At 47.9% G+C, this 107,327-nt stretch overlaps 3 protein-coding genes and 1 non-coding gene across 6 annotated transcripts; 3 read left to right on the top strand and 1 right to left on the bottom strand.

Moving 5' to 3' along the window:
• The first annotated feature begins 8,828 nt into the window (after positions 1-8,828).
• RNF185 (ring finger protein 185) lies at positions 8,829-37,096 on the top strand. Of its 2 annotated transcripts, XM_074321068.2 has the most exons (8): positions 8,843-8,988; positions 18,407-18,575; positions 23,289-23,517; positions 26,102-26,120; positions 27,785-27,897; positions 29,344-29,398; positions 32,605-32,722; positions 34,608-37,096. In XM_074321068.2, exons 3-8 carry the CDS (start codon positions 23,342-23,344, stop codon positions 34,703-34,705), a joined length of 579 nt encoding a protein of 192 aa, XP_074177169.1. In that variant the 5' UTR covers positions 8,843-8,988; positions 18,407-18,575; positions 23,289-23,341; the 3' UTR covers positions 34,706-37,096. The 2 variants fall into 2 exon arrangements, with proteins under 2 accessions (XP_019609858.1, XP_074177169.1); XM_019754299.3 differs by lacking the exon at positions 18,407-18,575 and having other exon boundaries at positions 8,829-8,988.
• A 3,942-nt stretch (positions 37,097-41,038) lies between these two features.
• Positions 41,039-95,437, top strand: LIMK2 (LIM domain kinase 2). Of its 2 annotated transcripts, XM_019754270.3 has the most exons (16): positions 41,039-41,214; positions 52,770-52,869; positions 78,972-79,107; positions 79,773-79,882; positions 80,472-80,660; positions 81,809-81,914; positions 82,276-82,472; positions 84,161-84,347; positions 85,187-85,273; positions 85,972-86,103; positions 86,346-86,402; positions 88,336-88,401; positions 89,327-89,501; positions 90,252-90,307; positions 91,464-91,621; positions 93,673-95,437. In XM_019754270.3, the coding sequence occupies exons 1-16, from the start codon at positions 41,199-41,201 to the stop codon at positions 93,815-93,817; spliced, it is 1,917 nt and encodes a 638-aa protein (XP_019609829.1). In that variant the 5' UTR covers positions 41,039-41,198; the 3' UTR covers positions 93,818-95,437. The 2 variants fall into 2 exon arrangements, with proteins under 2 accessions (XP_019609829.1, XP_019609830.1); XM_019754271.3 differs by lacking the exons at positions 41,039-41,214; positions 52,770-52,869 and adding an exon at positions 70,698-71,273.
• TRNAT-GGU (transfer RNA threonine (anticodon GGU)) lies at positions 47,398-47,471 on the top strand. Its single transcript has one exon. It is a non-coding gene; the product is annotated as a tRNA-Thr (tRNA).
• Positions 95,438-96,572: 1,135 nt separating the features above from the next.
• On the bottom strand, positions 96,573-106,973 carry PIK3IP1 (phosphoinositide-3-kinase interacting protein 1). Its single transcript, XM_019754272.3, has 6 exons — positions 106,737-106,973; positions 105,795-105,911; positions 105,589-105,708; positions 104,517-104,717; positions 104,343-104,421; positions 96,573-98,300 (listed from the first exon to the last, which is right to left on the bottom strand). Exons 1-6 carry the CDS (start codon positions 106,819-106,821, stop codon positions 98,096-98,098), a joined length of 807 nt encoding a protein of 268 aa, XP_019609831.2. The 5' UTR covers positions 106,822-106,973; the 3' UTR covers positions 96,573-98,095.
• Between the last annotated feature and the right edge of the window lie 354 nt (positions 106,974-107,327).

Raw genomic sequence — 107,327 nt, 5'->3', positions numbered from 1 at the left:
CTCAAGACGGGAGCTGGAGGGAGAACTATATATACCAGGGGTGCAAAAAAATGTATATACATTTTAAGAGATGTTATACATTTTTTTGGCACCCTCTGTGTGTGTGTGTGTGTATATATATATATACATGTATATATATATTTATATGTATATATATAATTGTAGTTGACATTCAATATTATTCAACTTCCGCTTCAGGGGTATAGCTCAGTGGTCAGGCATTACAACCTTTCACCCATTTAATGTGTACAATTTAGTGGTTTTAAGTATGTTCATAGTTGTACAACCATCACCACTACCTAATTTCAGAACATTTTCATTCCAAAAAGAAATCCTGTAACCAGTAGCAGTCATTCTGCCTTCCTCCCTAGTCCCTAGCCCTGAGTAGCCACTTACCTATTTTATGTTTCCATAGAGTTACCTATTCTGTACATTTCACACAAATGAAATCATACAATATATGTCTTTTGTGCCTAATTTCTTTCACTTAGCGTAATGTTTTCAAGGTGCATCTGTGTGGTAGCATGCATCAGTACTTCATTCCTTTTTTATGACTGGATAATATTCCATTGTATAGGTATACCATATTTGTTTATCCATTCATCACTGATGAATATGTGGATTGTTTCCACTTTTTGGCTATTACAAATAATTCTTCTATGAACATTCATGTAAAAGTTTTTGTGTGAACATCGTTTTTATTTCTCTTGGGCACATACCTAGGAGTGGAATTGCTGTGTCATGCTGAGTCATGTGGTACCTCTATCTTTACCCATTTGAAGAACTGCCAGACCGTTTCCAAAGTGCTGCTTCATTTTATATTCTCACCAATAGTACATGAGAATTCTGTTTCTCCACATCTTTGCCAATATTTGTTATTGTCTGTCTTACAGCCATCTTCGTGAGTGTGAAGCGGCATCTCATTGTGGTTTTTGTTTGTGTTTCTTTGTTGACTAATGACGTTGAGCATCTTTTCATATGCTTACTGGCCATTTGCAAATTTTCTTTGAAGAAATCTGGCAGACATCTTTACTGTAACCTCGTGAGACCCTGAGACAGAACAACTCAACTAAGCTACTCTTGAATTCCTAACCTTCAGAAATTATGTGAGATAATAAACGTTTGTTGTTTTGATACAAATGTTTTGAGATATTTATTACACAGTAATAAATAACCAACACAGAAGCATTCAGAAACACATCATGGAAATTGTCAAGTTTGGAAGGAAGAAAAAAAACACTGTCATTGTTTGTAGACTGACTTTTCTACCTGGGAACTCCAGGTATATCCAATACCCGGGGTGGGACAAGCAGTGCCGTGGAATGACAGACCCAGATTTGAGTTCTAGCTTTTCCCTTACTTTCTGTGTGATCTTGGGCAAGTTCTTTTGCTTCTTTGAGCCTCATTGGTAAAATGGAGAAAAGAATAGTACATATCCATGCGGATTAATGTGAGTGTATGTAAAGTGATTCAGTGACTGACATGAACAGCCTTTGTCTACTGTATGTCAATGAGATCTCCACTTAGGAGGGGATTTGAAGACAGGACTCAGGCAGGACTGCAATGTCACAGATTTGGTGCCCAGTTTCCTAGGCTGTAGAATGTAGGCGCCTTCCATTCCCCTTATAACTCCATCCTGCTAATAGAGTCCTAAGAGGCTCAGCAAATGCTTATCCACACCCTGGCATCAATCCTTGGCTTCACTTCCTGTCACTATGCAGCCTTGGGCAAGTCACTCAACTTGGCTGAATCCCCATGATGCAATCTACTGTTTGGGATGCTCATGCTTACCTGTTTTATTTCCTGGGGGTGCAGTGAGGATCAGAACATGAAAAGGGAGCTCCCGGAGGGGAAACACCCCACATTAAGCCATTAACAACCCACATGAATCCTTCATGTGGGATGAGACCCCACCCCCAGAACTGTAGGGAAACCCAACAGGAACAAGGGAGCAGAATGGGCACTGAGAGCTCTGTCTAGCAGGACATGGAGGCCACGAAGGGACTTGGAATATGGGACAGAATGATACTGAGTACAAGTTTCACACTCCTCCTGTTCAGACGGCACTTGACATGAATATTCTCACCACGCCCAAGTGGTAGTGTTACCAGATAAAATATAAATGCCCAGTTAAATTTGCATTTCAGAAAACAATGAATAATTTTTGCTGCAAGTGGATACCCCACATATTGCAATTATTTTTTGGTTACCTGAAATTCTAATTTAATTGGTGCCCTGTGTTATTGCTACGTTTGGCAAGTGGAGGTAAGGTGAGGATGAGAAGCAACTCTTTACCCCACGTCACAGGAAAGGCACAGGTTGGAGCTCAGACTTGCCCAAAGCTCTGCTTATCCACCCTTTCATTCCACACAGAGATCTTTGGCTGAGGTTGAAACCTGAGCTGTTTGTTGGCTCCAACTCAGAGAATTTAGCTCACATCCTCTTTTTCCCTCTTGAGGTTGCCTTGGCCCTTGGAGCCCTTGAGGGGCCCTGGGAGTCTAACTTACTCAACAGGATGAAGAGTATGGGTGGGAAGCATAAAAGAAGGATCAAGAAGCTCAGAGGAAGCTTTGACGGCATAATTTGGTCCCTGGCCGACTAAATAAAAACTCTCCCATTTCTATAGCCAAGAACTCAAGTTCTTAAGCACAGTTTTATCTGTGAATTTGCTGGAGGTCAACAGTAGAGAGGAGTGGGACCTAGGACCAGACCTTGAGACCCTTAACACCCAGGGCTCTCCTTGCCGCTCTGGGGTCTGGACAAGAAGGCCCAGGGAGCAGCCAGCCCCCTCATCCCCAGACCAGGGAGGTGGCAGCAAAATGGCCTGTGGGACAGCAGGGTGGGCCCTGACAGAAGCCCTCAGAGTTTGGTCCAGCCTCTGCTGCCACCTAGTGTGCATCCAAAGCCAGCACCTCCTAGAGAAACTCCTGAACAAGGAAAGCTCTTTGTGCCTTTCTAGTCTCTTCTTGAATCTGCATGGTCCTTCTCCTCTGGGCTGTACCTTCTGACTTGCTGTATGATGCTGACAAGCCCTTTGCCTCTCTGGATCTCACTTTTCTCTCTTATAATAAGGGTTCTACAAACGGCAGCAGGCCTGATCTTTCAAAAACACAAGCCCGGCCTGGTCTGTCCCCTCACCTGGCCCTGGCATGCTCTGCAGGATTTGAGCCTGGCTCACCTACCAGCTTCCCACTTCTCTGCTGCAACCACACAGGGCTACTTTTATTTCCTGAATTACGAGGCCCTCTTAGGGTCTTTGCGTATGTTGTTCCCTTTACCTAAAACACTCTTCCCTTTCCTTCACTAGGCTTGTTCCTACTCATCCTTTAAATGTCAGTTTCATCACCCTCTACAGGAAGCCATCCTATCCCTGATGCTCCCAACCCAGGATGGGTGAGCGTACTTTAGGTCCCCAATGAGGATTGACTGAAGTCTCAAATGGGATATGACCCTGGAAGAGGTCAAATGGCAGTCTATTCAGGCCAGGAAGCTTGGGGGGCACTGTGGGGAGCCATGGGCTCAGGATTCAAGCTGACCTGATTCCCTGTCCAACTCTGCCATGGCTGGGCAGTGTAAACATCAGCCAACAATTCCAATTCTCTGAGTCTTTATTTTACAGGTGAAGGAATCAGATTCTGTCTACTCCAGCCCTGAACTAAAGAGCTTTAATGCAAGTCACAAACGTAATTTTACATTTCTTAGCCACAGTTTAAAAAATAAAAGAAACAGGTGAAATTAATTTTAATGATACATTTAATGTAATCCATGTATAAAATATTACTTCAACATGTCATCAATGTTCTTAAATTATTAATGAGCTCTTTTACATTCTGTTTTTCAGACTAAGTCTTTGAAATCTAGAGAGTATTTTACACTTACTGTATATCTCAATTTGGATGCCCCATTTCAAGCACTCAGTAGTCACATGAGGATAAAGTCCACTGAATTAGGCAACGCAGCTCTGTGTTTTGATCTGTGTAGTGGTTACATAGATGCGTATGTAAAAATTCGTAGAGCTCCACAGTCAAGATTTTGACCTTCTTTATATGAAAATTATATTTAGTCTTGAGAAAAAAGTAATTTCCAGGTTTCTGGTTTGAACATAGATGGACAAAGGGTGGGGAAATTTCCCACGGTGGGGGAGGCTGAAGCGGAACAGATGGGGTGCAGGATGGGGGAGAATCTGAGGATCTTTGTCCCTTTAGGTCTTCCTTGCCCTCAGGCCCTGGGAAAAATTTCCAGTCACTGGATCAGAAGCTGTGAATACCTCAGCTACCCACTCCTGGCCAGGCAGCAGGTGGCAGGCAGCAGTAGGCCTTGGTGCCTGGGACTTCTTCCCAAGACCTGAGAGGGTATTGAGGTGTTGAGAATATCCCAGAATCCTCTGGGAAGAGCATAACTCCCAGGAATAGGGTCCTTCTGACCCAGTACTCAGAAGATTCCTGGCCTCTCATACCTTTGACTGAGGTCCCTGTTCCTTCTGAGGCTCTGCAATGGCCTCCTACTTGTCTTGTGCTTCTTATCTCCAACCCTCTGCACTTTGGAGATCTGAATGCTTCTACATGGACTCCCACACCCTCCTGCCCCAGCCTTTTCCTTCCTTTCCAGCCCCCCTCTCCATCCTTTCACAGACCCCACTCTCTCACTCAGGATGGTGAGGCAGCATTTCAACAGGAGCAGGTGTTGAAGGCAGATGCCAATCTTTAGCCTGATTCTTACCAGCTGTACAGCCTTGGGTGTGTTGCTTTACTTCTCTTGGCCTCTAGCTCCTCATCTGTAATAATGTTTGTTTCACAATTTGGAACAAGGATTAAATTGCATAAAGCCCTTAGCACAGTGTGTGGCACATTAATAAACCACTCAATAAATATTAGCTGCCATTATTAGTATTAGTAGTAGAGAAATAAGAGGAGATGGGGCAGAAGGAAGTTAAGACTATTAAAATGAGAACCCTTGGAATACTCAGAGCAAGCAGAGAAAGAAACCAGAACATTTCCAGTTATTTTCTTCTTTACCACTGGTATGAATACTTTTTTATTTAGCACAACTTGTTGTAGGCAACAAATAATATGAAATCCATGCTGGGCCTTAGCAGGACAAATTATAATATCACCAACAGGGCTTCTGGGGTCTATAAATACCTTAGTGTGCTAAAGCAGAGAAACTATTACTTGATACACTTCTGAAACTGACGTTCTGCCAACTTTGGTAGTTCCCATGCTGTTATTTCTTGGAAATATGTTTAATAATAAGAACATGAAGAAATAAACAGTGCTTGTTCCCTAACATTCAAATTTCAGTTTGGTTGTTGCTTTCCAGAAGAGACCATGAGAATGACCTCATTTCTGACAAAGGAAAAGTTGAACTCTCACGTTTATTCTGCCCAACAAAAGGAGCAAAGGGGAGTACAATCAACAAATGTGTCTTAATTGAAGCTCCTGGCTTCAATGCCTTTTCATAATGACGGTACTCTGACTTTTTTGAAGGAGGTCATAATGCAAGCAGAAATTTTAAAAAGTATACTGAGAGCTAACTCAGTGCTAAGCCTGTTCTGTATCCTCACAACGACCTTCTGAGGTAGGAATAAATCTCTTCATTTCACCAGATGAGGAAACAGTCTTCTGTAAGTGAAACTGCTGTCTAAAGTCACATCGCTGGCGAGCATAGGCATTTTCGATGCCTGTTGTCACACAGAAGCCTAACCGTCTGTCCCCTTATGCCTGTCCCTAAAGAAAGAAGAGTCTGTGAGACTGTTCCTTTCAGGGACTTTGCTTCACCTTTGTGCTTACACCTTATGTCTCTCTGTTTGGCCCCAAAAGATGGCTGGTCAGCCAATGACGGGTAAGATTCCCCATGGGGGGAACAACCTAAGCCAGGTGCAGCTGCGTGGAGACCACAAGAAGAACTCACGGGGTCAATAGAGGTGGGCACAGCCCCTCCTTCCCCTAGCTAAGGAGAGCTTCTGCCTATGTGGCTATATTCCTTCCCACAACCTGCTTGGGAAGTGAGTCAATGATGTGATAACATCAGTTCTCCTTCTATTCTTATCAATAAGTTTCAGCATAAAGGTTTTGTCCCTGGGGAGGCACATACCACAATTATTAAGACATCATGGGACTTTCGATTCCAGCTGTTTGCAGGCAAGGGTGATTGGTTTGAATCAGTTTTCTAGTATGATGTATGAGACTCACAGACCGTGGTAAAAACAATGCTACTTCCTTATGTGTACATCAATAAAAGCCACAAGATGGCCCGATTTGGGGCTCTCAGTCCTTTGAGGCTGTGAGACCCTTGGGCCCCGGTTTCATAACTTTCTTGATTTCTGTTTCTTTCTTAACCCTTAGCTGCCCCTTCTCGTTCGCTCACTGCCTGTGTTGCGCTGGACGCGACAGATGCCCGCCAATGAAAGACCTACAGGAACACACTTGTGGTTAACAAGTTGGGTTTATTACTTGTTACAGCGAGGGGTGGGAGATGTGAACCACAAGGAATGATGAGGCGTCTCAGTAACAGAGTGTTAGAAAGGACATTTAGAATTTAATTTGGGGGAGGGTTAAGGAAGCAGCAGAGTTTTGATCTGGATGGGATACTGTCTATGATTTGGGTATCTTGATAAATCCTATTGAGAAGGCAGGAAAACTAGACTGAGACTAAAGCTGTAATTGGTAAAGAAGCAGCAATCTGTATATGAGCCAGGATAGGGAAATGTTTGGTCATTTTTGTGGTTTGGATGATGCTCATGTTTTATCTGGTTCAGATATGATTATGGAGAGGTCTCGTTATTGTCTTGATCCATGACAGTCACAGAGTGGCCTTGTCTGATGTTGGTGTTCTGTGACATTTTTATGTTCAACTGAACACCAGGGCCTACCTGTGAATGCCAGGCCAGCTCCGGGATATCAGGGGCTCCTTTTCTTTTTATGAGAAGCTGGACTCAAATCCAGGTTTATGTGACTGGAAACGTATCTTGTGTTACTCCCTGTCCACAGGAACCTGACTGAGAAGAGGGCTGGCAGATGAGGAATTTCATCTGTAAGTTTATTTCATCTACTGCCTTCACCCCCTACTTAGACTCAAGCCTGAATACAGTCCCTGGGATCACTGTAGACACTTAATGGTTGTTGAATTAATGAAACAATGAAGATGGGTGTCAAGAACTCTAGAGAACAACTTCCTGGGTGCAAATTGCAGCTCCACCACCTTTTAATTAAATGATATGGGATTTGAAAACTTTTAATAAAATGATAAAATTGTGTAACCTTTTAAAAGTTTTCTTTTACCCATTTATGAAATGGAGACAACCACCAAAACCATTCATAGGGCTGCTGTGAGGATTAAATGAAAATGAACCATTGTGTAGAGTGTGTTTAGTTAAGCTCAGTAAATGTTAACTATTATTATTTTCAAGATAAGTAACCCATTAGTTCTGTGATTGCATGTTTAATATTTTTCCCACTAGGCATGAAAGCAAAGAGCTTGTCTCTTATCACATAACCAGTACCTAGCACATAAATGAATATTTGATAGATAAATAAGTAAACAGGCTAGGACCCAGGCACTTTCCCTATTTAGAGGGTAAATATTAATTTTTATATCTTTTCAAACTTAAAGAAAAGTTGCAAAAATTATGTAAGGAACTCCCATATACCCTTTACCTAGACTCACCACTTGTTTATATTTTTCCTAATTTGCTTAATCATTCATATAATATATATATATATGTACTCCTAATTTGCTTAATCTTTCCTATAATATATATATATTTCTGAATCATTTGAAATTAAGTTGGAGACATTGCGCCCTTTTACCCCTAAGTACTCCAATGAATATTTCCTAAGAACAAGAGGAATGTTTCCTCTTCACCACAATACAATGATCAATTTTAGAAAATGTAACATTGATACAATATGCTAATCCACAATCCGTATTCAAATTTCATCACTTGTCCCAATATTGTCCATTATATCTATTCTACCTTCCCTCCCTTCCAGTCCAAGACCCGATTTAGAATCATACACCATATTTTGTTATGTCTCTTTAATTGCATTTAAACAGGAAGAGTTCCTCAGTCTTTAAATGTCTTTCGTGATATTGACACTTATTTTGTAGTGTCCCTCGATTTCAGTTTATTTCATGCTTTCTCATGAGATTTGGTTTATGCATTTTGGATATAAATATCACAGAAGAGATGCGTCCTTCTCAGTGCATCTTATTGGGAGGCACATGAGCTCTACTTGACTTGTAACTGGTGACATTAACTTTGATGACTTTGATTCACTTGTTCTGTGAGGTTATACCTTTGTAAAAATACCATTTTCCCTTTGTAATAAATAAGTAATTTATGGGAGACAATTTTACTGTGTAAACATCCTGTTCCTCTAGTTTTACCTCTCATTATTGATTTTCTAACTCCATCATGTTTGTTAGTTGGCTTCTACTAAAAGGAAGAATTTTCCTTCTCCCTCATTTATTTATCCACATTATTTATATTAGTAAAGACTCATGGGTTAGCATTTTATTGCGTTAGTTATACTCTGTTACTATCATTATGTATTTTGATGCTCAAAAATGCTCCAATTTGGCCAGTGGGATATCCTTTAAGTAAGCTCCTCTGTCCTTTCACATATTCCCATTATTCGGATGTCCATCATCCTTACATTCTGGTGCAACAAGATGTTCCAAGCTTGTCTGGTACTTTCCCTGTCCTGACCAAGGATCTTTGAAAAGCTGCCAAGCAGCTCCTAAGTTCCTCCGTTTCCTACCCGCAGGCGGAACCTTAGAGTCTCGGGCGTGGGCCGGAGAACAGCTCAGCGGACCAACCTTTTCCGGTTGCGGCCGGAAGTCTCGGAGAGGGGCGACTCTGCGTCAGGTGACTGGAGTTCGCGTAGGAGTGATCCGAGGTCCAGGCCGATCCACTGACTGGGCGGACAGACCCGCGGAGCAGCCGACGGACGGAGGAGCTCGGCGGCGTTAGCTGAGCAGCGGCAGGTACCTGAGGGGCTGGTGCGGGGAGCAGCTAGGGGCAGTCGAGGTTGAGGGACACGGGCGGGGGACCGGGTCCCGCCTTCACCGGGCCACGGGCTGCGACACCTGAGTCCAGGGGCTCAGAGACAACAAGCCTGGCTCCGCCTCAGGCCCTCCGCTCCAGAAGAGAGGTCGGGCTGGCATGTGGTCTTCCGTCCAGTGATTACAGTTTGGGGAAACTGAGGCCCCGAGAAGGGAGAAGGCTCCTTACGAGCTCTCCTTTCCAGGCAGGGACTCACTATAACTCTCTTTCTGTCCCCCGCTCGAGGCCATTTCTCTCATGTGGATGTGTTTTTAATAAGTTTGCCCCGAGTGGAGAAGCCGAGGCCGGTAAGCGTGGTGAACAGAGTTGGGCTTTGGGCATAAGAGACCCGGGTTAGAGACTTCGCCGCCAGCAGCCAATTGTGCGTTCTGGGCCAAATCCCTTTCTTCTGCTGGACCTCAGTTTCCTCATCTGTAAAACAGGGCAGTGCTTCTCAAAATACCGTTCTCACACCATCTGCTTTGGAATGCCATAGGGGTGCATGCTTTCCCATGGGGGATTCAAATAAGACCTCTGATTTAGAATCTGGGTCGGAACTTGGGAAACTGCGTTTTGAACGTATGGCTCGGGTGTCCTGTACATGCTGATGTTTGAAGCTCGCGATGTTTGAAGCCCACTGATTTTAAGTGTTTTCCTGCTGTACGGACGAGATACCCATTATTTGCTTTGAGGCAGCTGGAGCCTGTTCAGGGTCTTTGAAAGAACTGGGTGTTTATCCCAGGAAAGAGAGCAATGGAAGGGAACTGTCTTTAACAACTGAAAAAATTGTTATGGTGAAGAGCAATTCATCTTTGGGGTTGAAAAAGGCAGAACTAGGACCAATAGATGGATTCTACAGGAAGACAAGATTTTGATTTAATAGAATGTAATGCTGGTCAGAGGTGACCAGCAATGGAATGGGTTGCCTCCATAGGTAGTGAGCTTCCGGCTATAGGAGGTATACAGGTATTAGATGGCGGTCCTTTCCAATTTGAAAGCTTCTGATTCTGAGTAATTATCTTGAATCTTTCTGGAGCTGACTTCTTTTTTCTGCCCTTTTTTCTTGACACCTCCATACCCTCAACCTACATCTTCTAGAAGTAAGGCGGTGGGTCTGAATGTAATGCATCTTTTGTAATCTCTTCCTGATTGTCCTGTGAACGAACCATCCTTTTCAAGGACTTTGGAATGGCCCATCAGATAAAGACGCCTTAAAAAGATTGCTGAATGAATAACCAAGCAGGGTCCCCACACCATCCGTTTATAGCTTATTTTCTTAGAACAACTTGGAAATGCCTCTGAAAGAAGATTTTGTATTTGATCATGAGAAGCCAGTGAACTCTTTGGATCACAGTCAGAAGGGTCCCTGGAGGTTGTTTAGGCCAGCTTTTCTTCCCTGGGACATAAGTCTCCCTTAATCCTCTCTCCAGCAGTGTGTTGTATAGATGTTATGTCTACCAAGGGGATTTTTGCAATCTATGGTCTAACATTCCATCCAGTGTTTAAAACCGGTCCTTTTGTGGACTTGACATGTCAGTTCATCCTCATTTATGGGTTATCTGCAGGTAATGCTTCTATATCCTATATCTTTAGTTTTCTAATCAAACATCAAAACTCCTATTTTGTGATTTATAAAACTCCAAGCAGATTGCTACTTCATAGCCTGTTAGGATGCTTACCTTGCCCTATGGAGCAAAGATTCCATATTATGACCCAATTCTGCTGACATGCTTCCTACCCCCCAAAAGGTTGGGTTTCAGCCAAGACTTTCTGTCAGTGTTTATATTCCTGCCTTGTTTGTGTTTCCTACGATGTAAAAAAAAATAAATTGCGAAATTCTTATTCAGGTATCATCCAGGTGCTAGGTAAAATGATTTTAATTTGGCGGTGTTTTTAAAACTTCTCAATCTGAAAATTTCTTTTTAAGAAAGTACCTAAACAGGTATTTACATAATGCAGTCTTCAGGCCGCTAATCTGAAGAGACGCCTCCAAAAAAAAGTGTTCTATGGTAATAATAAGTTTGTAAAAGCTATATATCATTATCCCTTTTTGGAACTTCTCAGTGTATCGTACCACATTAAAGCCACTGAGACATCTGCAATAAATAAATGTGCCTAACCTTATTTAATCTAGTGTTGCCAAACTTAATTGATGTGAAGCACTTTTTTTTTTTTTTAACTGAAGCGCACATTGGCAAATTCTGACCTAGAGCAGGAGTCCACAAAATTTGGCCTGTGGTCCAAATCTGGCCTCACTTCCTGTTTTTGCATAGTCTGTGAGCTGGGACTGTTTTTCACAGTTTTTAATGGTGGGGAATACATCAAGAGAAGAATAATATTTTGTGATATATGAAAATTATAGGAAAATCCAATTCCTATAATTCCATAAATAAGGTTTTATTGGAATACAAATTCCAGTGTCCGAAAGTAAGATCTATACTCGTTAATTTACATGTTGTCTTTGGCAGCAGAGTTGAGCCATTGCCCCAAAGATCATGTATAGTCCACGTGTCTAAAGTTTTTACTGTACGGTGCTTTACAGAAAAATTTGCCAGCCGTTGACCTGCATCACATATGTTTTTAAACTTGTTATTTTGAAATAATTTTAGGCTTGCAAAATGAATATACAGACTTCCTGTATACTCTTCACCCAACTTTACCTAATGTTAACGTTTTACACAACCATATTAAAATTACCTAAACAAGAAATTTAACATTAATACTATACTAACTATACTATATTCACATTTTGCCACTTGTCCCACTAATGTCCCTTTTCTGTTCCAGGATCCAGTCGAGTTTCCCATATTGCATTTAGTTGTCAAGTCTCCTTAGTCGCTTTCAACCTGAGATTGTTCCTTGGTCTTTTTTATTTTTCATGACTGTAAACTTTTTTTTTTTTTTTTAAGATTTTGTTGGGGAAGGGGAACAGGACTTTATTGGGAAACAGTGTTTACTTCCAGGACTTTTTTCCAATTCAAGTTGTTGTCCTTTCAATCTTAGTTGTGGAGGGCACAGCTCAGCTCCAGGTCCAGTTGCCATTGCTAGTTGCAGGGGGCGCAGCCCACCATCCCTTGCGGGACTCGAGGGGTTGAACTGGCAACCTTGTGGTTGAGAGCCCACTGGCCCATGTGGGAATCGAACCGGCAGCCTTCGGAGTTAGGAGCATGGATCTCTAACCACCTGAGCCACCGGGCCGGCCCCAAAGAATAGTAATTTTAACTGTGAAAGCAATTTATGTTCGTTTTAGACATTTTGGAAAATGCAGAAAAGCTCCCGTTTCTTCCCACCCAGCACCTCTACCTCCAATTGCTAAAGAGAGCCTTTATTATAGTTGCTTTATTTCCTTCTTGTTTCTCCCCCACTGGGTACATTTTTAATGGTTGAAATCATTCACTATACATAGATCTAGAGCTTGCTTTTTTCTGTTAACATTTTAATGTTAATGTTTCCATGTTTTTGCCAGCCTCTTTTGTAAGTCATCTAATATATTTACTTAACCATTCACTTATTCCTTAAATCTTATTATGTAGATATAAGTACATAATAAGCACTCAGCATGTTCTTGATGGAAATCTAATTTTTCTTTTTTAATAGCACAGATTTTAAAAAACCTTGTAAAATATACCTAACAGAATTTACCATTTACCATTTTTAAGTTTCAATTCAGTGGCACTAAGTACATTCACAATGTTGTGAACCATTGCCACTATTTTGTTTCTAAGATTTTTCATCACCCCAAAGAGCACCTCTGTACCCTTTAAGAAATAACTCCGTGTTCTCCCCTTACCCTAGCTCCTGGTAACCTCTAATCCACTTTCTGTCTCTGAATTTGTCTATTGTAAATACTTCCTGTAAGGAAATTATGTAATAGATGACCTCTTGTGGAAGTGTAGGGATTTTTCCCTCAATTTTTCTTATTTTGGTAAAGTACACATAACATAAAATTTACTATCTTAGCCATTTTTAAATGTACACAATTCAGTGTTATTAAGTACATTCGTATTGTTGTGCAGCCATTACCACCATCCATCTCCAGAACTCTTTTCTTTTTGCAAAACTGAAACTCTATACCCATAAAATAATAACCCGCCATTACTTTCTCCCCCTCAAACCCTGGCAATCACAATTCTATTTTCTGTCTCATCTTGACTACTCTGAGTACTTCACGTATGTGGAATCCTACAGTATTTGTATTTGTCTTTTTGTGAGTGGCTTATTTCACTTAGCATAATGTCCTCAAGGTTCATTTATGTTGTAGCATGTCAGAATGCTACCACATTCTGTAGAATTTCCTTTCTTTTTAAGGCCGAATTGTACTCTATTGTATGTAGACACCACATTTTACTTATCCATTCATTTGTTGATGGACACTGGGTTGCTTCCACATTTTAGATATTGTGAATAATGCAGATATGAAAGGGGTGTACAAATATCTCCTCGAGACTCCACTTTCAATTCTTTTGGGTATATACCCAGAAGTGGAATTGCTAGATCATACGGTAATTCTATTTTTGATTTTTTGAGGAACCGCCATACTGTTTTCCACAGCAGCTGCACCATTTTACGTTTTTGCCTAAAGTGCGTAAGGTTTCCAATTTCTCCACCTCCTCACCAACACTTGTTATTTTTCTGGGGTTGTTGTTGTTATTGCTGTTTTTTCTCTTAATAGTAGCTGCGATACTGTGATTTATAAGATATTTGGTCTTTATCCAGAGTTGCTGGCTCACAGCTCAGAAAACTTGGGATTTCCTAAGTGTGGGATGGGGTGTCTTTTGTTATGCTAATGATGTGACTTTAGGAAAGCACCTCAGGATGGGAGCTGATTGCCAGTGGAGCCAACCATGTGATTACAGGGTTGGAACTTTCAGTCCCACCCCCAACCTGGGGGGAGGCGGGGGATGAAGATTGAGTTCAGTTGCCAATGGCCAGTGACTTAGTCAATCATGATTAATGAAGCCTCCATGAAAACCCAGGAAGACAGCTTGTTGGTCCTTTTTTAGAGAGCTTCCACATTTTGGAACCAGAACTCTGTGTGCCATTGTGTGGGGGCCTCAAACCAGGCCCCAAGCTCCGTGAGGACAGAAGTTCCTTTGTTTGGGACCTTGCCCTACGCATCTCTTCATCTGGCTGTTGATTTGTATACTTTAATATACTTTGTAATAGATAGTAATCTAGTGAGTAAACGGTTTTCTTGAGTTCTGTGAGTTGGTCTAGCAAATTCATTGATCCAAGGAGGGGGTCATTGGAACTTGTGATTTACAGTTTGTTGGTCAGAAGTGCAGGTTAAATCCTGGGCTTGTGGCAGGCGTCTGAAGTGTGTGGGGGGGGCGGTGCGAGGAGGGAGCAGGCTTGTAGGACTGAACCCTTAACCTGTGGCATCTGATGCTCTCTCCGTGTAGTGTGAGAATTGAGTTGAATTCTTGGACACCCTGCTAGTGTCCAGAAATTGTTTGTTGGTGTGGAGGGACCTGCCCCCACGTTAGAATTGGGTCCGGGAAGCCTGTCAGTAGCCATCCTAATTGGTGTGGGAGATATTTCAGTTTTGATTGGCATTTTGCTAATTAGTGATGTTGAGCAGCATCTTTTCACGTTGTTTTTGGCCATTTGTATGTCTTTGGAGAAATGTTTGTTTAACTCCTTTGCCCACCTTTGAATCAGATTGTTTGTTTTTTTTGTTGTTGAATTTTAGGAGTTATCTGTGTATTCTGGATATTGATCCCTCAGCTACATGATTTGTAAATATTTTCTTCCGTTCTGTGAGTTGCCTTTTTATAGTGTCTTTTGATGCGCAAATGAAGTCTGTTTTGTCTATTTTTTCACTTGTTTCCTGTGCCTTATCATGTCTTATCCAAGAAAACATTGCCAGAAATGTAGTTTTTAAAGTCGGGAGGTGGCTTCTGACTTAAGATTCTCAGAGGTGGCCCTAAATTGCTGCATGGCTAACATGGACCCAATTTCTCTACTCTTCACATCAGCTGGGGATGACATGGATCTGTCTCTTCATTTCATTGATTAGTGGGGGCAAAGCACCACTGAGTGGGTGCCCTTATACCCCAGGTGGCCTAAGCACACGCAGAGATCCGAAGCAACAGGCCATGCCTGCCTCTGTGAAATGGACTAGGGGCCAATCTGCCCCGGGACCGGTCCCTACATTAACCCCTGTGGTAGTCTCTATAGCACCTGACTGTTTAATATCCGCACTCACAGTTACTCCTCAGAAGCACCTTGTGGTTTAGGCATGTGGCGTTTTTTTAAAGATGGATAGCTCTCTGAATATTGGAGTAGATCCTGGGCAAAAGCCCAGGAAACTTGTTTTTTCTTAACAATATTATCTCTGCAAAGCCATTTTTCAGTGTGAGGTACTTTTTTAAAAATAGCAGTTAAATTCCAGTTAGACCATGGACTCCTTGAGGGCAGGAACCAGAACCTCGTCTGATTTATTTTCCTTATTGAGCCTAGTTCTTGGCATTCTTTAAATGTTTTCCAGACTGCACTAACAGCGTCAGGTGGCCTGGGACACCAGCCTGATTTTGATTTGTTAAAGTCAATATTAAAAATCATTCAAAATGGTGTCATTTTGGTTTCATTATTTTTGGTCATGGTTGGTCCATCTTATGTATCCTGATGGTCCTTCTCTTAGAAGGAGAAATGAGGTCATTGTTTTGTCAAGTATATGCTGGATGTTATTAAACTCTGAAACGTTTCCTCCTTAATTAGTTAAATCTTGTCGACCTTATTCCTTTTCTTTTTATACTGTACCTTCAGAGTATTTTAGAGGTCTTTAGTTCAACCTCAGGTAAAATCTGTAATGTGAGTTTATTGAATCTGAATTAATAAGGATTTAACTGACTGTGAATACAAAAACAAAACTCATTTTGAAAACTTTTCTGGTAACAGAGGAAGGGCAGGCACAGTTAACAATTACCCCGTCTGCAGGTGAAGATCCTGCCTTAGCGAGTGGCCGAACTGAGTGTCAGGCTAGGTGCTCTGATTGTTCCTTGCGCTGTATTAGACTAGAAATCCACAGCTCTTAGCTGGGATCTGTCCAGTCCGAAGATCTTTTCTTTAATACTATGTTTTACCCAGTTATATTGGTTTGAATTAGAATTGGCAGATCCCCATCGTTCACGTACATTTATCGAACATTTACTTTGTTAGGCTTTGTGCATGTGGCTCTAGTAGGTGTCTAACTAGTGTAAGTGACTTTAGTGAATAATTTATCCTCTGTGTGAGTAGCGTTATCTAATATTAGAGGTGGGTACCAATTTGGGAAAACGCGACCTTTTTCTGGTTGCAGATCCCTGATCTTTTTTTTTGTTTCCTTTCATTTGTTTAAGAGTTTGGGGCAATACTTTTTAAAAAATTATTCTAAAACAGTTATGTAAATTTCCAGTTCTGAAAAACATCACTGAAGAGTATCTTGTTCTTTTCAGATACTGATTTCCCACCCCTTCAGTTGGCTAAATTGATTCATATTGAGTTGTACAGTTGTGAGTACTCCTGAGCATCAGACCCATCAACCCACCTACATTTATGAGGTACTCTTGAGGTGCCTGGCCCTGTTGAGTAAGGCACCTGGAAGGTGGGTCTGAGTTTGAGGAGACAGACACATGAGCAGGTCACTGAGGTCCTGTCTGTTAAGCACATTGGCTTGGGAGTTGGGAAGCTTTGCCTCTGACTGGCTCTGTGACCAGGGGCCAGTGACCTAACCACTCTGAGCCAGGGGAGGCGAACAATGGTATTGTGGGTTTACCTCAAAGGCGGGCTGTAAAGATTAAATGAAATAATCCATGTGGAGGGCTGAGAGTGTTGATGTTATTGACAGAGATAATAAAGAACAGGTGCCTCCGGATTTTAACACTTGGGGGGAAATCTGATTTGCCTGGCTCAAGCTAAGCGTGTCCCATTCCGGATTTCCTCATACACGGTTCTGATGGCTCACCTACTATGCCTTCAAGGAACGATGCTCATTCAGAAAGGGAAGTCGTGACTCATTCATTTAGCACATTCACCAAGTCCCTGCTGATGTCATAGCTCTGTGGGGCATGTAAAGAAGAGACGTTACGGGGACGGGGTATTAACAGTTCTTGAGCCCTTCACTGTGTGCCAGGTACTGTGCCAGTCCCTTACTGTTCTGTCTCTTTAATCCTTACAGCTATCCTGTGAGTACAGCAAGGGCTCAGAGAGAAAATAATGTCTGAAGTCACAGAATCAGCAAGGGGCAGAGCTGAGATTTGAAACCAAAACCATCCAATTCTTCTGTGCCATGCTAGTTTTTAAGGACAAAAGTCCTAAGTAAAAAGTTAAGGAACATTTTTAAGGCAATGATATAGGAATGACAAAAGGCAGCCTCTTCGATGACTCTTAAAAGCTCATGCCAGGGCAATCCAAATCCTCTTTGCCCCTTTCTTATGAAATCTGTTAAGCTTTAAGAGAAAGCACTGAAACGTAAAACAAGAAAAAAACCCTTTCAATTCAGAAATGGTGGAAGAAAATGTGACCAAGTAGGCACAGCTGACCCTGGAATTCCCCCACGAACGTGAAGGGCACTAGGCCTTTTTCTCCCTGTCTCAGTCACAGCCCTTTCTGCCCTGCCGCCGCCATGTGTGCCCTGGGCTCCAGCCATACTGAACTTGACACACTGAATTGTCCACTTGTCCTGTGTGCCGCGTCTGTGTCCTCCCCCGCATGCTCGGCCCACACACACTCTACACGCCTCTGTCAGAGGCCAGCACACTGGGCTGCTTTGCTCGTTTACTTGTCTGTGTCCCCTTTAGACTTGAATCCTGTGTCTCTGTATCCTGAATCCCTGGCCAATAGGATCTTTAATCCTTCAAGATAGGAGAGGGGTTGGTTGAACAGATAGGGAGGTTAGAGAGTACCAGAGAAAAGGACCAGTGTAGCCCCCAGGAAAAGAGGTCCGTCTTCTCAACCTGCTCTGTCCTCCTGGGCCTGGAAGGCTATTCCTGTCCTTGGTCCTGTGTTTGAGGGCCAGGCCTCTGTGAGCTAGTCTCGGTACCTGGACTCCACACTGGCTAAACATTTAGAGCCTCATTTCTGGGTGTTCCAAGTTCCAGTCGACTTACTCAGATTTCTCCCCACCCCAACCTTCTGTGAGTGTGATGTAGATGTTCTTGGAATGTGGGTCCCGTCTACATGTGCTCCAGTCACAGCTGAATGAGCAGCAGACAGGTGCAGACACACCCCGGTTCTTGGCGTGTATGAATAAGCATGTGCCCAACGGAACAAGACCTCTGCTGGTCCCGTCTCGGATCCTGCCAGTCATTTATCACCCAGATTTGTAATCTTCACAACGAGGATTAACATTTCTTGATGCCTCTGTACACCCCGGTCCAGGAATTCTTAAAGGAGAAGAGAAGGCAGATTCTGAATACCTGCAGTTCTCTAGAACCTGAAGATTTCTTCATGAGGGCGAGTTCCCTGGTGATTCCTGCAGGGATATGGAACTCGCGCGTTCTCTCCCTGGCCCAGTTCCTGTGAGGTGGGACAGGCCAGCTCTGGCAAGGTAATAGGAGGAAGGGTGCTGGGTCAGTTCGCTTGAGCTTCCAGGCTCTGTATTCCGAAGGGATCGTGAAGCATTGCATTCATCGTTAAGCCTCTGCCTTAGTTCCAGAACCACATGTGCCACCCTGGACATCTCAAATTTAGGAATGTTTTTCAAAACTAGGTGCGAACTGGTTTCATAAATGGTAAGCTCTTTCCTGGATGGACCAGGTGATGGCTGATCTGAGAGCTCAGTAGACTTGTTCCTCACCTCCCCAGTTTGTCTGACCTCTCCGTAGTCCCTGTGGACGGCAGCTGGGGGTTGTGTATTCCAAAGTACAGGCCCTGAGGTTACTGTGCCTCCCAAACTCTGTGCTGTGTTGTATTGCTTTGTGCTTTTGGTAGCGTTCTCCCCTGTTTGAGAGCTGGGTTTCCAAAACACTTCCTCAGAGAATCATCTGGAATGGAAGATGGGAGACACTTATTTAAAGATAACCAGTTATTGGACCCTGTTCAGGTCTAGATTCTGTTTAAATCCCTGAGAGGGTCTAGGAACCAGATACTGGGGAAGGCTCCTTGTTTAGGAAAAACGGGCAAGTTTGATGGAGTCCCTTGCTAAGAATCCATGTGTCTTCCTTAGCTCCCGTTCTAGACTCCAGAGCTTCAGCTTGGCCTTGCTGTTCTCTCTGACCAGCCCCTCCCCGGCCGTGAATATAGTTGGTACTGGAGCTCTGTTGTTTGAATGTGTAAATGGATGAGTGGTGAGTTTGCTTTGCACTCACTTCAAAGAGCACAAAAGTTACAGCATTGCACAATGAATTTGAAGGAAAACAAAGACCAGGTATTTAATTTTGTAAAGCTGCATGTTGAAGGGGTAACCTGTAAGAGTGAAAAGAGTCCTGGTGTTGTGTTAGAAAGTCTGGGTTTGGCACTGCAGAGGGCCTGGCCTTGGGCAAATCCTCTAACCTTCCTGGCCTGATGTCCTCCTCTGTAAAGTGGCGTCAAAAGTGGTAATAGATGTGAATGTTTTGAAAAGTAGAAAGCAGCTTCAAATCAGGAGTGAAGAATAGTCAGGGGAGGGACGGGCACAGAACCAGCCATACGGTTGCTATTTGGTCAGGTCCAAATCCTTAGGCTCTACAGGGACCAGAAAAAAATTTTAGTAGGATGGCTTCTCAGGCATGCTCAGGGCCTGCTTCCCTCTGTCTGTTTCCTGAGCCCACCAGGGTCCTCTCTCCTCCGAGCCACTGTCCCAGTCCTGTTGGGCCCATGAGGCTGTGGCCACAACCTGACTGTCCCCTTATGCCCGTGGGTAGGAGTATGCACCATGCAGAGCTTTGTTGGGTCCAGGGAGTGGAGAGGCAGCCGACCAGGACAAGTGGCATATATGCGCGTCTCCCCAGCAGCAGCTCCCACCCACCGTGCTGTGTGCTTCAATCACTGTGTTACCGTGTCTCCCCGAAAATAAGCCCTAGCCGGACAGTCAGCTCTAATGCGTCTTGTGGAACAAAACTTAATATAAGAACCAGTCTTATATTATATTAACATTATATTACAAAGACCAGGTCTTATATTATAGTAAAATAAGACCAGGTCTTATATGAATTTTTGCTCCAAAAGATGCATTAGAACTGATTGTCCAGCTGGGTCTTATTTTCGGGGAAACACGGTACCTCATAAGGCCACAGGAGCAGCCTTGTAGGAGGCATGAGCACCTGACTTCTCAGGTGAGAAAACCGATTGAAGCCATCAAGGTATTTACCCTAAGCCACATGGCTAGTTTGTGGTGGAGCCAAAACTTGAACTCAGAGCTTTTCAGGATTGGAGAAATTTTAAAAACATGTACTGTCACTGTTCTGTCTGATTTCAAAATTAATACATGTACTAATGTCAGTTTTATGAATGGGGAGGACTTAGAAAGTATGTCACTACCTCTAAGCTCCCACCAATACAGAGATAATCACTATTAACAGTGTGGTGTGTTCTTCCACATTTTTAAAGACATTCAATAATATTTATATTCATTATTGTAACGTGTAATATTATACATACATTTTACAATTTCCTTTTTTTAAAATGTTATTATAAAAGTAATACCTGCTTGTCATTAAATATTAAAACGGAGTAAAACTATAAAATTCAAAGTTCCCCAGCCCTTATAATCCCAGAAAGAACTGCTGATAGTTCAGTGTGTGCCTTCCAGACATTTTCTTTGCATATGAATGTGTGTACATTCATTTGTATACTTTGTTTTTACTCATTCATATACCTACTCTTTTGCAACCTGACTTTTAGAAATAATACCTTTTATTGTGGGATTTTACAAGCACACACACAAATAAATGAATACAGTGAATCCCTATTTGTCATCCAGCTCCAACAGCCATCAGCTCCATCAACTTTCCTGTTCTTAGTTCATCTTTTCTCTCCACTTTCACTTTTCCCCCTGGAGTGTTTTAAAACAAATTCCAAACGTCTTATTCCTTCACTAATACTTAAGTATGTATTTCTAGCAGATGAGAATTCTTCAAAAACATTGCACAATACCATTATCATACTCAGCAAAATTAACAACAATTTCTTAATATCAACTAACATCCAGGCTAAATCTAATTTTTGCCAGTCATCTCACAAATGACTTTTTATAGTTGGTTTGTTTGAGTCTGGTTCCTGTGAGACCCTCACACTGCCAGTTGGTATGTCTCAAGTCGCAGTGTAGAGCTCCATGCCCCACCCACGCTATTTAGTTTTTGGAGAACTTGGATTATTTGTCCTAGTAAAAGTCCCACATGGTGGAGTTGCTGATTGCATCCTCCTGGAGTTAGCACACGCAGCTATGCCTCCTGTTTTCTCTAAATGGGTAATTCATTTTAGAGGCTTGGTCAAAGTCTGTTTTATTTTTAAGGCAGGAATTCTTCACTGTTGGTGCTGTGTCAGGATTGTCAAGATCGGTCCTTGCACCTGACTTTATGGTTGTCTTTCCACATCTGTACACTCAGTCTTTCGTTTTAAAAGTTTTTGTTTTTTTTTAAATAAGAACTACGTGTTGGGTACTTGAGCTAGAAGAACAAAGACAGGCCATACTGTGGACGTCACAGGCAGCCCCCATCCTGAGGAAGAGAGCAGATGTGTATGGAGAGGAGGAAGCACAGGGTCCTGGGGAAGGGCCTGGAGCCGAGGCCAGCAAGGCACGGAGCTGTTGGCATCCAGCTGTCCTTCTGGGACATTACGTAAAATGATGTAACTGCGTGAAAAAGTGGCAGTGAGCCGCCCTCCTCTCCCTGCTGTCACTGAGCTGCTGTCGTGGTGGGGGATGCTCGTGAGCCCAGAGTCCTGAGTTGGTGGGAAGGCTTCTTGGTCTAAGAGGACTGTGGATTTGGGGTCCTTGCCTCGTGCTTTGGAAGCTGAAGTCAGGGTGGTGGTCTTGTGCTCCACTGGTGAGTCCCAGACTTGTGGGGGGGGCTACCTGCTTTGGAGAGAGTGGGTGAGGTGACCTGGAGAGACACAGTTTCAGAGCTCGAAAGGGCACCTAGGAGACCATATAGTCCAGTGCCACAGTTTCTAGATGAGAAAACTGTGGCCCAGAGAGAAGAAAGGAGGTAGGTTCCCAAAAACACCGATCGGCTGGGACCAGCATCCAAGTCTCCAGTTGTCTGACGGGTAGCCAGCCAGCATTCCCTGCTTGGAATTTCTGAGATGTGAGGGCGGTCAGATCAGGCTCTTGACAGATTCTGAATCTGCCCCCAGGATTTCTGAGTATCCTTTGGTGTTGGTCTAGTTCTCGTTGTTCGGCGCCTGGTAGGTTCTTTAGTTTGGAGGTGGTAGTGAACAACAGCATTGGTGGCTGGCCCGGTCTGTGTGGGCACAGTGGCTTAAATACAGACCAGATGTCGTGGGTCCCAGTCTCAGCTCCACGTTAGTCAGGTAGCCAGTTTCTTAAGGGGATTGGACCAGATCAAGTTTGCCCAAAGCCTGGTATGAATGGGCCAGATGGTTTCAGGTGGTATGAGGATAAGAGAGGTTTCGGGTGTAATGAAGGAAACTTCATTACATGTATATTTATCTTTCACTTACAGTAAGTAATACTGGTTTTCTATTTTCAGCAGTGTCAAAAGTCTCCTTTTTAAAGGTATTGAGGCTAAAAAGTTGATAGATTTAGACAAAATAAGACAGGAGGTATGCTAACCTGGCAGAAGGCGGAATGTAAAAGATTTCAGTGTGGAACACATTGGACCAGATGACTTTTCTGGTCCTTCCTAGCTTCCAAATCTTTCAGAGTCACATATACTTTATATTCCGGCATATACTAGTCGTAAACTTTCTGGCCTGAGCAGGGTCACCTGCCAGTAGAGAGGCTGTCCAAAGTTAGAGGACAGCCTGTGAATGTTCATTTCGGTGGAGCATATATTTATCACCTCGGGTGGTTATCTGGGAGAATGGAAAGACAGTGACACAGCGTCCCAGGTCCTTTTTAGAGTTGTCTGGAGGCTGCTTTGTATTGGTGCAGTTTGTGTATTTGCGTGGTACATTCTGGGCTGTGTCTGTGGGAAGTTTATGAGTCATTGCTATCTGGGTATTGCCCCATGACTGTCATCCTCTGCAGCTCCTGGGACATCTACTCAGGGGTTCAGTCATAATCTGAACTTCTAGAGCTGAGAGAAGATGGGGGTATAGGCATGGAAGCCGGGGGCAGTGGGCTACAGAAATGGGCAGTCAAGGGTTCTCTGCCTTTCAGGATTTCCCCTGAGTGGGGAGAATCTTCACTCAAGAGTTTGCTGACAGCCAAAGATGGCAAGCAAGGGGCCCTCGGCCTCTGCATCCCCTGAGAACTCCAGTGCAGGAGGGCCCAGCGGCAGCAGCAATGGTGCTGGTGAGAGTGGAGGGCAAGACAGCACCTTCGAGTGCAACATCTGCCTGGACACAGCCAAGGACGCTGTCATCAGCCTGTGCGGCCACCTCTTCTGGTCAGTACTCCTGCTGCCTCCCCGAATGGCATACTGCCAGATTTCAAAAGCTCGTAGCCCTGCCCAGCTTTGGAGGTTGCCCACCGCTTTGGGTCCTGATACACTCGGGCCCAAGGGCAGGCAACCTGGGTCCTCATCCCAGCTCTGCTGCTGATGAGCGGAGTGACCTTGGGCAAATCCTGTCCCCACCCTGGGCTCCGTATCCCCATCTCTAAAGTAATAACACACCATTTAGTGAGCACTTACTAGGTGCCACTTACTGCGCTGAGCCGAGCGGCAGTGTAGCACGATGCCTGTGAGCGAGGACTGGAGCCGACTGCCTTTGCCTTGTTAGTAGTCCCGACTCGGCCACTTTTCCTGCTGGATGACCTTGGGCAAGTACTTGCACACACTCTGCCTCATTTTATAGGTGGCTTGTGAGCATTAAATGACTTGAAACAGGAGGTTTAGAAGAGCGCTTGATAAATATTGTGTTAGCCATGAGCCTAATCATTGTTACCACATTTTACATAGTAGATCAAAATGAAGTGGCCGAGTCAGAGTCCATTCCAGCCTCAGGGGTTATAGAAGCCCCTCCTGGCTCTTGAGAATCTGAGTGAACGTTGAGATCTTATTTATTTTTCTCTTAGTTTTGAGCTGGACCTTGAACGGTGAATTGGGGTTATAGGAGGGTGAGAATGCCAGGTAAGGCAAAGAGTGTGTGCCACCCCAAGGCAGGCAATTTCTAGGGACCAGCACTGTAGGGTTCATCTGAGACCCTGAGGCTACTCTGCACCTCAGATAACACCCTGAGTGGGTGCTGTGGGCTGGGCAGTGTTAGATGGTTAAGGGAGGGTTAGGCCAGACTCTCAAACGCAGATTTGACTGAGTAGGACACAGAGCTATTGGATAGTAAGTGGTGTGAAGAAAGGATCATTTAAGCAATATTTAGAGGAGTTTAACTGGGCAACAGTGGAAATGATAAGTTTATTGGTAAATGAATAGAGTGGGGCAGAGATTTTTGCCCTGGAGGCTCTTGCCCTAATCGTTAAGTTTTATGCAGAAACTGTTGTCATCAGCCCTCTCCTAGAAATTGGAGATACTCCAGTTTTACGATTGAGGTATCATGAAACCAGGACTTGAAATGAGTGACAAAATTAAGTCAGGGTATCAGTGGAAAGAACACAGATTCTAAAATGAAACAGATGCTTCTAATTGGAGCGGCAAATCTGCTATTGTCTCTGTTCCCCAGTTTCCTTATCTGTAAAATTGCACTTCCTCAAAGGTTAGTGTGACTATCCAATGACATTAACAAATGTAAAGCTATTCAGCCACAGCCTGGCATACAGTAATTGCTTAATAAATGGATTGATCATCATTATTGTTATAATCCTGAACTTTTCCCCGAGGAATAATTACCTCTACTTCTCCGCACCTCCCCCCCCCCCCCCCCCACTGCCTTTGCGGGAAGTAGCCAGTGGAGATCTGCCATGATTTAGGGTGTCGCTGGCTCAGTTTGGAACGGCATGGCAAGGTTAATATTGGAGTCAGATGTCAGGTGTCTGTATGTCCAGGGAGATCGTGTATCTAGATTGTGAGGCTAAACTGTGGTTCAGGAATTGGGAAAGGAATTATCCTCTGAGTTCAAATTTTATTTAGCTAGAGGAGACATGTTGTTTGAGGGACAAAACCATATCCACGTTTTCCACTGTCCTGACACGTAGTAGGTGTGCAGCAGGTATTTGTTAGTAAAATGAATGAATTGAGAGACAAAAGTTCAAAATCTGGCTTTAGAGTGACTTTTCCTTCAATTCTGTAAATGTCATTTTTTTGCACCCAGTGCTAGAAGGGACAGTAAACTGTAAGTCAGGAGACTTATTTTTTTAGTCCTGGTGTCACAGGAAAATCATTTCATGTTTCTGAGCTTGGTTCCCTCGTTTGAAAAGTGAGAGATTGAGTCCCAACCTCTGTAGTGTAACTCACTCAGCTGAAGGTAGCCCCTTCTGCCAAGCAGCACCCCTATCTTTCCTGTTACTTACAGGTGTTTTTACAGTATATCTGAACTTGGAAGCTATTACTGCCAGCCAAGCCCTCAAGGCTGCGGACAGCCTAAAGATTTTGTTAAGCTGGATCTATATCCACACGTTCCTTGTGAGTCCGAGGAGGCTATGAACCCACTGAAATTGACTCTAAAATAGTCTGTGTGTGTGCGTGCGTGGACAAGAGCATGAGAATGCCCCCATGAATTTTTCTGCACCGAGCGTCCTTAGCTTTTGTTGGATTCTTTCAGAGGTTGACCTGTAAAGAAGCTGGGTCTCGGATGGTCTGCAACCTGGGGGTCTTCACAAGCAGTGGGATCCCAGGGGTAGAGATTGACATCTTATCTCCCTGGCCTCATTTTTCTTGTGACTTTAGCCCAGGCTTTTCTAATTTCTGGCACCAGTGATCCCCCCAGACCCTCAGTGGGGTGGCAGTGCCCTACAGTTTGATCCTGTTTTCCCACTTTTATGCCCCCACCTCAGTGTTTCTACTAATGAAAGCATTTTTCTTCCTTTCCCCCTTTCTTTTTCTCCTTGATGGCTGGTTGCCCTGGGGACTCTGACAGTTGGCCGTGTTTACATCAGGTAAGGTGCATTTCATTTTACTTTGTCTTTCATCAGCTGTGGTTGCACAAGACACCCCTGGTCTCAGGAGACTATAGTCAGAAACTGCAATCTCCCCTGCTTGTGGGCTCATTTGCTTGCTTTCCCCCTACCCCCATTATAAACTTGTTCACTGACAGCACTTGATGAAACAAGGGGTCAGCGTAATACCAGGATGGTCCTGACTGCTACCCATGGCCTTTGTGGCCTTGGCAGGCTACTCCCTCTCTGGGTCTCAGTTACTTATTTGTAAATTGGATTGGATTTGATAAGATGTTAGGTTCTTAGTTTTGGGATTGTGCCTCTATAAAAAGTACTGCCTATCATATCAATAAAACCCTTAAAGGTCTTGCAAATGTTAAGAGGGAAACTTTTTTGGTCTCAACAGAGAGCTTTTGTGAGGGCGGGGGAGTCTGTTTTCCCGGTTTTAGATTATTATAAAAACCAGTAAGTATCACCAAGACTCAGCTGCTCTTTGGTGAGACAGCGGGGTCTGGCATTCATAACTGGCTGTGAATAATCACAGAGCTGGCTGTCTCCACGGTTGTTGGCAGTAGAGCCCCACATAGTAGGTGGTTTAGGAATGACGTTCCAGACCGGGAGAGCCTCGGAATCTGGATGGGAGAAAGTGGGGGAAATTAGAGGGGTTCCTGCTACATTCGGGGCTGTGCACGCTGACCCCAGTGGAACCTGGTGGAACATATCTGCTGTAAATTTATGAAGAGCACATGACATAGAAGTTTTGGAGCTTTTGAAAGTAAGATAAAGGAAATAGGATGTAAACTCATTAAATGCTGCCTTCTTGGCCCCGAAGTCCTAGATTCACATTTGTATAATAAACTTTGTATCATTGGGTCTAAAACTTAAATTTATATTCTAAGATAAATGTTGAGAATATATATATTAAATTATTTAATGTCTACAGAGACACTACAGGTAACATGTTTTTATCATTTTTATTTTGTTTTTAAGAAAGTTAAACAAAATGTTTTTAATATAATGAGTGAAAGGGCCTGAGAAATCCAAACCAGGATTCTGGTGTTTTTAATATTGGAAGAAGTATTGGAATGCAAAAATCAGTGAAAGCACATAAAAAACACTAAGCAGATTTAGGTAATGAGCAAAATCTATACTTTAGCACATTGTAAATCACTGGAAAATGGTCTGCTTATGTCCAGATGCTACTGTCTGGGATACAAAGTTGTTGAGGAAATGCTGTGAAAATGAGAAAACACCGAAATAAGTATCTGACTGCCAGGGTAATAGAACTGGTCCATCAGAGAAGGTGGTGATTTAAAGTTCGTTATACCTACACCCACAGCCTAAACTGAGGCTGGGTTTGTCAAACCCTTTGACATAGCTCCAGGCTTGCAGTTGCTTCCTGCTGTATTGCGGGGAGCCCCTAGAGAGAACGAAGCATGAAGAAGCTTTTAATTATGATGGTATTTAAAGGCAATTTTGATTTCACTACTAGTAAATATTTATTGAGTGGCAGGAGCAGGAGTCAGAGAGTCGGGTGCCTTGAGGTACTCCCTGCTGGTGCTGGTGTTTCCAGTTTAAGGCCTCTGGTCTGTGTTCTGCTGGCTCTGACTGACTGCTCTGTGGTGGGCTTGCACCATTCATGAGTTTTTCTCTCTTGCTTGCAGTGGTTGGAGACCAGACCTAACAGACAGGTGTGTCCAGTGTGCAAAGCCGGGATCAGCCGAGATAAGGTCATCCCCCTCTATGGCAGAGGCAGCACTGGGCAGCAGGACCCCAGGTAAGGCCGTGGGGAACCTCCCACACCCACTCCGCCCCTTGGACATGAATTCACTTCCATTCAGCACTGACTCACCCCTCCCTTTACTTAGTGCTGGTAGACCCTCAGTTCTGAGGCAGTTGGGATCCAGATGGGAGCCAGCCAGGAGGGGAGGGGAGCCAGATTGCCGCTTGCTGAGCTGTAGTGCAGCTCTCCACCGAGCATCTGCCAGTGGGCAGGCAATGTGCTGGGCATGGCAGCACACAAGGCATCACAGTGCCATGTGTGTGAAGTACTGTAAAGAGCAGTCTGGGAAGCAGGTTCTAGCAGGAGAGTCTGCAAGGAGGTGTTGTTGCAACAATGATGTATGAAGTATGGGGGGAGGAGGGGACAGGGGGGTTGTGAGGCTTTGTGGAGTTTGAGATTTCTGAAAATGGAGGTCTGGGTGGGTCTAACATTCTGACACAAACACAAGTACTGAGAGCCCTTCGTGGTGTGACACACACACATACCCCATCCCACCCCCTAAACTCCCCAGCACTGTCTCGGACCTACTCCCACCCTTCCCTGGGCCCAGACATATTGGACTTCTCTTAAAGGGACTTACCCTTTCACATCCATGAGCCTTTCTTTGTATTTGTTTTCCTTCTGCCTCTTCTGCCTTCCCCAGCTCTTCCCACCACCACCTCAAACTTCTCCTCATCTTTACTGAGCAGCCCTAAAGTTACCTTCTCCTTAAAGTGGCCCTTCTTCCCCACATTAGTTGCTCTCACCCATGCTCCCACCCCATTTAGTTTATACTAAATTCTATTAAAGAACTCCTTTCCCACACTGTATTGTGATTGGTTGTAGCTTCCTTTAAACCACGAACACCTCAAGCGTAGTCTGTTATCAGTCTTAGTATTGGTTTCATCCTGCCTTGTGCATGATGGGTAATGAGCTCTCAGTCCAATATTTGTGGGATGGATGATGGAAGGGGCCGGGACCCAGAGACAAAAAGAATAGTGTGGATACTTGCCCAAGAGGACTGGGAGATAAAGCTGAAGTTAATAGGGACAGATCAGAGAGACCCTGAATCTCAGCCCCCTCTGCTGACAGGCCATCCTCTGTTTCAGTTTGGATTTGGGTTTTTTATTTTTTATATCCATGACCCCTGTATCACACAGGTCCAGGGAAAGGTGTCTGGCTGGCATTCATAACCAATGTGAGTGGGGCTCTCTGAGAGGAGTAGGCTGAATGCAATCTGATGAACATCTTGTAACAAACTGATTTTCTGCTTGGTTTTCCATGGGTAGGAAAAAACAATTGTAGGCAGAGCAAAGAATTATTTAGTATCTGGTCTAAATGGCATAGGTTCAGGAGCTGGGCAGGAAAGGGGGTGTGGCCCTGGTGAAGAATCCCCACTCTACTTGGGGAGCAACTCAAAGCATTTCGTCATAGACCTATTTTACACTGTTTCTGTTTCAGAGAGAAGACCCCTCCCCGTCCTCAAGGACAGAGGCCAGAGCCGGAAAACAGAGGGGTGAGGAAAATTCTCAGAGAAGCTTCTAGAAATGAGCCCATGGCTTTAGAAATTTCTCTCTTGGCCCTATATGTTTTCCTCCTTGATTATAAAACTAAAGGGAAAATTGTAAAGTATGGAAAAGATGGGGGAAATAGAAACATTTTAGTCTATTTTCCTTAGTATTTTTCTATAATTATCTATACACATAGAAATTTTATAGATCTATTTATGTATGTGTATTTTATAGATAAATATGTATATATACATATCTTTATTTAGTTTTTACAATATTTGGCTCCTGTTTTGTAACTCTTAAAATTTTATTCATTCTCTATGTAAGTGCCTTCTGTGTGTCTGGCTGCCATTCTAGGCACTAGTGAGCACAGCAGCAAAGATCCTGCCTTTATGGAGTTTACATTATCAGAGAGAGGGAGATATTCAGCACGTCAGTCATATTTTATGTGTCTGTTTAGTGTCCAATGTATAGACTTCATATAATTTATTTAATCTACTGTTGGACATTTAACTGATTTTTCCCCCTTTTTTTTTTTACTGGGATAAATTCTTAAAAGTAGAATTGCTGGCTCCAAAAATTTGCACATTTAAATCAGACGTTAGTCTTTAAAGAAATTTCTTGTTAAAATATTAAAGAAATTTTGGGTGGCTGGTTAGTTCAGTTGGTTAAAGAGTGTGGTGCTGATAACACCAAGGTTGCTGGTTTGATCGCCCCATGGGCCATGGTGAGCTGTGCCCTCCTTAAAAAAAAAAAAAAGTAAAGAAATTTTAAAAGCAAAATATTTACTTACACTACTAGAATCCCACAAGTAACTATTTCCCCATCTTCTCTTCATCTGTATGCCTTTATGTATCCATCGCCATTTTTTTTTTTTTTTTTTTTTTTTTTTGCTGCTTTAAATTTTAATTTTGGCAGTATTTTCCATGATGCTCTGTAGGCCACATTCCATTGACTATTTTTGAAGGCCACATTCCATTGACTATTGATGCATTATAATTTAGGTTTTCCATATCAAAGGACCTTGTATTTACTTCCAGATTGTGCTATTGTAAATAATGCTACAGTGACCATCTTTGCACATATTTATTTTTTCTCATTTGAATTATGGCACCTCCTTAGGATTCCCAGGGATAGGATTATTGAGTCAGGGATCTTGATAGAAATTAACGGTCTGATCTCCAGATTGCCCTCAATAAAAATATCAATGAACAGTTGTCAAATGATTATTATATGAAAATAACTATATACACAGGGTTTAATATGCACAATCTCGTTTAAGCTTCACATCAGCCATTTAACAGAAGAGCATACTGAGACCTAGTAGGTGAAGTGACTTGTCCAGGACCTCACAGACAGGCTGAAACGCACATCTGGCTGGTATTGAGATCCCTGCTTTTGATGACGAGGCAATAGCACTTTACCCTTCACAGGCTCTGGTTCCCAATGGAGTATTAGCTCCTAATCCAGGAATCAGATGCCCCAGGAAGTCAGAAGCCCAGGCCTTGATAAATGCTGTGTGTACCTCTAGCATTTATAAGCACCTGCAGCCACCAGTGATGCTTTTTGCCTACTCTGCTCCAGGAACATAAACCCACCAAATGTGAGGACTTGCAGGATTGTATAGACGTTGCTAAAACGGAGGCCGGGGGGTCAGTTGTGGGGATTGCACTGAATGAAGTAGTGGTTCCTGATGAAACAGTTGCACCGTTCTGGGTAAGGCAGCCTTAGTCCCAGGAGCCCGCAGACTCTCAGCCATGCTGGGTCTGAGTGGGAGGCATTTCTGCATCGAGATGGAAACTGGTTGTTTTCCTTCATGTAGGTTTACCCTCTTATTAAGTTGACCGTGAAGCTTTATAGTAGGTAGTGCCGCCCAGCAAGAAGTTTGGAGCTGGATGCCAGGCTGCTCAGTACAAAGTCGGGAGCAGTCACTTGCATGACTTGTGAAAGACGCACAAATGAAGGCTGTGGAGAGCAGTTGACCCAGTCATTTTTCTTCTTTTTATTATTTTTTAATAATTTGTTCTAAAGATCTACCGAGGCCTGCGAGGGAGGAGAGAAATATTTTGTAAGATGTGCACAATAATTAAGAGCATGGGGCTTCGGATCACATTGACTTAGTTTTAGATCTAACCTCTCCCCGCTGCTCCCTTGGTGAAGTTAGTTCACCTCTCTGAGTCTCAGTATGGTCATCTGTCAAATGGGGTGATGCTAGTGTAAGAATTGTGACTTCTGTATCCTACTGCTTCACATGGTGCAGGCAGAGTTAGCACTTAGAAAGTGGGAGTTACTTATTCACAGTATCACGATGCCCATGGAGTCTTTCCATGTGAAAGACGACTCAGTGTAGAACGTGTGTAGGGAAAAGCGCAGGATGGCACACCAAGCTGCCGACAGTGGCTGTCGGAGGGGAGGTGTTGTGAAATGGAGGGTGCGTGAGGAGACCGCTAACTTTCCTCCAGTTATTCCTGTAGTGTGTGAATGTCTTATAACAAACGTGTATCACTTTTATAATCAGAAAAAAAAGGTGTTTTGAACTTTTAAACTTCTCTGTAACAGTATTAAAAGAAACTTTTAAGGGAAAATGCTTCCCCATCTCTTGTCCACATACCTACATAGTGTCTTGTCATGTGCTTGTCACCATGGTGTTCAAACAATTTCATCTGATAACTCGGTCACGGAGCTCTTCTGTGTTGCTGCATAGTCAGTGTAATGGTCTTTAGAGAGCATGGATCAAGATTTTCATCATGACCTCCATTGTTGGCTAATTAATTGGAGTTGCATTTGTTTGCTATCACCAATAATGTGTAGCTTGTACTGACGTTCCTTTGTAATTTGGTATAAGAGGTATCGCTAATTTTGCTGTTGTAAAGCATGTAGAAAAATTTACTGGCTAGCAAATTTTGGGACTCTGGGAAAGAACCTGGAGCTCTAAGAACCCTGACTTGCGTCAACAGAGTGTTTTACTTTTGGTCAGAGCCAGTTCCTTCTGGCACTCATAACTCCTTAGCTGGGACCCTTGGAGGCTAGAAGGGGAGGGCAGCCACCAGGATTTCTCTGTGTTGGAGTCTAAATGGGAGGAAAAGGTTCGCCTTTGGAAACAGGTGGCAGAGGGTAGGAAGGAGAGGTGGGTACCACATGTAAGGTGACGTGTTTAACAGGTGCAGGAGAAACCTGCTTGTTCTACTTAATTGCATTTTTCTCTACACAGGGATTTCAAGGATTTGGATTTGGAGATGGTGGCTTCCAGATGTCTTTTGGAATTGGGGCATTTCCCTTTGGGATATTTGCCACGGCATTTAACATAAACGATGGGCGGCCTCCTCCAGGTGAGACCCTGCTCCCTTGGTAATCCTGCTTGAAGGCTCCTTGGAATCTGGCAGTGTGTAGGTTTCAGAGAATTGTTACTACATAGATAATCAGCCTTTTCAAAACATGCTACTAAACTTTTCCGAGTGCAGATAGTCATGCTGCTGATAATGTTGAGAGGGCTTTCTCTTACAAACTCAGGGTCCTCATGATAAGCCTACGGGACAGACGTGTTAGCTCTGCTTTGCAAATCAGAAAATGCTCAGTAAAGTTTCCCAAGACATACCCCAGGCCCATAAAATGAAAAAGTGTAAACCATACCCAGCTGAGGAAAAGCCGAGTCCTGCACATGTACCCCCAACTTTGACACTTGGGGGCCAGAGGGGCAAGGTGACCCACAAGGAGTCAGGACCTCTGTATTCTCTGGCATATCTGTCCAGCTTCCCTCAGGGCACATATGTGGCTGGTCCCAAACCCTAGCCCTTTGGGAACTCTGCCTAAGCCTGCCACCTGCTGCTACCTTTCTCCCCCCACCAGCTTGAGAGTGCCGGCTGCATTTGGTGTAGAGCAGGACAGTGAGCTGGGTACCCTGTCCTCTTATCACAGTCTGACACCCAGGATCCTTACCATGGAGCGTGCAGAGCTGCCGAGGGCGGTTGAGCTCTGCTTGCAGTCACTGGAAGCTCATATTTGCTAGCACAGTAAAGACCAGTGCATGGTTCTTGGCCGGGAGCTTATGCTCTAGGGACAGTAACCCACTCCTGGGCCATCCTAGTTGTCCCCTGCCCCCACCCTGGTGCTTGGCACATAGCAGGCAATCAGTAAGTCTTTGTTGACTGCCTGCCTGCATGAAGCCATCCGAGCACCTAACGGGAGTAGTACAGCAGCGGGAGATCTCGGAAATAGCCTTCCTCACCTCATCTGCCTCAAAGGTTTCTCCTCTGTTCACGTTTTCTCTGAGGAAGGAGACCCCCAAAGGCAGGGCATGCTCTGCTCTGAAGGAGGGACAGGGCCCCACGGAGACAGCAGGAAGCTGCCTGGTAGCTTGCTTCCTTCCAGCCAGGTCCAAGGCTCACCTTGGGTTGCCCAGGTAAACAGTTCCACAACCAGGCTGGACTCTGGATCACTTTATTCTCTTGCCACAATCACAACTTTACCTTGTTGTGTTTGGTACAATTTGCCCAGCGGGATGTAGATTCTATTCTCTTAACTCTCCTTCCCCTGTAGTCAGGACAGGGAGCTCTATATGGTGGCTTTTCCCAGAGCAGAGAGGCGTGGAGACCCAGGTTCTCAGCCCACTGCTGCCCCCAGTTTGCTAGGCAGTGAGCAAGACAGGACATTTTTCCTGTCTGGGCCATGGTTCTGTCCTCTGGCAAAGGAAGGCCCTCCATCGGGGCTCTCTGAGACCACTCCCAGTGCCAGCATCTGGAGACTCCATGCCTCAGAAGGCAGTGTGCAGAGAGGCGGGGAGGACAGCTGTGGGGCTTTGCGACCAGTTCTGAACCGTAGCATCTGGTGATCACCTCAGACCTGCGCTTCAGTGTCTTCTTACAGAAACTGGGAATGGTAACACCCACCAAACAATAACGTGTGTACAAAACACTTAGCACACAGCAGATGCTTAACAAACTGCAAGCATCTGCTGCAGTTTTATACTTTATTTGCACCTGCAGGCCAAACCCTCTTAGGATAAATTAGAGACCTTGTCGTCATGGTTATATTATTCCACATGTTTTCATAAGTCCAATTTTGTTTTGCCTGGTATAATCTGCGGTTCGGAAATCTTTTTAGTGTGAAAGATTCTATTGTAAACAGATGAAGGTTCATGCTCTCGATTTCTGGCCCGAACGGGCAATGTGCATAGCTGCAGTATTCTGACAGCCTCTTTTCTCCCTGTGTCTCCAGCTGTCCCCGGAACGCCCCAGTACGTGGACGAGCAGTTCCTGTCACGCCTCTTCCTGTTTGTGGCCCTGGTGATCATGTTCTGGCTCCTGATTGCCTAATACCGGGCTCCCGGCCTATGTCCAGGGCAGGACCTCTGGACTGGTGATACGCCATCCCCACTCGTGATGTTCGGTTTCCTGGCTAATTCTGACCCATGGAATCAGTGGGGTCAATAACACATCAAGGAGTCTTGCTTCTCCATCTGAGATTTGGGTCTCAAGACCAGCTGTCTAGGACCCTGGAGTACGGCCACTGCCGTAAACACCTTGCTATAACCTTAGACCTCGGCATTGAGTCATCTCATGGTGACTCCATGAGATCCTATCCCAGCCAGCTCAGCAGATCTGGACTGCACAGAGAGGAGGCAGGAAGAGAGGAACTGTCGGTGCAATTCCACCTGATACAAAAACAAAAGGATGAACCAAATGGTACTTATTGCAACCTTCTTTCATCTCTGAAATACCCCTTGGTAAGTGGCCTCCGAAGTCAGTGGGGCTCCTCATGCAGAGAGGTTCCTCTTCCAGATCCCAGTGCTGCTCTGTCCTATTTCTTCCCCTTCCTCTTCCCCTCCTTCCCCTCCTCTCTGTCCTCCTCCTCCTCCTTCTCAACAGAGATGCAAGAAATTGCTGTCCTATAAAGATGATAATTGCAGCAGCTGAAGCTGGAGTCGCTTCATGAATTCACCAGAGACCCAAAGATCTTTTATTGGCTCTGGGCTGCACTCAGTGTCTTTGGCCCCAGAGAGTGGCTTGAATGACCTCCTTGTTTCCTGGCATAGATGATCTCTGGAGACATGTGGCTTCGTTCACAGATTTTCCATCAGTTTTCCCCCCAAACTATGTATATCTTCTCTGCTGGTGGGCACACAGCCTAGACTACTGCTGAAGCCGGGACTGACTGCTGCGCATTAGGAGAGACCTGCATTTGGGACTCTGGTAGGATTCAGAGCTCTGATGCAGGAATAACTGCACAAGCATCCTGTCCCCAAGGCTGCAGAAGCTCCGCGTCCATCTTCAAGACCCGCCAAAAGGAAACGGGGGGCTTTGTCAAGGCAGTCGGCTGCATGTTGAAAACCACTTTCCTCAGAAGCCAAATTGTCCTCAATGAAGAGGCAGGAAAGGGGGAAGACCCTAATTTTGATGTGGCTTGATGCGCTCCCCTGAAAACTTGTGTGTGTGCTAAAACCAAGGAAGATGTGACTCCAGAGCAGGCAACCCCTGATGATTTATAAATCCAGGCAGTGGGCCTGGGGAGCCTCAGCACCGTGATATGATGGGGTCTTCCTGTGGAAATCATTCTTCCCAAGCCCTTGATTTGTTTATTAATTTCATAAGCTGCTTCTCCAGATCTGACTGAGGGAGCGTGGTGCCAGGCAGGAGGACAGTTCACTTGGTGGAATGGCTCTTGCTCTGCCTGTCAGGCCTCTTCCTAGCAATCCAGCCTCTTCTCAGAGACCTGAGAGTGGGAGGAGATGGACTTCCTATGGGGCCTGTCATTTCACTAGTCCACACTGTTTCTGGCTTACCCCCAGCAATAAGCCAACAAGTGGTAGAAAGCCCCACCTCGTGTTCCTTTCCAGATATGGCTCTGCATAGCGTGTGGAAACCAAGGCGTTATTGTCCAAGATGAGGGCAGCCCCCCTCCACAGCCCTTATCCTTTCCCTCTTGTACCTGTCAATGCCAGAGTTCAGTGTTTCAACAGACAAAATATTAAGTATTGAATAGGTGGTTTGTTTGCCGAATCGATTTGGTAGGAATAAGCCACCAGCTTTACAGTATGCCTGATGGATTTTAAACATCCTTGGGGGCACCCATTCAAGAGTGCTCTTTTTATCACCTAGAAATCCCCAAAGTTTGAAGGATCCCTGAAGTTTGTCAGCTTGAGAGGGTTGGTGGGATCCCTCAGTGCAGTGGCTCCACCTAGTGGTGGGAGAGAAGACTTCAGTCAGATGGGCCCAACAGGAATGGGTTTCTAGAAGATTAAAAGAAGGGTTGTGGGTAGGAAGACAAACCACTTGGACTGTACAATGGAGTGAACCCAGGAGAGCTCCACCAGCAAAGGCATCCCAGGAAGCTGTTGGCAAAGTCGTGTTGGCCACATGCCCTTTGATTTTGAACTTTACAGGTCTTGACTCATCCTCTGCCAGGAGCTGGAGCAAGAGAACCAACTTGGGATTGCTGGCCCCGCCCCGATACGGAGCCCCCTTCCCACGAGCCCTCTGCAGGCTCACCACCTCGCCCCTCTGCCAAGGCAGTTTTCCCTTCTTTTGTGTGTGTTTTTTATGTTCTTGGCCTCCACCCCGCTCCTGCCACTTTTGTGGATTAGGACCAGGTCCCAACCAGAGTCAGAAAATGTCACCATATACAGTGGCACTACCTTAACCAGTCACTAATTTTCACTGTTGTGAAAGTGATTTGACTTAGAATTAAATGGTTTTACATTACTGTGAGCTGTGGACTTCTTGTTTGTGTCATAGGTCAGGGGGGATGGGTTGGGGAGTAGGCACACTGGTCTGGCCTCTGGGAAGCATCTGTGTGTCTGTGGAAATGTCACACTAGGATGAAAGTCTTCAAACAGCCGTTGATAATTAGAGATGAGAGGTGTAGGCTGGAGGCCTGGCCTTCTACAAAGCTCTGCCCAGGGTGTGACCTGTCTGACAGGCAGCCCCAGTCCTGACAAGTATGTGGAATTCCTGAGCTTGCAGGCTGCCCAGTGGAGCTTAGCTTGTGGCTGATCAGAGCCTTGAGGACAGTCACAGGTTATTCACTGTCAGCGTCTCCTCCGTGTTCCATGACAGGGCAGGTGGGCCGCTGGCAGGGGGTGCTTCTCCAGGAGGCTCATCAGGAGCAGAGTGGGAGGTAGAAGACGGCGAGGTTACACATCTGGCCCAGCCACAGGCTCCCCAGGACGCCAGAGCTACAGGTCGTCCCTCTGAAAGGAGCTCTTTTGTCCCCTCTTACACTTTGACCTAATAATTATCAAGTTGATTACTGCCAACATATAGTAGGAAATGCAAAGGTAAGGGAACTCCAGGAACTCAAGCCCAATAAGAAAAGAACAGGGTTTTTGTTTCCAATGGAAAACAAAACACATAGAAGCAGAATAGGACAACAAAGCCTCCACAGACCAATTGCCCAACCCCAATAATCATCAGCTCATGTCCACTCCTCTTTCCTCCCCGTGCTCACCTGCTCCCTCCTCCCTACCTGGACTGTTTTGAGGCAAATTCTAGTCATATGTCACCTATAAAGTATTTCAATGTGCATCTCAATAAGGATTTAAAAAACAAAAAATACCATTCTAGCTACCTTAAAAAGTCAGCGATAATTCTTTAATGTCATATATCCAGTCGTTCAAAATTTCCTAGTTGTCTATAACTTTTTTGTGTAGTTTGAGTTGAGATCCACATCAGATGTATACATGGCTATTAGATGTCTCTTAAGTCTCTTACATCCATAAGTTCCATTTCCATCTCTTTCCTTTCCCTTGCAGTTTATCTGTTAAAGACACCAGTTCATTTGTCCTGTTGAGTTTCCCACAGCTTCAGTTTTGCTATTTGCATCACTGTGGTGTTAACAAGCTCCTCATACTCTTGTATTTCCTGTAAGTTGGTTGTTAGATCTAGAGGCTTGACCAGATTCACGCTTGATTTTTTGGGGGTGGGGGTGGGGTAAGCTTATGTTCTAAATGGCAGTGTATACTTCTTGTTGCCTTGTATCAGGAGACACATAATGTCTGGTAGACCCTCTTTGTGTCGTTAGCAGCCCTTACTGATCATTTTCTAAAACAGCACTCACTACTGTCCAGTAGAATTTTCTGCCATGATGAAGATATTCTCTATCTGAACTGCCCATCTCAGCCACCAGCCACATGTGGCCGTCAAGCACATGCAGTGTGGCTAGTGGGCTGAGGAACTGAATATTTCTATTTAAATGTAGCTACATGTGGCTAATGGCTATGGCATCGGACAATGCAGGTTGAGATTAACTCATAGGGGTTGCAAAATGGTATAATTGAAAATAACAATGTGCTAAGAGTTTTAAAACAAGACTGCACTTCTGGGCAGAATGGGACAACAAAATTACAGAGAACATGGGGGTACTTGCAGGTGGTTATAGGAATGACAGAGTGGTAAGAAGGCAGAATGTGTTCAGGAAAAAGCAGAGTCCTGGGGTGAATGGAGTAGAGAGAGATACCACAGAGTGAGATGTAGTTCGCTCATGAGGGCCAGGTTTGGCCTTTATTTCGTAGACAATGGAGCTATTGAAGGTTTTGAGCAGAGAGGTGACAGAAACATAATTTGGGAAAATTTATCCGTCTATCTTAGGTGGGATGATTCAGGGAGGGGAGAGAGACTAGAGGCCAAAGACTGGCTAAATTTGAAGCAAGCGGTAGTGGCACTGAGGTCTGGCTGGGGACCAGTAGATCAGTTCTCTCAGGATGGCAGATCCTGAACTTGAAGGTGGTGGTCAGGGTTCAGGTTCTATTTCCAGAGAGTTGATTGTGAGTCAGTCGAGGATCTGGTCTCAAGCCATGGTCAGGTAAACTGGACAATGGGCTTGGGTGTTGGAAACCCAGTAGGTCTTTTTCCTGCCCAGGCCTTTTCTGTCCTCCAGAAGTCTCCCTCAAGTTCACAAGTGATTTTGGAATGTTTAGGGGTCCATATTGAAAAGACATCTCTTCATTATATCATTTCTTCAGACTTCTGTGCTCTTCCTTTACATTTCAATTTGCATTTCTCAGAGTTACCTGAACTTTCTTGGGAGGAACTAAGTGGAGGCACAGCCTCCTGGTGAAGACCATGAGGCTGGAGGGAAAGAAGGGGATGAGAGAGAGTGAAAAGGCAGGAGACAGACCTGGGTGCAGAGGGAGAGGGAAGACACCTAGGGGTCTTGGTTCCAAGGATACCAGTGCCTGGGTGTCTGGGAAAATACAATGGAACCTCTTTACATGTAAATAACATCCCCATCCCACCCCACCCCCTCTTTTGCTAGCCATGAGGTGGCTTGGCAGAAGAGTTCCCTGGGTCCCCGTCACTTTAATTCAGTACACAATCTTACGGTTACTATTTATAATCATAGCAGAGATTTCCTCAGAAACTAAAGCCGACTGCTGAAGAGGGTTCCCAGGAATTAATAGAAGTCAGGCACACTGCCCCCACCGCTGCCGCCGCCCCCTTTCACCACCCCCACCCCCACCCCCAGCGTTTTCTGCATGTTCAGGACATCAGGAGCCACCTGCCACACCCAGAGGAGAAAAATCTGACCTGCATCCGGTTTGGACTAAATGGTCAGGGCAGGAAGAAAGAGAATTGCACTCATACTTGCTTATTTCAGTGCTGGGACCAGAGGCAGCTGGGTTGACCTTTGTTTGGTGGAGGCGTCATGATCCATTTCCTTGGGCCCCATCCCTGTCCTTTCCTGGTCATTTGGACACTTTTCCCATGACCTAAATCTGATCTAAGGAAATGAGTTCCCAAAGATCCAGCATAAGAGAATCAGATGGGAGGGACCTCAGGGACCAGATGATGTGGCCAACCCTTCATCACATGGAGGACCCCAATTCCCTGCCAAGTCCATGGGGGGGGGGGATGGTTCTCAGGGCCCCTCAGCCAGCTAGCAGCTTCCAGAAACCAGTGTGCTGTCCTAACTCCTCGTCCAGTGCTCCCTCTATAAAGAGGAGCCCACGGGGCAAATCCAGTCCACAAGTGTGTTTCCTTTGGCCTGCATGGCATTTTTCGACTTTTTGCATGTTACCAACATTTTTGAAAGTGGGAAATTTCACCTAAATATCTAATTTGGAGCTTGTTTTGAAAAACTGGAAGATCTGATGTGCTGAGTTCATGTATCTACCTACTTGGCCTGGCTAAGGAACTGCCATTGAATGGTGGCTGCACCACCTCCATGCCATCTTTGACCTAGAGATTACCTACTGAGTGTCATCTTAATGGCGCAGAGAAGTGGCATCTCTGAACTGGAAGCTTCTAAGAAAAGTCCACCCTCAACCCCCACCCAACCCCCCCCAAGCTATTTTGTGGGGTAGACCTTGTTTTCCCATATTCATATTCTTGATTCCAAACATTCTACTTTAAAGAGCTTTAGACTGGGAGTCAGGAGACCTTTCCATCCCAGCTCAGCTCCTAATGAGCTTTGCCATTTTGAGATAATCGAACTTGTCCTCTCTGGCCCTCAGCTGTCCCCATCTGTAAAATGGGTTGAGGGTCCTCTGTGCTGAGGCCTCCGGCCTGCGCAGAATCATCCTTACCAGCTCTGGCAGCCACGGAGGCAGAGCTCGCACTAGGGGGCGCCAGGGCCACCGCAAAGCCCAAACGAGGGGCGGGTCCGGGTCCCCGGGGCGGGACGTCGGCAGGGTGGGGCGTCGGCGGGCGGGCCCTGGTGCCAGGTGCGGTTTGGTCCTACCCGGGTCCCGTAGGCGTCGCATCCCGCTGGTGCTCGGGGCTGAGGTTCTCCAGCGCCCGAGGCGACGGCGGGACCTGAGAGGAACTGCTGCGGTCCCCGCCTTCCCCTCCCGATTTCCGCGCCCCCGGGACCATGGCCGCGCAAGCCGGTAAGGAGGGGCCGCGCTATCCTGTCCCGCCGTTACCTCGGAAGCTGGGGCCCTGAAGGGAGCCGGCGGCCTCGGGGGCGTTCGGGTGGAGTGAACCCCCATGGGTCCCGGGTCCTTAGGAGGAGAATTTGGGGAGTGAGCACCGCGGAGCCTCGGAGGTTGTGGGGCTCCGGAAATTGGGGAGCCGAAGTTAGAGACTCCAAGGGGCATGCGGGTGGGGCGGCTTCCCGCGAGTTGAGGTCCCCGGGAGGAAGGGATGCTGGCTCTGCCAGGGGACCAGCGTTTTTTGTGGACCTGGCGGCGACCTGGCAGGTTCCCAAATTAAAACCCTTTCTAAGGAGAGCATTTGAGAGCTCGCTTCCCAGCATGTCATCAGCTTGTCTCAAACTCGCATAAAATTTCTCAAAAAGAAAAAGAAAAACCTTTCCAAAGAAGCTGAGGGGTGTGGGTTCACGTGAAGTTTGGGTGTTTTGGAGTATAGGGATTACCGGATCCTCAGCGTTCGAGATAATTGTGAGGGGATGGAGAGTGACCCCAGCTTCTGAATTTGCGGTGAAAAATGGAGGAGAGTATCCCTGACAGGATCCAAGATGTCTTGCAGATATCTTGGTGCCAGCAGTCCCCTGGGTCTTGGGGCTCTTTGCAGGAAATAGGTGAATGTGGGCTCTTCTTGGGGAAGGTAGGCCCCTTGGGATTATGGGCCCTCCCATGGCAGCTGGGTCCTCCGTTGTCCTCTGTCAGACAGGAGGAGAATGTGACCAGACACCTCCTGGAAGAGTGTTCCAAGGGCGCAAGGGTGGCTTCGGGGTTAGCTTAGCTGGACCTGCCAGGCCTCTCCCAGTCGCCTCCCACGCCACCCTGCAGGTTCCTGCCCTCCGCCGTTGTCTCCCAGCAACAAGGACTTTTTGTTGCTTGTGTATCCCAGCCACCTGTGTGAGTGGCCCAGCCTCTAGGTGACCAGGGTCAGCGTCCAGAAGCTTTCTAGAGGTGGCAGGAGGGAACAGTGGAGGAGGGAGGCTGTCCTGGATATGTGCCCCCACTTCCTGGCTTTCAGCCTTTAGACAGTCACTTCCTCCATCCTGAATACAAGGACCAGGCCACGAGTGGGTCACTTCCTCACCATGGGAGTGTGGGATTTTCTCCTTATTCTTGGAGGGCTAGCGGTAGAACTGTATCCTGTTCCTTCCTTTTATTTTTTTAGCTTCCAGAATTCTTCAGCTGACATGATTTCTGATGACTTTCTAACCTCTGTGTAACATAGGTTCCCTGTCTTGAACCTCGATCCTCAGAAACTTGTAAAGGGTCTTAAGAGTGCAGGAGTGTGGATTAGGTTTTCTCTGAGTGAACCCAAGGCCGGCTAGAGGCATCAAGCCTCGAGGTGCATTAGTTGATGCATTCTTCCATATGAGTATTTGTTGGGTACTTCTGTGCCATGTATTTATTTAGCCAAGCACTGCGGACTATAGTGATGAACAAACAGACAGTGCCATTTGTCTTTGTGGTACTTATAGTCCTAGAGATGGACGGTGGGTAATTGAGGTAACAAATGAGATAAATGCTATAATAATTAAACAATTGAAGTAAGCGTTATAAGAGTGCCCTAGGGGTGAGGAAAGTGAATAGGGAATACTTTCCTTTAAAAAGCATACTTTTTATGCTGACCCTTAAGGCTAAGTAGAAATTAGTCCAGCAAAGAAAGGGCAAAGAACATTCCAGGTTGAGGGGAGACCCTGAGGTAGGAAGGCATGTTGTACCTTTGAAGAGCTGAGAGAAAGCCAGTGTGGGGAGGAGGCTAAGGCTCAGAAATCACTTGTTCAAGGTTCCATAGCCAAATAAATGGCAGTGGTCAGAGTTCATATTTTCTAACTTCAAATTCAGTGCTTCATCCTCTCTGTATCACAAACACCAGAATGAGGTTGCCCGTGGAATCAGAGAAGGAAGTGGGACTTAAACTTTTACTTGTTCTGGCCAAACTGTTCCAAGACAACTCCGATGCCTGTGTAACAGGAGAATCAACAAAGAAATCAAATATTTACTGAGTGCCTGTGATGTCTAAGACATTGGGTTGAGACAGGTTTTACCTCTTTTAACAGATGCTAGAGCCAGGAGACACTTGAGATGATGTAACTCTCCTCATTTTACATATGAAGAAACTGAGGCCCAGGGAGGAAAATGAATTTGTGCAGGATCGTTCAACTAGTGGTAGAGCCGGGATTAACCGAGGACTTCTCCAGCGCTCTTTCTTTTCTTTTCTAACTTTTTTAACTTTTTTGAATTAAAATTTATTGAGGTGACGGTGGTCAACAAAACTACATAGGTTTCAAGTGTACAATTCTGTAATACATCATCTATATATTGCATTATGTGTTCACCACCCAGAGTCAGTTCTTCCATCACCATATACAGAGGGTGCCAAAAAAATGTATACACATTTTAAGAAAGTAAAGAACTGTTAAGATTGTAATACTCAATATATACCGATAGCAAAAGATGACTACAAGTCACGTTTGGCTTCTGCAATTACAAGAGGTGCTCAGAGTAGTTACCATCAGCGTCCAGACACTTCTGATGACGGCGAACTACTGCTTGACTTGTTTCTGTGCGAGGCCTCAGGATCTTCCCTTGTGCACATCACACACAGCACCATGCGTCTCAGACTTACCACGAATGCGTGCAGTTGTTAGGCGTGTTGGAGGTTCTGTTGCATACTCATGCCTCCATTGTCATACTTTCACAACGTTCTCGAGTTTCCATTACCACTTCAAAATGGTCTTGCGTTCCTCCAACTACAACTGTGCTTCTGCCATTTTCCTTGACTGTCCTGCCTGTTGCATGGCGATGCTGGCATTCATTTGATTCACGCCATCTTTTGAGCAAATGTCATACTACACTGCTACCATAATTCAGTTCAACTTCGAAAAGTAATACATAGATAACATTGCTTAAAATGTGTATACATTTTTTTGGCACCCCTGGTATTTGGCCCCCTTAACCTCTTCTACCATCCCCACTCCCCCTTTACCCTCTGGTAACCACTAAACTGTTGTCTGTGTCTATGAGTTTTTGTTTCTTTGTTTGTCTTGTTCCTTTGCTGCCTTCAGTTTTATATCCCGCATGAGTGAAGTCAGTTGGTTCTTGACTTTTTCTGACTTACCTCACTGAGCATAATAATCTCAAGATTCACCCATGGGATTGCAAATGGCAGTATTTCATCTTTTCTTATGGCAGAGTAGTATTTCATTGTGTATATATACCACACCTTTTTTATCCACTCATCTATCGAAGGACACTGGTTGTTTCCATGTCTGGGCCACTGTCAATAATGCTGTAATGAACATTGGAGCACATATATCTTTACGGATAAATGTTTTCAGATTTTTGGGGTAGATACCCAGGAGAGGGGTTGCTGGGTCATATGGTATTCTATTCTTAATTTTTTGAGGAACCTCCACACTTCCTTCCATAACGGCTGCACCAGTCTGCATTCCCACCAACAGTGTATGAGGGTTCCTTTTTCTCCACAGCCTCTCCAACACTTGTTACTACATATTTGCCTTGTTGATGATAGCCATTCTGACTGGGGTGAGGTGATATCTCATTGTGGTTTTTATTTGCAGTTCCCTAACAGTGAAGTTGAACATTTTTTCATGTATCTGTTAGACGTTTGTGTGTCTTGTTGAGAGAAGTTTCCGTTCTCCAGCGCTCTTTCTAATATTCCAGGCTGCTTGAGGCATACAGGGTCTGCCACACAATAAGCCCTTAATAAGTACATATGGAAATGAATAATACATGGTTTGTGCCTTCGAGAAATTCACTGTCTGCTTAGAGTAATTAAGAAAAAAAGGATAAATCAAGAACAGCTATATGAAGTCTGCAGGTGATAATATTGTGGAATTTCAAAGGTGAGGGAGAACTCTGTTCATACACTCATTCTACAAGTATATATTGAGTTCCTACTATGTGCCAAGCACTTTTAGGCCCTGGAGGATACATCAGGGAACAAAGCCCAAATCGCTTCCCTCATAGGAATTATGTTCTGGTGCGGAGAGATAGGCGATGATTAAATATATGAATATCGTACATCAGGGATAAATGCTCTAAAGAGAAATAAAGTAAGGGCACAGGAGCAATGGGAGGTCAGGGACGCTTCTCTGGTTAATGACATCTGAGCAGAGAATTCAAGCAAGGGATTGAGCCATTTGGTGAAGACATTTTAGAAGAAAAGAATGAACAAAGACTCTGAGCCAGGAATGTGCGTGGCATATTTAGGAACAGCAAGGTGTCCAGGCTGTCTACCAGATTTGGTCAGAGAATGCTGCTTGAAGGAAGTCAGATTTGAAAAGTCTTACGTCGGTTAAAAAAAGGACGGAGGGCATGATATCTTGCTAGGGAAGAAACTGGGAGTGGGATGCAAAGCTGGGCAAGTTTCAAGGTCTTCGCCAGGGATGTTGAATTGATACATGTGGGAGAGTTGTGGGAAGTGGAAGGTAAGGCCGAGGGTGGGGGAAGCCACACTGTGGAGGGCTTCATGCGAGGCGTGTGGAATTTTCCAGTCTTCAGTAGAGACTGTCATGGGCAGGGCAGGGTGACTTGGATAGCCCTGGATATAGGATGGGGGGAGCAAGGTAGGGTCCAAGAGGACCATAAGGTTTAAAGCTGACTGGAAACCCACCAGGTTCAAGAGGCTGTATTAAGCTTTCCACATTCCTGATGGGATTTCTGCATCTTTTGGAGGCTGGGTTGATTCCCAGTCTAGGGCTAGCTTCTCGACAGTGCAACCGGGAGGGGGCATAGGGAGGGGTGAGGCATCACTGGCCTTTCAGTGAGAAGACCTGGAGCTGTACCCGTCTCTTGCACGTCTATCTTCTCTCTGACTCTAGACCTTTCTTTATCCAGTAGCAAGAATTACGCCCTTTTACCTATTAATTTACATCCAACAGTAGCTAGGCCATGAAACCATCGCTTGGTTTGTATACCTTGAGCGTCCACCCTGGGATTCTATTTGGTCAGGCTTTCTGCCTGTAATTTATTTTTCCAGGAAAGAAAGTCTAAAATGTAGTTGAAGACATAGACTTTGGGGTTAGCGGACCTGTGGTCTAATCCCAGCTCGGCCACTTGTTGGTTGAGCATTTCATGTTTCTCTTCAGTGAAATGGGAACAATAATAGTCCTTCAATACTCGCCCTTACCTCATGGGATCTTTCTATTTGATTCTCATTCATGCTTGCATAGTGCTTAGGACACTGCCTGGCACATAATAAGGACTCAAAGTAGTTAAGAGTTTTTTTTCTCTGTCATTGACAATGGGTAGAGAACTGCTGTCTGGGACATATGAATTGGTTAACCAGTTTTCTGATAAAGAGATTCTTTGTAGGCCTTCCTCTTGATAAGAAATTGCGAACTCACTCACAGCTAAGTCAACTTACGGTTGGAAGGGAAAACCTGAGTGTCCTAAAGCCACAGGAACCATCTGTCTTTTTGTTTTTCTACCAAGTATCTTATTACTCTGCCAAGTTTGCCCTGCCCCCAACACCTGATTTATCCCTCGCTGATATTTCTGTGTATATCCTTGACCCTCACACCCCAGGAGTTCTCACCAAGGACTCCAGCAGTTTGTGGCGGCCTACTCTGTGTCTTGCACATGGGCACGTAGAAAACATTTGCCGAATTTGTTTTGAAAACGTTCTCTTCAGAATTTAAAGGTTAGTGTACTCAGCTCAGCCTTTTCCCCGGCCAACCCCCTGGATATGCATGAAAGACAGAAGAAAAGCTACTCACAATTCTAAGTGCCAGGTATCGTGGGAGGTATATTACATTATTTCTCTAATCTTCTTGGTAATCCTGTAAGGAAGTGGTATTATCCTCTTATTAAAGATTAAGGCACAAGCTCAGAGAGGTTAAATAATTTGCCTAAGGACACAGAGCCAGGTTTCAAACCCAAGTCTAACTTCAATTCTTCTGCTTGACCCTTACAGATTTTTCCTAGTAAATTAAAGTGCAGAAGAAAACAACAGCAAGGATGAAACCTTCTGAAATGCCTCTGTCTGTGCCTTAACCTGAAAAATGAGAGGCCCCTGGTTTGGTGTCTCAGAGCTAAAAGGAATAATTTGATCCCTCCTTTTGTAAAGGAAAAATCTAAGGTCCAGAGAAGTCCAGAAGCTCCTTTAAAAATCAGCCAGGGGGTGGCCTGTTAGCTCAGTCGGTTAGAGCATGGTGCTGGTAGCACCAAGGTTGCGGGTTCGATCCCCGCATGGGCCACTGTGAGCTGCGCCCTCCTTAAAAAAAAAAAAAATCTAATCTTTTTTCCTTAGACACTCCCTTTGGTAATATTTGGTAAGCTAGTGAAGAGGAAAACCCTTTGGGATACAGGGGAGAGTATCTGGAGGAACATTAGTCATTACTATTAGTCTTGTTGATAGTCACTTCATTAAAATGTGATCTTTTCTCTCTTGGCTGTTTCCCGCCAGTTGCTGCCCTGCCCTCTGCTTCCTGCTTTATCCTGGAACAAGTGGGATTTATACACCTGACCTGCCAGTTCCCAAGAGGCCCAGCGGTTAATATGCTTGTTGTTTTGTGCTACACTGAATTGGCTGGGTTTTGTTCCTGGTTCTCATTGTCTAGTGGAACATGAGAAGCACCAGAGATTTTTCTTAAATGAAAGGATAGGATCTGTGCATGTTGGTTCAGTCTAGGCTTTATGGTCTCATGAGCTCTCAGCCCTTGGGGATTTCTCACAACTTTGAAGTCTGAAAAGGACTAGTTTGCAGAAACCCAGCTCTCAGACCAAGATTAAGGTGAATGGTAATGTCTTGTGGGAAATGCACTGGGACTGAGCTGGGGTACCAGGCCGAGCCCTTCCACTGAATAACTGTGTAGTCTTGAGCAAGTCTTGCCTTGTCTGAAACTGCATTGGGTAATAAAAATGCAACTGATGGGGTAGTCTCAGAACTTGGGTTTGAGCCCCTCCCAGACCCGCTTTCTCATGGTTAGAAAACTTGATTCTCCTTCTCCAAGCCCATTTTTCTTGCAGAAAAATGAAAGGGTTGGATGAGAGTAGATGATTTTTAAAGGCCCTTCCAACCTTACCATCCTGCCATTCTAGTGCCTGCCCAGTGGATTCACAGATTGGCTGAGGATCACATCATCAATTATTAAGTTGGGAGAAAGAAGTGTATGTAAACTGAACGTATTTTGTACCTGTATCCAAAAGATCCTGAAGGTGAGAACCTTTGTAATGAGCCATTTGTTACAAGTCTTACCGTGTTTGCATTGCACACTTCCCACTTAAAAGTAACAAGTTCCCATAATGAAGGCACAGTTTTCTGATTATTAAACACCTAATAAAGGCCCCTTATTGTTTGAGGCTGCTGGGGACATTTACTTATTCAAGCTCCCTTTCTGGACTCTGACAGTCAGTAGCCACTGTTGATAAGTCTGCAAATACGAGAGAAAAACACAGTAGAGGGAGAGAGTAAACAGCCTGGTACGATGAGATATTTTCCTAGAGGAAGAATGTCCCAGGCAGACTGGGCTGGACTCTGTGTAAGATTGGTCTTCCACTAGACCTTACAGGAATCTCCATAGACTTTGTATTATTATATTTATCTTACATTTCTAGAATGAAAGTTGTAAGAGCTAGGATCATCAGCTTTCAGGGCTATGAGAGAGTTGCAGAGACCAAGAGTATTCTTTTGAAGAGTGTCTGGGCTTGGGAGGCTGAAAGCTCTGGGTAAATATGTTTGCTCAGGTGCAACATGATAGATGAGGCCTGTGCATCTACATGTGACTTTACCTGTAGGTGGTCACCTGGGAACCAGAACACTTCTCGTGGAATCATCCCTGCCGACCGTTGGAGCTTATCTTTGAAAATTACTGGCAGTTGGCTACAGCTTTTCAGTTGGATTCACTGCACAAAGGAGTGTTTATTCTGCACCAGGCGTTATGCTAGGCCCTGGAGATCTGAAGGTTTTCAAGATGCAATCTTTGCCCCTTAGAGCTGGGAGCGGGTGGGAGGGCAGAGAGGGAGGGACCGAGGGAGACAGAAATATACTGAACTGTAATTACAGAGCAAATAATATAAAATACTTATAGACAAAGTAAAACTAACACTGCCTGCCTTTGGGGGACCATCAAGGAAGGATAGAAGTTTGATTGGGGCAGAAGGTGGGTAAAATATTCTAAACACAGAATAGCTTGAGGTGTGACTGTTAGGATGTAAGAACATGAATGTGTGTGGCAAGAATAGAAAATAGATCAAGATGTGACTAGAGCATCCCCTTGTAAGGGGTGATGAGATATAAAGGTTCTTTGGGGCCACTTTGAAGAGCGCCAGGGACCAGTCTTGGGTCCACGAGTCCTTTGGAACTGATAATCGTTCCAACTTTTAATAGTGTGAGGAGTTTTCACTCCTGCCACAGGACCTTTGCACATGTCTCTCCCCCCATCCCAGTCTCCAGTGATCCTTCCCTCCTCCTTTTTGCCTGGTTAATTTATGTTCATCCTTCAGAACTCAGCTTGAAAATTACTTCCTTTCAAATATATGGTGATGGAAGGAGAACTGACTCTGGGTGGTGAACACACAGTGGGATTTATAGATGATGTAATACAGAATTGTACACCTGAAATCTATGTAATTTTACTAACAATTGGCATCCCAATAAATTAAAAAAAAAAAATTTGTATCTTAGGAAAAAAAAAAAAAGAAAGAAAAGAAAATTACTTCCTTAAGGAATACGTGTTTGCTCTACCCCACCGCCATTTTCCTGGTTATGAACGTGATCTCTCCATACCACTTGGCCCAATTATAATTAACATAATTATGTTATTATTGACTCCCTGTTCTATGTATAATCTCGCTGTTGTTTGCTGCTCTTTCCCCAGCACGATGTTAGACATGTAGTCGGCGTGCAGTAAATATTTGCTGAAAGATTAACTGAAGCATGTCCATTGAATTTAGCAATAAGCGGTCACTGTTGACCTTGGTGAGACGGTTTCAGAGAAATGGTGGGGGTGGAAGTCAGTTTGCAGTGGAGTATGAGGTAAGTGGGAAGTGAGGAAATGAGGGCAGACAACTTTTTAATACATGTGGCTGTGAAGGGGGAAGCAAGTGTGGTAGCTAGAGGAGAAAATGGTGTCCAGAGTTGATGGTTGTTTTTTTTCCAATGGAAAAGACTTGAACTTGTTTAAGTGATCATTGGAAGGAGTCAGGAGAAAAGAGAGGGGTGGTGGAGATAACTGAAAGCGCACCTCTTCTAAGAGGTGGGATAGGATGGAATCCCCCACAGAAGTGCCATGCTAAGCAGTTGAGCCTTTGTTCTCTAGACATTGGGGAGCCTGGGGGAACCAGCTAATGAAGAGAAGCAAAGACCTGAACCAGGGCTGCGGTGAAGGGCGGGGAAGGATTGGAGAGACATCTGGGAGGTAGAACCGGGTGGATGTGAGAGGAGAGAGTAGGGGTCTTGATTTTTGTGCCCCTCGTGCCCAGCACAGAGCAGGTGCTAAATAAGTGTTGAGTGGCTTGGAGTTTCTCAAGACTGGAGAAAACAGGGCAGGCTCTGAAGGGTACAGCAAGAACCAGTTCTCTTGAATATCCTCATAGTGGAAAGTCCTGATCCTTTGCGTGTTTTGGAAACCCCCCAGTCTTTCAGAGCCAAGATGTTGAATTGTCGAGTAAGTGGGTGGTCAGGTTAGAAACCGTGCCTTTTGGGTTAAAAAGTAAAAACAAGAAACATGGTGTGGCTTCACATAATGAGATTTGCTGGGGTGGGGCGTGGTGGGTCACAGACGGACTCTGAAAGCCCTGCAATGTAAGCGTTCCAAACATGTTTCACACGGGTACCTCCAGAACTTGGGAGATTCGTTTGGATGTCTGTGTTCATTAAAACCCTCTCACTAGTTCAGTGTCTCGCCCACTGTCCATAACCCAGTTGAATGGGTCTCTCGGGCTTTCTGCCTTGGAGTTTGTGAGGAGGATGGTACGCTCTCAGGCCTCTACCACCCCCCAAACAAAAAGGCCCCTCGTGAGGTCTGAGAATTTGAGATCTAGGAGGTGAGGGGCATATATATGCCCTCTCACTGGAACTAGAAGAGACGCGCGGGTGGATGGAAGTTTCCAAGCCTCTGCCAGCTAACTGAACTCTCTTGTGGGTTTGAGGACAGCTTCTGCGCCCTGGCTGCCCCAGAATGCTGCTGAACAATCTTGAAGTGCCTTGGGCTGTGCATTGTCTATTCATGGCCCCTGTGCCTGTGAAACGGGGGATTGGTGACTGTCACTGTGCCTGTGGCAGTCTAGAGTTACCCAGAGAGAACAAAGCTGCATACACGGAGCACACAAGGGAGTCTTGTAACAACCTTGTCCCGCTTTCTAGGGCTGAGGCAGGTACCACAGCTTGATCTCAGCTGCCCTCTTTATTTCAAGAAGTTGGCATCTGAGCCACCCAGGAGTATTGTGTTTTGTCCCTTTTGGAGGGACATGGACCGACTCGGTGCTATTGTCCACGCTAATATCTCAGCCTACATAGCCCTTCCCCAGCCTTTCTCAGCCTTTGGTAAATCTTCACCATCTTTCAAGGCTCAGCTCAAGTGTCAGCTTCCTCTCCAAAGACTTTCCTGGCTCCCCAAGTGGACCAAGTAGGAATTAACGTAGTGGAGAGAGAGGGATGAGCATGGGCTTTAAGAACGAGCCAGACTTGAGTTGGGATCTGAGATCTGCCACTTGGCCTGGCACCCCTGGCCCCAAGTTTCAATTCTCCCGTCTGTTAAATGAATACAATAATATCTGTCTCACAGGATTGTTTGAGAATAAAATGAGATTGGGTCTGGGAAAGCACCTAGCACAGTTCTTGGCATATGGGAAGTATTCATTAAATGTTTGTTCTTTCCTTGCTATACCTGTAACTTCTTTCTCTGAACTAAAACAGCACTTCACTTCTACCGCTGGAAGGACATCTAAGCGAAACATGACAATATGGAAGAATTGTTTCTTTTCCAGTGCATTTGCTCCCTGGGGAACAGGGATGTTATCCAATAGTCCCCAATGTAGAGCTTGTAGAGGACTCATGGGTCCAAGGAGAGGACCCTGGACGAGGTGATGGCAGGTCTGCACAACCAGGACTTTTGAGGGATAGGAGAAGGAAATCACGTGATTAGCCCAGAGAGGAGACGTTCCTGGGTGCTGGTTGGGAATAGTTGTTAGGAAGGGCTGACCTGAAAAGAGACTTTGTTCATGTGTCTACTCAAAACTGGAAGCAAGGACTGACACTTCTAGAAATGGCAGGTTTTGTTGCAGTAGCAAAAAGAATGATCAGAACCATGTTGTAAAAAATGGAATGAGACTACTTTGGAGGCCATGAATTCCCGGGCCCTGGGGCCGTGAGCAGGCCCCATAAGTGCTTACCAGAGATCTTGTGGAGGAGGGAATTGTGCATATAGCAGGCCGTTGTCCCAGCCCTTTCAATATGAGGGTCTGTTAACTCGAGTCTTATTCCACACGGTAGGACTCCTGTCCCTCTGCCCCATGCTGCTTCCCGCCCCTGAATCCCTTGGTTTTGTGTGCAGGTGAAGACGCCTGGAGGTGTCGCGGCTGTGGGGACCATGTCATTCCGAGCCAGAGGCGGTACAGGACTGTCAACGAAGCCTGGCACACCTCTTGCTTCCGGTAAGTAGCTCTGTCCTGTTTTTGCCAGTTACAGGCCAGGAACTGTTTCATTTTCTGGAAAACAAAAATAAGCTTCTGCTGGGAGACTTTCCATTTCAGTGGGTGTGGGGTGGGGAGAGATGTGCCAAGGAAGAGCCCGTGAGCAAAGTGAAAGTGCAACAGCCACAGATGGGTTTGGTACAGGTGGGGTGGGGGGATGGGAGGAGGCCTTTCCAGGGTGTCCCAGCACCCTCACTTTATAGGTGAGGAAACTGAGGCCCACAGTGACTTTCTCTTGCCCGCACCACTGATGACGCAGGTGCCGTGAAGGTTGTTTTTCAGTGCAGTTGGCAAAGCCGTCTCTTCACTGCAGGATGCCTCCCTAGTTTCCTGCTTTTTGTTATTAACTTTATTGTAGCACTTACTGTTTTGAAGCAGCTTGGTTTCTTGAAAATAACACCAACTTTAAAGTCAGATTTGTTCCTGTTGTCTGAGGTTGTTTCCTCATCAGGAAAATACAGATGTTAAGGATCTATCTCGTAGACTCACTAAGATTGAATGAAATAATAGGCCAATATATGCCAAGGGCCCAGCCCGTGGTGAGCCCCCACGGGATGGTTGTTCCTTTCTTCTGTGAGATTGGAATCCTCAAGAGTGGGAGCTTGTCTCTGCATTTTCCAGAACATAAAACAGTGTCTGGCCTGTAGCCATGACTCACCAGAGGCTGGGTGGGCATGTGGCCCCCGCAGTCTGAGTGGTGGGGCTGTGCGCCCATCCCGAGAATGAGGCAGACTAAATAGGCACTACTTGCTATAGATTCCAGCTCCCACACGTAGCTCTTGCTGCAAAGCATCCCCTGTACTGATATCAAGTAATTTAATTGACCTTTAAGCACTTGCCTTCCCCCCTCCTTCCCGGAACTACATGGGGGGGTTGGCCGGGAGAGCGCTGGCCTCTGGAAGAATTGGAGAAGAACCAGCCTTTTCTGCCCTTTCAGCTCTAACTCTGCTCTCCAGTCTTCTCTGGATCCTGCCTTCGTTCCTCCTCCTTTCACCCTCAGGGAAGTTGATTTCTACCTTTACTGTGCGTTTTAGTTAAGCAGAGTATGAGAGCTGTAAAGCCTTGGGCTAGCATTTCAGAGCTGAGGCTAACCAGCAGCATCAGAATCAAGTAAATTTCCAGGCTGCGGCTGGCCTTGGCATCTAACCCATAGGGTCATATTTGTTCCTGCTGTTTTCCTATTTGTATGAATATTTCCTATCCAAAATAAGCAGGAGCTGGTAGAACAATCTAATCTTTGGAATTTCTGGATTCTCTTATAACCAAAGCACTTTAGGGACCACCTACTTATGATATAACCCCTTCATATCAGAGATGAGAAGCTTAAAACCAGAAAAACAAAAAGAGTTACACAGACAGGCGTGGATGACAGGAGGTGATCTTAGAACTGAAGTCTTGGGTCATTTGTAGGCCTGGGCAGATGCTAGCTTATTAGAGAGCACTGTGTGTGTGTGTGCGTGCGTGCGTGCGTGTGTGTGTGCGCGCGCGCGTGTGTGTGTGTGTGTTGCAGTCAGAGAGAGAGAGACAGACAGAGCGGGGACATACACACAAATACATGCTTGTAAAGAAGTTAGGCACGTTATTGTGGCAGATAAGAGTGCAGGTTATGGATTGAAACTGTCTGGTTTCGAATCCTGGCTTTGCAGTTTATTAACTGGCCTTAGGTGACTTTCCTGAGCTTCAGGCACCTCCTCTATAAAATGAGAATGAGAATAGTACTCATCCCACGAGGTTGTTGGGGAGAATTAGGTGTGCTGACCTGTATAAAGTGCCTAGCGTAGCACCTGATACATAAAAAACCCTTATAATCTGTAGCTGTCACTTGATATTATATACTTGCTCATGCATACATTTATTTCTCTTATTACATGCTCATTGGCCATTTGATGTGGAGCCTCTGGAATTAAATTTAACTTTGAACTACCCTGGCACAATTAAACCAAAGATAATGCCTGTGGGGGAAGTAGAGCATCTCCAGGTTCGGTCTCCTACTTACGGCTTTTCCTCAAGTACATTGTCTCTCTAATCCAGCTCTATTGAAGGCGCGATCGCCTTATTCCTGAGCTTTCCCACACAAACTGGATGACACGGAGCCTGGTTTGCAGCCTGGTCCTTTGCCCTGGGGAGAATGGCTGCTTTGCAGCCAATCTGACTTTTGCCCAAACGGGAGTAAAATCTTCAGGGCAGGAAAGGACTGTACTTGTCTGACCCCAAAAGTAACCTATGTGGTGTGGAACATGAGGCGTCAGCCTGAATGGTCTTTTTTTACAGTCTCTCCCACCCCAGCTTATCTGTGATTCGCTGATGAATTCAGAGTGACTGGCTGCAGGCCTGCAGGACGCTCCCTTCATGCCACCCAAAGAAATTCATTCTTCGTGACTCCCTTGCAGCCTCGCTGTTACCCAGCTGGCCTACAGTTACAATAAAGGAAATGACTTTTCTTATCCCTTCCCCCACACCTTTGTTTTCCTAGTCACAGGCTGGGGCTGGATATTGAATGGAGAAATTGCTGGGGTTTGGCCCAAAGTCCTCCCCTCAGCTTCTCCTTGTATTACCCCAGTGCCTGTCTGTAGCCACATCCGTAATCCTGCCTCTTAGAGCCTTCCGCCAGTTTCTAGGTGCCTGGGACAATAGGAAGCCACTTAAGGCTGGAACCATAAGTGGAGGCCAGCTGACAGATCGCCTGGAAGTAGCCCAGTCTGTAACTGTGCTGGTGCAGCTGGGCACCTGGCCAGGATCCCTCTGATCTCTGGGCACCTGGCTGACCAACCCTCCTGTTTCCTCTCTCCAGCCTCACAACAGGCCTGTTTGGACTCTGAAGTTCCCTGTAGCTTTCGCTTTCCTTGAGCAGTGCCATTGGTTCTAGAGCTGGGGCCATTCTCTCTGAAGCTCTCTGGAACTGGCTCTCTCTCCTTGGGGGAGGCCGGGAAAGGAGCTGGACTGCATGTCATTTGCAGCTGAGGTTCAAGTGTGCAGCTATGAATATTGACCTGGCCTGGTGGCATGTTGGCAAACCAAGGAACCTTAACAAGTTTTCTGATGATTGAGTTCTCACCCTCATTAGAGGTGTTTGGCCCAGGAGGAGGGGCTGTGGGAGGAGGGAGAAGCTGTCTCTGTTCCTATCTGGGGCTCTGTTTGCTTGACCTGGTTCCTAATAGCATTGTCAGAGGGAAAAAACCACCATTCTTAAGACTCCTGGGAAGTGTCCAGGGCCTCCTTTCTCAGGATCATAAACACGGACTAGTTGAGCTTTCTCTTTTGAAAAGGGATTTCTCATGCCTGTGTTCTAGAAAAGGGGTAACGCAGACAGAAAGCCATTGTCAGTTCATCAGACAACAGACCATTTCCGCCAAAGTTGTGACTCCAGGAAAGTCCAGTGAAGAAATTACACACGTGGCCACCAGAGACTGTGGTGTAATAGGCTGGCTGATGACAGTGTTTTCTGTGACACTGAAAGCCATGCTCATTTTCTCACCCACACCCCTATCTAAACCTGCGCGATAGAAGCGTAATTACAGTAATAGGTTCCATTTATTGAGTGCTTGCTCTGCATTAGACACTGTCCTAAGCATTTTACATGTGTTACCTCATTTAATTCTTACAACAACCTAATAACTGTAGAACTGGTCCTAACCTATTTTACAGAGAGGGAAATGGAGGTTACCTGCTCACGGTCGCAGAGCTAGTCAGAGGTGGGATTTGAACCCAGGCATTCTGTCTCCTTACCTAGAAGAGTCTCTTTGCATTCCTGAATATGGGCATGTCACTTAACTTCCCTGAGGCTCTGTTTCCTCTTCTGTAACTTCAGGGTGAAAACACTCGCCCTGCCTGCCACATACTGGGTGTCAGATAACACTGAAGTGTATTGGTTCATGAACTCTCAAGTGTCAATAGAAGTGCTGTTAAAACGTCTCCTGGATCTCTGGCTCCTGGCGTGGGAGTCAGTGGATCAACCCTGCCATCTGCTGTTGATGTTGCTGCCGCATTTATTGACCCAAACCTTTGATTCTGGTTTGCTCGTTTGTCTGGTTTATCTCTAAGGAAACAGCCAGCCAGCAGGTCATTAAGTCTAGCTGTTGGACAGGGGGTTGGGGCCTTCCTGACAGAGGAAGGGAAGGACAGACACCTGGGCCTTCCTCTGCCCCCACGAGGGACTCCAGCATGAACACAGAGTAGGGTTCCTGGTATGTAGCAGCAGCAGCATGTAATGTGCAATGTGTCTTAATCCTGCTCTGTTCTTTGGGAGGAGAGAACTAAGACCCTATAGAAGCTCCACAGGTGCTGTTCAGCGCAGAGATGGGGAGGCGCGGGGGGGGGGGGGGGGACCAGGGGTGGATGATATTATTTATTAAGCATTGTTTAGCGAGCTTCACTTAGATTATCTGGTTCAGCCCTCACAATGACCCTGCAATCCTATTTTAGAGTAAAACAGGAAGGCCCAGATAGGTGGAGTAACTTGCCCAGGGTCACACAGAGCTGACCTTTGAACTCAGGTCTCCCCAGCTCCCAAGAAGGTTTTCTTCGCACTGAGACTCCCAGGAAAGAACAGTAAACTTGGAGTCAGAAGACCTGAACTTGAGCCTTAGCTGAGCCAGGCCAACTATGTAACGGCAAGTTCCTTCGCCACTGTGAGCTTCAGTTTTTTTATCTGTAAATTGTGATGACAGTAACCCACTTTGTGGAGGAGTTGTGAGGGCCAAGTAGGTAATGGAGAGGGAGGCACCCTGAAAACATGAGAATGGTGTCATGTAAGGGGTTAGCAGCAGCACGTGGCAGCTTCTCACACTAAGCGCTCACGTGTAACTGTGAGCATCAGCTGCTATATTACGGGCACCAAATTAAGTGCCATTGTGGATACAGACTTGATGTACTGGCCTGGTCCCCTAACTGGCTCCCTCAGACAGCTGCAAAACAGGTAACAATGTGGAGCCTTCCTAATAGTGGGCTCTAGTCTGGCTTCCATTGTGTCTCGCCCTTGAAACTACATACATTCTCTTACTAATATTCCAAAGACAGTGTCATCAGTCGGTCCACAGGCTACTCTTCCGTCTGCATCTTATATGACCTCCAAACTGCACTAAAAGTAGCAGAGAAAAGTGAGTCAGAGTTTAGAGTCAGCTGCTTGAATTTTCATCCCAACTTCTCTTACCAGCCACCTGACCTTGAGTTAGCTGCTTAATCTTTCTCTGCCAGTTTCCTCATCTCTAAAAGGGGAAATAGTTCTCGACTGAAAAGGTTGTTGTGCAGATTAAATGTGATCATATATTCAAAGCCCTTAGCCAGTGCCTGGCCATAATTAGGATTTAACAGATGTTAGCATTTATTAGTGGTGTCTTTGTCACTCTTGAAACGTTCTCCTCCCTTGGCTTTCATGACATTCCACATTCTCCTGCTTCCCCCCCGTCACTTCTCTGGTCATTTCAGTTTGCTTATCCTCCTCTATGTTGCTCTGAGATGTTGACATTTCTCCAGGTTCTCTCTGGGTTTGCCCCCTAGGCAGTCTCCCCCACACCCGTGGCTTCTGTTGTCCTGATGACCCCCAAATCAATATCTTCCACTGATCTCTAGACCTAGCTGTCCTGCTGTCAACTTCCCATGTCCATTTGAATGTCTTCCAGGCATCTCATACCCAGGTGGGCTTTCAGTCTTCCCCCCAAAACTGGCTTCTCTCCCATCGTAACCTGCCCCGTTGAATGGCAGCACCACCCACCCCCTGCTGAGCCAGCACCTTGGAGCCCTTCTCGATGCCTCCTCTCTCTCGTCCTCCAAGCCTCCAGGCTGTGTTATCTCCAGGTTCTATTTTGAGTGTGTCCACCTCTTTCCATTTCTCCTTCTACCACCCTGTTCCCGGCTACCATCATCTCACATGGATGACGGCAGCGGCCTTCTGTCCATCGTCACTCTGTACCCCGTAATCCAGTCTCCACAGGGCAGCAAGAGGGAGTGATCTTTAAACAAAAAAAATCTGACCACATCACACTCTGTCATCGCTCTGTCCTTACACGTTTCCACAACTTTCTAGCGTTCTGGGATAAAGACCAGAGCCCTTAAAGTGGCCAGCAGGGCCCCCCGGGGGCTGGCTTCTCCCCACAGCCTCCTGCTCTCTCTACTTCAGCCTCACTGCTCTTCACAGGACCCAGAATACACCCTTCTTCCTTCTGGTGTGGTCTTTGCTCCTGCTGTTCCCTCTGCCAGGAATGTCCCCTCTCTCTCTTTTGGCCTAATTAACTCCTGTCCATCCTTCACATCTTTACCTGGATGTCTCAGGGAAATAGTTATAGAACAGGTCACGGCCCTGTTTTATGCCTTCCTAGACCTTCCCTTTGAAACCTCTTTTTGTGCTTTTAATTTCTTGTTTATTTATTTCATCCTCTCCTTAATGACATCCTGAGACCTCAAATATTCTGTAAGCATAACTTGGTCAGGGACAATGGGGCTTTTTGCCCCTCATTGAGTCACCACTGAACATATTGTTGGCATGGGAGGGATGTTTGTCGAAGGAATTGCCGCGGTGGCCAAGAGATATGATGTAAGCGAGGCCTTTCCCTGCCTTTCCCCTCCCCCACATCCTTCCCTTAGCAGCCACCATGGTACAGTTACTGTAAATGGCAGGGAGGAATCAGTTCCGCACATTGGGTTGTTTTGGAAAATTGCCTGCAAGTGTCGAGGTGAGAAGTTAAAGCTTTGTCTTCTGCCCCCAAATGAGCCAGAGAGGCTGACCCAGGAGTCCTGTGAAGCAGCAGATCCGGGGCTGCACTTTTCTGTCGGTACCGTCCTTGAGAGAGGCAGTAGAGGAAAGAATGACGTCAACCTCTGTAGCCCAAACGAATCATGAATTGGCCTGAAAGCTGACAAATCTCTATTCTAATTGTAAGTTTGACTGATTGATTGATTGACTGAAATTTTAGAAATCTTCGAAGGATGGCATTAGCTAAAGATGCTCATTGAGTATAGAGGGGAAGAAATGGGATACTTACATAGTATCGTTTACTTACAGGTGATTTATGGTGGGGAGGAGGTGGATAGGTTGGTGATTCCACGACGAACTTTGAAATGGAAGTGTGTCCTGTGGGAGTTCAACTAGCTAGATCTACACGTTAGGAGAGCAGTCGTGTGGTGGTTAAGAGCGCAGCCTCCAGAACCAGATTGCTCAGGTTCAAATCCTGGCTCTGCCATTTATTAGCTGTACACCTTTGGCAAGTTACTCACCCTTTCTGTGCTTCATTTCCACGTCTATGAAATGGAGATACTGACCTATGGCCTGCCTCCTAAATGTTATCGTGAGGGGTAAGTGAGTGAAGTTGTGAGTAGTACTGGGTGGGAACGGGCCTCCTTGCACAGAGTGAGCGCTCTTGAATACTAGCCATTTGTTATGAACTGCTAGCGAGCTCCGTGTCTCCCAAGGCTGACTAATATGTGAATTTGCTGATACATGTTTAAAGAAGTAATGATTTTTGTCAGTTACAAACTAGTTTTAAGAAACAGTGGAACAATGAATGGCCAGCAGTGAAACCGAAAGTGAAAGGTTAATGAGGCAAAACCAGTAGTGTGTCTCAATAAAGATACTGAATCTGGATTTGGTCACCAGTAGGGGTTTCTTTGCTGTAGGCGGGGCTGGTTTGGCCGGCTCCTGCCAGAATGAGATTTCTCTCCATGGCTTCTCATTTCCCCTTCTTTTAGGTCCATGCTCACAGAGCAACCTTCTGACGCCTAGTTCAGCTTCCTAAGACTCTTGATAACAGGAAGGGTTGGGAGGTAGTACCTGTAGAGGGGGTGTGGGTGTTCTGATTTCAATTGTCAATTCTTAAATGGACAGTGGGATTGATAAATGTTAGGGGGAACCATCCTCGAACGTCTGCACCTGTCTGGGCACTGTGAAGTCCTGTTTCTGGACCTAAAAGACCAAAAACGAGGCCTGGATTAGGATTGTTCACCAAGGCGACACAAGCCTCAGGGTGGTCGGCCCATCAGTCTTTCTCTGACCATAGCCGCTTCCTCCTGGCTTCCTTCAGCATTGACCTACTGGTATGGAATTTTGTATTCACCTAAGTACGCCTTCCTTGTACAGACGAAGAAATGGAAGCCCAGAGAGGTTGCATGGCTTACCTCAGATCACACAGCAGGTTTGTTATTAGCCAGGTCACATTTTCAGCTCTTCTCTGCCAGGCCCGGGCTTTTCTGGCATTCCCCGGAGATTTGTTAAGGTGTCCAGCCAGCCTTTTTCCCCAGTGCAGCCAGGAGGAGAACGTCTGTGTAAACACAGCATTTGACACTGAATGTTGCGCATTCGATTTTCTAATATTAGTATCACAGAGCAGCCGTGGGTGATTATATACAAGGGGTTGTGATCCCATTCTGCCGTCCATACAGACAAATCTCATCTGTTAAAATGACCAACTCACTAGAGACGTAGCCTGAGGATGAAGCCGTAGTCTGCTGATAGTGGATACATGTTGGCCAGCAGATGTCACGTGGACATGTATGCCGCCAGCTGTAGACTTGAGAGAGAGAAACTGGCAGCTGAAGACCAGTGTTCGCTTTGGTGTTTCAGGCTTTACATCCCATTCATTGGGAACCTCTGCTCGTGTAAATACCTCCAATAATTGTTCACTGCCTATGGGCGACTCTTCCACCTGGCAGACCCGGCCCTTGGTGCTCTGCCCCTGCTCTCTTCACCGTGTCAGCCTCCTCTCTGCTCACTCCTCACCTGTGCCCCGCGCTGCAGCTTGCGGGCCAGACTCTTAGGCCCCAGTGCATTGGCTCCTGGTGTTCCCTCAGGCTGAGATGCTAGTCTGCCTGGCTCTCAGCCTGTTAGATTCAGCCAATACGTCCTGTCCTCTGTGGAGGAGCCTCCCCAAATCAGCCCTCACCCTTCCCCAGCAATAGAGGAGACTTTTTCTCTCTTCTATTCTCCTGTCTTTGTTACAGCTCTGTCATTATTTGTTTACACCTCTGACGTCACTCTTAGAGTGTGAAATTCTGTCAGTATCTAGTTCGTAGGGGATTGATTTGGGGCCGTATCTAGTTTGTCTGTATCCCAGAGCTTAGCAGAGTGCGTAGAATGCGGTGGGTCCTCAGTGTTTGTTGGACAAGTTAGGTTTTTGTCGTGTTACCACCTTTCTCTTTAGACACTTGGATCATGCCCTTCCAGTATGCATCACCACGACCTCTGCTCTGCAGTATTCTCCCAGGCAAGAGCTTTTCTTTTGAAGTGGGGGCAGGGAATAAGACCTCTGTCTGCAAATGTCATTCCCAAGTCTACAATCATCAAAACTAGGGCCTTCTGCACTGCCTCGGGGTGCTGATTTGCCTTGTGTTTTTCCCCCAAGCATTAGAATCCCTCCTCCCCTGGGCAGTGTTGGAGGGGTGCTAATAAATTCTCTTTCTCCACATTCCTCACCATTACCAGGAAAAACTTCCAAGTCCCTCAAGGCTGACTTGAATGAGGGTAGTTTTCTTCTGGCCATGCTTTCCTGAAGCTGCTCTGTAGTGGTCCTGCTCAGACCCGAGGGTCCGTGACTGGGCTCCGTTCCCCTCAGTAACACTGTTTCTGAAGTTGGCTAATGTCACTCCTTGGCTTTTGTTTCTTTAAACTTGTTTCAGTACCAAAGGCGGCCTTTTCATGAGATGACCCTATATTCTGGAGTCACCTTTTCCCACTGTACCCTGAGCACCAGCACAGTGTCACTGAGGAAAAGAGAGAGGCAGTTCCTAGAGGGTTACAGATGAGTAAGAACAGCGCCGGGAAGGTGAAAGGCCCCCACCAAACATTTACTCATTAAGCTGTATCCAGAATAAGAAGATGAATAACCTATCTTGTAATCATTTCCTCATTTGTATCAAGGGGATAAACAGTGATCTATCCTACCTGCCTCGCAGGGTTAGTGTGAGAGTAGAATGAAATCACGTCGAAGAGCCCATAGGAAGGAGTAAAGCCGTGGTTTCCATCATCGGTGTGCATCAGAAACACGGGGTTTGTTTCAAATGCAGATTGTAGGGTCAGAAATATTCATTTTTCAGCAAGCTGCCCAGGGGAGTGCAATGCTGCCATTCTTTCAGCCACACTTTCAGAAATACCAAAGTAAATCAGACAGCAAATGTAAAATAGTTATTTTTTTTATTTATTCTCGTAATGTTTATTAAATCATCCTGAATTCAGGAGTTTCAAAACAATATAACTCTTTAAAGAAGGCACTTTTGAAAATAGACACAATTGCATACATAATGGCCCTCTCTCTCAACATTTTAGTGTATATTTCCCAGGAAAAAGTATATTCTCTTTTGTAACTACTACTGTGTTTACCCGAAAATAAGACCTAGCCGGACCATCAGCCCTAATGCATCCTTTGGAGCAAAAATTAATATAAGACCCAGTATTATATTATATTATATTATATTATATTATATTATATTATATTATAAGACCTGGTCTTATAGTAAAATAATACAGTTATCCACTTCAAAACTTTAACATTGATATTTTATTCTATGAATCTTATTCTATGAATCATATTCTGATTTTTATACTTCATGGTACTTTTTTCTTTGAGGATGGGGTCCAGGGTCACATTTCGCTGTCATGTTTCTTTGGTCTCCTTTGATCTAGAAAAATTCCCTCGTCTTTCATTGTTTTTCATAACATCGCTCACCATTTTTGAAGAAGCCATTCTATTTTATAAAGTATTGCTTAATTTGGGTTTGTCTGTTTCCTCATTATTTGATTCAGCTTATGCATTCCTGACTTTTCTCAGGATTCTTCATGCTTGTGGAGTGGCCATTATTCTAAAGGACGTATGGAAGCCGCCTGGCCAAGGAAACAGATCAATTCTGCTTGGTTAGTTAGCCTTCTTGTTTTAGGCCTTCAAAGCTCCTGACCTACTGGACTTCAGGTTCCCCCTTTGCCGTTATTTTTTAAGTACTTTTATGACTGCATGATAGCTGACCTATTGATAAATCTGGAACTTAAACTCAGTTTTCCTGACTCCTCGCTCTGCAAGCCTTCTAGCTAACTCCGTCTCATTTTGCAATGCTTTCCAAGAAGCTCTCCTGTTATCTCACTCTGAGGCAACTTTAGTGTCTTGGACCTGGAATCCAAAGTCTTGGGTTAAATCCCAGCTCTGCCAATTTTCAGATCTGTGACCTGTACGACAACCTTCACTGTGAACCTCAGTTCCTCATATGTATGAGATGACAACCCCAACCTCAAGCGTTATGAGAATTAAATGAAAGCATATGTGAGTGAGCCCACTGGAGTGCTTGGCTCATGGAACAGGCAGGGTTTTCCAGAGTGGGAGCTGAGTGTCCACGACTGCTGGAAGGTGGTGTCATGTTCACAAACACCAGGCAAAAGACACTGCTTGGCGTCCTTTTAATCAAGTGTCATGGAAATCTGGATAGAACCTTAGAGATTTAGTTGAATCCTTTGTGTTACAGCTTATGAACTTGAAGCTAGGAAGGAAGCTTGGGAAGCCCAGGATGTATGAGGGTATCCGGCAATGTGTTTAGATTTTCAGACTTGAAAAATTATGTCCCAATATGCTGAAAAAAAACACAAAAAAACTTACCGGGACAGTAATGGAAGCACTGTTAGTAACTTTTGAAAATCCATGGGGAATGCAGGTAATACCCCAAGTATGAGTATTTGTTCCACACCTACTATATACCAGGCACTGGGGATCCATTAGTGAAATAAAAATGGAGATGGCTAACGGGACCAGTTTTCATAAAAGGAGGTAAAAGAGATCCTAGAAAAAGGATCAAGTCATAATCCTTTTGACTTGACTCCTTCACAAATTTCTGATGGAATTTTGTGAACCGATTCTGAGGGAATGCTGTGGAATTTTGCAGATGATGGACTTAGTAGACAGGGAGTACTTAGAAAAGGAGCTGGCCTCTAGAATTCGGCAGCAGTGAATTCGTCAGCAGTGAATTCGTCGTGACTAACCAGATTTGACTTCGTGTTTTCACTGGGTTGCTCATCATGAGACCCTCTCTTGATTTCCACAAGGCATTTGATTAACTCTTTTCACGATATCCTGTAACAATGTGGGCAGAACATCTAGAAAACTCAGATGCAGGAGTTCAGCATACCCATCAGTCTGGGGCCCAGTCCTGGAGAAGTGGGATTCCTGAAAGCCTCGTAGGGCTCATGTTGAGGAAAGGGCATGAGATTTGAGCTCAGCAAACCTGGATTTAATCTCAGTCCTACACATCCCAGTAGTAACCTTGGATGAACCACCTAACATCTCTGGGCTTCTCTGACCCTTCCTGTGCTGTAGATACTCCTCACGGGGTTGTTGCAGGGACTAAACTAGATGATGAGCGTAAAAGCCCTTTATAAACTGAAAACGCTTTGTAAACGTTAGTTCTCATCACCATTCTAGTACTGTAGTTGCTCATAAAGGGGCTCCTGAATCATGTCTTTATTTATATCTGCGGATGCCAGGTGTGGGCCTGGTGAGGGCCTCACATAACTGATCTGGTGGTAGGCAGGTATGGGCTTAGAGCCCTTCCTGTGTGTGATGTGCTTGGAGACACGTAAACGGAATCCTTTCCAGAGGAGATTGATTGAGTGCTCTGTTGAAGGTGGGCCTGGAAAAAAAGGAAGAGGAGATAGCCACCAGCTGTAGACATAGGAGGCTACAGAAGGAGCTAAGAGAGCAGACTTAGGGGGCTGCTGGGGAGAGCCTTCTGTGATGGGTCAGGAACTGGAGTGCGGCAGGAGGTAGCCAGAGTGGTCACCCTCGTAGAGAAGCTGAAGAGACAGCCCCAGGGGTCGTGAGTGCAGTATACCCAGGCAGGCTTTGCCTTTGGACAAGAGCACTAGGAAAAAAGTGAGAAGGAGGTGTTCACTCTCAATCATGGGACTTCCTTTTGTTGTCCATTTATCATTTTTAAAAGTAGCACTTAAGTGTAAGAAAAAATGTAAACAGTATCAAAACAATAGAAAATGAGTGCTTTTTCGTCCTGGCTTCTTGTCTCACTACTCTAAAGAGAAACTGATACTAACCATGTCAGGGAATCTTCCAGATGGTCTCTGGATTATGTGCAGAGACTGTTTAAACGATGGGACTGTACTAGACACTCTTTCTGACGCTTGGATTTTTCACGTGACCCCTTACCCGGCAGAATTTCTGTTTTAGTACCTAGGATTTACCTTCTTGTTTTTCACAGCTGCATAGTATTCTGTTGTAGGGATGTGTTATTGTATTTAGTCCACCCCTGTTGTTGGACCCGTGGATTGTTCCTAATCTTTTAGTATTAAACAGTGCAAGATGCATGTCTTGGCACACTTGTAAGAATATTTCTCTAGGCAAAATTTCTAGCAGTAGAATTGCTGGGACTCTCCTTTTAGAAAGACGGCTACTGACGTAGTGAAGAAAGTGAGTTGGAAGAGAGGAGCAGAGGCAGGAAAAATGGTGAGTCATGGGGGTGGCAGTGCGCACCTTTCAAGGTTCAGAAGTTGCAGCATCCCCAGGATTTGCCTTCCCTGGTTGGAGTCCTCCCAGCCAGTAGAGGGCCCCATATGAACACAGTTCCCTGGGCTTCAGATGATCTGACTAGAGCCGCCTTGTGAGGAGAGGTTGGAGTGATTCATTCATTCGCTGCTCCTCCCCAGAGCTTTCCTTGGGCCTGCTGGCCGTGCCGGCTGTTGTCTCCAGCCAGTCACAGCCGCCTTCAGGCCCTGTGTCTCAGCTGGTTCCAAGGAGTCAGTTTGCTCGGCTTCCAGCCAGTTTTCCAACTTGTGAAATGTGCAGGAGATTAGCACCTCTTCTACCATCTTATCCTGTCTGTAGCTGCCAGTCCAAGGGTCCCTGCAGTTGCCTCTGGCAGCTGTAACTGCCGAGTCCTCTGCCAGCTGCTCTGGGGACCTAGAAGAGAAGCTTTCTACCCAGGAACAGTATCCAACGGCAAGAGGGGGAAATATATCCTCCTGTGTGACCTTTCTCCTCCCAGTTCTGGGTGGTTGGGCCCTTCATAGTTGGCCCTGAGGAACGACACATTTGGTGCTGAGTGGCCAGCAGTTTATCACATCTGATGTGGTTCCTCCTGAAGTCTGGATTTATGGGGGTCAGATGGATTCCACCTCGGAGGACCTTCCGCTTCAGCTCAGGACACGGGGAGACCCCCCGCTGCCCCTCTTCCACGGGGAGGCAGTTCTCATGGCAGTGAGAAGTCCTCTCACTAGTTCCCCACACACCCGCCCACCCACCCACAGAGTCCTTTGTAAGGAGAGTGGGGGGAAAGGAGAACGCCCGCAGCCTCCTGCTCACATTCCTAGACATCGACTCACTGCACCCGCCGCCTCTGGAACAGCAGAGCTGTGTGAAATGTCAATAGGAGTTATGCTCACGGGCTCCCTGGCCCCGGTCTCTTTGTGGCTTGCATTTTCTTCCATCCGTACTCTGTTCATCAGATGGAAATCAGAGGGTGCAATTGGAAGATAATTTGCTTGTTCCAGGCTTAATTTGGGGGCCCCTTCTTGCCTGATCGAATTACAGGGAACATAATAGATTTTTGGTGAGAAAGAGTTGGCTCTGTGGCTGGGAGAAAGAGAGCTCCTGGCTCTCCAGCTGGGCAGCCCTTTCAGGGTCCTGTGTTGTTGCCCCCCTTCCACCCTGCTCCTCTGTGGCTCTTGTGTGGTCCCCACGCCAGGATCCTGATCCCCCCAGGACAGGCTCAAGAAGTTTAAACTCAACTTGAGACCCAAGGAAAATAGGGAGCCCCCTGCAACCTCAGAGGGCTGAAAAATGTTGAAGCTGGAAGCTATTTAGAGACCTAATCAAGGCCCAGACAGAGGCAGCGCCTTGCTGAAGGCCACATAGCTAGCCCATAGTGGCGGTAACAATAGTCTTAATGATATTAGCAGCTAACATTTATCAACCCTTAATGTGTTCCAGCCTGTGTGTCGAGGGCTTACGTGCAGTGCATTGTCGCATTCAAACCCAGACAGTTTGGCTCTGGGCCCAGGCGGGGCTCCAGCATAGCAGTGGTAGAGCTCAATATGCACAGCCTGGGTTCGAATCCTGACTTCACCTCTCCCTGATACAGCTGGATGACCGCAAGCAAGCGATTTAAACCCTCTGCACTTCGTTCCTTCCTCTAAAAGGCGGGACACCCCAGCACTACTGACTAGTGTGGGTTAAAAGTTCATTCATATGTGTTAAGTGCTGCGAGCAGTGCTTGGTGCAGGGTGAGCGCCCGTCCTAGGGCTCACTCCCCGCTGCTTCTGGGGCTGGAGTGTGGTGTCTGTGTGGCAGTTGATAGATGTGGCTGAGTGCTGCACGAATGCCAAAAGCCGGTCTTTACTATTGGAGGCAGTAAACAGAGTGGGTGAGTGCACTGGCTCTAGAGCAGAGTTAGCAGACTGTAGCCCCAACTCTCATTTTTGTACATCTGTGATTTTTACATTTGTAAATAGTGGTGGGGGAGAGCAAAAGAATATTTCGTGGCGCATGAAAATTAAATAAAATTCACCTTTCAGTGTCCATAAATAATGTTTTATGGAAACACAGCCATGTCCATTTGTTCACGTTTTAGATGTGGCCACTTTTGTGCTCCAGTGACAGAGTTGAGTAGCTGTGACAGAGTCTGTATTTGTATAGATCTGCAAAACCTAAAATATTTGTCCTCTGGCCCTTTACAGAAAAAGTGTCCTAACCCCTGCTCTAGAATCACACTTACTGGGTTCGAAACCCAGCTCCACCACTTACCAGTTGTTTGTCTTCAGGCTAGTGACATAACCTTTCAGAACCTCAGTTTCTTCATCTGCTAAATGGGGACAGTAACATCTAACCCATATATTGGCAATTTAAGTATGGTAACAGATGCAGGCCTATGCAAGTTTGAACTATTGTCCGTCACCTGGCCGCATGGCCTAATGGATAAGGCATCTGATTCTGGATCTGGAGATTGAGGGTTCAGGTCCCTTCGTGGTCATTCCTGGTCTTGTTTTTCTACCTTCATTTTAAAATTTCCCCCTCTTGGTACTGTGCCCTACCCAGGCCTGGGACCCTATGGCTGTGCCAGCTACCTGCCTTCCCACCCCTCCAATGCAGTCCTGTGCCTGCAACCATGGAGCTTGGGACACAGGGCCAAAATTGCACCCAGGGCGATCCCAAGGACGCTGCTGGACCAACGCTGACCAGACTCGGGCAGACTGTGGGTCCTGAAGCCACTGACCCCAAGTCTCGGGAACCCACTGGGGATTGGCTACATGAATTAGAGTTTAGGCGAAGAGAACTGTGACAGATGAGGGGTTGGACTAGGGGGTGGAGGGTGAGAGAGTGGCCCCAAGGGGTTCAAAGGACAGGTGCATTTTAAAATATAATAGATTATTGTGATGAAAAGGTTTGGAAATAGTGGTGATGGTTGTACGATATTGTGAATGTAACTGATGCTACTAAATTGTACATTTAAAAGTTTAATGCCATACGTTTGTGTGTGTGTGTGTGTGTGTGTGTGTGTGTGTGTGTGTGTTTACCACAATAAAGATGTTTTCAAAAATATAGATGCAAGGAACTTAACACAGGGCCTGGAATGTATTAAATGCTCAATAAATGGTAGCTTATAATTGGGTGCAAACACAATGTCTCTTACCACTTTCATTGTTATCCCTGTGCCCAGTCAGAGGAATAGAAAAGGGCTCCCTTGTAACCCAGCCACCACCTTTGCCACAGACTTTCCTGTCACAGTGACAGGGTGACTTTGGGGAGAGGAGTGTGTGCCTGGTGGGAGAGAGCTGGTGTCACTCTCTCAAGTCCAAAGGTGAGGTGTGCACCTGCCCCAGTCTCCTCCAGCAGCCTTGCTTTTCCCCTCAATAGTCCTGCAGACGGGGGATGGGGTCTTTTTCAGTGGTGGGCTCTGGTGTGGGCATCCCTACAGCTGGGCTCCTCGGGCCGCCTCCCCCTCCAGATACCGAGGCCCCTCATCCCTCGGCATCCAGCCCTTGTCCTCCATCAGGCCCCGGTTTTTAGTTTGAGCAGCCTGGTTACCATGGACACAGTGGAAAAAGCACCACTGCCCACTGAGGCTGACAGATGGCATTCTGGTAGTGAACAAATGAATGACAGAGAGGGGACAGGTGACTTGGTCTCCAGTCCCTGTGCTCTCTCCTACTTGCAGAAGGGCTTTGAGGGAGATGTTTCCCTTTGAAGAGGCAGAATGAAGCTTGGCCTGAGAGTTCCGGCTCTGGAATCACATGGACCTAGATTTAAGTCCCACCCCTGCCACTGACTAGTTTTTTGGCTTTAGGTAAGTTACCTAATCCCCCTGTACCTCACTTTCCCTGTTTATAAAGTGGAGATCATTCCCATCTCAGGGAAATAGGAGCGTGCTTACACAGTACTTGCCACATGGAGAAGCGTGAGGTGTCAGTTAACACTCTGGGCCTTGTTCCTCATCCACAGTACAGCTCTGCCCAGAAAAGGAGTGGCCGCCCCCATTGGCCAGCTTTTGGGGCTGTCCCCGGGCCAGGCAGAGGGAAGGGATGAATGGGAACCCCAGTGCCAGGACCAAGTTGATGCCTGCCTGCAGCAGGGAGCTCAGAGGGCAGCTCTCCGGACCTGGGTCTCTGGACCAGCCTCTCCTGCCAAAGAGCCCTCCCTCCCATTCTGGGGGCGTGGCTTGGCCTGGAGCTGGTATCCTGGGCTTTTCTTCACCTCCCAGCAGAGTTACTGGCATTTGGGCAGCTTCTCAGGCTGGGGACCCTTGGGGGCAGATGTGCTCACTCCTCTCTCCTCCCCTGCCCTGCCCTGAGCTCAGGGATGGACGCCCTGCCAGCCCTGACTATTGTCTGCGGTGCTGCCGACAGCCTCTCTCCAGCCCAGCTCCACCCCTTGCCTGCAAGGTCTGTTTTCCTAATAGCTGCTCCAACCACACACCTCCATTCCGGGAGGAGCCCCTCCTCTTCCTCCCTCCCTCCCTCGTCAGGGGTGGGACTGAAGAAGAAGGCTAACTTGACAGCAGCGCTTCTTTCTTAGCTAGTCACCGGCCCCTGCCCAAGAATGCTTGTGTGTGTGTAGCCTCCGCAGAGGTGGTTCTCCCGGAGTCCCGAGGGGCCGCGTGAGCTTCCGAGAACCAGGGAGGAGCCGTTCCAGCCATGAGCCCCTTCGGGAATCTGCCGGGGGGCAAGTGGCCCAGAGTCCTCATGCCCCTCCGGCTGCTCCGGAGGGAGAGGTGAGCGCCGGAGAAGCCAGCCTGCAGTCAGAGGTGCCGGGAGCCCCGGGCCTGTCATGGTGGCCGTCTGCAGCCAGCCTGAGGCACTCCCAGACGGGTTTGCAGCTGAGCTTGTGTATCTGGTGTGTGAAGAAGATGGGGAGTTACTTGTCCATCCCGGCTTACTTCACCTCCAGAGACCCCTTTCGGTGAGTTGGGCTCTGAGTCCCCCTCCCCATCTCCTTCTGACCCCTGGTCCTGAGGGGAGGGCAGAGCCCTCCCTGAATCTACTTCTCAGATTTCATTAGTCCTCTGACCATCGGTTCTGTTAGGTAGAAGCCAGCAGAAGCCGTTCCCAAGCAGAACCAGCCTGGCAAAGGCTTGCCACCATGTTCTGGGAATGGTGAGGTGAGGGATCTGCCCAGAAGGAGGCTCCTGGGGAACTCTGGCTCTCCTTCCTTCCTTCCCAGACACACCTGGGACAGCCCCTGAAAGATGCTGCTGACCGGCCTGCTCTTGGTGTTACTGCTTCCGGGGGAAGAGCACAAATAGGGTGCTGTTCTTCCAGCTCTCACATATCTTACCTGCAGGCTGTGCTGCCTCCCCGGGAATTTGTCTCAACAAGCAGGATGGACAGGTTTTGCCAAACTGCATGGAAGCTGACACGGCCTGGGTGTGGGCAGCCTGGTACACAGTAGGCATTCTTCATGGCAAGCACATTTGCCTCTGATGAGTTCAGGTGCTAGGGAAAGGCCTGTGCTGGTGCTTCCGAGACTGGGGCAGTTGGCCTTGGAGTGTTCCTGAGCTGTAGGGCCAGCCCCCTTGCATGCCAGGCCTGAGTACTCCTGGGGGCCTCTTTCTGCAGAGCCTCTCAGAGGGAGGTGTGGAAACTTTCTCACTACCTCAGACCTGCCTTTCTTTGCTCTCTGCCCCACCCTACCTCCAACAGAAACTCCCCAGGGGGTTACTGGCCCTCAGGGTCCCTCCTGAATGGAGTCATTCCTGGCTGGGGTGGGGCTTGTTTTCATTCTTTGGGAGCTGCCTGTTGTTCCAAGGGCTGCCTCCTCCTCACCAGTGGTCCCATCCCGCTTGACGTCTCCCTTCTGGCTTCCCCAACCCAGCCCCATGCCCAGACCTCAGTGCTGGTATACTAGGTCAGGTGGCCAGGCCTTGGGCAGAAAAGCAGGACACCATGTAGTTTCACGGAATTGCTGGACCCTGGCAGAGAGGTGGGAAGCCTCTGGATTTGGGGGACGGGGGAGGGAACTGGTCCTCAGTCCGCACACCACTCGGCATCCTGCTCGGCACGTTATCCTTTGATCTCTCAGCAGCCTAAAGACATTATGTATCCCCATTTTTCAGCTGAGGTAACCAGATTTAGCAGCGTTAACAGGTGAGGTCTCTCTGGCCAGCCTTTCTGTCTTTCTGAGTTTCTCTCATCCTTCAGAAGGCTGTACCTCCCCCCAGGGGTGCCCTAGGTTTGGATTTTCTCTCCCATCAGAGAAGGCAGGAGAAAGACCCCCAGAGTTTGTCTGGTTGGCAAACTGGAAGGAATGACAAAGATTCTTTTCTGAGGAGCCAATGGGCATTGATCTTGAGTGTAGGAGGCAGGTTTTACCACGTGGACTCGGGATGCCAAGTGTTTGAAGTCTGAAGTAGCCACTAGTTTAAACCAGGACCTCATTAATCCGTTTTACTCTTAATCCTAGAAAGGGAGATTGGCGGTGGGGTTGTTCCGCCAATCTGGAGCCAGGAATGCTGTGCCCCTTTTAATCTCTGGGAGCAGGACCACACTTCTCTGGAGCTACAGCAGATAATGAACTCTTAACCTGGACCTTTGAGGGCCAGGCCACCAATGCCGCCCTGGCCTTCCTGTCCTTTGTCTTGTTCTGCCCTGCCCCTCTGGGGAACCTGTCAACCCCCACCTAGCTCTGTTTGCCCAGCTGGAGTCGGGGGTACTGACTCACTCACTCTAAACCCTCTCCCTTCCCCCAAATTGGAGGCCACATTCCTGAAGCCACTTCTGAAGAGATAGCCGGCACCCTGGGCTCTGTCCCACTGGAGGGACCACCCAGACCCTCTGCTCTCCCTCCCAGGTATTAGTCTAATCAATCACCACTCACTGCCTGGTGGTCAGAAAGCTGCTTCCCCCATCAGCCCCCTCCTTTATTACAGGGTGCCTCCAAGGCTGCTGTCTGACCAGCCAGGTGCCTGTCCCCTGCTGGGCCTCAGTTTCCTCCTCTGCAGAGCACAGGGGCTGAACTTCCTGGGGTCCTGAACACGACCCTTGCCAGATTCTGTGGAACAAATTAAATCCTTGACCCCAGGCCTCTGGGGGAGTACAAAGTCCACCGGGAGTTCTGAAGCTGTGGTTGTAGGGAAAGTGACGCAACCAGATTCCATGGGGACATGATCAGGCGTGACAGCAGCAAAGGAGGGAAGAAGGAGCAGGGAATGAAGAATGTAATTTTTGTGCCCTGTACACCCCTGCCTGACAGGCTGCACTCCGCAGAATGCACTGTCTTCCTCTGCCAGTGCCACTCGTGTCAGGGGTGAGATGCAATTAAGGTGTGCTCCCAAGAAAACACCTCAAACTGGAATTTACATGAGGGAAATTAAGAAGTGACTTTTATCTGACATCTTTAAAGGGTTTTTCTTTTTATAGAATTTCCCTTAATGTCCAACATTGATTTAATGGGTTTGGTTTACACATTGTCTCTTGAAGAAAACAAGTGCATCTTTGTAGTCTAGAGCAACCCATGTTTAAAGGGAAAAATGATTCTGAACCCTGCCTAGCGTAGCAGTAACTTTTGGCAGCTGCTTTAGGTCCTCGGGGATGCTTTTCCTCTTCATCTGAAGAATGAAGGGCTTGGATCAGGTGAATGGTTCCCAACTCCGCAACTCCTGTGGCTCCTCAGAGACACACAACCTCTTTTACCTTTTTTTCCCAGTAACGGAGGCTCTACCCTTAACTGCAGTACAAACAGCACAAGTTACTTGAAACTACATAACCTAGGTTGGAACTGAATCAGTGCACTCTGGTAACACTTATTTCTTGTTGACCAGAGGCTCATTATGCGTTTGGTTAATTTTTAAAAACAAGATACCAACATATTCCATAATAATCAGAGCTTAATTGAAAGCCTGTTTCAATGTACAGGGTCTGCAGGAAGAAGGAGTGATAATAATGGGCTCTTTGGTGGTAGAAGACAGGGCTTTGATGACCAGAGTCTTTATGCCCCTGTTTTATCTGTCCCTCTGCGCCCTGGGGGAACAGTTGGCATTTCATCCCCCGTCATGACACACCCAGGGTGAGCATGAGCCAGACCTTTACCGGGACGTGGGAGGGTTTGTGCTTTAACCTGCGTAAATCCACTGTAATGGTGACTGTTTGATTCCATTACCACGTAAGGTTGACAATTTAGCCTGAAGAATTTACGGGTGAGCGAGGGCTGGGCCTCTCTTATCTCACGTGGTGTCTCCCCATATAGTACCTTGCCTGTTTGGTCTTGCACATCCAAGATGCACAGTAACTGTTTCCTAATTGATAGGCATTGATTAGGATCTGTTGATTTTCTCATTGATTAGATAAATAATTCATTTTAGAACCTTTTCTACTCCCCAAAGTCTGTTGGGTTCTGGGCCGAGAAGCAGGTCCATATTGCTTGGACACGGGGGAAAAAGGAGTCCGTCTTCTTTCACCCTTGGTGTTCTCAAGCTAAAGAGGAGAGAGAGAAACGTGAATACTTACTGGGCACCTGCTGTGAGCCACAGGTCATGCTAGGCCTTTGTATTCAATCTAATTCTCATAAGCCCATGAGTTTTTATCATCACCAGTGTGCAAATGAGGAAACTGAGGCTCAGAGTCATAAAGTTAACTGGCCCTAGGTGACATATAGTAAATGGCAGAGAAGGAACGTGGACCTGGGTCTTAAAAGAGTTATTTGCGAGAATCTCAACCGATTTATCTTTTTTTTAAAAATCTGTGTGTTCCCTGCTGACTCAAAAGACATCGGTTTAGATCTGAGCTGCCCACTGAACTGACTGCCAGTGTTCGGTTCACTGCGTAGCTACCCAGACCCTCTGGTGCTTTGGAAGGAGTATTGGAGGTCGTCTCAATGCACGTGAGCCTCAATGATCTCCCCTGGCTAGAGGGTTTCAGCTCTGTTCACTCTGGCTGTTCCAGCGCAAACTTGGACTTTCAGTTGAAATTTTCAAAAATGGAAAGCTGGAAAATCTTTGTCTTTGGGAAGAACACATTGTAACCAGGGCCTCTGAGAATCTGAGGTGGGATTTTTGTTTATGAGTAGCACGTTACATTTCCAGAGTGTGTTTTGGGTTCTTAAAAGGGCAGAGATTGCTGGAGAAACCAAATGCTGTAGAATAAATGCAGGAGGAAAATCTTGCCATTTAATATTCGGTACTTGGGCTTAAGGAGAAGCCTCACGCAATGTAACACTCAGGGGACTTGAGCGCTCTGGGCTCCAGCCTCTGTATTTTCACAGATGCGAATCCTGAGGCCCAGCTTAGCAGACGTGCCGCCTTAGGCCGGTGATACAGTACAGTGGGAATGGCTTCCTAGCCAGGTACACACAGTTCAGATTCCAGCTCCGTCAGGTATTAGGCAACAGTGCAGAAGCGACTTGACTCTGCGTTTCAGTCTTCTAGTCTAGAAAACACACGGGGTAATCCTGTCACCTTGCAGGGTGTGGTCAGGTTTGGAGATAATGTAAGTCTATGAGGCACCTCCTAGAGTGCCTGGAATGTGGTTGGCACTCAAGTAACCAGTAACAGTAGCTGTTGTTACTATCAAAGCTAGGACTGTATGTCCTAGGAAGGCGTGGCACTTTCTCCAGTGGCCAAAAAACCACTTGTGTTCCGTAGCAAAACAGCTTGGAGACCCCTAGCCCTCCCATCAGCCTGTTCTGCGCAGATAGACACCAGTGGTGATTGACTGGCTGGTTCCTGGCCGTGCCTTGCAAAGGCATTCCTTGACATAGATGTGCATTGGTGATGTCGCTCTCCAGCCAGGTGCTCTTCCCAGCAGGCTGGCGTGCCTCTTGCCTACATGCCGACACTCGTTTCTCTCCCCGCTCCCTCTGCTGGGCCTGGCCAGGGCATTTGCAGCAAACAAAAGCAGGGTATTGGCAATGGAAAGGAGGACGTGTCCTGGTGCTCCCGTGCCCTACAGCGCACATGCCATTGCAAGGGCGTCACAGGGCCCAGGTCTGCCGTTGGGTCCACATACGTCTGTACCAGGTGTTCTCCACTGCAGACAGAAGCGTGACCCGGTGACCATGAGCCCCCGAGCCCCTGTGCTCCCACCTGGACTGCTGGTTCTTGCCGCTCGCACCATGTTTGGTTTGGAAACATTTGCTAAGGGCTTACTCTGCCAGGCCGTTTGCAAGGTGCTGATTCCACCAAGACTAAATGGGACACTGTTCCCGTCTTTAGGGAGCTCACAATCTAGTGAAGAAGGAAGACAGGTACCCCAGAGCTTTAAGTCAGAAGGTCGGAGACGAGAAGGGAAGCCCCCGCTTCTAGCGCTGGCCCTGTGCTGGGCACCTCACAGCCATTCAGAACCTCATTGAATTGTACCCCGCAAGTCGGTGGTGATGGTGCCGGCTCACAAATGAGGAGTGAAGCAGCCGATCACTTAGGTGTAAGTGGTGGTGCTGAGATCCGAACCGTGGGTCCTCTAGAGAAAAATGTCCATATGCACAGAATTGAGGAGGTCTGGGGTATAGCCAGTCTAATCGTGTCATTTCACAGGCGGGGAAACTGAAGCCAGAGAGGGAAAGGGACTTGTCCAAGAGCACGTAGCTCCGAAGAACCTGAACAGAGAGGAATCCGAGCTGCATGCCCAGAACAGGGTCATCCCCTCGGCCTCTTCCAATTTATGGTTCTCACTGCCCCGTTCTAGGCACTTCGTATCCATACTCTTGGTGCCGTACTGAGCTCTTACGATCCTGTAGTTCAGCCTCCATGGGACAAGCAGGAAATGATACAGGATGGGGGTGGCCGATGACAGAAGCCACCTGTTTGTTGAGCACCTAGGGGAATTGGACACTCCAGAAGGAGGGATTCTCAGACTCCTGCTTCTCTAGACTTCCCTAGCTCCGCAGCTTCCTCCCGTTCCTTCTTCTCCACAGCTGCTTCAATTCATCCCTGCCTCCCTCCTCTACCCTGCCTCCGATAGCACTTGAAGGCAGTAGCACTCATGGTGGCCTCTCACCTTGCATTATGAAGTTTTGTTTAGACATTCTCTTCAGCTCATTGTAAGCTCTTGGAAGGTGGAGTAGGGGACCTTGTATAGCTATCTATCTTTTATATCTGCAGTGCCTAGCAAATTGCTATAATAATACGCTTGCTTTGCCCTTCACGGTTTGCAAAAGGCTTTCCTCATACGTTAACTTATTTACATTATCACCATTTTCGCGGCGGCTCTTTATGGGTAGGATGCTATTGGTCTCTGGAATGGGCTGGCAGAGAGAGGTCACATTTTGTCAATGAGGAAATGCTACTGAGAGTTGTCCAGAGCTACCCAGCTAGTGGCAGTAAGTGGCCGATAACGTGAGCTCCCGTTAGTATCATCTGTAATAGTTAACACTTACTGAGTTCCTACTGGACCAGGTCTTTTATATGGACTATGTGTACTTTCATACATACGATTTCACTTTCACAGTCGTCCATTTTACAGATGAGGAAGCTGGGTCAGAGAAGTGAAATCACTTGCCCAAGATGACGTAACTAATAAGTGGCAGCGTCGGGATTCAAACCAAGAGGCAGCTGCTCTCTGTCTCAGAAGCAGAGATGTGGCCAGTGTGGGTGGTATGAGGCCTTGACAACAAGAATAGAGAGTCTGTTAACTAGAAGAGGTGGCATGGGCTCAGCAGGGCAGGGAGCTCTTAGCTTGGGTGCTGGGAGGCTCAGAGATGAGCAGGAGCTCGTGCGTGCAGACTTGGCCTGAGAACACACCTGACCGGACTGAGGTGGAGATTCACACCCAGGACTGGAGGGAAAGGCACTGTGGTCTAACATACACCGTGCACAGTGCTAATGGAGTTTGGTTTTTCCCCCCCAATGTTTTGTTTTAAAATTTTCCAAATATATAGAAAAGTTCACCTAGATTCATCATTTGCCACTTTATCTGTCTCTACACACATACACACAATGTGTTTATTTTTGCCAAACTGTTTAAAAGTAAGTTGTAGGTATCTTGACTTTCGCCCTTAATTAATGTTTCTTGTAAGAATCCTTCTATGTAACCAAAGTACTGTTATCACATCCAAGAAAATCGACAATTTCACAATATACTGTAATGTATAGTCCAAATTCAAATTTCCTCAGTTGTTCGAAAAATGTCACTCATGGCTGTTTATCGTTTTCAATCCAGAATCGAATCCAAGGTTTAGGTGCTGAATTTAGTTGCTATGTCTCTAGGCTTTTTTAATCTCTGTGCCTCCCCCCAACCCCCCCGTGACATTAACATTTTGGAAGAGTCTAGACAAGCTGTCTTATTGCATGACCCGCATTCTGGATTTGCCTGATTGTTTCTTTATGCTTACTATTTTGGGGGAAAGAATGCCATATCAGTAATGCTGTTGGTGAAGGGGACATTTCGAAGCGTACAAGTGTCTAAGCTTCTTTGGTTCGAGATATCTCTCTAGACCAGAGGTTCTTAACTGAGGCCATAATTAGGCTTCAATTCTTAACCCACACACACACACTCCATAACTAAATTACAGGCACCTTTTCCTTGCATATGCATTTTTCTGGGAGAGGCTTCTTGACTCTTACCAGATTCCCCAAGAGCTTCAAGACCCAAAGGGGTTAAGAAACACTGGATCCCAGAGACATCTGAATCCCGAGGATGCAGGAACGTTTCTTTTCGTCTCGTCTTTCAGGTGTTCAGAATGCCAGGAGCCCCTCACCAACTGGTGCTATGAGAAGGACGGGAAGCTGTACTGCCACAAGGATTACTGGGGGAAGTTTGGGGAGTTCTGCCACGGCTGCTCTCTGCTGATGACAGGGCCCGTCATGGTGAGTGGAGTCCCCCGCCTCTGCCCCTCTTGGTCATCAGAGTCCATTGAAAGTGTCTCCAGATCCCCATGGCCATGCATCTTCTGGTCTTCCCATCCGCGCTGGCCTTGCCCTTTTATTTAACCATTGAAAAGATATCTGTTGAACACCTGTTAAGTGCCACGTAAGATCCTTCCCTCAAAGGCTTAAGAGTCTGACGTTGGGCGTGGCTGGGTAGGCAGGTGGGGAGGAGACACAGCACAAGGGGATGCAGGCCTCAAAGGAAAGCATCACAGGTAGAGAGGAGGATACACCTAAGTTGGGTTCAGGGAATCTGGAATGAGCTGGCAGAGAGAGGTTCCGCCTCCCCTACCTGCTCTAGACCAAGGGCTGCAAGCCCAGTCACAGACTTGCCAGCCCTGTGTGCCTTTCTAAGGGGGAGATTGCTTCTGGGGATTTGTTCTCATGGCTGAGACCAAAACAGTTTTTTACAATCTCAGAAATGATAGGGAGGCAGCAACCTGACACTTCCTCTGGAAGCTCTAGGGCAGGAAGGAAGTGCAAAGGTACATTATGGTCGGGGTCTGTAGATCCTTGATCGGAGGTCACTCACCCACCCCTACCCTCCCTGCAGTAACAGTGACGACTCACTTTCTTTGTCCACCCTTTTCCCCGCGTGCTCACAGGTGGCCGGGGAGTTCAAGTACCACCCAGAGTGCTTTGCCTGTATGAGCTGCAAGGTGATCATCGAGGATGGGGACGCATATGCCCTGGTGCAGCACGCCACCCTCTACTGGTAAGATGGTGGCCCTGTGTCCCTCCTCCCCTCCCTACAAGAGCGGCTGAGAGAGAGTGACAGGGGCAGCATGAGAGGGGTGGAAGGATTGACTACTGGGGTATCAGAGCACTGGATTCCTTCCTATCACAGCAGTGCTCTTAACCAGCTCTATAACCTATAAGCAGAACGATTAACATTCCTCTGGCCTCTGGCCTTACCTACTGGGAGAATAACAACACTCTGCCCTGCGACCCTCCCAGAGGGAGAGAATGGCTGGACGGTCCTTCTCAGAGAAGGATCCCAGAGCCCCTTAGAGTCACTCAGTCCAACTGCCTTGGTTGACAAAAGAAGTCAGGCTGAGGCCCAAAAGAAGTCAGGGAGGGGGCTGGGTTCTCAGTGGGTCAGAGAGAACCCAGGCCACCTCACCCCTGTCCCAGCCCGCCCCAGAGAACCCGGGCTCCTCCTCCTGAGCAGCCAGCTGCATTGTGGCAAGGACAGTGAGAGTGACACTAGGGGTCGTGTTACTTAAAGCCACATGGTGTGGTGGTTGCTGGGGGCTTCCAGGTGGGGCTCCGTGATCTTAGCCCCTGTATGCTTCTCTCCCCAGTGGGAAGTGCCACAATGAGCTGGTGCTGGCCCCCATGTTTGAGAGGCTCTCCACGGAGTCTGTTCAGGACCAGCTGCCCTACTCCGTCACCCACATCTCCATGCCAGCCACCCCCGAGGGCCGGCGGGGCTTCTCTGTGTCTGTGGAGAGTGCCTGCTCCAACTACGCCACCACTGTGCAAGTAAAAGAGTAAGTATCGCGAGGACCCGGAGCAGGGGTTCTTGAGCAGAGTCCGTAGATGGGCCCCAAGGGGCTCAGAGCTCCCAAGTCTTCGGTGGAGCTCCCTCCGTCCTCATCTCATATCTTTCATAACCACACCTGGGATTTGGCCCTTACCGTTCTCTCCCTACGCTGCTTCCCACCTAAGATACTTAATGCCGGAACTGCTCACCTTTCACGTGTCAAGTTTCAGATCATGTTTGCTCTTTGAAATTCTCTGGCTTGGTTATGTGTATTGGTTTATCATCTGACCTCCGCACGAGTTCCTTCTGAAACTTAGTCGTGTTCAATACTGCGTGCCCTGGGCCTAGAACAGTGACTGGCATCCAGTAGGTGTTCACTGATTCTTGTTTTATTGGCTGAGTGAACGGAGGAAGGAGGAGCAAGAGATTAAGATTCCATCCTAGGTCCAGGTCAGAGGCCAAATGGGGAAAGAGTCTGTGTCCACCTCAGTACCAGTAACGAGGCACCTGTGGCTGCCAACCCTGTAAGTCATGACTGTGCACTTGCTGTGTGCTGGGCACGGGGTGCTTGCAGTGTAGGTGAGAGGTACTAGGGTTGGGGGGGCAGGAAAAGGGGAGGTCTACTGTAGATGAAGAGGGAGGCACTTGTGTTCAGGGCAGAGGTGGGACTCTGCGATTGTGTCTGGTGGCGCTCGGGGGTTGGGAGTAGCCAGAGATGGGGCTGTTAAGTCATGGAGGGTCTGGATTCTGAAGATTTAGCAGGACTTTTGAGGGAGTGAAGCAAAAAAGTGACTCGACCAGGTTAGCTACTTAGAAGGATCGCTGGTGTGGAAGTTGGTGAGAGGGGAGCGAGCCCAGAGATGTAGCGACCAGATAGGAGGCTGTTGCAAGATCCAGGTGAGCGATGTTGGTAACTACGGTGACGGAGAGACGGCAGGATTCTCCAAGATGGCGAGGGTCGGGGGCAGTGAGGGAACTCTGATGGGGAGGATGGCGTCCAAGTTTCTGCTGGGTGAGTGGCCTTTCCCTGTGAGTGGCCTGGGCCCTGAGGGCCAATAGGGGCCTGGGACCTGGTGAGCCTTCCTTGCGCGAGTGAAATTGGTCCAGCACGTGTTTAGGATGCCTTTGCCCTACCTCATCTCTCGTCTGGCCCAGGGTCAACCGGATGCACATCAGTCCCAACAACCGCAATGCCATCCACCCGGGGGACCGCATCCTGGAGATCAACGGGACCCCCGTCCGCACACTCCGAGTGGAGGAGGTAGAGTGTGTGTCCAGTCTGTTATAAGGGGGTGGGACATGAAACAGACCCTCTGGGAGATCAAGCTGTGGTCTTTACCTTTCCCCACCCCTAGTCTATCTCTCTGTCTGGCCACTGAGCCTGTGACCACTGGTGAACTGCTCTGTCAGCCTGGCATGTTCCCCAGGCAGTAGGGATGGCCTCCCAGAGGGGGAGGCTGACAGGATGCCAGGCAGAGTGTACTGTGGGGCAGTGGCAGCTGGAAGTCACCATTAGCCAAGTTAAGCATCGGCCACACTGGACCTGGATCGTCTGGGCTGGCGGTGGGCAGCCGGTCTGGGGCAGCCTGTGGGAGCCAGCCTGACACTGCTTTTGGCCACAGGTAGAGGATGCGATTAGCCAGACGAGCCGGACGCTTCAGCTCTTGATTGAACATGATCCCGTCTCCCAGCGCCTGGACCAGATGCGGCTGGATGCACGGCTCTCTCCCCACATGCAGAATGCTGGACAGTCCCACACCCTCAGTACCCTGGACACCAAGGAGAATCTGGAAGGGACACTGAGGAGACGCTCCCTGAGGTGCCACCTTCCACCCTCGCTCTGTGCTGTCCCATGCCCGTCTCAGATGAGGCAGAGCTGGCTTTCTGAAGCCAGCAGAGTTAAGAAGGGAACCAGCTGGCCAGGGACAGGCTATGAGGATTGTGCTGACCCAGCTCCCCCCACGGAGATCACAATTCATATCCAGGACCTGTGTGTGAGCCGACCCAGCTGTCTGCCAGGTTTCCCTAGAAACCAGGGGGTCAGCCTCTGTCCACTGAAGTCCTGAGCTAGACAGGAGGCAGTGACATGGGACCCTGAAAGGCAGCATGGCGTGTGGGGGGAGCGTGCGGCTCAGGCTAGAGTAGGGGCACAGATAGGATTAAGCAGTATAAATAAGGACGTGGAAAACTATGAAGCAAGAGATGAACCCAAGTTATTTTAGACTTGAGGGACCAACACCTGAAACCTCAGAGTTGTCCAGGTGTGTGGGGAGGGAGCAGGTGCCGAGTCGGGAGACAACGAGTAGGAGTCTGGCACGCTGGGTCTCTAGGCAGACACACCCACATGGCGCCCGCCTGTGAGCTGAGCTCCCTCCCTCCCTCCACAAATCACTCGCCTCTCCTAACCTCTGTCTGCATCTGTGAAGTGGAGTTGCAAGATAAAGTTGGCTATCTCACCAATTATGCAAGGATTCAGTGTGGGAACGGATGCAAAGTAGCACAGTGCCATCCCAGGGTCAGTGCTTGGGAATCAGGTTCTTTACCTGCCCTCCTGACCAGATAGACTGAATCACACAGGGCCCTCTTGGCTGACACCTGGTGGAAATAGGGCCCTCCCCACAGGTGGCTCCTGCCACCCCTGACTGCACTCTTGGCCTCAGTCTGCATGAGTGAGCTGGTGGAGGCAGGGCTCCAGAGGGCAGAGAAGGCCTGGGGCCAGTGCATGGCCTGGAAGAGGGAAGATGTGAGTGGTGGTGGCCAGAGAGCTGTCGTGCAAGAGAGCGGGCAGCTCACCTGGTATACTCCATGGGCACACTTGGCAAGAGACTGAGCAGAAGAGCAAGGGCTGGGCAGCTGCAGGCAGTCCTTTCCAGGTCGCCCAAGTGAAACGAGCACACCCAGAGAGAAGGGGGAGGGGTCACAGCCCACCAGCAGTGCAGTGGACTTCAGCCACCTTGTCCCTTCTTCAGGGAGTCAAAGTAACTAACAGTCAGCAACCATTACTATTACTGTTGCTTTCAAAAATGTAAGCATAGTGGATTTATTGCTGTACAAATTATACATGCTTATTATTTTAAAGTTTGGGAAATGTAGACAGGTACAAAGATGTGCAGAATATCCAAAATCCCATTCGGTCGTTTTTTGGCTGGCAGTGGGCCATCACTCTGACCCAGTTAGTACCTTGAACCCAGCAGACACGGAAGGTGGCGCACGACCTACAATGCTGTCACGTATTGAGCACTATAAGCCAGAAGCATCTAGTCAGTTATTCCAAATGAGATGTACACAGGGTTCCTGCTTTGAATGTGTTTTGACTACACTTAAACTGATGTCTGCAGCCCCCCAAAGGGCACATCGGTCTGATATGAGCCCTCCTCCCCCATCATAGCCCCTGAACTACAGACATTGGAATGGATGGGTGGCCCTGAGGTTCCTGCCCCCAGAGTTTTCTGGCGGGTCTCTGAGGACTACCCTATCCTTACCGCCTCTCTCTTTCCTCATCTGCAGGCGTAGTAACAGCATTTCCAAGTCCCCCGGCCCCAGCTCCCCAAAGGAGCCCCTGCTGTTCAGCCGAGACATCAGCCGCTCAGAATCCCTCCGTTGTTCCAGCAGCTACTCCCAGCAAATCTTCCGGCCATGTGACCTGATCCACGGGGAGGTCCTGGGAAAGGGCTTCTTTGGGCAGGCCATCAAGGTAAACACAGGCAGCAGCTGCTCTGCTCCTCTGCCCCCCATCCCTCTCTTACTGGTTTTTGGGGAGTTCTTATCACATGGTCTCGCCCTACACCCTGCAGGACACCAGGCCTCCTTCCTGGCTGCAGGTGACGTGGGGCTGCACCCCTGCCCTCCCAGGCCGCCCACGGGCAGCGTTGCTGTTGCCGTGAGCTTAGCGAACCTGGAGACCGGGGATGGGGTGAGCTGTGCCATGGCCCTCCCACCTCCAGTCAGTGGGTGTTTTAGGCGCCCAGAGGCCTCAGTGCTGGGCATACCACAGGGAGCACACAGGGGAGTGGCTCCTGCCTCCTTGATGAAGTCTTGGGGACTAACCTCTCTCTCTTTTTCTCCTCCTCCTCCTCTACTGAGAGCTGGGAGGGGGGGTCAGGTAAGCCATGTGTCTCAGCTTTCGGGGCATTGGGGCTGGAGAGCTCACCCCTGGCCCACCAGCTCCCTGGCGCATGTCTGTGGCACTGACCTTCCTGTCCCCAGACTTCTGTTCACTCAAGGGACATTCCTGTGTCAGATGATCAAAGCCCCTGCTTGGCTTGAAAGCGTCCCCTCCTGCCTCTTTCCGCACGTCCCTTTTCTGGATTCTTACCTCTCCTGTGTGCATGCCCAGCCAGCTGTCCAGAGAAGAGGGCGTGCTCCCTTCTGAGAGCCCTGTTGCTCTGTGCTGTGTCTTCTACACGTGAACTCTGTCCATCTGATCCGGCTCAGTGTCCTCCAGGGCATGGGATGGCCAGCTGCATAGATTTTCACACAGTTCTCCAGAACTGCCTCTGGTCTCTGCACTCATAACCATCGCCCTCTTTGCAGGTGACACACAAAGCCACAGGCAAAGTGATGGTCATGAAGGAATTAATTCGGTGTGACGAGGAAACACAGAAGACTTTTCTGACTGAGGTAAGAAGGTGGGGTGGTGTTAGGAGTTTGGTGTCACTGTTGGAAGAGGGAAGACCTTACTAACTCATGGTTCCGAGAGGAAGCTTAAGTTGAAATCATTTTCTTAAAGGCTGAGCCGAAAAGTGTGCTAGAGGAATGTCCCTGCCCCTTGAATTACAGCATTATTATTTGCTCCACGAACACGTACTAAAGACAGGGCCTGGGTACAAGGGATGCAGTAACAAATGAGGTGTGGTTCAGAGGCACTCACGGATAATGGGGTGACGCACATGAAAGCAGATCATTGTAGTACAACTAGGTACTGGAATCACTGCCTGAGCAGCCTGCTAAGGGAGCCTGGAGTGGGGCCTCCCAGAGAACTGACAACCCTTGAGCATTTTCAGTTTTTCCCACCTCTTGCAAGGTGCTCCATTAATTTGGCTGGGTACGGCTGTGGTCCAGGTGCTGTCCTCCAGGCCTCTGTGCACTCTTGGACCGTTCCACTCCAACATCCCCCCGTGCACTTCCTAGAAAGGCAGGCTCCTGAGGGTAAGGCCTGGGGGGCCCTTCCCACCCATGTGGAGGTGTTCTTCACCATCACATAAGATAGGAGGCAGGAGGTGCAGGTAACACTGGTCAAGCTGACCCCTGGAGGGAAAGGGTGAGGAAGACATAGGGGGAAGTAAGCGCCCGCCTTCCTTGGCCTCCCCCACCCCCAGGTAAAGGTGATGCGCAGCCTGGACCACCCCAACGTGCTCAAGTTCATCGGCGTGCTATACAAGGACAAGAAGCTGAACCTGTTAACAGAGTACATTGAGGGGGGCACGCTGAAGGACTTTGTACGCAGTGTGGTGAGCATCCCACCCCCAGAGTCCCCAAGAGCCTTGGTGGGTTGTCAGTTGGACCCCGATATCACCACCGCCCTGGAGCCACGATGGCCAGAGAGACTTGCTGTTTTGCATGCAAAGGGCCATATGAGTGGGACTGGGCAGAGGCAGGGAGGGTTCGCTGGCAGATCGTGCTGACCCATGGAGCCTGGACCACGAGTGGGACAGGGCCCAAAAGCCTCTGATGGACATTCCTCATCTTGCAGGACCCGTTCCCCTGGCAGCAGAAGGTCAGGTTTGCCAAAGGCATTGCCTCTGGAATGGTGAGTCTTGGCAATAACTTTGCCAGCGGGTTACGGGAGAGGGAGGAGGTCGGGAGAGGTACAAGGATTGCAGGCAGGCATTGGAACGCAGAGACCCCACCCCAGGCAGCGTGTGCACTGGGTCATTCAGCAGCTGTGTACTGAGCTTCTCTGTGCCAGTGAAATTGACCCCAGATGGCTGTTCTCAGCTCACAGCCCTACTCTCAAAGCATCCAAATTTTCAAGGGCAAACAGGGCATGCATGAGCGAGGCAAGCTGGAGAAGCAAACTAGCACAAGGTGGCCTGGCCTTACTGTCACAGAGTTGTCCAGGGTCTTCAGGGTCTTTGGAGCAAGCAGAGAACCTCGCTGCCTAGGAAATACGAGAAGGGGGAAATGCGTTCTACTTGAGCCCTGAAGGATGAGGCAGAATTGGACAAAAGTTCCTCTTGGCAGAGAGACCCCAAGGTTGAAGAGAGGACAGCAGCAAAAACCTGGGAGGAAACAGTGTTTTACCTGGGAAAGAATGCTACCAATGATAGCAATAATAAGTGACAATTGCTGAGTGCTTTCTAAGTGCCAGGCACGAGCTGAGGGACTAACATGCATGTGCCTGTTTACTCCTCACCACAGCCTGGTTTCCAGATGAGAAGCTGAGGCTAGAAAGGGACAGAGCTAGGAGTTTGGGCTAGTCAGTCCTGAGATTTTAATCACTCTTCATGTGGGGTCCGTGAAGACAGTATTAGTCTAGGGGCATGTGAAGGCCCTGTGTTTTTAAGCTGAAGTGTCTGGACTTGATTTAGGAAGCCAAAAAGACATGTAAAAAAATTTTAAGCAAGGAAGTTTGATGGCCAGAGCTGTGCTTTTTTGCAAATGAGTCTGGTGTGGTCAGCAGGTTGGGGGGGAATTGGGGGATACTCAAGGCAGGATGACGTGAGGGGGGTGCTAATGAAACATCTCAGGTTTCTGAATTAAGGTATGACTGGGGGAACAGAAGATGGGGAGGCAGGGTGGAGTCAGGTTGGCAGTGAGGGAGCAGAGGTAGAGGGAGGAGGGGTTGGGTGGCTTGAGGTGCCTAGAAGAATGATGGCGTTCAGGGGGTGGCAGTTATGGTAGGGAAACAGGTTTGGGAAGAGCTAGGATAGGTGCCTGCTGAGGCTGACGTGTGGTTCGTGGGGGTCAACACGTAACAGAAGGTGGCTTCGAGAAGGGCTGGAAGGAAAAAGCAGGCACGCAGGTAGTGTGGGAGAGGTGTGGGCAACCTGTGTGGAGGGGAGGGCAGGGCACGAGCTACAGCGATTCAGGAAGTGCTCCCTGGGTGTGAGGGCACCTCCAGAAGCCTAGGGAATGAAAGCAGTATTGCAGGGGCCTGGGGAGGTGGAAGTGGCTTCAGAATAAGAAGAGCCAAAGGTGGAGGCCTGGAGGAAGGAGACAGCAAACAGACCTGTTTGGAAACATTTAGGTAGGAAGAGGGAGAAATCAAAGTGCAGACAGAGAGCAAGGAGGGTCCCGAGTCTCAGGGGAGGGGAATATGAGGAATACAGAGCCAGCTGGACCAGGAAGAGGTCACTTCTTCCCTTGTCACAGGCTAAAGGGACCCAGGGTAGCTGAAGCCAGAGATTTTGGGGTGAGGGGACCAGGAGCTGTGCATCTGAGGGCACTCACTTCAGCTGGCCTGATTCTAAGTAAATGAGTAGAAGGGAGGGGGACATGCTAGGGCCTGGGCCCAGTATGTTGGGGACTTCAGGAGGTAACAGGAAGAGAGAGGAAGCCCAGGCAGCCTTGGCTTTTTGTCGGTGTTAGGACAAGGGAGTGACAGCAGGAGGACCTGGGCTCTGGAGTCCAGGTTGGTTTCTGAAGCTGGGTGAAGATGGCCTGGGAGAAGAGCGGGTTCTGTGGCCCCAAATCCAGAGTCAGCGTCTGGTTGATTGACTCCGCCCATCCTTCTGTTCCAGGCTTATTTGCACTCCATGTGCATCATCCACCGGGATCTGAACTCACACAACTGCCTCATCAAGCTGGTATGTCCCACCGCTCTGGGCCTCCCCGGGGCCCAGCCTTTCTGGCTTCCTTGTCTCAAAGGAGACTGACCTGACCCTCTTGCTTTAGACCAGAGATATGGCGTAGGGCTCCTATCTTGCCCTTCTCAGTCTTCTAGGGGCTCCCAGACAAATGCAGACACAATTCCATCTCCTTCCAGTAGCAGCCTTTGAAATCCTGTAGTTAGCATGGATTTCAGAAGTTCCTTACCTGAACTTAGAGAGCCCTGTCAATTTTCCTGGTTTTGCCCCATGATGGTCCTGGAGAGCAGCTCACGGTGGACTCCATTTTACAGCTGCGGCACCTGAAGCCACAGAGCTAGTGCATTTTCAGTGACGGGGTTGGGGCCAGCATTTGTCCCACTGGCCGGTAGGCTCCAGTTGTTACAATGTTATTCCTCCTGTTGACTTGCAGTTAGGCTTCCTGGGTGTCCCCTGGCCCTGGCTCCACCCTCTGGACTCACACCAAACAATCTTAATCCCTTTTCCACATGACATCCCTGTCGCTATCTGAAGAGTTTATCTCCCCCAAATCCCCCACTGACTGCCTCCACCTTGCCTTTTTCTATCTTATCCTGGTTCTCGCCGTGGCCTTAAGCCTTTGGGGGAATAAGGCAGGATGGGGAACAAACCAAAGAGAAGAAATCCCCTGTGCTGCCTCTGAGTTCCACTGTCCAGGTCCCAGATCCTTACTCCTCCAGGCTCCACGGGCTCTGCTGCGAGTGCCCCCAGGTCTGGGGAATCTGCTGCTGTGCACTTGATACCAGACTGTTAGAAAACAAATGCTGAGCCTCGTCCGCCAGAGCTTTGGCTGTGACTCTCCTTTGCTACTCACCCTTTCTCCCCTTCTCAATGGCTTCTCTTGGAAATGTCCCCACCGAGTCCTGACCTGGCCCTGTCCTACCAGGACAAGACTGTGGTGGTGGCAGACTTTGGGCTGTCACGGCTCATAGTCGAAGAGAGGAAAAAGCCCCCAGTGGAGAAGGCCACCACCAAGAAGCGTACCCTGCGTAAGAATGACCGCAAGAAGCGCTACACTGTGGTGGGAAACCCCTACTGGATGGCCCCGGAGATGCTGAACGGTGAGTCCTGGTGCTCTGAAGGGGACATGCCCCCAGAGGGGAATTGGGGGCCACATCTTACAGCAGAGCCCTGGTAGCTCCGGGGGACGCCTGTGAAGTGTAACGCCAAATACCCAGAGCTGAAGTCGATCTGATGGTTATCGCTCGCCAGACTGGGCCGCTAACTCCTCCCTGAGCCCAGGCCTACCAGCTGATCGGTGTTCCATCCTGGGCTTCGGGTGAGGTGGCTTTTGTGGCCCAGCGGTACGTGAGCGCTCAGGCTGTCTGTTGCCTGAGCCTTAGCCTTTCTTCTCTCTCCGTGCTGAAGTGTGGTGCCCCCTTGTGGATAATGCTCAAACCAACCACCAGAGATGCTCCTGGCTGGATCTCTGGAAACACGAGGTTGTGAGGCCTCAGAAGTGGCCTGATACAACCCTTTTTGGGATCTGAGGCCCAGAGAAGCTCAGTGCTTTGCTCAAGAGCACACAGCTGGCTAATGGAACCGTCCAGATGAACCCTGGTCCAGTTCTCTTTCATTATCCCACGCAGTTCCGTCATGGGCAGTGTTGTTCCATAAGATCTTTCCAAGGCAGCCCACCCAGGGCTTAGGAAAGGTAGTTTTCAGATGGTACCGGTCCTGGGAAGCGTGTGGGGCATCCCCACGGAACCTGTTCTAACCCAGTTCTTGGCTATGGCCTGGCCTGGCCCTAGACTCAGTGCAGGGCAGGTAAGGGGCCAAACCTAACCCACTGCTCTCCTGTGTTCCCCAAGGAAAGAGCTACGATGAGACGGTGGATGTCTTCTCTTTTGGGATCGTTCTCTGTGAGGTGAGCTCCGGCACGTACGCAAGGCCCGAGGCAGCAGGCTTAGGAGCTCTGCCCTGCCTCATAACTGGGGCCCCTCCTAAGGATGAGTAACTCGCCATGAAATCAACACGATTGTAGGGTTGTACAGTTCATCACACAGCTGTTGACACATTCGAGTCCCATTGGTCCCATGATAAGGACGAAGTAGGCTTTTTTCAGGTGAGGAAACAGGCTTAGAAAGAGGCAGTGGGGTTGGCCAGTTAGCTCAGTTAGTTAGAGTGTGGTGCTGATAGCACCCAAGGTTGTTGGTTTGATCCCCACATGGGCCACTGTGTGCTGCACCCTCCTTTAAAAAAACAGAGAAAGGGGCAGTGGCTTGCTCTTAGTCACATGGCTGGTGAGGGGCAGGGGAGACTCGGAACTCCACCAGGAAAGGCAGGAGATTGTTCATGGTGCTGTCCCTCTAGCTCTTGGGCCAGATGCAACCTCCTCCTTCCAGGCCCTGGTGGTGTCCCTGCCCTCAGCCTAGAAGTGGAAGTAACCACTCCAGGAAGTACCAGCCCATCTGACACAGTGCTAGGTACTGTGGGGTACAAAGTGAGTCTTGGAAAGATTCATGCCCTTAGGAGCTTAGCTCAGTCTATCTCAAAGCATGCAGTCGAACATATATTTCCAGAGGCTTCTGTAATCCCTGCAAAGTGGTGAGTGATAGAGGAGAGACGGGGACACTTGGAATATTGAAGGAAGGTTCTTTTAAGAATTGTTTTGTTTAATAGAGATCAATTGAACATTTGTGTACAAAGCACTAGGCTGGCACCAAAGGGTTTCAGACATGAATCCGACACAGCACCTCACTTCACAGAACCTGACTTCTAGCAGGGGACACAGGGACACACAGGGTGGGATGTGTGGGAGCTGCCCCTCCAGATTTGGAACACTGTGCTTCGGCTACAGTGACACCTCTTCTAAACCCTCTTCAGTAACCAGACTTTCAGCTGAGAGACAAATCTGGATTAGCCAGATTTAGAGAGAGAGAGTTGGGGGTCAGCTCTCTGACCTCGGTTTTTATCTCCCTCTCCTGCCCATCCTTCCTGTCCATGAACCAGCATCCCTCTCCCCTGCTCTGTGGCTGCACCCGCCATAGTCCATTCCTGACCAGCCACCTTCTCACCTGCAGATCATCGGGCAGGTGTATGCAGATCCTGATTGCCTGCCCCGAACACTGGACTTTGGCCTCAACGTGAAGCTTTTCTGGGAGAAGTTTGTCCCCACAGACTGTCCCCCAGCCTTCTTTCCCCTGGCTGTCATATGCTGCAAACTGGAGCCCGAGAGCAGGTTGGTATCCCACCCCTTCCCACCAGCTCACAAGGTCTTGGGATGCTTGCTCCGGCCTTCGGCCATCCCCAAGCCTTTCCCAGGCACAGGGGTGGGGCAAAAGCCTTGAGCTCAACCACTGAAGGCACCCAACAACTCTGACGTGCCAGGTGGGGGATTGGGGTGGGTGGGGAACAAGGGCATAGTACCACGTGACCTGGGTATAACACAGAGACACGGCCGTTGAAAGAAACTTTAACAGAAGAAAACTCACCCAAACCTATACCATTCTAACAAAATAAATGTCTTCATGTCTCCATATTCCCCTGTCCATGGCCACACACATTTTTTTATAGTTATGATCTGAGAGAAAAGTTTTATATTTTGCCCTGCATTTTTTTTGTTATTACCCATTCTTCCTGTTTATCATTTTTGTTGACTACATGAAATTCTATTAAGAGACTCTAAACGTATTATAATACATATAATGTAAATGTTTAGTTTTTTTTCCAGTTTCTCTTGGTAATAGGTATTACCACAGTGAGTGTCTTTATACGTTTAGGTAATTTTCTCCTTTAAAGAAATCTTTTTACAATTATCTTAATTCTCTCAGGTTATAGCTTTTATTATTACCAGTTTCCCCAGGTCTTTACAAGTTTGTGCATTAGAAAGCTAAAATCTTTGTGCTTTTTTCTGCTATCAAAAAATTATGTTTCTTTTAAAAAAACAAATTGAAACATTAACAAAATACAGAGGGTGCCAAAAAAAATGGATACACATTTTAAGAAAGGAAAAAACTATTAAAACTGTAATACTCAATATATACCGATACAAACCAAAAGATGAATACAAGTCACGTTTGATTCTGCAATTACAAGAGGTTCTCAAAGTGGTTACGATCAGCATCCAGACACTTCTGATTACGGTGAACTACTGCTTGAGCAACATTGACCAAAGTGTCCACTAGTATACATTTTTTGGCACCCACGGTTTATAGCACGGGAAGTGTACGTCTTCTATAGTCTCCTAACCAATATGCCTGTCAACACTCTCCTGCTCCCCAACTCCATCCCCCCAAGGTAACCAGTTGGCACATAACCTTTATTTTAAAATGATTTCCAAAGGTCCACCATTGCATCCAGACTGGCTGGTGGGGGGCTTTATATTCATGGGCCAAAGGACCGCAGTCCGTCAGTAACACCGGAGTAAGAGCATGAGGAAAACGTGAAGCTGCACAATATCTGTTTGCTAAAATTCATATCCCTTCTCAGTCATTCTAAATGTCTGTCTTTAATTCATTCAAAAATATCTACTGAGTGCCTCCCATGTGCTGGATACTATGCTAAATACTTGGGATACATCAGTGAACACAACAGATGCCTGCCCTCCTGGAACTCACATGCTAGCAAGGAAAGATGATAAGCAATAGATAAGCGATATTGAATACAAGAAAGTGACAAATGCTATTAAAAAATGTAACGCCGAGGAAAGAGAATTATTTAGGGTACAAGTCGTCGTTTTAAATAACAGTGTTGGGGTAGCTGAGAGGGTGATAAGATGTTGAAGCAACAACATGCAGGAGGCGGGGGAGGGAGGAGGCTGAGACGTCTTATTATTCCAGGGCACCTAAGCTGTCCCTGTTTGCTTTCTCCTTGGGATGAGCTGCTGAGTCTCTGAAATGCCTCCTTCCCAGGCTGATCCATTGATGTGGAAACGGTCTGAGGACTGGAAAGGAACTTTAAAATGGCACTTAGTCCAGCCCGACCTTTGGTAATTATATTTTCTCTAAGGCATACGGAGGAGGAACTTTTTTCTCCTGGACTTTCTTTTTTCAAGCTACCCCCTGGAGCAAGGCCAGCCTTCTCACAGTATTATCTCTGATCTTTCTAGCAACTCTATGCAGTAGCAATAGCATTATCTTATCCCCATTTCCCACAGAAGTGCAAGGTTAAGAGGCTTTCCTGAGGTCCTACAACTAGGAAGAGGTTGAGCCACAGGCCCGGGTACCGCCCACACCACCCCATGGCCTGCCCATATTTTACCTGCCTCCAACTCACCCCTCTTCTTTCTAGACCGGCGTTCTCAAAACTGGAGGACTACTTTGAGGCCCTCTCCCTGTACCTGGGGGAGCTGGGCATCCCGCTGCCTGCAGAGCTGGAGGAGCTGGACCACACTGTGAGCGTGCAGTACGGCCTGACCAGGGACTCGCCCCCCTAGCCCTGGCCCAGCCCCCTGCGGGGGGGCGTTCCACAGCCAGCATTGCCCCCTCTGCGCCCTATCCCTGCTGTGGGCAGGGCCATCTGGGTTTCCTGTGGATTGGCGGCTTGTTTAGAAGCAGAACAAGCCATCCCTACTACCTCCCCAGGAGGCGAACGGGCGCAGCACCAGGGAAATGCATCTCCACAAGTTTTGGGGCCTGGTTACTGTCTGTAAATCCAACACTCTCCTGAAAGCTGTGAAGAAGACAAAAAAAGCCTGGCTCCTGGGCCAGGAAGAAGCTGTTACTCGGGACCACTGGGGAACTACCTGGCAGTGGGTTTCCAGGAGACTCTTGCTTACACTAATCGGCGTGACCTGGACCTGCTGGGCAGGATTCCAGGGTGAACCTGCCCATGGGCTCTGAAGTCTCTGGTCCAGCTGGGGACAGGTGGACTTCAAGTGGGAGTGTGGACAAGAGGAAGACTGGTGGCCAAGTGGCGATCCAAGGATGTGAAACGAAAGTGGTGCTACCCCCCTGCCACTCCATGTCCCGCCCTCCCCTGGAGCAGGGGTTGAGGGAGTAGATTTTGAAGAGTCCCTTAGTTTGTGGTGGAACCGGCCAGGAGTCGGGAAGGAAGGGTTGGGTTCTGTTCACCTCCCAGGCCACACCTGTGTGAGGGGAACTTCCGCCTAGTTCTCAAACTGTACTGCTAAAGACTGGCTGAGAACATCTGGGTGGCATCCTCTCTGCCTACAGGAAGTCACCCACAGTGCAGGAAGAGGCTGGCGGATGGAAAGAGGCTCTGCCCTCCAGAAAACCCATATCCTGCCAGCTGTCACTCATACCCTGATGGGCACCTCAGTCAGAAGCCCGAGACACTTGCTATAGCTAGATGGGTTCTGGAGGACAGTGTGGCTTGTCACAGGCCCAGTGTGTGAGGCCGGAGCCGTGGGACTCTCAGCCATCTCTTGGCTTTGCGGCAGCTACTGCTCACCCTTCATGCCTGGTCCAGGTACCAACGTGGGCAGGAAGAGGTGGTGGCAGTCCCAGAGCTTAGAGACAGCTCCCTGAGCTGGGCCTTCTGGCTTCTACGTCCCTCGTTGGCTGGCCCAGCTCACTAGCTCCCGGCTGCAACCTCCTGAGCCACAGCCATGGGTTGGAAAGCCCTGGGGGCAGCCTCCACCTTGGCTCCCACAGTTCCAGGGACTCAACACAAATACTAGATTTGCCTCCTCCTAAGTGTCTGTGTGCTTGCGCCATATTTAACAAATTGGGGATGGGTTTGGGATATTATTGCGATGTGTGGTGGTTGTATTGGGGGTGGGAGGGAGGAGGCGGGTGGGAGTGATCCAAGAGAGTGGTTGCTGTTAATACTATCTTGTTGTATCTGTTGGGTGATATGTGAAATACTGTTCATAGACCTGATGAGTTGCGGGATTAGATGTCATCTCTGGCTATGCTATATAGGCCATACTTATGTGTGAGTGTGCAGGCTCGTGGGGTTGAGCCCTGGGCTCCCAGCAGCAGCAAGGTCAGCATTGTATGGCTGGTTGTGCCTCAGCTGTCCCGCAAGCTTGGGAGTGGTGGGTCCAAGCTGGGCCATTGAGCAGACCAAATAAATTAAGCAGTTAACAAAACTGGAAATACTGAGAGTGTGACTTGGGACATGGCTCAAGGAGATGCATATGGAGGGTTTGCTGGCCTGTCTGCTCCCTTCTGGGGGACTGCTACTGGCCAGGCCACATGACTCCCCAACTCTAATCCCCATTCCTTACAGAAAATGTCCATCCCACCTGCGGCAGCCCAGGCCTTAGAGCAGGGCTGACTCCCACCTGCCAGCGGGGTCGTTCCTTTGGAGCCCTATACTCCCCCCCTCTAATACACGTGCACTCCTGAAGCCTGGATATCCTGGAGTCCTGTCCGCAGGGCTGGTGCCGCCTTCATAATGGGAAGAAAGGAAGGCAAGTCACCCCCAGCCCTAGTGCTTGTGAGAGGAAAAGACGCAGTTCTTGCCTCTGCTCGTGGGGGTGTTGTCGAGGGGTAACCTTTGGGCAGGATGATGCTATCTGGTGTGCGGGACCCTGAGCACAGTACACATCCATCTACCCAAAGGTGATTTCTCCAAAGCCTGAGGAGCCCCAACTTAAGGGCAGAATCTGATTCCTGGAAAAACTGAAGTTGTAGGGTGCCTCTTGCAGATAGAACTATAGAGCGGTGTCTGGGCATGGGCAGAGGTCACCCTCGGTGTTCCTACGGACTAAGAACGCTGAAATCCCTTGCTAAACTCTTAACAAACACTCCCATTGTTAGTTGCTTTCGGAGCCCTAGGAGTCACCTGGCAGGGTCCTTCCTCAGCTCAGAGTTGTTCCCGGCAGCCCAAAGACCCACCCTCCTCTGCACACACACCCTTCCTCTGGCTGCTGCAGCCCCACCACCCACCAGTTGTTTCCAGCCCCAGCCAAGCGCTGCCTGCATGTCCATTTCAACTACCCGCACCTCAGAAAGAACGCTGAGGGGGAGAGGATTTGCAGTGGCCAACAACCTATTGAGACGCCCGCACACCCATCTTGCTTGCAGCTTCAACCTGAAAGATGCCCGGTGATGACAGACGGAGGCTGCAGTTACCAACCATTCAACTGTTGCTACCTCCAGGTTACAGGGCCAGGGTGAGGGAGAAAGCCAGCGCTTGCCACACAGGTGTTGACAAGGTAACCAAAAGCCTTCCACGTCATGGGAGCAGTGTTTCTAGCACCCAAGAAAAACTTGGCAATATGGCATCTTTTTTATTTATTTATTTATATAAGTCAAATGCAGAGCAGTTTCCTGCATTTTATATGCAGGTGTCAGAATGAGGTATATTAGACATGTACAGAGAGAAATGCTTTTATAGAAAAGTAGAAACCAGTAATGTTCTCTTCTTCAGTATCAGTAATACCAAGAGACCCCCTGAGGCATAGGTCCCAATCGGTACCACTGACCCCTGGGAACAGTCTGCTCAAGAGGATGGGCCCCACTAACTGCCGCCCCTCCCCCACCAAATGGGGCAGTGGAAGGGCTTTAGGAAGGAAGCTCTGGATTGGGAGCACTGCTAAGGCCTCCGAGTGTGACCTCAGGACTTGGAGGCCCTGCTGAGCCTTTGCCACAGGTAGCACAGTGGGAAAATGTACTCTCTTGGCCATGCCAGTAGCTTGCTCTATGGCCTCGGGTGTCACTTTCCCCCTCTGGACCCCTACGTCCAAAAGGCTTGAGGAACCATAAGGTCCCTTCCAGTGGTTCTATGACTGCTTTACAAGTTAGGGGTTGTGACCCTAGTCCCAGTGCCCTGCTGGAAGGCACTGGCCTAGAAGCCACAGAGCCACCTGCAAATTTAGGCCACTGCAGGGGTAAGCCCTGAAGCACTCTATTACCTTGCCTCTGAGCTTCGTTTGCAGGTTAGCCTCTGAGCAGCAGCTCACAAGGCCCCACAGTGTAATTCCCATAGGTTAGCTGGCTGGAGTCTTACCCCTGCAAAACGGAGAGAGGTCACTGAAGAGACAGCATCTGGAGCACTCCAGCTCATCTCAGGTCCTGTGGCCTAAGGCAGTCGCGATCCTTCTCTACCCTAAGTGGAATGTTCAGTGCGATTCTTCCGTTCCTTTCCTTTCAAAACAGGAAGAGTCCCTGGGCCCCAGCCCACTGGTATCAAGGCACATCTCTGCCAGCAGGCTGGTACACACCCAGCGGTCCCCAGCCTAGATCCCGTTCTCAACCCACAGCTCAGACTGCTAGACAAACGCATTTCCTGTTCTCAGAGGTCAGTAGAGCGTTCCACCCCAAATATTTAAAAAACTAAATATATTTTCTTAAATGCCACCTCTCGACCTGCTTGACCTGAACTATGAATAACAGTGTATGCCACTCAAGCCCACAGAAAACAAATGGAAGGGCGGACACCAAGGCCACCTTAGATAATAAAGCACAGAGGAGCCCAGGGGCGCTCCCTGTCCGTCCCTGATTCAGTTCTGGGGCACAGGCAATGTTTGGAAGCCCTTGTCAGCAGCACTGCTGTGAGGGCTGCCACGGTCTCCATTCACGGGCAAACTCCTGCTCCAAGAAATGGAGACAGAGCATTGGTAGGACCCTACCCAGGACTCGCCCTCAGCCCACAGTGTCACGTGCTTCTTATGATTCACCGAAAACAAAGAAAAGGAGGGGAGGGTTTTAACCACAACAAGATGTGTCAGCCCTCCCAGCTGTAGGAGGGCAGGCCATCCTGCACCAGTGTCTGCATGGGCTCCTGCCCACTGTGCAGGGGCTCAGGCCCCAGGAGTGCCTGCCTGGCCCATAAGGGGGACGCTGCCTTCCTGAAGGTCCACTGGAGTCTGATTGGTGTGGACCACGACAGTCTTCTCATCCACGATCTCACAGGTGGGGTTGGTGAAGGCAGACAAAGGCAGGGTGATTCGCTGCATCTCCCTCTCACACACTTTCTGCTCATGCTGCTCTTTCAGGTCCTTCCCCCTGGCGAGAAAAGAGGGAAGCGTTCAGGCTGTGCCTCTTGCAGGCTTGGCTCATTAGATAGTATCTCGAGGCCTAGGCAGGGCAGGAGCTAGCCGTGGTCCCAGCAATAAACAGGGATGTCCTAGATTTCCGTTCTGCCAGACCCTTAACCAGGAGCTCGTACACCTCTGGTCTCTGCTTCCTTCTCTGTAAAATGGGGGTGATAGTGGCATGTCCCTCACAGAGCTAGTGGGCTTCCGTGACGAGAATGTAGAGGAAAGACACTTCGAGTAAGATGCAGTTTTGTTCTTTCAGCCTAGGACTCCGGAGACCCAGAGAGCTAGCTCAGCCCTAACCCATAAAGTCCATAAAGCTGACCCGACTATCCTGTTCTGAGACAGTTGTCTTATCCTAAAGTCCCAGAAGATGTGAACCCCAGCTGGAAACAGGGACAGTCCTCAACCCACGCAGATGGCAAAAGGTACTCTGAAGGCTGCTTAGCTCAATTGGGGAACAAGGAGATAATGACCATCAGACCCCTCAGTTTTCACACGCCTTTGAATTTTCATAGTGCTCAGTGACCCGATCAGGCCATGGTGTTGCCTCATTTACTTACGTGGAACATTGACTCCATGCTAAGGACTTTATGTACATTATCTCACTTCATTTTCAGCTGAACTCGAAGAAGTAGATCTTATTCATTTTATAGATGAGGAAATGGCCCAGAGAAGTTAAAGAACTCCCCAACCACATGATGGGCTCAGACTGAAGTCTTGAACTCTGCTGATAACTCAGAAAAGTTCGCCCCAAAGCAATGGTGGGGCAGGGACTCAAGCCCAGTGTTCTGGCTACACATGTAGGGCCATCCCCACTGGCCCAGGCTACCCGCATGGCAGGCCAAAGGGCTTGGTGAGTGCCTAGCACACTGCACACCAGAACCAGCACCCAGGACCCAGGTCAGCATCCTCCAAAGCCAGCAACTAGATATGTGGGATCAGCTGCCAGAGGAAATCTTCCTGGAGGGAGCACCTCCCCCAAAGAGGCCTTGTAACAGGCAGCTGATGGATGACTCGGTGAAACAATACGAGCCTACTTTAGACCTCCTCACAGAGATGGCTGAGATCTGAACGATTACGTATCTGTCACGATGTGAGATGCAATGACAGAAGTTTCCAGAGACAGGAGACTATTAAGAAAATAATAGGTGCTGGAAGGGGAGGAGTTTGTACACGTGCCTCAGAACTGTCTAAATCAACCAGTTCTCTTTACTCATGTTCTAGTACCAACAGCCTTGGCTGTGTGACACTTGGCAAAACACTTAGCCTTGCTGAGCCTTGGTTCCCTTATCTGTGAAATGGGGATAATATCTGCCTCAGAATAAGATAATGAATGTGAAAGCATTTCGAAACCAGTGTAACTGCTACTATAAAACTCATAGGAGGTTATTATGATTTGTCCTGAATATGACTTGACTCACCAAACAATGTTATCTTAATCTGGTTTCCCAAGGAAACTCTCCTACTGACCAGCCAAGGCTAGTATTGTTTACGTGACCTCAGCAATTCCCCTGCTCTCTGGGCATTCATTTCACCCTCTGTAAAACAAGGAGATGGACTACAGCCCCCAACACTCTGTAAGAGAACTAGGGAATCAGAGCATGAGACGTGCTCTGATTCCCTAGTTCTCAGTGTAAGGTCACAGAAGGCAAATTTGTGAGCTCATCTCCCTGAGTCACCCTGGATGACTGAGTTTCTGGATGTGCAAGCCTGAGGCTCCTCCCCTAGCCTTCTCACTAGTCTCTGTACTGGACTCCACCAACTCCTGCAGCAGAGTAACTCCCAGAGCGCCCAGAGGAGAAACGGAGGGACATGGGGGAAGGGTCATTTAGACCAAGTGCATCCCCACTCACAGCCCGAGATTCATTTTGCCCCTGGACACTGTTCATCAGTTACAACTGCTGCCACATAGAAGGAAATACCTACCTCCAGAATAAAACAAAAAGCCAGATTCTTCAAGGTTGCCCATGTAGGGAGAATCTTGGAAGGTCTGGGTTTAATTTTATTATCAAGGGAGCCCCTAAGCCCGCCGAAGACCAAAAGGCAATTTTCAAAAGAAGTGGAGTGTGCAAGTGTCTTTTGCCCAGGCCTGAATTTCAAAATCTAAGGGGCTGGAGGGAAAGGGTTCTTACTGAGTACCTACTACGGTGCCAGGAAATGGCTTCCCATCCAGGATGAGGAGAGCTTCCTATACATCTCCTGGATGCCACACACTTTATGTATCATCTTTCATTTCCACAGCAACTTTGCAAGATAATATCCACATTTTATAGATGAAGAAACAGACTGTTTTCCTTAGCTACCTCCTTTACCAAACATCTGGCTGTGTCCAGCCGAGCTGTTGACAATGGTCAGGCTGCATCATACACGAGTCTTTAGGGGGGAAAAATCAATTTCGTATTAATGAGGCAGAGCAGCGCTGGAAGAGCAGCCAAGGATAAAGGAAGCAGATGCTGGGACTCATTTGGATTATAGTCTCATCCATTTAGAAGCCTCAAAACACACCCAACCCCATGTGCCTCCTGTTAACGGTACCTGTGTGTCCTGCAGATGCAGTGGCTGCCCCCAGCTCCCTTCAAGATCTGAGAGGCTACTAGGCCTGCTGCTTTGACCATCAGGCAGCTCAGCCCATTCTCACTGCCTTTCTTGGGGGGTGGGGGCAGCCAGGCTGTTGTCTGGCAGCCAAGAAAGGACAAAAAGGCTTATTCACTGACTCAGCTCCTTTCCTAAGGGGGTAGAGTGGTGTTGGCTTACAGTTTTTCCTTTGCCTTTTTAATCAGAAAAAAAGCGCTCCCTCCAGAGCTAGCAAAGACACTGACTGCGCTTGGGGCAGGGACCAGGGAGGGAACTGCAGACTGGACGTCTGAACCTCGTGGCCTAGACAACCAGGACAAAGACCAGCCTGGCTAAGCCCTCACCCACCCCCACCTGCCGCCCTTCCTCCCCTGAGAGAAGTCTGGTGCCTACCCACCCTTCCCCGCCAGGGGAAAGCTCCATCCCATTAGCCTCATGGCCTTTGGCAGAGTTCAAGACTCTGGTAATTCTATCCCCCGACTGCTCCAGGGCCAGGATCGGGAGCTGGCCAGAGAGAGCAGGTGTGGATGAAGCTCCTGCCTGCCTCTCACATTTTTCCCTCCCGCGGGGGAGGTTGTGGAGCCACTGGAGACTACCTCCAGGCAACACAGGTGTCTTCAAATTATTACGTAACTCTGAACCATGGCTATTTTCCCAGGCAGCAGTGCTGTGCCACACGGCTCTCAGGAAAAGTTCCTCAAGGCAGCTAAGGTGAACACCAACTGTATGCCCAAACGACACTGTCTCGTTTCATCCTCACAACAAACCTGTATGGTATCTATTAGGATTTCTGGTTCAGAGATGGGAAGGCAGATGCAAAGAGATTAAATCATTTATTCAAGCAAATGGCAGAGCTGGGATTTGAACCCAGTACTGCCTGCAGCCCCCAGCAGGTAATAATGTCTTTTTAGGAAATATTAGATCATCATATCTAACCTCCTGCCCCTACACTATTTTAAGATGAGGAAACTCTGACGAAACCAGAGAAGGTAAATGATTTTTCCAGTGTCACACCCAGAATTGGTAGCAGTTCCAGAACTGGACCCTGGTTTACTTTATTTTTTTTTATTATTATTTTGACTTCTAAAGCCAGCTATTTTATTTTTAAAGTTTCTATTTTTCCTACTGTCCTTTGCAATTCAAAGCAAATTTGCATGAAGCTACTAGGCCTCTCTGGAGCTATTGATAATCTGTAGATACAGCTTATTAGCTGTGTACCTTGGACATCGCATGTAAAACAGTGTAAAAGCGATTCTTCTCGTGTGGCCATGAGGCTTGGGCAAGATCCTACAAGTGTTCTACTATTTACATTTACTATTTGTAATAATCTTGGGTGTGGGGGTGTGGGGTGGGTATGACGTGTGTGGAAGGAGGATATATCCCCATTTAACAGACAAGAAACCGAGGTGCACAGTGGCAGAACGTACACTCAACAGAACACGTGTTCTCTGACTCTGGGGAGAGCTTGCCGCTAGCCCACATGTGGTTTCCTGTTGTATAGTGTTCTCAGAGCACTTTTGCGAGGAAAGGGTTGGTCCGGAGGTTAGTGACGGGGAGTCTGGTGACTTGGTGTCCTGCCCTGAGTTTACAGGGAAGCAAATATTAGGCTTCAGGGCAGTCTCATGACAATCTAAGAGTAGCAAATCTAGAAGAAAGGACTGGCTTCCTCAATGGGCATAAGAACTGAGCTTGGAATTAAGAACGTTTAGTCAATTCAGGCGCCTGGAGGCCTGGAAACTGTCACAAGATTGGAGGAGAGTCAACTGCTATCCAGTGGCTGAGGAAGAAGGGTTAAACTCAGCTAACATGGTTTGGTTCTGACTACAAACTGTAGGCCGGGGCCACTACATCATTTCCTCTAACTCTCTGATATGAACAAGAAGGTGTCCCTCAACCTGCCATGTCAACCATCCCACTGGGGGTAACCACCTTGGACTGGGACTCAGGAGACCCTCTCAGGTCAACACTTCCCTTCTCTGAACCTCTGCTTCCTGAATCACGGAAAACTAGAGAAGGAACAGGGCTTGGAGCGCGTTAGTACAGTACCCACATTTTACAGAAAAGAAAAACAGCTATTGTTTGTGACCACCAAGCTGAGCAGTCACATGTCTTAGCTACAGCAATGTTCTGGAGTAGGAAATAGAAGCATCTTGCCCAAAGTCACACAGACAGCTTGTTAGGGGCAGGGTTAAAACTTGGTTCCACCAAATGTTAGGTGTGTGATCTCAGGCAAGGTACATCTCCTCTTTTACCTCAGTTTCATAATCTGTAAACTGGGGATTAATACCATTATTTGCCTCATAAAAGTGATTGTGAGAATTGAGTTAAAGCACGCAACTGCTTGAGGCAGTATCTGGCATACGTTAAATGTTTGTTGCTGCTGCTGCTGCTAGTGTTGTTGTTGTCATTGTTGTTACTCAACACCTTCCCTTTTCCATCTGTAAAATGAGGAGGTTGACTACATCACCTCTAAGGACACCTTAGGTTTATTTAATGCTGGGTGATTCCCTAGGGCTGTGGGCTCAGACATGCAGGCCACCATGTCACTTCCCTTACATGAAGCCTTCTCAGACCACAGGAGAGAAATACCACAGAAAATCAGGGCTGGAGGTCAAATCCCCTGATTCTGACAAATCCCCCCAAATGGCAAATAATTTTCCCAGAGCCAGCCATTTCTATAAAAATGAATGCAGCTCTGGTTTATCATCATGCACCTGTCATATGACAGCCTTTGCCACAGGTTATCTCAGGGAACCCTCTCCAAATAAGCATTTTTCCTCTTGCTGTCTCATGACACAGGGCATGTCCCTGGGTTTCCCATGTAGCCTCTTGGCTTTCTGGTATGTGGTGAGGGGTCGTAAATAGGCTCTCTGTCCTCCAACTCACTTTTTTCATCCTGTCCTAGAGGAGATCCTTATGGCGCAGGAAATTCAAGCCACAGTGGCATAAGTGGTGGCTGCGGACCTCTTCTTATAGCAGAATTTTATAACTCACAGAAAGAATTCCATCTCAGGATCCCTGCAGTGAGTGTCCAGCCTGATTTCTGCAGTGTCACTCACTTCACCCCAGACACACTGGCTTAGACCATCAGGGAGTTTGGTATTATCAAAAGAGCTGGGTTTGAATCCAGGTTCTGCCACTCCCAGGCAGTGACCTTGGGCAACTCACTTTACCTCTCTGACAAAGGTTTCCTCATCTATAACATGGGGAACAAGAACACCTACTTCAAAAGGCTTTGGGGGGAGGAGTAAAGGCACCAAAGGAAAGGGTCTGTCTAAGGTCACCTAGTAAAGACTAGAACCAAGTCTCTACATCTTGAGCTGGTATTTCCTCTTTCCTCACTTTCTTTTTGAGTAAGACCCAAAGGAGTGTGATTTGACTTTGTGTGCCTTCCTCCCATCCTCTCAGGGAGCCCAGAAGAGAAGCTACTAACCTCTTATAGGTATAGCCCAGGACGATGCCAGCCCCAATGGCAATGATGATCACCATCATGGTAATGCCCAGCACGTAACCTGCCAAGGACAGGACACAAGGCCCCATTAGCCTCACCCCAGATAAGCAGCAACTACTTCATGAATCCCACAGGACAGGGCTGGGGCAGTCCTACCTAGGGTTCCCAGATCCTTTTTCTCCTTCGAGTTCACCCGCACCCGCTGGCTGATGCCAATCACTGGCTGAACAGCTGCCACCTCGCTCTGGGCAGGCAGGGTGTTGGCAGGGGCGAACACCTGCACCTCGTCTCCACCTGGCACTTCAGACGCCTCCTTGGTTTCTGTTGTGGAGGTTGGCGGGTCCTGGGAAGCGGTCTCTGGAAGTAAAGTGGGAAACAGCTCTCATCAGAGAGTAACCTGAGTGAATTTCACAATTAAAGCAGGCCTGAGTATTGGGGGAGCAGGGGGTGTCCACCTTACAATGCCCCATACACACTGAAATCAAACCCTGCCCCAGCGGCAAGACCAAGCCTGAAAGGGCTGTACCATTGCTGGGACAGGGAAATGTAAGGGGAAGGCCATAAGGCCTCTCCTGCCTCCCATGTCTTCATCTGCTCAAATCCTTGCCATCCTCTCCAGGGTGTCCCCCTCTATAACAGGAGACAGTCCCAGTGTCCCAGTCTTCTGGACAATTCACCTTTATTGAGCCCAAGCTTCACGCCAATCCCTGTTATATGCCTTACGTATTCCATTTAATCCTAGAGAACTGTCTTGCTGCGTCTGAAGCAACAAGCCTGCGCTCTGGAATCTAAGAAACTTGGATTCAAATCTGGACCCTGCCATTGCCTTCGGTAAGTTGCTGAACTTCTCTGAGGCTTAGATCCCCCCGTTTCTTCCCAGGGAGCGCTGTGAGCATAGCCTAGCAGAGAGCAGATGATCCACAAACTGTCAGTAAACACTGAGGGGATCGCTAAGGGCTACCCCAGGCAGCGGGGCGGGCACAGAGCGAAGCCCCGCCTCCCACGGTTGTTTACAAGGCGGTCGCGTAGGATGAGCTCACTCCGAGAGGCTACAGTGGCCAATGAGCTTTGGGCCCCGCGGCCTGGAGATAGCCCTGGCCAATCGGACGGCGCGGGGGCGGGGCTGGGCCAGCGTCGTGCGGCCGCACGTGCGTGGAGGCTGTAACAGCCGCTCCCAGGCGCCCTGGGCTTGGGGGCGTCTGAGGTTCCCGGGGTCTGAGGCGGGTACCTGGGCAGCGCGTGTTCTCGCAAGGCCGCTTCTCGGGAGCGCCGGCCTCGCCGCTGACGTAGCACCAGGGCCCGCGCGGGTCCTGGTCTGGGTTCCGGCAGTAGCTGTGGTTGCCGGCGCCTGGGAGGGGAGAGAAGGCGCCATGGACCCGGGCAGGGGCCGCGACCGCGGCCGCCTCCCGCCCACCGCCCAGGGTGGACACTCACCGGACTCGGGGGTAGAGGCCAGGCTGCTCTGCGCATTCAGCCAGTTGAGGCAGCGGAGGCCCGGCGAGGGAGAGGGCTGGTCCGCCCTGTACAGGTGGCCGTTGTCCCAGAAGCAGCCTGTGAGGAACAGGAGTCCCCCGGACACTGAGTGGCGAGCAGGGAAGTCAGGGTCACTCCGGCTGGGAGACCCTAGGTCCTGCTGGGCTTCCCTGCCTCACGTGGAAAACCCCCCCGGTGCCCAGACCTCTTTTTTTTATTTTTTATTTTTTAAGCCGGAAAACTGCACAAGTGCAAAGGGTTGCTATTCTGGTACCTGTGGCCCCTCCGGAGGAGGGTGCGGGGGGGGGGGGGCTGGGTGTTTTGGGTCAGTGGGCAGCCAAGCCTGAAATTCATCCCTGTGTTGTAATTCCGTGTTACGTAAACTCTGGTGTACCCTTTTCTGCGGATATGGCCAAACTTCCAACAGGCAACACTGCCAAAAGAATTCTACAAAAGCCTTGATAAGTTAGGCAAAAGATATCCTCAAACGGAGGGAACCTGCCTCATTAGCTGCCTGGATGTGATTCCAAACTTCCACTCCCCTCAGCAGGAGACCCGCGGGAAGAGGCTGGGGAAGGAGGGCCTATGCTCTGGCCTCACCATGCAAAGCCCCTAAAAAGAACAGGACTTAGGGAGTAGGGGTGATAAGCCCCCCCTCATGAGCCACAGGCAAGGAAAAGGAAAGAGAAAGTGGCTATTTGCCTTTGTTCTGAATAGCAAAGATGGAGCTCCAAGTCTCTTGCAGGGAAAGAAGGGAAAAAAGCTATCATGGGACAACAGAAACCACCTAAAAGCTTCGTTTCCTGTCATCTTCCTGTGGCGCCTGGCCATGCTTGGGAAAGGGGGAGCTTTCCCCTTTCTGCTTCCTTAAGTTGCTGCAGAAAGGAAAGATTGTAATCTTACCTCCAGATCCATAGACTTCTGCTAGGAGCATGTTGCTGAGGAGGAATGTTTGCATCCAGGCTAACAGCATCCTCACCACCTTCATCTTGCAGGTGATTGACCAACCAGTGTCCAACAGGAGTCCCCTTTGGCGGCAGCTCTGCCTCCCTGTCCCAGCCTTGCAGTCAGACCTGCCCTTGTTATGCTCTTCTGGTAAACAGCCTCTCTTTAGAACTGGGAGCTTCCCAGCTAGCTTGCTGCAGCGAGGTGTTTTTCGGCTGAAAGGCGCCCCCTGGGTCCTAAGCCTCCTATGCCACGCAAGATCACTAACCCTGAGCCAAGAGAGGAACTCTGCTAAATGAAGGGAGGCAGAGAAATTCAGGTTGTGCTTAACAGCGATCAGTTTGAAACCTGCACTGGCTGCATCCCCAGGGCTTTTCATTTCTTCTGTGTCCGTTTGTGTGAGTACAGAAAGTAATTCTGTCAAGAGGCATCATTGCTGGGCAGGGGGGTTGGAATTATAGTCACTAGGGCAGAACAGCTTAGGGAGGACATGCTAGCTGCAACAACTGAGAGGAACTCAAGACCACAAAGGGGGCACAAATAACCAGG

This window comes from Rhinolophus sinicus, chromosome 9 (genome assembly GCF_057876585.1).
Source record: "Rhinolophus sinicus isolate RSI-liver-muscle chromosome 9, RSI-T2T, whole genome shotgun sequence".
Classification (NCBI taxonomy): domain Eukaryota; kingdom Metazoa; phylum Chordata; class Mammalia; order Chiroptera; family Rhinolophidae; genus Rhinolophus; species Rhinolophus sinicus.
The sequence above is the reverse complement of the archived record's forward strand: the minus strand, read 5'-3'. Positions and strand labels throughout refer to the sequence as shown.

What these genes read in the sequence shown, in the direction of transcription:
- LIMK2 (XM_019754270.3), top strand. An exon ending in TGGCACACCTCTTGCTTCCG is followed by an intron (nt 52,870 to 78,971) that starts GTAAGTAGCTCT and finishes CTCGTCTTTCAG; the next exon opens with GTGTTCAGAATGCCAGGAGC. An exon ending in TCTTTGGGCAGGCCATCAAG is followed by an intron (nt 84,348 to 85,186) that starts GTAAACACAGGC and finishes CCCTCTTTGCAG; the next exon opens with GTGACACACAAAGCCACAGG.
- PIK3IP1 (XM_019754272.3), bottom strand. Translation starts at nt 106,821, where the DNA reads ATGAAGGTGGTGAGGATGCTGTTAGCCTGGATGCAAACATTCCTCCTC. An exon ending in AGAAGTCTATGGATCTGGAG is followed by an intron (nt 105,912 to 106,736) that starts GTAAGATTACAA and finishes TGTTCCTCACAG; the next exon opens with GCTGCTTCTGGGACAACGGC. An exon ending in GGCCTCTACCCCCGAGTCCG is followed by an intron (nt 105,709 to 105,794) that starts GTGAGTGTCCAC and finishes CTCCCCTCCCAG; the next exon opens with GCGCCGGCAACCACAGCTAC.
- RNF185 (XM_019754299.3), top strand. Translation starts at nt 23,342, where the DNA reads ATGGCAAGCAAGGGGCCCTCGGCCTCTGCATCCCCTGAGAACTCCAGT. An exon ending in ACTGGGCAGCAGGACCCCAG is followed by an intron (nt 27,898 to 29,343) that starts GTAAGGCCGTGG and finishes TTTCTGTTTCAG; the next exon opens with AGAGAAGACCCCTCCCCGTC. An exon ending in CAGAGCCGGAAAACAGAGGG is followed by an intron (nt 29,399 to 32,604) that starts GTGAGGAAAATT and finishes TTCTCTACACAG; the next exon opens with GGATTTCAAGGATTTGGATT.